Here is a 144,179-nt window from a genome sequence, read left to right as displayed (position 1 = left end):
ATGGCATCTCTAAGCTCAATTCCTATTCCTCCCAGCATTCTCTTATGTTTATTCCACCCACCTATGTTCTAACCTTTCAGGCCAAACAGTTTCTTTATTTAATTAACCAATGACCTATACTCCATCATTACTCCTTTTTCTGTTTAAACAAGAACGGAATCTTTAACTTTAACATAGCAAAATAACATATAACAAAACAGTTATCAAGCAAGAATTACAGTTACAATATTTATATCTATTTTATCTTTTATCAGAACAATGGAAAACTATAACTATCTATTCTTCAACTCCATCAGAGACTCCAGAATAATACAGTATTACCTAAGCAAACAAAAAGTAAGCCATTTTCAAACTCTAGAAATGACAGAGACATCTTGCTGCCTGGACAGTCACCCAAAGTTCCTCTGTACCGTTGGTGTTTCCATCCTCAGCCTACAGGCCCATAGTTTCCAACAGATATTTCCATGAAGCAGGAAATTTCAAAGGCAGTCACTATCTGCTTGTCTTGAAGAATGTTTTGCTGACCCTTTCCTGAATCAGGAACACGAAAAGATCATCTCACCTTTAGGCAAGTTCAGTAGTCCTCTCTCTGAGTGTTTTCTGTGTACAGTTTATGCAACAATCCAGGCAAGAGCAGTTTCTTCCCCAAATGGCTATCAAACTCCATAAGGATCCTCTTTGATGCCCATCTTCTTCCTGAAGTAGATATGTGCTGCCAAGAGTAGAGTGTCTCACTGTCATGAAAAACCCTAAGGTACTAAAACATTAAATACCCTATTTTGTAGTCTAGAGAGATATGAATAATGCCTATCTAACTCAAATATATATATCTATGTAGCTAGAAATCTAACTAACATGACTACAAACTTGACTATTATTAATGATTATCCATTAATAACCTATATACATTATATTTTTAAATGAACTACACAATCACAATACCTTAATTAAGATCAAAAATGAATATACATATAACAAAATTGACCTAAAATCTCTATCAGTAAAGCAAAATCTATACTAATGCAAATATTCATATCTATATGACATCCCACTTTAAATGTAAAAGAACGTTTATAAGCCAAATTTGGGAACGTGGGTGCAGTTTTTTCTCTCCAAAATGCTTCCTGCTGAATGGTGGCATCATTATTGATTTATCTCAGTTGGCAGTTGAGCGAAGCAATTTTTTAAAGGTGTTCACAGCAACCTTTAAGTAGGGCGTGGTCCATCCTACCATATTAGGATAGAGGCATCCACAGACTATCACCCTCTGTGAAAACAAAATAGAAACTCCTTTCCAAAGCATCATGTCCTTAGATCCAAATTTCAAAGTCAAGGCATTTTCAAAATATCTATGTTGGATTATTTCAGCAGCTTTTATAAAGAAACATCTTTTAGCAGCTATTGCTACTGCCTCAAAATTCAAATGATTCAAAAAGAGCATAATAGCATACAATATCAAAATTCGCTGTGAATTTTCCATCTTTGTGCGCTTCAATTTAACCTCTATTTTGTTTATTTTTCCTTTTTATTTTTTGCCTTTTGAGACAGGTTCTCTGTATCTTTGACCTGGAATAACTCTGTATACCTGTCTGTCCTTGAAGTCTCAGAGATCTGCCTCTCTCTGCCTTTCAGGCCTTGGGATTAAAGGTGTATGCTACTACACATTGAACTCACAAAGATCTGTTTGTCTCTGCCTTCAAGGCACTGGGATTAAAGTCGTGTGCTACCTCACCTTGAAGATACAGAGGTCAATCTCCCTCTGCCTCCCATGTGTTGGGATTACAGGTGTGTACTACCACACCCAACAACTCTCTTCCTTTTTTTAACTTTAAGAACTTCAAAATTTAGCCTGCACATATTTTTAACACACTGTAAATCATTTAAAAATTTTCTTTGTCTTTGAATCTCTCATTACTCTATTTCTCTCTCTGTTTTTCTGACCACATGAGTCTTTCATTTACCAAGCAATCTCAGTAGGACTAAAGCCGTGGCTTTGCTGGCCAGATGTAGCCCATTCCTTATCTTTCTGCCATTCCAACCTTGTGGCTGAGGTACCGAACAGAGACACATTCAGTGCCACAAGTCTACAGTGTTTCAAGGTCCTTGCCATCAAAGAGGCTGCAACAGACAACACTCAAGCCCTCCTTTCTGTAGCTGGCCCTCCTTCCTCAAACAGTCAGAGTTTGCCCAGGCAGGATGGCCCAGAAAGCCGGCATTTTAAAACAACACAGTTTTTTTTCCTGCTACTGCTGAAAACATACAAGCGTTCAGTTGGCTTTTATCAACACCATTTAAATGTTTTGTGGCAGGACCTCTTAAGGGCTGCAGGGTTTTGCAGCTGAAGCTGAGTCTGCAAGCCTCTTTGAGATGAGAGCCCTTGCTTTCTTCTAGCAAGCAGAGCAGACCGAGAAATCGCTGCTACCAAGAAAACATGCTTTACTCTTTCCCAAGCTTTCTCAGGCTTTCAGTGGATTCAGTTGTCCACAAGGCTGCAAGCCATTCTGTAGTTATTTGAGCAGCGAGGCTGTGTCCCCAGTACCACGGCCGCATGAAGGTTATGCCTGAAATAAATACACAATAACTGTATTCTTTTAAACACTGCTGGCCCATTAGATTCAGCATTTTAACCCATTTCTAATAATCAGTGTAGTATAACGAGGTGCACTTACCAGGAAAAATTCAGCATGTCTGACATGGTGGCTGACTGCATCGACATCTGCCTCAGAGAGCAGAGCTATGGCATCTGCCGGGGAGAGGGGAGCATGGCTTCTCTGAGCTCACTACCTCTTCCTCCCGGCATTCTATTTTGTTTACTCCACCTACCTATGTTCTAACCTATCAGCTGAAGCGGATTCTTTCTTTAATTAATCAATAAACTTCTTCTGTCACTTTATCCTTTCAACAGCTTGCCCATATAAATCTCCCATGTGTCTTCTGTTGTATAATCTTTCATTTGTAAAGAACTTGCACTCTCAGGGGAGGATTTTTCTGACATCTCTGTGGATGGAGATCATAAGAGGAAGATCAGATGAGCAACCATGACAACTCTAATGCTGTAGAGTTAGGTGGACCAGAGATTGATGGCTGACATTCCTGTGCTATGCATCAGATGCCACTGAACTCTGGCCCTGTTGACAGACAGGCAGACATCAAGTTGGTCACACATACTTAAATCATTCAGGTTCACAGATACTGTAAATGGAGTTTTAATTCTTCTCCTAAACTAATAAAAAAACCAAGATTAGGAGAAGAGAAGAGCCTGAAGTAAGGCCTCAAAATGGGTCATTTTGCAAAGGAAAGGTTACCTGCCTCCATGTATGCTGTCTCCCGTTCTTAGTCAAATCCATCCTTCCAGTGTCTAGCTAACAGCTAACCATAGGATTGAACCCAACTGCCTTTGATTTCTGAAATAAGTGCTGTCCCCTTAAGGTCTCATAACAGCACAGGAAGGTTTGTAAGACTGTCCCAGCAACAATTTAAAGCAATTCGAGGACACCAAAGATGCAGCAAATTTGGTTAACTGGTAATATAGATCGTTCTGATGGGACAAAATAATTTAGAATTAAAAAAAAAAAACAGATTGGTGTACTCACGATGAATTTATGTGATATGGCACACACAGGCTTCTGGTTCTGAATACTTCATGCTCGGTGGGTTTTGGAGATTGTCGTGACCCTGAACCTAGCTGGAGGCTTTGGGGCCTTGAAAGGACAAGACTTAATATTTAAGGACATCCTTGTACTTGGTCCCCACTGTTTACTGATTTCCTTACAGGGAATGAGCAGCCATCTACTCCTGCTGCCATGCTTTCCCCACATGAACAGAGAGAAGACCCTATGTACACAGGTCGCTTGTATCACATGTGAAGGCATCAGTCACAAACAAACTCCCACAGCAGTTTAGAATTGTGATTAATAGAATGATTAGTTCTTGAAAGGGGAAAAACTTAGAGATCACAATCCCTAACAAAAGCCCTCTGCAGGATCAGAAAAGGAGCCTAGTAGCCGGAAGGGAAGCTCAAGCAAGAGATCAAGCTGAAGGTAGAAGTTGCTTTTTAAAAGAGAGAGAGACCACAAATCAATGGGCTGGTATCTCAGTGGCTATTCAGGAAACATCACAGAGAAAGGATCTGCTTCATGCATGAGAGTCACTGATGATTTCCCTTTAAGAAAAAAACCCATCAAAACTCCCAATAACATCATCAGCATTCAACAACATGTCTATGATTTCTTTGCCTTGCCTTTGATTGTGCAGTAAATGATGCTGATAGATAATCTGTGCAATTAATGCAAATTTCCTTGTAACTGACTAGACAGAATTGACAGGTTATCTTAAACACAGCAGGGAGTCACTCTACGATGGAACTGGTTCATCATCACCTGTGTGACAGTGACATAATTAAGATCTTTCCTTTGTCTATAAATCTCATTATGTTCAACATGATATGTTGTCATACAGATTTCTTAGGGTTTTGTCCCACTGGTGGTTTCCTTGGTATGCTTACATAATTTTAGCCAGATCCAATCAGTTTTGCCATGCACTCTCAGCTCCACGTCATTGTGTTCCCCTTATGTTCCAGTCCAGGCATTTTAGACCTCTTGTAACTGTTGTAAGAGTATCTCATGTTCCACCTAAATGATTTAGGGTTTTATTTAGGCTGGGTTTTATCTTCCATCACTGAGTTCATTGACTTTCCTTGGGCGTAATTCCTGGGACACTGAGCCTAACTCATGGGGGATTCCCATGGAACTTTTGTTTGGCAAATGATGGAGATCAAGTCAGGGTCAAAATCAGAAACCTAGATGGAGCTTCCAAGCTCCAGTGGAAGAGCAGATGGATGGAGAAAAAGAGCAAGGATGTCAGGAATATAAGGGCTTGGTCCACACTATGAGACACTATGCCTGTACTAAGGGGATTACAACTAATCCAGTGACCTGGGAATGAAAGAACATGGGATCAATCTGGAAGCTCTGAATGTGGCTGACAATTGGGGCAGACGGAGATGCCAAAGATAATGGCACTTGCAATTGTCTGCATATCATACACTGGCTTTTTGTGATCATAAATTTTGTGGATGCATATCTTGCTAAATCTGGATGGATGAAGGGTGGGCTTGGACTTCCCACAGCTCAAAGTACCCTGCCCTCTATTTGGACTGGTGTTTGAGTGGAGAGGTTTACTTGTGGAGCAAGAAAAATATGGGAGGAGGAAGAGAAGTGGAAAGTTTGATAATTATTATTATGAAGTAATGGAAAAATCAATAGAAAATAACCAATGAGGACATTGGAGCTAGGAAAAAAAACATTCATGTGAGTTGTTGACTCAGACCAAAAATTATTTTACAGAAGAAAAAAAAAACACATAAAGGGGTTGAGTTACTTGGAAAATATGACTCAAGTAATTGGGAAGAAGATTGGGGTTTTTATTTTGGGTCTTCATGGGGCTGTATGAGCAGCATTTTAGGACCTGTATGCTGGATATTTCTGGCGGTTAGTAGGGAAGAAACCTGGCTAGGAGGAGTTTTATGACATAAGTAGAGCCTTGATGATGTCACAAAGCTTTGGTTGGGGGTGGCAACTCTGTTCCACATGAAGCACTAATCTTCTGTGTAGGTGGGCTTACTATGTTCACGGTGGCTGAGGAGGTCAGTTCAGCCCTTGGGCTCCACAACTGTTCAACCGAATTTCCAGAAGTTGGAATCTAGAGAGCCAAGATATTTTCTTTTGGTAAATATTTTTAGGAAGCAACTAGGACCTCTGTAGTCAAAGAAAGGTTTCTTTCAAATCAGCTCTGGGTCCAAAATTTATGTCGTTAACAGCTCCTATATTTGAGAGCTGGGGGACGGTTAATGTCAGGTATTCTCCCCACTCTATCTTTGCTAAAAATATCCAATTCCTCAGTCCACTTAAATGGCAAAGATCCTCTTTGTCCATATGTGTTTTAAAAGATAATTATTTCTAATAGGTGCTGTTGCACAGATTAATGTTTCTTTCTTTTGGCAGTTTGACTCACAGTACTCACTTCTCTAATGAAGATACAGAATATCTTTATGTAATCAACCTGCATCTGGATCAGGAGACACAATAGAGAGAGCCAGTGGACTGGAGTGCCATGACCTTGGGCAGGTGGTTATAGATCAGCCAACTAACCAGTAGCTTGAGTTGTAGGAGAGGAGTGGCTGTTCTTTGAATTCTTTGCCATCTGTTCAGATATTTCTTTCTCACTTTAGGTATAGGCATAGCTTCGTCTCTCATTGATATATTAATTCAGGAAGTAGGTTTCTCAGTAGAGGTCAATTGCATTTTGCAGCAGGAATATGTCTCTGATACACATATACTGAGCTGTAGACAAGAGTTTGATAATTTTCCTATTAATTTCTTAAGAACATATTCCATTTAGGTATGCAAATCTATTCAGCCCTGCCTTTTTCACCTGCTCCAAAGTTATTCCTAAAAAGAGCCTTGACCTCACATCCTCACCTTCTTATCCTTGCAGGCACTTATGGTGGAGGAAACCACTTTGTGTCTGATTTAAAATGAAGAGTTCTTCCTATGCAGAGATTGGCAGCTATGAAGCCCAAGCACAGAAACAGAGCCAAGAGACAGTGGAACAAGAGTGCTGTGGCCTATCTCAGAAAGTCTCCCGCCATGATAAAGATGCCTCTTAGTATGAGTTGCATGCCACACCTCCAGAAGAAGAATGGGCCATCGCTCCAGAAGCAAAAACTTAGTAAGCCTTTTGAGGCCCTGGAGAATATTGTTGGCCGCAGAATTTCTCATGGCTGGAAGGAAGCCAATGAACCAGTCACCCATTGGAAAGCCATCATTCTAGATCAACTGCCAACATATCCCTCTCTCTATTTGTTGAAATATGATGGGATTGATTGTGTCTATGGCTTGGAGCTTCATAGTGATGAAAGGATTTTAAACCTGAAGATCCTGCCTAATAATGTGCCATTTCCTCAGGTGACAGACACTCATCTCTCAAACACCATAGTTGGCAGAGCAGTGAAACATACATTCATGGGCACAAATGGCTCTAAGAATGACTGGAACGGGATGGTCCTAGAAGAGGTGCCAATCATGAAGACCTGGTTTTATATTACCTACAAGAAAGATCCGGTATTGTACATTTACCACCTCCTGGATGACTACCTCGAAGGCAATGTACCGGCACAAAATAAAGGCAATGCAGATATCAAAGAATATTTACCAGTTTATTGTTAAACTTACTGAACCAAAGTTCCAGCGTAGCACAGGTAGCAAGGAACAAAAGTGACGAGCTGCCTCTCCGCGCACCCTTTATTGGCATGGATTCGCCTGAGGCAAACCCCGCCCTCTAAAGGGAGCTGATTTAACCCCTTTATCTCCCACTTTTGTCTAAATAAGACACAACTAAACCAAATATAACTATAACAATAATAACAAATGATAAATATAACAAACAATATTGAGAGCAAAAGTTTTGCTAAAGAGTAACTACAATTAAATAATCTTCAACTCCATCAAAGATCTGAGAAGGGAGTAAATATTACTTAACAAAAAAGAGATATCCAAAATGTGCAACAAATGACAGAGACAATTGACTGCCTGGGCAATCACCCAAAATCTCGTTTGTAATGTTGAGTCAACCAACTTTGGCTAAGGCCTAACATAACTGACATACCATTCTCAAATGCAAGGAACTTTCTTAGGATTATCCTACCCTGTCTTGGCAAGATAAGACAATCCTGTTTATATCTTAGTCAGTAGTTGAGGTATGGGTTTTTCTTAACCCAAAGGCCAGTTCTGCCAGGAAGACAAGCTCCCAGTGGAGTGTCTTTGGTGCTCAACGTTCTCTCGGGAGTAGAGTGGTGTTGCCAGGAGTAAATTGTGTCTCGATGGCACAGAATTCTAGGTTAGATTAAAGGCCATTTTCTACAGCTCTTCAAAGAGGCTGAAGATTATACTATCTATACTGAAAATAATCTCTATGTATCTAAAAAACCTAATTAACCTAAAAATAATATGACAAACATGTAATTCTCAATACCTATCTAATTTGAAAACTAAGGGAATAAACAATTGTGCAATGTATGAAGACAATGATCTTCACTTGTAAACAATGTCATTACTTATCAAATGTAAACAATGTTATTACATAAAAAGGTAGAAATGTACATTGTGATATGATAGATGTATCCATACAATATAAGCATACTCTTATACCAAAATAGAGGTAGGAACACTCACATTCAATATTCAATATATCAATATACAAGAAACAGTACCAACATAATTTTCTAAAAACAGTAAGTCACAAATACCAATCATCCCATCAACCCAGTTAATCCCCCTCTTTTTTTTTTATTTTTTTATTTTATATATATATATATATATATATATATATATATATATATATCCCTAATTCCATACAATATCTCCCCATCCCCTCACCCCTAAACCAACCACTAAAAGATTTCCCTAACCCTGTGGGCAAACTCTGTTGGGAGAGGGGACGTCGTCCTCTTAGATTGCTTCTAGCTGACATGGGGGCGACGTTCTTCTTAGGGGCCCCTGTGAAAGCAAACGATGGTAAAATTCCCAAATTAACCTTTGACTTAAGAAGACTATAACTACTCTCTGTGTGTTTCGAGAAGGTCCGGCCAGAGCGTTGTCAAAAATGTGCATCATATGAAATTGTCTCTTGCAATTGGTACCAAAAAACAGATCCAAAATTAGTGCTTAAAAAAAAAAAAAATTCATGACGTCATAAAAACCAGATTGAGTTGATGTTGTGGGGCCCCATCTTAATCCTGGAAACTTCAACAATTACTGTAGGAAAATATATTGCTTGTTATGGGAAATTTAAACATTAACAACAAGGACTTATACTGACATATAAAGAAAGACACAGATGTGAGGGAAGGCAAAGAAAGTTTATCAAGTATAAAATTATTCTTATTCTGTCCCATTTCATGGCTCCTGACATGAGACAGAAACTTTGAAATACCTCTTATCAACAGGCTTGGAATTGAAGAAGGACTGAGTCATAGTCCAACTCCAAAACCAGCTCTACACATTTATAACGAAGTGTTCAATAAAACATATAAATATACATAAATATATATAAAACCAATACTTACGATACGTATAGAATTTTATTGTTGATGTTTAATGGGTCGTATCTATTTTCCATCCATCAGTAATTAAATATTCATGGTCCCTCAAATTCTTTGGAGATGAATATTTTCCTGTGGAGATAAGAAAAGAACCCTGCCCCCATCCTATTAGTAATCCTTACCATCTGTATGTCGGTCATCCTTGTGAATGAATTGTTATTTATCTTTTCCAAGTGACTTCTCTTCCTCAAACCGAACCTTTATTAATTTTGACGGTATCCATAATTTTTCCTCACCTGTGGAGATAAGAGCAAAACCCCTTCCCCAACGCAGCACATCTCCTGGCTTCCATTGTGAGGTCAGTACATCCTTGAAATAAACTGGTTGATTTAGTTCAGCAGACTTTTCCATTATCCAATGTCTTTCTGCAGCCGTCGTTCCCTTCTCGTTAGCGTTGAGAAAATTCAAGGTTAACAAAGCATTATGTAACCTATTTCTAGGGGTGTTTTCCACCCCTTTCTGTTTGTTCAACATATCCTTTATAGTTCGATTTGATCTTTCTATGACTGCTTGACCTGTAGGATTGTATGGTATACCTGTAACATGCTTGATATTGTAATGATCAAAAAACCGTTTCATCTTCCTAGAGACATAAGCAGGACCATTATCTGTCTTTATTTGTGTAGGTATATCCATGATAGCCATGACTTCTAATAAATGAGTGATTACTGAATCAGCTTTTTCTGAACTTAAAGCAGTTGCCCACTGAAAGCCTGAATAAGTGTCGATGGTGTGATGAACATATTTCAATTTGCCAAATTCTGCAAAGTGGAACACATCCATCTGCCAGATTTCATTTCTATGAGTGCCCTTTGGATTAACTCCTGCTGGCAGTGGCGTTTGGTTATAGAAAGAGCAGGTAGGGCATTTCTTCACAATCTCCTTAGCTTGTTGCCATGTAATAGAAAACTCTTTCTTCAAACCTTTGCTATTAACATGATGTTTTTTATGAAATTCAGAGGCTTGAAGCACACTACCAATCAATAATTGATCAATTTCTGCATTACCTTGTGCTAGAGGACCTGGCAGACCCGTATGGGATCGGATGTGTGTTATGTACATAGGGCAAAGCCTGTTCCTGATCAAATCTTGAACCTGGATAAACAATGAGGTTAGTTCTGTATCATCAGGTATAAATTCAGCAGTTTCAATATGTAAAATAACTCTTTCTGCATATTGTGAATCAGTAACTATATTAATAGGTTCTTTAAAATCTCTTAGTACCATAAGAATGGCATATAATTCTGCCTTCTGAACAGAATCATAAGGACTTTGTTCCACCTTACCCAAGTCTTCTGATTTGTAACCTGCCTTCCCTGATTTATTGGCATCAGTATAGAATGTACGGGCTCCAGTTATTGGAGCATCACGGACTATTCGAGGAAGGATCCAAGAAGTTCTCTTTATGAAGTTGAGACGCTTGCTTTTTGGATAGTTGTTATTAATGTCTCCCAAAAAATTAGCACAAGCTCTTTGCCATGGTTCATTATCTTCCCATAATTTCTTTAGTTCATCAGCAGTGAAAGGCACTATAATTTCTGCTGGGTCTATGCCTGCTAGTTGACGAAGTCTCAGCTTGCCTTTTATAATTTACTCAGAGACTTTTTCCACATAAGTTTTCAGTTTCTTACTTGGTTTATGTGGTAAAAAGATCCATTCCAAGATAATATCATCTCTCTGCATTAAAATTCCTGTAGGAGAAATTTTCGATGGTAATATGACGAGAATACAATCGAGCTCTGGATTCACTCTGTCCACATGTGCCTGTTGTAATTTCTCCTCAATCATTGTCAGTTCCTTTTCTGCTTCAGCTGTTAATTCTCTGGGACTGTTTAAATCTTTATCACCATCCAAGGTCTTGTTCAAATGAATTATTAGATCAGGTGTTATCCCAATAGTTGGTCGTAAACTGGAAATGTCTCCTAACAGTCTTTGAAAGTCATTAAGAGTCCGTAAGCGATCTCTCCAAATTTGTGCCTTCTGTGTCTTAATTTTTTGCAAACCTATTCTATAACCTAAATAATTAACAGAATCTCCCTTCTGAATCTTTTCAGGAGCAATTTGCAATCCCCATTTAGGTAACAGTATCTGTATTTCTTCAAACAGCCTGTTCAAGGTATCTATGTTTGAATCAGATAACAATATGTCGTCCATGTAATGGTATACAATAGATTTGGGAAATTTCTTGCGTATTATTTGCAATGGTTGGTTCACAAAATATTGGCACAGGGAGGGGCTATTTAACATACCCTGGGGGAGGACGGTCCAGTGGTACCTCCTCGAAGGTTGAGAATTGTTATAAGTAGGCACTGTGAAGGCAAATTTTTCTCTATCTTCTTTTTGCAAAGGTATAGTGAAAAAACAATCCTTCAAATCAATAACTATGAGAGGCCATCCTTTTGGTAATAAAGAGGGCAACGGAATTCCAGATTGCAGAGGGCCCATAGGTTGAATAACCTTGTTGATGGCCCTGAGATCTGTCACCATTCTCCATTTACCTGATTTTTTCTTAACCACAAATACAGGAGAATTCCAAGGGCTGGTAGATTCTTCTATATGTCCAGCATCTAGTTGCTCTTGTACCAGCTGTTCTAAAGCCTGTAGCTTTTCCTCAGCTAAAGGCCATTGCTTTGTCCATATTGGTTTCTCAGTCAACCATTTTAGAGGCAAGGCTTTTGGTATTTCTGAAGGGACATCAATTGCTTGTTCCTGCACAGCCCTAATGGCCGGTTTTGTCCTTTTGTAATAACTTTTAATATTCCTTTCAGAAATATGGGCTCTAGAAGTAGCAGGAATGTTAATTTGAGTATTCCATTGTTGTAATAGGTCACGACCCCATAAATTCATTGCAATATTGGCTACATAAGGCCTTAATTTTCCTATTTGTCCCTCAGGCCCTATACATTCAACCCATCTCGTGCTCTGTCTTACTCGAGATAGGGTTCCAATTCCCAGGAGCTGAACATTTACATTCTGAAGAGGCCAATATGGATGCCAAGATTCTGGGGTAATGATACTTACATCAGCACCTGTGTCCAGTAGGCCAGTAATAAAAATGCCATTTACACACACTCTCAGCTTAGGTCTTTGATCATTCATAGAAGTTTGCCAAAACACACGTAACTCATCTTTCTGATTACTATTGCTTGTAACAGTAGGCATGTGGCTTTCTAATTGTCCTGACGAGGCATGTTCTCTGCAGAAACTGGGAATGTCTGAACCATGTTTGCCATGGGGGCCTGAGAGGGCCCCCCTCTCACGTTTCCCGTCTGTATCAGGTTGCCTTGTCTATCTCTTGTAGACCTGCATTCATTCGTCCAATGTCTGCCCTTCCCACATCTTCTACATAAACCTGAAGGCTGATTCCTTCTATTCCTGTTATTTCTAGAAGACGCATTATTATTATTTCTGAAAACCCGTTGTTTACAATTCCTTTTCATATGACCCATTTTGCCACAATTAAAACATTTGGTATTCTGGTGTCTCCTTTTACCATTGGAAATTGCTTCTTCTACCCATGCTTCAGTGCCATAGTCAAATGTGTCAACATCTAGTGTATGCAAGACCCATTCTTCCAAGGACGCTGATCTGAACATTAAAGGCCTCAAGATCCTTTTGCATTCCACATTAGCATTTTCGTAAGCCAAAGACTCAATTATTATACGTCTTGCTTCTGGGTCAGGTATCCCCATTTGTACAGCCTTAGTTAATCTTTGTAAAAAGTCACTGAAGGGTTCTCTCTGACCCTGTTTAACTGTGACAAATGATTCCATTCTCTGTCCTGGGTCTTGTACTCTGTCCCAAGCCCTTAAGGCTGCTGTAGTACACATGGAGAGTATGTTTTCATCCAAATTAGCTTGTTCCTGAGGGTCTGAAAAGAGCCCTTCACCTAGAATTTTATCTAGGGAAACGTCAATTCCTTTCGCCTTTTCCTGCTGTTCTAAAAGTCTAGCCTCTTGCCTGAATAAGCATTTCCATTTTAAGTGCGGTCCACTCTCAAGGACCGCGGAGCTCAGCTGGAGCCAGTCCAAGGGGGTTGCTTTGCTTGTTGTGGCCCAAGATTTTAGCATCTCTTTAACAAAAGGGGAGTGCATCCCAAAAGACATGATGGCCTGTTTAATTTCTTTGAGATCATTCATACGGACAGGCTCCCATGTATCTTCCTTGATGACCCTAGGGTTTCTGGAACCAACCACCTTTTCTGTTGTTATTACAGGAAAGGCATGTAGAGCTGTAGGTAGAGCTTTGTGAAAATTTTCCCGGAGGGATTTATCCACAGATGTAGTTAAAATTTGCCTCTCTACCCTTTGCTCTTCTTCATCAGAATTTAGAAATTCCTCAAACTTTTCAATTCTATTCACCATTGCTTTTTGTAATGTCTGAATCTCCTGCCCAGAATTATGTTCTAACGCCTTCATTGAGGATTCTAGAGTATGAAATTTGTCAAGTAGAGATAACTTGTCATCTTTGGACATAATTTTTATGGCATAAACCGTGCCTTCTTGTATTGACAATCTTTCCGCCAATCTGTCATACGCTTTAGACAAAATTCGATTGTCACATTCAGCAGTTTTGATTCTCTCAGTTAACGTTTCAGTTCCTACAGAAAGGGACTGCTGAAACTTACGATCTAATTCAGCTGTTCCTTCTTCCATAGTAATGAATTTCTCCTTAACATCAGAAAGGGACTGCTGAAACTTACGATCCAATTCAGCTGTTCCTTCTTCCATAGTAATGAATTTCTCCTTAACATCAACCTGTACTTTTTTTAGATTTTGCTCAGTTAACCGAGTCATGTTAAACAAAGATTTGTTTTCTTCCTGGAGAACTTCAAACTGATTCTTGAGAAGATTGTTGTCACTCTCAATAGTTTTTAAACGTTCAACCTCTGCCTTAAGAGATTTGATCATTTTCCTATTATCAAACCAAATAGTGCTAAGGAAAATTAAGAATCCCAGGAATATCCATATATGTGGTGTGGTAGACACCTCTTGTAAGATCTCCCAAATGGTGCATTCAAAAGGACTATTGAAATAGGCTGCGGTCACGTTGTCAAACATTATTTAGAAAAGAAAAAGTTCTCTTACCTGTAATAACTGGTTCCTGCCAGTGGTGGCGAAAGAGCCCAGTTGAATCCACGTGTCCTAAATCTGAAATAAAAGGACTCAAAAACAAAATTGAAACAGACACCAAGCTGATAAGTATTTTTTGCCGGGGCTCTCAGGCCGCTGTCACGTGACCTGAGCGCTGGCGGCGGTGGGGGTGGTGGGAGGGGGAGCAGACACAGGCAGCGCGCGCGCCGGCGGGCGGTTGGGCACGGGAAATCTGGCTGGGGCGGCTCGGAACAGAGGCTTAGGCGCTGTTAAAAAGGCTCTGTGGATATCAAACTCACTGCTTGATACTCTAACAAGCAGCAGGGAAAATCGGGTCGCTCAGAATCTCAGCTGTTTCAGCGCGCGCCCAGAGAGACTGCTCAGAATCTCTACTTCTTCCGCGCGCGCCCAGAGAGACCGCCGCAGCGACCCCGGGGTGCAAGAGACTCCATTCAGTGCCAGTTCTCGCAAAGCCCCACGGGGGAGGCGCCAGATGTACCGGCACAAAATAAAGGCAATGCAGATATCAAAGAATATTTACCAGTTTATTGTTAAACTTACTAAACCAAAGTTCCAGCGTAGCACAGGTAGCGAGGAACAAAAGGGACGAGCCGCCTCTCCGCGCACCCTTTATTGGCATGGATTCGCCTGAGGCAAACCCCGCCCTCTAAAGGGAGCTGATTTGACCCCTTTAAGGCAACCTCCACATCATGCCAGGCTCTAAGGAAGAGTGGAGTGGCGTGGTCCCAGATGAGGTGAAGACCATAACGACCTGTTTCTACATTGTCAACGAGAATGATCCGGTCCTGTACCTTTACCACCATCATGATGATTCCATTGAAGGCAACCTCCACATCACGACTGAATGTCCTCCAGTAGAGGTGACTTTGGAATTAGGCAGGGATTCCTTGGAGGGCAAAAGAGTGCAGTACAACAAAAAAGATGGAACCCAAGAGATAGGTAAAATTATTTGCCAAGTTCCCAACAAACCTTCTGTGTATTTCATCAAGTTTGATAATGACTTCCATATCTATGTCTATGATTTGGTGAAGATCTGTTAAAGTGAAATTCTCAAATTTTGAGGGGCAGACTTAATTCTCTCTTTGGGAATGTGTTTTTTCAGAGATACCTCAGGTCTTCTATGAATCCTGGTATCTTTTCCAATGGATTATTCTTTCTCAAAGAATAAAAATTTGTTAACATGTTGTGTTATTTGGTCAATGATGGATTGTGTTTGGTGGATGGGGCATCACAGAAATACATGCCTCAAAACAAAGCAGGATTTATGGTCTTTTCCCCTTGGAGAGTAAAGGACTGGGGATGCGTGGTGTGGTAAAGGACAAGATGGCTGTCAAGGAAGCAGTGGAGAGGGGACAAAAAGTTGTATGATCTCGGGGCGGTACTAAGCTTAAGAGAAAACCATGTCAAATGGAAAGATGTGACCGATATCAGCGTGAGGTATTGGGACTTAAGAGGATAAAGAGTAGATTAATCAGGAAGGGACACAAATGTATACTCAAAATCACAGAAAATTAGGTTTCATTTGATGAATGGTTTAATTCGTACTGGCTGTAAGTCAAAGGATGTTTGATCTCCACTAGAGCATGTTGCTTAGTGAAAAGTGTCACCGCTCAGTTGCTCTTCTCCAGTAAGTTGGACATCAAGGTACCTACTTAGTTTTGCCAAAATTCTGTCTGCCACCTACTTTGTCATGCCTGGATTCGGTATGCCTTGAACTCTCATAGGTCTTATCCATGCCATCCAACCCTTTTCAGTTCATTTAAATAATTGCCCTGCCATATCTGGAAAACAGTGTTCCCTTTCATTGATCATGTTCTGTAGTACTTGGGCTATAAAACTCATGAACACACTCACCCACACACAGGATAAGCATGTACATATGATGCCCACTAATGTGTGACATGCACATATATGATGAATGCACCAAACTCCATAATATCAGTAAAGTAGGGAATCTATGATGCTAGGTGGAGTCTGGCAAAGACCCCACACACCCATCAAACCGCCAAATACCAGTATGGTACTGATGTCTGACTCCCATCCTGAAAGGACCCTGCCATCCTGTAACTGGGCTATTTTTGGTTCCTTCATCTTCACAAACTAGGTTAAAATGTAAGAGTTGTCAAACTGGGAGTTAGGGTCCAGCATGTAGATCAGCTGTCCCAGGTCAGGTGATTTGGCTACAATTTGGGTGAGAAATTGTAACAGGGAATTCTGGTACACCCTCTCCTCTTCTTCACCCTGTCCTCATCATCACTCTTGTGGGTGGGCCTGGAGCACAAAGAAGGTAAAATGGAATAAGCCTCCTCCTTAGTGGAAAACCTTGTCAATCCTTAATTTGACCTGACTCTCTGAGGGAATGCAGCACATTTTTTTTTCTACTAGGTCTCCTCATTCATTGGTTCACTCATTTTTCCAATGAATGATTGAATTCATCCATTCTTCCTTGTCTCTCTCTCTTCTTTCTTCACTTCTTTCATTTCCTCCTTGATTGTAGAAATTTGCGCAGCAGGGCTGCATCCCCATGGGGCCGCCTGTAAGGTTATGCTCCGAAATAACAACACAAAACTATTCATTTAAACACTGCCTGCCCCATTATTTTCAGCCTCTTAACCCATGTCTAATAATGTATGTTGCAGCACGAGGTGCGCTTAGAAGGAAAGATTTAGCATGTCTGACCTGGTGGCTGGCTGTATCGCCATCTGCCTCAGAGTGCAGAGCTACCATTTCTGCCCATGGCAGAGGTGCATGGCATCTCTAAGCTCAATTCCTATTCCTCCCAGCATTCTCTTATGTTTATTTCACCCACCTATGTTCTAACCTTTCAGGCCAAACAGTTTCTTTATTTAATTAACCAATGACCTATACTCCATCATTACTCCTTTTTCTGTTTAAACAAGAACGGAATCTTTAACTTTAACATAGCAAAATTACATATAACAAAACAGTTATCAAGCAAGAATTACAGTTACAATATTTATATCTATTTTATCTTTTATGATAACAATGGAAAACTATAACTATCTATCTCTTCTTCAACTCCATCAGAGACTCCAGAATAATACAGTATTACCTAAGCAAACAAAAAGTAAGCCATTTTCAAACTCTAGAAATGACAGAGACATCTCGCTGCCTGGACAGTCACCCAAAGTTCCTCTGTACCGTTGGTGTTTCCATCCTCAGCCTACAGGCCCATAGTTTCCAGCAGACATTTCCATGAAGCAGGAAATTTCAAAGGCAGTCACTATCTGCTTGTCTTGAAGAATGTTTTGCTGACCCTTTCATGAATCAGGAACACGAAAAGATCATCTCACCTTTAGGCAAGTTCAGTAGTCCTCTCTCTGAGTGTTTTCTGTGTACAGTTTATGCAACAATCCAGGCAAGAGCAGTTTCTTCACCAAATGGCTATCAAACTCCATAAGGATCCTCTGTGATGCCCATCTTCTTCCTGAAGTAGATATGTGCTGCCAAGAGTAGAGTGTCTCACTGTCATGAAAAACCCTAAGGTACTAAAACATTAAATAGCCTATTTTGTAGTCTAGAGAGATATGAATAATGCCTATCTAACTGAAATATATATATCTATGTAGCGAGAAAATCTAACTAACATGACTAAAACTTGACTATTATTATTGATTATCCGTTAATAACCTATATACATTATATTTTTAAATGAACTACACAATCACAATACCTTAATGAAGATGAAAAATGCATATTCATATAACACAACTGACCTAAAATCTCTATCAGTAAAGCAAAATCTATACTAATGCAAATATTCATATCTATATCACATCCCACTTTAAATGTAAAAGAACATTTATAAGCCATATTTGGGAACGTGGGTGCAGTTTTTTCTCTCCAAAATGCTTCCTGCTGAATGGTGGCATCATTATTGATTTATCTCAGTTGGCAGTTGAGCGATGCAATTTTTAAAGGTGGTCACAGCAACCTTTAAGTAGGGCGTGGTCCATCCTACCATATTAGGATAGAGGCATCCACAGACTATCACCCTCTGTGAAAACAAAATAGAAACTCCTTTCCAAAGCATCATGTCCTTAGATCCAAATTTCAAAGTCAAGGCATTTTCAAAATATCTATGTTGGATTATTTCAGCAGCTTTTATAAAGAAACATCTTTTAGCAGCTATTGCTACTGCCTCAAAATTCAAATGATTCAAAAAGAGCATAATAGCATACAATATCAAAATTCGCTGTGAATTTTCCATCTTTGTGCGCTTCAATTTAACCTCTATTTTGTTTATTTTTCCTTTTTATTTTTTGCCTTTTGAGACAGGTTCTCTGTATCTTTGACCTGGAATAACTCTGTATACCTGTCTGTCCTTGAAGTCTCAGAGATCTGCCTCTCTCTGCCTTTCAGGCATTGGGTGTATGCTACTACACATTGAACTCACAAAGATCTGTTTGTCTCTGCCTTCAAGGCACTGGGATTAAAAGCGTGTGCTACCTCACCTTGAAGGTACAGAGGATAATCTCCCTCTGCCTCCAATGTGTTGTGTTGACAGGTGTGTACTACCACACCCAACAACTCTCTTCCTTTTTTTAACTTTAAGAACTTCAAATTTTAGCCTGCACATATTTTTAACACACTGTAAATCATTTAAAAATTTCCTTTGTCTTTGAATCTCTCTTTACTCTATTTCTCTCTCTGTTTTTCTGACCACATGAGTCTTTCATTTACCAAGCAATCTCAGTAGCACTAAAGCCGTGGCTTTGCTGGCCAGATGTAGCCCATTCCTTAGCTTTCTGCCATTCCAAACTTGTGGCTGAGGTACCGAACAGAGCCGCATACAGTGCCATAAGTCTACAGTGTTTCAAGGTCCTTGCCATCAAAGAGGCTGCAACAGACAACACTCAAGCCCTCTTTCTGTAGCTGGCCTTCATTCCTCAAACAGTCAGAGTTTGCCCAGGCAGGATGGCCCAGAAAGCCGGCATTTTAAAACAACACAGTTTTTTTTCCTGCTACTGCAGAAAACATACAAGCATTCAGTTGGCTTTTATCAACACCATTTAAATGTTTTGTGGCAGGACCTCTTAAGGGCTGCAGGGTTTTGCAGCTGAAGCTGAGTCAGCAAGCCTCTTTTAGATGAGAGCCTTTGCTTTCTTCTAGCAAGCAGAGCAGACTGAGGAATCGCTGCTACCAAGAAAACATGCTTTACTCTTTCCCAAGCTTTCTCATTCTTTCAGTGGATTCAGTTGTCCACAAGGCTGCAAGACATTCTGTAGTCATTTGAGCATCGAGGCAGTTTCCCCAGCACCATGGCCGCATGAAGGTTATGCCTGAAATAAATACACAAAAACTGTATTCTTTTAAACACTGCTGGCCCATTAGATTCAGCATTTTAACCCATTTCTAATAATCAGTGTAGTATAACGAGGTGCACTTACCAGGAAAAATTCAGCATGTCTGACATGGTGGCTGGGTGCATCGACATCTGCCTCAGAGAGCAGAGCTATGGCATCTGCCGGGGAGAGGGGAGCATGGCTTCTCTGAGCTCACTACCTCTTCCTCCCGGCATTCTATTTTCTTTAATCCACCTACCTATGTTCTAACCTATCAGCTGAAGCGGATTCTTTCTTTAATTAATCAATAAACTTCTTCTGTCACTTTATCCTTTCAACAGCTTGCCCATATAAATCTCCCATGTGTCTTCTGTTGTATAATCTTTCATTTGTAAAGAACTTGCACTCTCAGGGGAGGATTTTTCTGACATCTCTGTGGATGGAGATCATATGAGGAAGATCAGATGAGCAACCATGACAACTCTAATGCTGTAGAGTTAGGTGGACCAGAGATTGATGGCTGACATTCCTGTGCTATGCATCAGATGCCCCTGAACTCTGGCCCTGTTGACAGACAGGCAGACATCATGTTGGTCACACATACTTAACTCATTCGGGTTCACAGATACTGTAAATGGAGTTTTAATATTCCTCCTAAACTAATAAAAAAACCAAGAATAGGAGAAGAGAAGAGCCTGAAGTAAGGCCTCAAAATGGGTCATTTTGCAAAGCAAAGGTTACCTGCCTCCATGTATGCTGTCTCCCTTTCTTAGTCAAATCCATCCTTCCAGTGTCTAGCTAACAGCTAACCATAGGATTGAACCCAACTGCCTTTGATTTCTGAACTAAGTGCTGTCCCCTTAATGTCTCATAACAGCACAGGAAGGTTTGTAAGACTGTCCCAGCAACAATTTAAAGCAACTCTAGGACACCAAAGATGCAGCAAATTTGGTTAATTGGTAATATAGATCGTTCTGATGGGACAAAATAATTTAGAATTAAAAAAAAACAGATTGGTGTACTCACGATGAATTTATGTGATATGGCACACACAGGCTTCTGGTTCTGAATACTTCATGCTCGGTGTGTTTTGGAGATTGTCGTGACCCTGAACCTAGCTGGAGGCTTTGGGGCCTTGAAAGGACAAGACTTAATATTTCAGGACATCCTTGTACTTGGTGCCCACTGTTTACTGATTTCCTTACAGAGAATGAGCAGCCATCTACTCCTGCTGCCATGCCTTCCCCACATGAACAGAGAGAAGACCCTATACACACAGGTCGCTTGTATCACATGTGAAGGCATAAGTCACAAACAAACTCCCACAGCAGTTTAGAATTGTGATTAATAGAATGATTAGTTCTTGAAAGAGGAAAAACTTAGAGATCACAATCCCTTACAAAAGCCCTCTGCAGGATCAGAAAAGGAGCCTAGTAGCCGGAAGGGAAGCTCAAGCAAGAGATCAAGCTGAAGGTAGAAGTTGCTTTTTAAAAGAGAGAGAGACCACAACTCAATGGGCTGGTATCTCAGTGGCTATTCAGGAAACATCACAGAGAAAGGATCTGCTTCATGCATGAGAGTCACCGATGATTTCTCTTTAAGAACAAAACCCATCAAAACTCCCAATAACATCATCAGCATTCAACAACATGTCTATGATTTCTTTGCCTTGCCTTTGATTGTGCAGTAAATGATGCTGATAGTTAATCTGTGCAATTAATGCAAATTTCCTTGTAACCGACTAGACAGAATTGACAGGTTATCTTAAACACAGCAGGGAGTCACTCTACGATGGAACTGGTTCATCATCACCTGTGTGGCAGTGACATAATTAAGATCTTTCCTTTGTCTATAAATCTCATTATGTTCAACATGATATGTTGTCATACAGATTTCTTAGGGTTTTGTCCCACTGGTGGTTTCCTTGGTATGCTTACATAATTTTTGCCAGATCCAATCAGTTTTGCCATGCACTCTCAGCTCCACGTCATTGTGTTCCCCTCATGTTCCAGTCCAGGCATTTTAGACCTCTTGTAACTGTTGTAAGAGTATCTCATGTTCCACCTAAATGATTTAGGGTTTTATTTAGGCTGGGTTTTATCTTCCATCACTGAGTTCATTGACTTTCCTTGGGCGTAATTCCTGGGACACTGAGCCTAACTCCTGGGGGATTCCTCCAGTTATTTCTCCTTGCTGAGACAGTTTACACTCTCACTATTACTGTGAGAGTGTTTCTGTAGCAAATATTCTTCTCAAGATGAGAAGAAACTTCAATATTACAATCCATTTGTTATTGTGATTTAAATACACACACACAAACACACACAAGTTAATGCACATACACTGATGATATCTCAATTTATGGGGCCATTCTGGGGATGTCAAGATCGATATCTCTCGAGTGGTTCTCAGAAGGCCATAGGGTGACCCTCTCTAGGTACTTAAGCAGGGAGGAGAAGTTGACCGCACTGTGACATGTCCCTAGGAACTATGTGTGCCTTGTCCCATAGTCAGACTGATGACTGACTATCTTGAAAACCACCATGGAACTTTTGTTTGGCAAATGATGGAGATCAAGTCAGGGTCAAAATCAGAAAAATAGATGGAGCTTCCAAGCTCCAGTGGAAGAGCAGATGGATGGAGAAAAAGAGCAAGGATGTCAGGAATATAAGGGCTTGGTCCACACTATGAGACACTGTGCCTGAACTAAGGGGATTTCAACTAATCCAGTGACCTGGGAATGAAAGAACATGGGATCAAACTGGAAGCTCTGAAAGTGGCTGACAATTGGGGCAGACGGAGAAGCCAAAGATAATGGCACTTACAATTGTCTGCATATCATACACTGGCTTTTTGTGATCATATTTTTTGTGGATGCATACCTTGCTAAATCTGGATGGATGAAGGGTGGGCTTGGACTTCCCACAGCTCAAAGTACCCTGCCCTCTATTTGGACTGGTGTTTGAGTGGAGAGGTTTATTTGAGGAACAAGAAGAATGTGGGAGGAGGAAGAGAAGTGGAAAGTTTGATAATTATTATTATGAAGTAATGGAAAAATCAATAGAAAATAACCAATGAGGACATTGGAGCTAGGAAAAAAAAACATTCATGTGAATTGTTGACTCAGACCAAAAATTATTTTACAGAAAAAAAAAAAACACATAAAGGGGTTGAGTTACTTGGAAAATATGACTCAAGTAATTGGGTAGAAGATTGGGGTTTTTATTTTGGGTCTTCATGGGGCTGTATGAGCAGCATTTTAGGACCTGTATGCTGGATATTTCTGGGGGTTAGTAGGGATGAAACCTGGCTAGGAGGAGTTTTATGACATAAGTAGAGCCTTGATGATGTCACAAAGCTTGGGTTGGGGTGGCAACTCTGTTCCACATGAAGCACTAGTCTTCTGTGAAGGTGGGCTTACTATCTTCACGGTGGCTGAGGAGGTCAGTTCAGCTCTTGGGCTCCACAACTGTTCAATCGAATTTCCAGAAGTGGGAATCTAGAGAGCCAAGAAATTTTCTTTTGGTAAATATGTTTAGGAAGCAACTAGGACCTCTGTAATCAAAGAAAGGTTTCTTTCAAATCTGCTCTGGATCCAAACTTTATGTAGTTAACAGCTCCTATATTTGATAGCTGGGGGACGGTTAATGTCGGGTATTCTCCCCACTCTATCTTTGCTAAAAATGTCCAATTCCTCAGTCCACTTAAATGGCAAAGATCCTCTTTGTCCATATGTGTTTTAAAAGATAATTATTTCTAATAGGTGCTGTTGCACAGATTAATGTTTCTTTCTTTTGGCAGTTTGACTCACAGTACTCACTTCTCTAATGAAGATACAGAATACCTTCATGTAATCAACCTGGATCTGGATCAGGAGACACAATAGAGAGAGCCAGTGGACTGGAGTGCCATGACCTTGGGCAGGTGGTTATAGATCAGCCAACTAACCAGTAGCTTGAGTGGTAAGGAGAGGAGTGGCTGTTCTTTGAATTCTTTGCCATCTGTTCAGATATTTCTTTCTCACTTTAGGTATAGGCATAGCTTCCTCTCTCATTGATATAGTAAGTCAGGAAGTAGGTTTCTCAGTAGAGGTCAATTGCATTTTGCAGCAGGAATATGTCTCTGATACACATATACTGAGGTGTAGACAAGTGTTTGATAATTTTCCTATTAATTTCTTAAGAACATATTCCATTTAGGTATCCAAATCTATTCAGCCCTGCCTTTTTCACCTGCTCCAAAGTTATTCCTAAAAAGAGCCTTGACCTCACATCCTCACCTTCTTATCCTTGCAGGCACCTATGGTGGAGGAAACCACTTTGTGTCTGATTTAAACTGAAGAGTTCTTCCTATGCAGAGATTGGCAGCTATGAAGCCCAAGCACAGAAACAGAGCCAAGAGACAGTGGAACAGGAGTGCTGTGGCCTATCTCAGAAAGTCTCCCGCCATGATGAAGATGCCTCTTAGTATGAGTGGCATGCCACCTCTCCAGAAGAAGAATGGGCCATCGCTCCAGAAGCAAAAACTTAGTAAGCCTTTTGAGGCCCTGGAGAATATTGTTGGTCGCAGAATTTCTCATGGCTTGAAGGAAGCCAATGAACCAGTCACCCATTGGAAAGCCATCATTGTAGAACAACTGCCAACATATCCCTCTCTCTATTTGTTGAAATATGATGGGATTGATTGTGTCTATGGCTTGGAGCTTCATAGTGATGAAAGGATTTTAAACCTGAAGATCCTGCCTAATAATGTGCCATTTCCTCAGGTGACAGACACTCATCTCTCAAACACCATAGTTGGCAGAGCAGTGAAACATACATTCATGGGCACAAATGGCTCTAAGAACGACTGGAACGGGATGGTCCTAGAAGAGGTGCCAATCATGAAGACCTGGTTTTATATTACCTACAAGAAAGATCCGGTCTTGTACATTTACCACCTCCTGGATGACTACCTGGAAGGCAACCTCCACATCATGCCAGGCTCTAAGGAAGAGTGGAGTGGCGTGGTCCCAGATGAGGTGCAGACCATAACGACCTGTTTCTACATTGTCAACGAGAATGATCCGGTCCTGTACCTTTACCACCATCATGATGATTCCATTGAAGGCAACCTCCACATCACGCCTGAATGTCCTCCAGTAGAGGTGACTTTGGAATTAGGCAGGGATTCCTTGGAGGGCAAAAGAGTGCAGTACAACAAAAAAGATGGAACCCAAGAGATAGGTAAAATTATTTGCCAAGTTCCCAACAAACCTTCTGTGTATTTCATCAAGTTTGATAATGACTTCCATATCTATGTCTATGATTTGGTGAAGATCTGTTAAAGTGAAATTCTCAAATTTTGAGGGGCAGACTTAATGCTCTCTTTGGGAATGTGTTTTTTCAGAGATACCTCAGGTCTTCTATGAATCCTGGTATCTTTTCCAATGGATTATTCTTTCTCAAAGAATAAAAATTTGTTAACATGTTGTGTTATTTGGTCAATGATGGATTGTGTTTGGTGGATGGGGCATCACAGAAATACATGCCTCAAAACAAAGCAGGATTTATGGTCTTTTCCCCTTGGAGAGTAAAGGACTGGGGATGCGTGGTGTGGTAAAGGACAAGATGGCTGTCAAGGAAGCAGTGGAGAGGGGACAAAAAGTTGTATGATCTCGGGGCGGTATGAAGCTTGAGGGAAAACCATGTCAAATGGAAAGATGTGACCGATATCAGCATGAGGTATTGGGACTTAAGAGGATAAAGAGTAGATTAATCAGGAAGGGACACAAATGTATACTCAAAATCACAGAAAATTAGGTTTCATTTGATGAATGGTTTAATTCGTACTGGCTGTAAGTCAAAGGATGTTTGATCTCCACTAGAGCATGTTGCTTAGTGAAAAGTGTCTCCGCTCATTTGCTCTTCTCCAGTAAGTTGGACATCAAGCTACCTACTTAGTTTTGCCAGAATTCTGTCTGCCACCTACTTTGTCATGCCTGGATTCGGTATGCCTTGAACTCTCATAGGTCTTATCCATGCCATCCAACCCTTGTCAGTTCATTTAAATAATTGCCCTGCCATATCTGGAAAACAGTTTTCCCTTTCATTGATCATGTTCTGTAGTACTTGGGCTATGAAACTCATGAACACACTCAACCACACACAGGATAAACATATACATATAATGCCCACTAGTGTGTGACATGCACACATATGATGAATGCACCGAACTCCATAATATCAGTAAAGTAGGGAATCCATGATGCTAGGTGGAGTCTGGCAAAGACCCCACACACCCATCAAACCGCCAAATACCAGTATGGTACTGATGTCTGACTCCCATCCTGTAAGGAACCTGCCATCCTGTAACTGGGCTATTTTTGGTTCCTTCATCTTCACAAACTTGGTTAAAATGTTAGAGTTGTCAAACTGGGAGTTAGGGTCCAGCATGTAGATCAGCTGTCCCAGGTCAGGTGATTTGGCTACAATTTGGGTGAGAAATTGTACCAGGGAATTCTGGTACACCCTCTCCTCTTCTTCTCCCTGTCCTCATCGTCACTCTTGTGGGTGGGCCTGGAGCACAAAGAAGGTAAAATGGAATAAGCCTCCTCTTTAGTGGAAAACCTTGTCAATCCTTAATTTGACCTGACTCTCTGAGGGAATGCAGCACATTTTTTCCTACTAGGTCTCCTCATTCATTGGTTCACTCATTTTGCCAATGAATGATTGAATTCATCCATTCTTCCTTGTCTCTCTCTCTTCTTTCTTCCCTTCTTCCATTTCCCCCTTGATTGTAGAAATTTGAGTAGCAGGGCTGCATCCCCATGGGGCCGCCTTGTAAGGTTATGCTCCGAAATAACAACACAAAATTATTCATTTAAACACTGCCTGCCCCATTATTTTCAGTCTCTTAACCCATATCTAATAATGTATGTTGTAGCACGAGGTGCGCTTAGAAGAAAGAATTAGCATGTTTGACCTGGTGGCTGGCTGTATCGCCATCTGCCTCAGAGTGCAGTGCTACCCTTTCTGCCCATGGCAGAGGTGCATGGCATCTCTAAGCTCAATTCCTATTCCTCCCAGCATTCTCTTATGTTTATTCCATCCACCTATATTCTAACCTTTCAGGCCAAACAGTTTCTTTATTTAATTAACCAATGACCTATACTCCATCATTACTCCTATTTCTGTTTAAAGAAGAACGGAATCTTTAACTTTAACATAGCAAAATTACATATAACAAAACAGTTATCAAGCAAGAATTACAGTTACAATATTTATATCTATTTTATCTTTTATCATAACAATGGAAAACTATAACTATCTCTTCTTCAACTCCTTCAGAGACTTCAGAATAATACAGTATTACCTAAGCAAACAAAAAGTAAGCCATTTTCAAACTCTAGAAATGACAGAGACATCTCGCTGCCTGGACAGTCACCCAAAGTTCCTCTGTACCGTTGGTGTTTCCATCCTCAGCCTACAGGCCCATAGTTTCCAGCAGACATTTCCATGAAGCAGGAAATTTCAAAGGCAGTCACTATCTGCTTGTCTTGAGGAATGTTTTGCTGACACTTTCCTGAATCAGGAACACGAAAAGATCATCTCACCTTTAGGCAAGTTCAGTAGTCCTCTCTCTGAGTGTTTTCTGTGTACAGTTTATGCAACAATCCAGGCAAGAGCAGTTTCTTCCCCAAATGGCTATCAAACTCAATAAGGATACTCTTTGATGCCCATCTTCTTCCTGAAGTAGATATGTGCTGCCAAGAGTAGAGTGTCTCACTGTCATGAAAAACCCTAAGGTACTAAAACATTAAATAGCCTATTTTGTAGTCTAGAGAGATATGAATAATGCCTATCTAACTGATATATATATATCTATGTAGCTAGAAAATCTAACTAACATGACTACAAACTTGACTATTATTAATGATTATCCATTAATAACCTATATACATTATATTTTTAAATGAACTACACAATCACAATACCTTAATTAAGATCAAAAATGCATATACATATAACACAATTGACCTAAAATCTCTATCAGTAAAGCAAAATCTATACTAATGCAAATATTCATATCTATATCACATCCCACTTTAAATGTAAAAGAACGTTTATAAGCCATATTTGGGAACGTGGGTGCAGTTTTTTCTCTCCAAAATGCTTCCTGCTGAATGGTGGCATCATTATTGATTTATCTCAGTTGGCAGTTGAGGGAAGCAATTTTTTAAAGGTGTTCACAGCAACCTTTAAGTAGGGCGTGGTCCATCCTACCATATTAGGATAGAGGCATCCAAAGATTATCACCCTCTGTGAAAACAAAATAGAAACTCCTTTCCAAAGCATCATGTACTTAGATCCAAATTTCAAAGTCAAGGCATTTTCAAAATATCTATGTTGGATTATTTCAGCAGCTTTTATAAAGAAACATCTTTTCGCAGCTATTGCTACTGCCTCAAAATTCAAATGATTCAAAAAGAGCATAATAGCATATAATATCAAAATTCGCTGTGAATTTTCCATCTTTGTGCGCTTCAATTTAACCTCTATTTTGTTTATTTTTCCTTTTTATTTTTTGCCTTTTGAGACAGGTTCTCTGTATCTTTGACCTGGAATAACTCTGTATACCTGTCTGTCCTTGAAGTCTCAGAGATCTGCCTCTCTCTGCCTTTCAGGCATTGGGATTAAAGGTGTATGCTACTACACATTGAACTCACAAAGATCTGTTTGTCTCTGCCTTCAAGGCACTGGGATTAAAGGCGTGTGCTACCTCACCCTGAAGGTACAGAGGTCTATCTCCCTCTGCCTCCCATGTGTTGGGTTGACAGGTGTGTACTACCACACCCAACAACTCTCTTCCTTTTTTTAACCTTAAAAACTTTAAATTTCAGCCTGCACATATTTTTAACACACTGTAAATCATTTAAAAATTTTCTTTGTCTTGAATCTCTCTTTACTCTATTTCTCTCTCTGTTTTTCTGACCACATGAGTCTTTCATTTACCAAGCAATCTCAGTAGGACTAAAGCCGTGGCTTTGCTGGCCAGATGTAGCCCATTCCTTAGCTTTCTGCCATTCCAACCTTGTGGCTGAGGTACCGAACAGAGCCGCATTCAGTGCCACAAGTCTACAGTGTTTCAAGGTCCTTGCCATCAAAGAGGCTGCAACAGACAACACTCAAGCCCTCTTTCTGTAGCTGGCCCTCCTTCCTCAAACAGTCAGAGTTTGCCCAGGCAGGATGGCCCAGAAAGCCGGCATTTTAACACAACAGAGTTTTTTTCCCTGCTACTGCTGAAAACATACAAGCATTCAGTTGGCTTTTATCAACACCATTTAAATGTTTTGTGGCAGGACCTCTTAAGGGCTGCAGGGTTTTGCAGCTGAAGCTGAGTCAGCAAGCCTCTTTTAGATGAGAGCCCTTGCTTTCTTCTAGCAAGCAGAACAGACCGAGAAATCGCTGCTACCAAGAAAACATGCTTTACTCTTTCCCAAGCTTTCTCAGGCTTTCAGTGGATTCAGTTGTCCACAAGGCTGCAAGCCATTCTGTAGTTATTTGAGCAGTGAGGCTATGTCTGCAGCACCACGACCGCATGAAGGTTATGCCTGAAATAAATACACAAAAACTGTATTCTTTTAAACACGGCTGGCCCATTAGATTCAGCATTTAACCCATTTCTAATAATCAGTGTAGTATAACGAGGTGCACTTACCAGGAAAAATTCAGCATGTCTGACATGGTGGCTGGGTGCATCGACATCTGCCTCAGAGAGCAGAGCTATGGCATCTGCCGGGGAGAGGGGAGCATGGCTTCTCTGAGCTCACTACCTCTTCCTCCCGGCATTCTATTTTGATTACTCCACCTACCTATGTTCTAACCTATCAGCTGAAGCGGATTCGTTCTTTAATTAATCAATAAACTTCTTCTGTCACTTTATCCTTTCAACAGCTTGCCCATATAAATCTCCCATGTGTCTTCTGTTGTATAGTCTTTCATTTGTAAAGAACTTGCACTCTCAGGGGAGGATTTTTCTGACATCTCTGTGGATGGAGATCATATGAGGAAGATCAGATGAGCAACCATGACAACTCTAATGCTGTATAGTTAGGTGGACCAGAGATTGATGGCTGACATTCCTGTGCTATGCATCAGATGCCCCTGAACTCTGGCCCTGTTGACAGACAGGCAGATATCAAGTTGGTCACACATACTTAACTCATTCAGGTTCACAGATACTGTAAATGGAGTTTTAATTCTTCTCCTAAACTAATAAAAAAACCAAGATTAGGAGAAGAGAAGAGCCTGAAGTAAGGCCTCAAAATGGGTCATTTTGCAAAGGAAAGGTTACCTGCCTCCATGTATGCTGTCTCCCTTTCTTAGTCAAATCCATCCTTCCAGTGTCTAGCTCACAGCTAACCATAGGATTGAACCCAACTGCCTTTGATTTCTGAAATAAGTGCTGTCCCCTTAAGGTCTCATAACAGCACAGGAAGGTTTGTAAGACTGTCCCAGCAACAATTTAAAGCAATTCTAGGACACCAAAGATGCAGCAAATTTGGTTAATTGGTAATATAGATAGTTCTGATGGGACAAAATAATTTAGAATTAAAAAAAAAACAGATTGGTGTACTCATGATGAATTTATGTGATATGGCACACACAGGCTTCTGGTTCTGAATACTTCATGCTCGGTGGGTTTTGGAGATTGTCGTGACCCTGAACCTAGCTGGAGGCTTTGGGGCCTTGAAAGGACAAGACTTAATATTTCAGGACATCCTTGTACTTGGTCCCCACTGTTTACTGATTTCCTTACAGAGAATGAGCAGCCATCTACTCCTGCTACCATGCCTTCCCCACATGAACAGAGAGAAGACCCTATAAACACAGGTTGCTTGTATCACATGTGAAGGCATAAGTCACAAACAAACTCCCACAGCAGTTTAGAATTGTGATTAATAGAATGATTAGTTCTTGAAAGGGGAAAAACTTAGAGATCACAATCCCTTACAAAAGCCCTCTGCAGGATCAGAAAAGGAACCTAGTAGCCGGAAGGGAAGCTCAAGCAAGAGATCAAGCTGAAGGTAGAAGTTGCTTTTTAAAAGAGAGAGAGACCACAACTCAATGGGCTGGTATCTCAGTGGCTATTCAGGAAACATCACAGAGAAAGGATCTGCTTCATGCATGAGAGTCACCGAAGATTTCCTTTTAAGAACAAAACCCATCAAAACTCCCAATAACATCATCAGCATTCAACAACATGTCTATGATTTCTTTGCCCTGCCTTTGATTGTGCAGTAAATGATGCTGATAGTTAATCTGTGCAATTAATGCAAATTTCCTTGTAACTGAATAGACAGAATTGACAGGTTATCTTAAACACAGCAGGGAGTCACTCTACTATGGAACTGGTTCATCATCACCTGTGTGACAGTGACATAATTAAGATCTTTCCTTTGTCTATAAATCTCATTATGTTCAACATGATATGTTGTCATACAGATTTCTTAGGGTTTTGTCCCACTGGTGGTTTCCTTGGTATGCTTACATAATTTTTGCCAGATCCAATCAGTTTTGCCCTACACTCTCAGCTCCACGTCATTTTGTTCCCCTTATGTTCCAGTCCAGGCATTTTAGACCTCTTGTAACTGTTGTAAGAGTATCTCATGTTCCACCTAAATGATTTAGGGTTTTATGTAGGCTGGGTTTTATCTTCCATCACTGAGTTCATTGACTTTCCTTGGGTGTATTTCCTGGGACACTGAGCCTAACTCCTGGGGTATTCCTCCAGTTATTTCTCCTTTCTTAGATAGTTTACACTCTCACTATGACTGTGAGAGTGTTTCTGTAGCAAATATTCTTCTCAAGATGAGAAGAAACTTCAATATTACAATCCATTTGTTATTGTGATTTAAATACACACACACAAACACACACAAGTTAATGCACATACACTGATGATATCCCAATTTATGGGGCCATTCTGGGGATGTCAAGATCGATATCTCTCGAGTGGTTCTCAGAAGGCCATAGGGTGACCCTCTCTAGGTACTTAAGCAGGGAGGAGAAGTTGACCACACTGTGACATGTCCCTAGGAACTATGTGTGCCTTGTCCCATAGTTAGACGGATGACTGACTATCTTTAAAACCACCATGGAACTTTTGTTTGGCAAATGATGGAGATCAAGTCAGGGTCAAAATCAGAAAACTAGATGGAGCTTCCAAGCTCCAGTGGAAGAGCAGATGGATGGAGAAAAAGAGCAAGGATGTCAGGAATATAAGGGCTTGGTCCACACTATGAGACACTGTGCCTGAACTAAGGGGATTTCAACTAATCCAGTGACCTGGGAATGAAAGAACATGGGATCAAACTGGAAGCTCTGAATGTGGCTGACAATTGGGGCAGACGGAGAAGCCAAAGATAATGGCACTTGCAATTGTCTGCATATCATACACTGGCTTTTTGTGATCATATTTTTTGTGGATGCATACCTTGCTAAATCTGGATGGATGAAGGGTGGGCTTGGACTTCCCACAGCTCAAAGTACCCTGCCCTCTATTTGGACTGGTGTTTGAGTGGAGAGGTTTATTTGCGGAGCAAGAAGAATGTGGGAGGAAGAAGAGAAGTGGAAAGTTTGATAATTATTATTATGAAGTGATGGAAAAATCCATAGAAAATAACCAATGAGGACATTGGAGCTAGGAAAAAAAAACATTCATGTGAGTTGTTGACTCAGACTAAATTATTTTACAGAAAAAAAAAAAACACATGAAGGGGTTGAGTTACTTGGAAAATATGACTCAAGTAATTGGGAAGAAGATTGGGGTTTTTATTTTGGGTCTTCATGGGGCTGTATGAGCAGCATTTTAGGACCTGTATGCTGGATATTTCTGGGGGTTAGTAGGGAAGAAACCTGGCTAGGAGGAGTTTTATGACATAAGTAGAGACTTGATGATGTCATAAGGCTTTGGTTGGGGTGGCAACTCTGTTCCACATGAAGCACTAGTCTTCTGTGAACGTGGGCTTACTATCTTCACGGTGGCTGAGGAGGTCAGTTCAGCTCTTGGGCTCCACAACTGTTCAACCGAATTTCCAGAAGTTGGAATCTAGAGAGCCAAGATATTTTCTTTTTTTAAATATGTTTAGGAAGCAACTAGGACCTCTGTAGTCAAAGAAAGGTTTCTTTCAAATCTGCTCTGTGTCCAAAATTTATGTCGTTAACAGCTCCTATATTTGATAGCTGGGGGACGGTTAATGTCGGGTATTCTCCCCACTCTATCTTTGCTAAAAATGTCCAATTCCTCAGTCCACTTAAATGGCAAAGATCCTCTTTGTCCATATGTGTTTTAAAAGATAATTATTTCTAATAGGTGCTGTTGCACAGATTAATGTTTCTTTCTTTTGGCAGTTTGACTCACAGTATTCACTTCTCTAATGAAGATACAGAATATCTTTATGTAATCAACCTGGATCTGGATCAGGAGACACAATAGAGAGAGCCAGTGGACTGGAGTGCCATGACCTTGGGCAGGTGGTTATAGATCAGCCAACTAACCAGTAGCTTTAGTGGTAAGGAGAGGAGTGGCTGTTCTTTGAATTCTTTGCCATCTGTTCAGATATTTCTTTCTCACTTTAGGTATAGGCATAGCTTCATCTCTCATTGATATAGTAAGTCAGGAAGTAGGTTTCTCAGTAGAGGTCAATTGCATTTTGCAGCAGGAATATGTCTCTGATACACATATACTGAGCTGTAGACAAGAGTTTGATAATTTTCCTATTAATTTCTTAAGAACATATTCCATTTAGGTATGCAAATCTATTCAGCCCTGCCTTTTTCACCTGCTCCAAAGTTATTCCTAAAAAGAGCCTTGACCTCACATCCTCACCTTCTTATCCTTGCAGGCACTTATGGTGGAGGAAACCACTTTGTGTCTGATTTAAAATGAAGAGTTCTTCCTATGCAGAGATTGGCAGCTATGAAGCCCAAGCACAGAAACAGAGCCAAGAGACAGTGGAACAGGAGTGCTGTGGCCTATCTCAGAAAGTCTCCCGCCATGATGAAGATGCCTCTTAGTATGAGTTGCATGCCACATCTCCAGAAGAAGAATGGGCCATCGCTCCAGAAGCAAAAACTTAGTAAGCCTTTTGAGGCCCTGGAGAATATTGTTGGCCGCAGAATTTCTCATGGCTGGAAGGAAGCCAATGAACCAGTCACCCACTGGAAAGCCATTATTCTAGATCAACTGCCAACATATCCCTCTCTCTATTTGTTGAAATATGATGGGATTGATTGTGTCTATGGCTTGGAGCTTCATAGTGATGAAAGGATTTTAAACCTGAAGATCCTGCCTAATAATGTGCCATTTCCTCAGGTGACAGACACTCATCTCTCAAACACCATAGTTGGCAGAGCAGTGAAACATACATTCATGGGCACAAATGGCTCTAAGAATGACTGGAACGGGATGGTCCTAGAAGAGGTGCCAATCATGAAGACCTGGTTTTATATTACCTACAAGAAAGATCCGGTCTTGTACATTTACCACCTCCTGGATGACTACCTGGAAGGCAACCTCCACATCATGCCAGGCTCTAAGGAAGAGTGGAGTGGCGTGGTCCCAGATGAGGTGCAGACCATAACGACCTGTTTCTACATTGTCAACGAGAATGATCCGGTCCTGTACCTTTACCACCATCATGATGATTCCATTGAAGGCATCCTCCACATCATGCCTGAATGTCCTCCAGTAGAGGTGACTTTGGAATTAGGCAGGGATTCCTTGGAGGGCAAAAGAGTGCAGTACAACAAAAAAGATGGAACCCAAGAGATAGGTAAAATTATTTGCCAAGTTCCCAACAAAACTTCTGTGTATTTCATCAAGTTTGATAATGACTTCCATATCTATGTCTATGATTTGGTGAAGATCTGTTAAAGTGAAATTCTCAAATTTTGAGGGGCAGACTTAATTCTCTCTTTGGGAATGTGTTTTTTCAGAGATACTTCAGGTCTTCTATGAATCCTGGTATCTTTTCCAATGGATTATTCTTTCTCAAAGAATAAAAATTTGTTAACATGTTGTGTTATTTGGTCAATGATGGATTGTGTTTGGTGGATGGGGCATCACAGAAATACATGCCTCAAAACAAAGCAGGATTTATGGTCTTTTCCCCTTGGAGAGTACAGGACAGGGGATGCGTGGTGTGGTAAAGGACAAGATGGCTGTCAAGGAAGCAGTGGAGAGGGGACAAAAAGTTGTATGATCTCGGGGAGGTATGAAGCTTGAGGGAAAACCATATCAAATGGAAAGATGTGACCGATATCAGCTTGAGTTATTGGGACTTATGAGGATAAAGAGTAGATTAATCAGGAAGGGACACAAATGTATACTCATAATCAGAGAAAATTAGGTTTCATTTGATGAATGGTTTAATTCGTACTGGCTGTAAGTCAAAGGATGTTTGATCTCCACTAGAGCATGTTGCTTAGTGAAAAGTGTCTCCGCTCAGTTGCTCTTCTCCAGTAAGTTGGACATCAAGCTACCTACTTAGTTTTGCCAGAATTCTGTCTGCCACCTACTTTGTCATGCCTGGATTCGGTATGCCTTGAACTCTCATAGGTCTTATCCATGCCATCCAACCATTGTCAGTTCATTTAAATAATTGCCCTGCCATATCTGGAAAACAGTGTTCACTTTTATTGATCATGTCCTGTAGTACTTGGGTTATAAAACTCATGAAAACACTCACCCACACACAGGATAAACATGTACCTATGATGCCCATTAATGTGTGACATGCACATAGGATGAATGCACCGAACTCCATAATATCAGTAAAGTAGGGAATCCATGATGCTAGGTGGAGTCTGGCAAAGACCCCACACACCCATCAAACCGCCAAATACCAGTATGGTACTGATGTCTGACTCCCATCCTGTAAGGAACCTGCCATCCTGTAACTGGGCTATTTTTGGTTCCTTCATCTTCACAAACTTGATTAAAATGTTAGAGTTGTCAAACTGGGAGGTAGGGTCCAGCATGTAGATCAGCTGTCCCAGGTCAGGTGATTTGGCTACAATTTGGGTGAGAAATTGTACCAGGGAATTCTGGTACACCCTCTCCTCTTCTTCTCCCTGTCCTCATCATCACTCTTGTGGGTGGGCCTGGAGCACAAAGAAGGTAAAATGGAATAAGCATCCTCCTTAGTGGAAAACCTTGTCAATCCTTAATTTGACCTGACTCTCTGAGGGAATGCAGCACATTTTTTCCTACTAGGTCTCCTCATTCATTGGTTCACTCATTTTGCCAATGATGATTGAATTCATCCATTCTTCCTTGTCTCTCTCTCTTCTTTCTTCCCTTCTTCCATTTCCCCCTTGATTGTAGAAATTTGAGCAGCAGGGCTGCATCCCCATGGGGCCGCCTTGTAAGGTTATGCTCTGAAATAACAACACAAAACTATTCATTTCAACACTGCCTGCCCCATTATTTTCAGCCTCTTAACCCATGTCTACTAATCTACTAATGTATGTTGCAGCACGAGGTGCGCAAGAAGGAAAGATTTAGCATGTCTGACCTGGTGGCTGGCTGTATCGCCATCTGCCTCAGAGTGCAGAGCTACCATTTCTGCCCATGGCAGAGGTGCATGGCATCTCTAAGCTCAATTCCTATTCCTCCCAGCATTCTCTTATGTTTATTCCACCCACCTATGTTCTAACCTTTCAGGCCAAACAGTTTCTTTATTTAATTAACCAATGACCTATACTCCATCATTACTCCTATTTCTGTTTAAACAAGAACGGAATCTTTAACTTTAACATAGCAAAATTACATATAACAAAACAGTTATCAAGCAAGAATTACAGTTACAATATTTATATCTATTTTATCTTTTATCATAACAATGGAAAACTATAACTATCTATCTATTCTTCAACTCCATCAGAGACTCCAGAATAATACAGTATTACCTAAGCAAACAAAAAGTAAGCCATTTTCAAACTCTAGAAATGACAGACACATCTCGCTGCCTGGACAGTCACCCAAAGTTCCTCTGTACCATTGGTGTTTCCATCCTCAGCCTACAGGCCCATAGTTTCCAGCAGACATTTCCATGAAGCAAGAAATTTCAAAGGCAGTCACTATCTGCTTGTCTTGAAGAATGTTTTGCTGACCCTTTCCTGAATCAGGAACACGAAAAGATCATCTCACCTTTAGGCAAGTTCAGTAGTCCTCTCTCTGAGTGTTTTCTGTGTACAGTTTATGCAACAATCCAGGCAAGAGCAGTTTCTTCCCCAAATGGCTATCAAACTCCATAAGGATCCTCTTTGATGCCCATCTTCTTCCTGAAGTAGATATGTGCTGCCAAGAGTAGAGTGTCTCACTGTCATGAAAAACCCTAAGGTACTAAAACATTAAATAGCCTATTTTGTAGTCTAGAGAGATATGAATAATGCCTATCTAACTGATATATATATATCTATGTAGCTAGAAAATCTAACTAACATGACTACAACCTAGACTATTATTAATGATTATCCATTAATAACCTATATACATTATATTTTTAAATGAACTACACAATCACAATACCTTAATGAAGATCAAAAATGCATATACATATAACACAATTCACCTAAAATCTCTATCAGTAAAGCAAAATCTATACTAATGCAAATATTCATATCTATATCACATCCAACTTTAAATGTAAAAGAACGTTTATAAGCCATATTTGGGAACGTGGGTACAGTTTTTTCTCTCCAAAATGCTTCCTGCTGAATGGTGGCATCATTATTGATTTATCTCAGTTGGCAATTGAGGGAAGCAATTTTTTAAAGGTGTTCACAGCAACCTTTAAGTAGGGCGTGGTCCATCCTACCATATTAGGATAGAGGCATCCACAGACTATCACCCTCTGTGAAAACAAAATAGAAACTCCTTTCCAAAGCATCATGTCCTTAGATCCAAATTTCAAAGTCAAGGCATTTTCAAAATATCTATGTTGGATTATTTCAGCAGCTTTTATAAAGAAACATCTTTTAGCAGCTATTGCTACTGTCTCAAAATTCAAATGATTCAAAAAGAGCATAATAGCATACAATATCAAAATTCGCTGTGAATTTTCCATCTTTGTGCGCTTCAATTTAACCTCTATTTTGTTTATTTTTCCTTTTTATTTTTTGCCTTTTGAGACAGGTTCTCTGTATCTTTGACCTGGAATAACTCTGTATACCTGTCTGTCCTTGAAGTCTCAGAGATCTGCCTCTCTCTGCCTTTCAGGCATTGGGATTAAAGGTGTATGCTACTACACATTGAACTCACAAAGATCTGTTTGTCTCTGCCTTCAAGGCACTGGGATTAAAGGCGTGTGCTACCTCACCTTGAAGGTACAGAGGTCAATCTCCCTCTGCCTCCCATGTGTTCGGTTTACAGGTGTGTACTACCACACCCAACAACTCTCTTCCTTTTTTTAACTTTAAGAACTTCAAATTTTAGCCTGCACATATTTTTAACACACTGTAAATCATTTAAAAATTTCCTTTGTCTTTGAATCTCTCTTTACTCTATTTCTCTCTCTGCTTTTTTGAGCACACGAGTCTTTCATTTACCAAGCAATCTCAGTAGGACTAAAGCCGTGGCTTTGCTGGCCAGATGTAGCCCATTCCTTAGCTTTCTGCCATTCCAAACTTGTGGCTGAGGTACCAAACAGAGCCACATTCAGTGCCACAAGTCTACAGTGTTTCAAGGTCCTTGCCATCAAAGAGGCTGCAACAGACAACACTCAAGCCCTCTTTCTGTAGCTGGCCCTCCTTCCTCAAACAGTCAGAGTTTGCCCAGGCAGGATGGCCCAGAAAGCCGGCATTTTAAAACAACACAGTTTTTTTTCCTGCTACTGCTGAAAACATACAAGCATTCAGTTGGCTTTTATCAACACCATTTAAATGTTGTGTGGCAGGACCTCTTAAGGGCTGCAGGGTTTTGCAGCTGAAGCTGAGTCAGCAAGCCTCTTTTAGATGAGAGCCCTTGCTTTCTTCGAGCAAGCAGAGCAGACCGAGAAATCGCTGCTACCAAGAAAACATGCTTTACTCTTTCCCAAGCTTTCTCAGGCTTTCAGTGGATTCAGTTGTCCACAAAGCTGCAAGCCATTCTGTAGTTATTTGAGCAGTGAGGCTGTGTCCCCAGCACCACGACCGCATGAAGGTTATGCCTGAAATAAATACACAAAAACTTTATTCTTTTAAACACGGCTGGCCCATTAGATTCAGCATTTTAACCCATTTCTAATAATCAGTGTAGTATAACGAGGTGCACTTACCAGGAAAAATTCAACATGTCTGACATGGTGGCTGGCTGCATCGACATCTGCCTCAGAGAGCAGAGCTATGGCATCTGCCGGGGAGAGGGGAGCATGGCTTCTCTGAGCTCACTACCTCTTCCTCCCGGCATTCTATTTTGTTTACTCCACCTACCTATGTTCTAACCTATCAGCTGAAGCGGATTCTTTCTTTATTTAATCAATAAACTTCTTCTGTCACTTTATCCTTTCAACAGCTTGCCCATATAAATCTCCCATGTGTCTTCTGTTGTATAATCTTTCATTTGTAAAGAACTTCCACTCTCAGGGGAGGATTTTTCTGACATCTCTGTGGATGGAGATCATATGAGGAAGATCAGATGAGCAACCATGACAACTCTAATGCTGTAGAGTTAGGTGGACCAGAGATTGATGGCTGACATTCCTGTGCTATGCATCAGATGCCCCTGAACTCTGGCCCTGTTGACAGACAGGCAGACATCAAGTTGGTCACACATACTTAACTCATTCAGGTTCACAGATACTGTAAATGGAGTTTTAATTCTTCTCCTAAACTAATAAAAAAAACCAAGATTAGGAGAAGAGAAGAGCCTGAAGTAAGGCCTCAAAATGGGTCATTTTGCAAACGAAAGGTTACCTGCCTCCATGTATGCTGTCTCCCTTTCTTAGTCTAATCCATCCTTCCAGTGTCTAGCTCACAGCTAACCATAGGATTGAACCCAACTGCCTTTGATTTCTGAAATAAGTGCTGTCCCCTTAAGGTCTCATAACAGCACAGGAAGGTTTGTAATACTGTCCCAGCAACAATTTAAAGCAATTCTAGGACACCAAAGATGCAGCAAATTTGGTTAATTGGTGATATAGGTCGTTCTGATGGGACAAAATAATTTAGAATTAAATAAAAACAGATTGGTGTACTCACGATGAATTTATGTGATATGGCACACACAGGCTTCTGGTTCTGAATACTTCATGCTCAGTGGGTTTTGGAGATTGTCATGACCCTGAACCTAGCTGGAGGCTTTGGGGCCTTGAAAGGACAAGACTTAATATTTCAGGACATCCTTGTACTTGGTGCCCACTGTTTACTGATTTCCTTACAGAGAATGAGCAGCCATCTACTCCTGCTGCCATGCCTTCCCCACATGAACAGCGAGAAAACGCTATTCACACAGGTCGCTTGTATCACATGTGAAGGCATAAGTCACAAACAAACTCCCACAGCAGTTTAGAATTGTGATTAATAGAATGATTAGTTCTTGAAAGGGGAAAAATTAGAGATCACAATCCCTTACAAAAGCCCTCTGCAGGATCAGAAAAGGAGCCTAGTAGCCGGAAGGGAAGCTCAAGCAAGAGATCAAGCTGAAGGTAGAAGTTGCTTTTTAAAAGAGAGAGAGACTACAACTCAATGGGCTGGTATCTCAGTGGCTATTCAGGAAACATCACAGAGAAAGGATCTGCTTCATGCATGAGAGTCACCGATGATTTCCCTTTAAGCAAAAAACCCATCAAAACTCCCAATAACATCATCAGCATTCAACAACATGTCTATGATTTCTTTGCCTTGCCTTTGATTGTGCAGTAAATGATGCTGATAGTTAATCTGTGCAATTAATGCAAATTTCCTTGTAACCGACTAGACAGAATAGACAGGTTATGTTAAACACAGCAGGGAGTCACTCTACGATGGAACTGGTTCATCATCACCTGTGTGACAGTGACATAATTAAGATCTTTCCTTTGTCTATAAATCTCATTATGTTCAACATGATATGTTGTCATACAGATTTCTTAGGGTTTTGTCCCACTGGTGGTTTCCTTGGTATGCTTACATAATTTTTGCCAGATCCAATCAGTTTTGCCATGCACTCTCAGCTCCATGTCCTTCTGTTCCCCTTATGTTCCAGTCCAGGCATTTTAGACCTCTTGTAACTGTTGTAAGAGTATCTCATGTTCCACTTAAATGATTTAGGGTTTTATTTAGGCTGGGTTTTATCTTCCATCACTGAGTTCATTGACTTTCCTTGGGTGTAAATCTGGGACACTAAGCTTAACTCCTGGGGGATTCCTCCAGTTATTTCTCCTTTTTTAGATAGCTTCCACTCTCACTATTACTGTGAGAGTGTTTCTGTAGCAAATATTCTTCTCAAGATGAGAAGAAACTTCAATGTTACAATCCATTTGTTATTGTGATTTAAATACACACACAAACAAACACAAGTTAATGCACATACACTGATGATATCTCAATTTATGGGGCCATTCTGGGGATGTCAAGATCGATATCTCTCGAGTGGTTCTCAGAAGGCCATAGGGTGACCCTCTCTAGGTACTTAAGCAGGGAGGAGAAGTTGACAGCACTGTGACATGTCCCTAGGAACTATAGTCAGACTGATGACTGACTATCTTGAAAACCACCATGGAACTTTTGTTTGGCAAATGATGGAGATCAAGTCAGGGTCAAAATCAGAAACCTAGATGGAGCTTCCAAGCTCCAGTGGAAGAGCAGATGGATGGAGAAAAAGAGCAAGGATGTCAGGAATATAAGGGCTTGGTCCACACTATGAGACACTGTGCCTGAACTAAGGGGATTTCAACTAATCCAGTGACCTGGGAATGAAAGAACATGGGATCAAACTGGAAGCTCTGAAAGTGGCTGACAATTGGGGCAGACGGAGAAGCCAAAGATAATGGCACTTGCAATTGTCTGCATATCATACACTGGCTTTTTGTGATCATATGTTTGTGGATGCATACCTTGCTAAATCTGGATGGATGAAGGGTTGGCTTGGACTTCCCACAGCTCAAAGTACCCTGCCCTCTATTTGGGCTGGTGTTTGAGTGGAGAGGTTTATTTGCGGAGCAAGAAGAATGTGGGAGGAGGAAGAGAAGTGGAAAGTTTGATAATTATTATTATGAAGTAATGGAAAAATCAATAGAAAATACCCAATTAGGGCATTGGAGCTAGGAAAAAAAAACATTCATGTGAGTTGTTGACTCAGACCAAAAATTATTTTACAGAAGAAAAGAAAACACATAAAGTGGTTGAGTTACTTGGAAAATATGACTCAAGTAATTGGGAAGAAGATTGGGGTTTTTATTTTGGGTCTTCATGGGGCTGTATGAGCACCATTTTAGGACCTGTATGCTGGATATTTCTGGGGGTTAGTAGGGAAGAAACCTGGCTAGGAGGAGTTTTATGACATAAGTAGAGCCTTGATGATGTCATAAAGCTATGGTTGGGGGTGGCAACTCTGTTCCTCATGAAGCACTAGTCTTCTGTGAAGGTGGGCTTACTATCTTCACGGTGGCTGAGGAGGTCAGTTCAGCTCTTGGGCTCCACAACTGTTCAACCGAATTTCCAGAAGTTGGAATCTAGAGAGCCAAGATATTTTCTTTTGGTAAATATCTTTAGGAAGCAACTAGGACCTCTGTAGTCAAAGAAAGGTTTCTTTCAAATCTGCTCTGGGTCCAAAATTTATGTCGTTAACAGCTCCTATATTTGATAGCTGGGGGACGGTTAATGTCGGGTATTCTCCCCACTCTATCTTTGCTAAAAATATCCAATTCCTCAGTCCACTTAAATGGCAAAGCTCCTCTTTGTCCATATGTGTTTTAAATAATTATTTCTAATAGGTGCTGTTGCACAGATTAATGTTTCTTTCTTTTGGCAGTTTGTCTCACAGTACTCACTACACTAATGAAGATACAGAATATCTTTATGTAATCAACCTGGATCTGGATCAAGAGACACAATAGATAGAGCCAGTGGACTGGAGTGCCATGACCTTGGGAAGGTGGTTATAGATCAGCCAACTAACCAGTAGCTTGAGTGGTAAGGAGAGGAGTGGCTGTTCTTTGAATTCTTTGCCATCTGTTCAGATATTTCTTTCTCACTTTAGGTATAGGCATAGCTTCCTCTCTCATTGATATAGTAAGTCAGGAAGTAGGTTTCTCAGTAGAGGTCAATTGCCTTTTGCAGCAGGAATATGTCTCTGATACACATATACTGAGCTGTAGACAAGAGTTTGATAATTTTCCTATTAATTTCTTAAGAACATATTCCATTTAGGTATCCAAATCTATTCAGCCCTGCCTTTTTCACCTGCTCCAAAGTTATTCCTAAAAAGAGCCTTGACCTCACATCCTCACCTTCTTATCCTTGCAGGCACTTATGGTGGAGGAAACCACTTTGTGTCTGATTTAAACTGAAGAGTTCTTCCTATGCAGAGATTGGCAGCTATGAAGCCCAAGCACAGAAACAGAGCCAAGAGACAGTGGAACAGGAGTGCTGTGGCCTATCTCAGAAAGTCTCCCGCCATGATGAAGATGCCTCTTAGTATGAGTTGCATGCCACATCTCCAGAAGAAGAATGGGCCATCGCTCCAGAAGCAAAAACTTAGTAAGCCTTTTGAGGCCATGGAGAATATTGTTGGCCGCAGAATTTCTCATGGCTGGAACGAAGCCAATGAACCAGTCACCCATTGGAAAGCCATCATTCTAGATCAACTGCCAACATATCCCTCTCTCTATTTGTTGAAATATGATGGGATTGATTGTGTCTATGGCTTGGAGCTTCATAGTGATGAAAGGATTTTAAACCTGAAGATCCTGCCTAATAATGTGCCATTTCCTCAGGTGACAGACACTCATCTCTCAAATACCATAGTTGGCAGAGCAGTGAAACATACATTCATGGGCACAAATGGCTCTAAGAATGACTGGAACGGAATGGTCCTAGAGAAGGTGCCAATCATGAAGACCTGGTTTTATATTACCTACAAGAAAGATCCGTTCTTGTACATTTACAACCTCCTGGATGACTACCTGGAAGGCAACCTCCACATCATGCCAGGCTCTAAGGAAGAGTGGAGTGGCGTGGTCCCAGATGAGGTGCAGGCCATAACGACCTGTTTCTACATTGTCAACGAGAATGATCCAGTCCTGTACCTTTACCACCATCATGATGATTTCATTGAAGGCAACCTCCACATCATGCCTGAATGTCCTCCAGTAGAGGTGACTTTGGAATTAGGCAGGGATTCCGTGGAGGGCAAAAGAGTGCAGTACAACAAAAAAAATGGAACCCAAGAGATAGGTAAAATTATTTGCCAAGTTCCCAACAAAACTTCTGTGTATTTCATCAAGTTTGATAATGACTTCCATATCTATGTCTATGATTTGGTGAAGATCTGTTAAAGTGAAATTCTCAAATTTTGAGGGGCAGACTTAATTCTCTCTGTGGGAATGTGTTTTTTCAGAGATACCTCAGGTCTTCTATGAATCCTGGTATCTTTTCCAATGGATTATTCTTTCTCAAAGAATAAAAATTTGTTAACATGTTGTGTTATTTGGTCAATGATGGATTGTGTTTGGTGGATGGGGCATCACAGAAATACATGCCTCAAAACAAAGCAGGATTTATGGTCTTTTCCCCTTGGAGAGTAAAGGACTGGGGATGCGTGGTGTGGTAAAGGACAAGATGGCTGTCAAGGAAGCAGTGGAGAGGGGACAAAAAGTTGTATGATCTCGGGGCGGTATGAAGCTTGAGGGAAAACCATGTCAAATGGAAAGATGTGACCGATATCAGCGTGAGGTATTGGGACTTAAGAGGATAAAGAGTAGATTAATCAGGAAGGGACACAAATGTCTACTCAAAATCAGAGAAAATTAGGTTTCATTTGATGAATGGTTTAATTCGTACTGGCTGTAAGTCAAAGGATGTTTGATCTCCACTAGAGCATGTTGCTTAGTGAAAAGTGTCTCCGCTCAGTTGCTCTTCTCCAGTAAGTTGGACATCAAGCTACCTACTTAGTTTTGCCAGAATTCTGTCTGCCACCTACTTTGTCATGCCTGGATTCGGTATGCCTTGAACTCTCATAGGTCTTATCCATGCCATCCAACCCTTGTCAGTTCATTTAAATAATTGCCCTGCCATATCTGGAAAACAGTGTTCCCTTTCATTGATCATGTTCTGTAGTACTTGGGCTATAAAACTCATGAACACACTCACCCACACACAGGATAAACATGTACATATGATGCCCACTAGTGTGTGACATGCACACATATGATGAATGCACCGAACTCCATAATATCAGTAAAGTAGGGAATCCATGATGCTAGGTGGAGTCTGGCAAAGACCCCACACACCCATCAAACTGCTAAATACCAGTATGGTACTGATGTCTGACTCCCATCCTGTAAGGAACCTGACGTCCTGTAACTGGACTATTTTTCATTCCTTCATCTTCACAAACTTGGTTAAAATGTTAGAGTTGTCAAACTGGGAGTTAGGGTCCAGCATGTAGATCAGCTGTCCCAGGTCAGGTGATATGGCTACAATTCGGGTGAGAAATTGTACCAGGGAATTCTGGTACACCCTCTCCTCTTCTTCTCCCTGTCTTCATCATCAATCTTGTGGGTGGGCCTGGAGCACAAAGAAGGTAAAATGGAATAAGCCTCCTCCTTAGTGGAAAACGTTGTCAATCCTTAATTTGACCTGACTCTCTGAGGGAATGCAGCACATTTTTTCCTACTAGGTCTCCTCATTCATTGGTTCCCTCATTTTTCCAATGAATGATTGAATTCATCCATTCTTCCTTGTCTCTCTCTCTTCTTTCTTCCCTTCTTCCATTTCCCCCTTGATTGTAGAAATTTGAGTAGCAGGGCTGCATCCCCATGGGGCCGCCTTGTAAGTTTATGCTCCGAAATAACAACACAAAACTATTCATTTAAACACTGCCTGCCCCATTATATTCAGCCTCTTAACCCATGTCTAATAATGTATGTTGCAGCACGAGGTGCGCTTAGAAGGAAAGATTTAGCATGTCTGACCTGATGGCTGGCTGTATCGCCATCTGCCTCAGAGTGCAGAGCTACCATTTCTGCCCATGGGAGAGGTGCATGGCATCTCTAAGCTCAATTCCTATTCCTCCCAGCATTCTCTTATGTTTATTCCACCCACGTATGTTCTACCCTTTCAGGCCAAACAGTTTCTTTATTTAATTAACCAATGACCTATACTCCATCATTACTCCTATTTCTGTTTAAACAAGAACGGAATCTTTATCTTTAACATAGCAAAATTACATATAACAAAACAGTTATCAAGCAAGAATTACAGTTACAATATTTATATCTATTTTATCTTTTATAACAATGGAAAACTATAACTATCTATCTATTCTTCAACCCCATCAGAGACTCCAGAATAATACAGTATTACCTAAGCAAACAAAAAGTAAGCCATTTTCCAACTCTAGAAATGACAGAGACATCTCGCTGCCTGGACAGTCACCCAAAGTTCCTCTGTACCGTTGGTGTTCCTCAGCCTACAGGCCCATAGTTTCCAGCAGACATTTCCATGAAGCAGGAAATTTCAAAGGCAGTCACTATCTGCTTGTCTTGAAGAATGTTTTGCTGACCCTTTCCTGAATCAGGAACACGAAAAGATCATCTCACCTTTAGGCAAGTTCAGTAGTCCTCTCTCTGAGTGTTTTCTGTGTACAGTTTATGCAACAATCCAGGCGAGAGCAGTTTCTTCCCCAAATGGCTATCAAACTCCATAAGGATCCTCTTTGATGCCCATCTTCTTCCTGAAGTAGATATGTGCTGCCAAGAGTAGAGGGTCTCACTGTCATGAAAAACCCTAAGGTACTAAAACATTAAATAGCCTATTTTGTAGTCTAGAGAGATATGAATAATGCCTATCTAACTGAAATATATATATCTATGTAGCTAGAAAATCTAACTAACATGACTACAAACTTGACTATTATTAATGATTATCCATTAATAACCTATATACATTATATTTTTAAATGAACTACACAATCACAATACCTTAATGAAGATCAAAAATGCATATACATATAACAAAATTGACCTAAAATCTCTATCAGTAAAGCAAAATCTATACTAACGCAAATATTCATATCTATATCACATCCCACTTTAAATGTAAAAGAACATTTATAAGCCATATTTGGGAACATGGGTGGAGTTTTTTCTCTCCAAAATGCTTCCTGCTGAATGGTGGCATCATTATTGATTTATCTCAGTTGGCAGTTGAGTGAAGCAAATTTTTAAAGGTGTTCACAGCAACCTTTAAGTAGGGCGTGGTCCATCCTACCATATTAGTATAGAGGCATCCACAGACTATCACCCTCTGTGAAAACAAAATAGAAACTCCTTTCCAAAGCATCATGTCCTTAGATCCAAATTTCAAAGTCAAGGCATTTTCAAAATATCTATGTTGGATTATTTCAGCAGCTTTTATAAAGAAACATCTTTTAGCAGCTATTGCTACTACCTCAAAATTCAAATGATTCAAAAAGAGCATAATAGCATACAATATCAAAATTCGCTGTGAATTTTCCATCTTTGTGCGCTTCAATTTAACCTCTATTTTGTTTATTTTTCCTTTTTATTTTTTGCCTTTTGAGACAGGTTCTCTGTATCTTTGACCTGGAATAACTCTGTATACCTGTCTGTCCTTGAAGTCTCAGAGATCTGCCTCTCTCTGCCTTTCAGGCATTGGGATTAAAGGTGTATGCTACTACACATTGAACTCACAAAGATCTGTTTGTCTCTGCCTTCAAGGCACTGGGTTAAAGGCGTGTGCTACCTCACCTTGAAGGTACAGAGGTCAATCTCCCTCTGTCTCCCATGTGTTGGGTTTACAGGTGTGTACTACCACACCCAACAACTCTCTTCCTTTTTTTAACTTTAAGAACTTCAAATTTTAGCCTGCACATATTTTTAACACACTGTAAATCATTTAAAAATTTCCTTTGTCTTTGAATCTCTCTTTACTCTATTTCTCTCTCTGTTTTTTCTGACCACATGAGTCTTTCATTTACCAAGCAATCTCAGTAGGACTAAGGCCATGGCTTTGCTGGCCAGATATAGCCCATTCTTTAGATTTCTGCCATTCCAACCTTGTGGCTGAGGTACCGAACAGAGCCGCATTCAGTGCCACAAGTCTACAGTGTTTCAAGGTCCTTGCCATCAAAGAGGCTACAACAGACAACACTCAAGCCCTCTTTCTCTAGCTGGTCCTCCTTCCTCAAACAGTCAGAGTTTTCCCAGGCAGGATGGCCCAGAAAGCCGGCATTTTAAAACAACACAGTTTTTTTTTCCTGCTACTGCTGAAAACATACAAGCATTCAGTTGGCTTTTATCAACACCATTTAACTGTTTTGTGGCAGGACCTCTTAAGGGCTGCAGGGTTTTGCAGCTGAAGCTGAGTCAGCAAGCCTCTTTGAGATGAGAGCCCTTGCTTTCTTCTAGCAAGCAGAGCAGACCGAGAAATCGCTGCTACCAAGAAAACATGCTTTACTCTTTCCCAAGCTTTCTCAGGCTTTCAGTGGATTCAGTTGTCCACAAGGCTGCAAGCCATTCTGTAGTTATTTGAGCAGCGAGGCTGTGTCCCCAGCACCACGGCTGCATGAAGGTTATGCCTGAAATAAATACACAAAAACTGTATTCTTTTAAACACTGCTGGCCCATTAGATTCAGCATTTTATCCCATTTCTAATAATCAGTGTAGTATAACGAGGTGCACTTACCAGGAAAAATTCAGCATGTCTGACATGGTGGCTGGCTGCATAGACATCTGCCTCAGAGAGCAGAGCTCTGGCATCTGCCGGGGAGAGGGGAGCATGGCTTCTCTGAGCTCACTACCTCTTCCTCCCGGCATTCTATTTTGTTTACTCCACCTATCTATGTTCTAACCTATCAGCCGAAGCGGATTCTTTCTTTAATTAATCAATAAACATCTTCTGTCACTTTATCCTTTCAACAGCTTGCCCATATAAATCTCCCATGTGTCTTCTGTTGTATAATCTTTCATCTGTAAAGAACTTGCACTCTCAGGGGAGGATTTTTCTGACATCTCTGTGGACGGAGATCATATGAGGAAGATCAGATGAGCAACCATGACAACTCTAATGCTGTAGAGTTAGGTGGACCAGAGATTGATGGCTGACATTCCTGTGCTATGCATCAGATGCCCCTGAACTCTGGCCCTTTTGACAGACAGGCAGACATCAAGTTGGTCACACATACTTAACTCATTCGGGTTCACAGATACTGTAAATGGAGTTTTAATTCTTCTCCTAAACTAATAAAAAAACCAAGATTAGGAGAAGAGATGAGCCTGAAGTAAGGCCTCAAAATGGGTCATTTTGCAAAGGAAAGGTTGCCTGCCTCCATGTATGCTGTCTCCCTTTCTTAGTCAAATCCATCCTTCCAGTGACTAGCTAACAGCTAACCATAGGATTGAACCCAACTGCCTTTGATTTCTGAAATAAGTGCTGTCCCCTTAAGGTCTCATAACAGCACAGGAAGGTTTGTAAGACTGTCCCAGCAACAATTTAAAGCAATTCTAGGACACCAAAGATGCAGCAAATTTGGTTAATTGGTAATATAGATCGTTCTGATGGGACAAAATAATTTAGAATTGAAAAAAAAAAACAGATTGGTGTACTCACGATGAATTTACATGATATGGCACACACAGGCTTCTGGTTCTGAATACTTCATACTCAGTGGGTTTTTGAGATTGTTGTGATCCTGAACCTTGCTGGAGGCTATGGGGCCTTGATAGGACAAGACTTAATATTTCAGGACATCCTTGTACTTGGTCCCCACTGTTTACTGATTTCCTTACAGAGAATGAGCAGCCATCTACTCCTGCTGCCATGCCTTCCCCACATGAACAGAGAGAAGACCCTATACACACAGGTTCTTGTATCACATGTGAAGGCATAAGTCACAAACAAACTCCTACAGCAGTTTAGAATTGTGATTAATAGAATGATTAGTTCTTGAAAGGGGAAAAACTTAGAGATCACAATCCCTTACAAAAGCCCTCTGCAGGATCAGAAAAGGAGCCTAGTAGCCGGAAGGGAAGCTCAAGCAAGAGATCAAGCTGAAGGTAGAAGTTGCTTTTTAAAAGAGAGAGAGACCACAACTCAATGGGCTGGTATCTCAGTGGCTATTCAGGAAACATCACAGAGAAAGGATCTACTTCATGCATGAGAGTCACCGATGATTTCCCTTTAAGAAAAAAGCACATCAAAACTCCCAGTAACATCATCAGCATTCAACAACATGATTTCTTTGCCTTGCCTTTGATTGTGCAGTAAATGATGCTGATAGTTAATCTGTGCAATTAATGCAAATTTCCTTGTAACTGACTAGACAGAATTGACAGGTTATGTTAAACACAGCAGGGAGTCACTCTACGATGGAACTGGTTCATCATCACCTGTGTGACAGTGACATAATTGAGATCTTTCCTTTGTCTATAAATCTCATTATGTTCAACATGATATGTTGTCATACAGATTTCTTAGGGTTTTGTCCCACTGGTGGTTTCCTTGGTATGCTTACATAATTTTTGCCAGATCCAATCAGTTTTGCCATGCACTCTCAGCTCCACGTCATTGTGTTCCCCTTATGTTCCAGTCCAGGCATTTTAGACCTCTTGTAACTGTTGTAAGAGTATCTCATGTTCCACCTAAATGATTTAGGGTTTTATTTAGGCTGGGTTTTACCTTCCATCACTGGGTTCATTGACTTTCCTTGGGCATAATTCCTGGGACACTGAGCCTAACTCCTGGGGGATTCCTCCAGTTATTTCTCCTTTCTTAGATAGTTTACATTCTCGCTATTACTGTGAGAGTGTTTCTGTAGCAAATATTCTTCTCAAGATGAGAAGAAACTTCAATATTACAATCCATTTGTTGTTGTGATTTAAATACACACACACAAACACACACAAGTTAATGCACATACACTGATGATATCTCAATTTATGGGGCCATTCTGGGGATGTCAAGATCGATATCTCTCGAGTTGTTCTCAGAAGGCCATAGGGTGACCCTCTCTAGGTATTTAAGCAGGGAGGAGAAGTTGACTGCTCTGTGACATGTCCCTAGGAACTATGTGTGCCTTGTCCCATAGTCAGACTGATGACTGACTATCTTGAAAACCACCATGGACCTTTGTTTGGCAAATGATGGAGATCAAGTCAGGGTCAAAATCAGAAAACTAGATGGAGCTTCCAAGCTCCAGTGGAAGAGCAGATGGATGGAGAAAAAGAGCAAGGATGTCAGGAATATAAGGGCTTGGTCCACACTATGAGACACTGTGCCTGAACTAAGGGGATTTCAACTAATCCAGTGACCTGGGAATGAAAGAACATGGGATCAAACTGGAAGCTCTGAATGTGGCAGACAATTGGGGCAGACGGAGAAGCCAAAGATAATGGCACTTGCAATTGTCTGCATATCATACACTGGCTTTTTGTGATCATATTTTTTGTGGATGCATACCTTGCTAAATCTGGATGGATGAAGGGTGGGCTTGGACTTCCCACAGCTCAAAGTACCCTGCCCTCTATTTGGACTGGTGTTTGAGTGGAGAGGTATACTTGCGGAGCAAGAAGAATGTGGGAGTAGGAATAGAAGTGGAAAGTTTGATAATTATTATTATGAAGTAATGGAAAAATCAATAGAAAATAACAAATGAGGACATTGGAGCTAGGAAAAAAAATATTCATGTGAGTTGTTGACTCAGACCAAAAATTATTTTACAGAAAAACAAAACAAAACACATAAAGGGGTTGAGTTACTTGGAAAATATGACTCAAGTAATTGGGAAGAAGATTGGGGTTTTTATTTTGGGTCTTCATGGGGCTGTATGAGCAGCATTTTAGGACCTGTATGCTGGATATTTCTGGGGCTTAGTAGGGAAGAAACCTGGCGAGGAGGAGTTTTATGACATAAGTAGAGCCTTGATGATGTCACAAAGCTTTGGTTGGGGGTGGCAACTCTGTTCCACATGAAGCACTAGTCTTCTGTGAAGGTGGCCTTACTATCTTCACGGTGGCTGAGGAGGTCAGTTCAGCTCTTGGGCTCCACAACTGTTCAACCGAATTTCCAGAAGTTGGAATCTAGAGAGCCAAGATATTTTCTTTTGGTAAATATGTTTAGGAAGCAACTAGGACCTCTGTAGTCAAAGAAAGGTTTCTTTCAAATCTGCTCTGGGTCCAAAATTTATGTCGTTAACAGCTCCTATATTTGATAGCTGGGGGACGGTTAATGTCAGGTATTCTCCCAACTCATCTTTGCTAAAAATGTCCAATTCCTCAGTCCACTTAAATGGCAAAGATCCTCTTTGTCCATATGTGTTTTAAAAGATAATTATTTCTAATAGGTGCTGTTGCACAGAATAATGTTTCATTCTTTTGGCAGTTTGACTCACAGTACTCAATTCTCTAATGAAGATACAGAATATCTTTATGTAATCAACCTGGATCTAGATCAGGAGACACAATAGAGAGAGCCTATGGACTGGAGTGCCTTGACCTTGGGCAGGTGGTTATAGATGAGCCAACTACCCAGTAGCTTGAGTGGTAAGGAGAGGAGTGGCTGTTCTTTGAATTTTTTGCCATCTGTTCAGATATTTCTTTCTCACTTTAGGTATAGGCATAGCTTCCTCTCTCATTGATATAGTAAGTCAGGAAGTAGGTTTCTCAGTAGAGGTCAATTGCATTTTGCAGCAGGAATATGTCTCTGATACACATATACTGAGCTGTAGACAAGAGTTTGATACTTTTCCTATTAATTTCTTAAGAACATATTCCATTTAGGTATCCAAATCTATTCAGCCCTGCCTTTTTCACCTGCTCCAAAGTTATTCCTAAAAAGAGCCTTGACCTCACATCCTCACCTTCTTATCCTTGCAGGCACATATGGTGGAGGAAACCACTTTGTGTCTGATTTAAACTGAAGAGTTCTTCCTATGCAGATATTGGCAGCTATGAAGCCCTAGCACAGAAACAGAGCCAAGAGTGCTGTGGCCTATCTCAGATAGTCTCCCGCCATGATGAAGATGCCTCTTAGTATGAGTGGCATGCCACATCTCCAGAAGAAGAATGGGCCATCGCTCCAGAAGCAAAAACTTAGTAAGCCTTTTGAGGCCCTGGAGAATATTGTTGGCCGCAGAATTTCTCATGGCTGGAAGGAAGCCAATGAACCAGTCACCCATTGGAAAGCCATCATTCTAGATCAACTGCCAACATATCCCTCTCTCCATTTGTTGAAATATGATGGGATTGATTGTGTCTATGGCTTGGAGCTTCATAGTGATGAAAGGATTTTAAACCTGAAGATCCTGCCTAATAATGTGCCATTTCCTCAGGTGACAGACACTCATCTCTCAAACACCATAGTTGGCAGAGCAGTGAAACATACATTCATGGGCACAAATGGCTCTAAGAATGACTGGAACGGGAGGGTCCTAGAAGAGGTGCCAATCATGAAGACCTGGTTTTATATTACCTACAAGAATGATCCCTTCTTGTACATTTACCACCTCCTGGATGACTACCTGGAAGGCAACCTCCACATCATGCCAGGCTCTAAGGAAGAGTGGAGTGGCGTGGTCCCAGATGAGGTGCAGACCATAACGACCTGTTTCTACATTGTCAACGAGAATGATCCGGTCCTGTACCTTTACCACCATCATGATGATTCCATTGAAGGCAACCTCCACATCACACCTGAATGTCCTCCAGTAGAGGTGACTTTGGAATTAGGCAGGGATTCCTTGGAGGGCAAAAGAGTGCAGTACAACAAAAAAGATGGAACCCAAGAGATAGGTAAAATTATTTGCCAAGTTCCCAACAAACCTTCTGTGTATTTCATCAAGTTTGATATTGACTTCCATATCTATGTCTATGATTTGGTGAAGATCTGTTAAAGTGAAATTCTCAAATTTTGAGGGGCAGACTTAATTCTCTCTTTGGGAATGTGTTTTTTCAGAGATACTTCAGGTCTTCTATGAATCCTGGTATCTTTTCCAATGGATTATTCTTTCTCAAAGAATAAAAATTTGTTAACATGTTGTGTTATTTGGTCAATGATGGATTGTGTTTGGTGGATGGGGCATCACAGAAGTACATGCCTCAAAACAAAGCAGGATTTATGGTCTTTTCCCCTTGGAGAGTAAAGGACTGGGAATGAGTGGTGTGGTAAAGGACAAGATGGCTGTCAAGGAAGCAGTGGAGAGGGGCCAAAAAGTTGTATGATCTCGGGGCGGTAATAAGCTTGAGGGAAAACCATGTCAAATGGAAAGATGTGACCGATATCAGCGTGAGGTATTGGGACTTAAGAGGATAAAGTGTAGATTAATCAGGAAGTGACACAAATGTATACTCAAAATCAGAGAAAATTAGGTTTCATTTGATGAATGGTTTAATTCGTACTGGTTGTATGTTAAAGGATGTTTGATCTCCACTAGAGCATGTTGCTTAGTGAAAAGTGTCTCCGCTCAGTTGCTCTTCTCCAGTAAGTTGGACATCAAGCTACCTACTTAGTTTTGCCAGAATTCTGTCTGCCACCTACTTTGTCATGCCTGGATTCGGTATGCCTTGAACTCTCATAGGTCTTTTCCATGCCATCCAACCCTTGTCAGTTCATTTAAATAATTGCCCTGCCATATCTGGAAAACAGTGTTCCCTTTCATTGATCATGTTCTGTAGTACTTGGGCTATAGAACTCATGAACACACTCACCCACACACAGTATAAACATGTACATATGATGCCCACTAGTGTGTGACATGCACACATATGATGAATGCACCGAACTCCATAATATCAGTAAAGTAGGGAATCCATGATGCTAGGTGGAGTCTGGCAAAGACCCCACACACCCATCAAACCGCCAAATACCAGTATGGTACTGATGTCTGACTCCCATCCTGTAAGGAACCTGCCATCCTGTACCTGGGCTATTTTTGGTTCCTTCATCTTCACAAACTGGGTTAAAATGTTAGAGTTGTCCAACTGGGAGTTAGGGTCCAGCATGTAGATCAGTTGTCCCAGGTCAGGTGATTTGGCTACAATTTGGGTGAGAAATTGTACCAGGGAATTCTGGTACACCCTCTCCTCTTCTTCTCCCTGTCCTCATCATCACTCTTGTGGGTGGGCCTGGAGCACAAAGAAGGTAAAATGGAATAAGCCTCCTCCTCAGTGGAAAACCTTGTCAATCCTTAATTTGACCTGACTCTCTGAGGGAATGCAGTACATTTTTTCCTACTAGGTCTCCTCAATCATTGGTTCACACATTTTTCCAATGAATGATTGAATTAATCCATTCTTCCTTGTCTCTCTCTCTTTTCTTCCCTTCTTCCATTTCCCCCTTGATTGTAGAAATTTGAGCAGCAGGGCTGCATCCCCATGGGGCCGCCTTGTAAGGTTATGCTCTGAAATAACAACACAAAACTATTCATTTCAACACTGCCTGCCCCATTATTTTCAGTCTCTTAACCAATGTCTAATAATGTATGTTGCAGCACGAGGTGCGCTTAGAAGGAAAGATTTAGCATGTTTGACCTGGTGGCTGGCTGTATCGCCATCTGCCTCAGAGTGCAGAGCTACCATTTCTGCCCATGGCAGAGGTGCATGGCATCTCTAAGCTCAATTCCTATTCCTCCCAGCATTCTCTTATGTTTATTCCACCCACCTATGTTCTAACCTTTCACGCCAAACAGTTTCTTTATTTAATTAACCAATGACCTATACTCCATCATTACTCCTATTTCTGTTGAAACAAGAACGGAATCTTTAACTTTAACATAGCAAAATTACACATAACAAAACAGTTATCAAGCAAGAATTACAGTTACAATATTTATATCTATTTTATCTTTTATCATAACAATGGAAAACTACAACTATCTATCTCTTCTTCAACTCCATCAGAGACTCCAGAATAATACAGTATTACCTAAGCAAACAAAATGTAAGCCATTTTCAAACTCTAGAAATGACAGAGACATCTCGCTGCCTGGACAGTCACCCAAAGTTCCTCTGTACCGTTGGGGTTTCCATCCTCAGCCTACAGGCCCGTAGTTTCCAGCAGACATTTCCATGAAGCAGGAAATTTCAAAGGCAGTCACTATCTGCTTGTCTTGAAGAATGTTTTGCTGACCCTTTCCTGAATCAGGAACACGAAAAGATCATCTCACCTTTAGGCAAGTTCAGTAGTCCTCTCTCTGAGTGTTTTCTGTGTACAGTTTATGCAACGATCCAGGCAAGAGCAGTTTCTTCCCCAGATGGCTATCAAACTCCATAAGGATCCTCTTTGATGTCCATCTTCTTACTGAAGTAGATATGTGCTGCCAAGAGTAGAGTGTCTCACTGTCATGAAAAACCCTAAGGTACTAAAACATTAAATAGCCTATTTTGTAGTCTAGAGAGATATGAATAATGCCTATCTAACTGAGATATATATATCTATGTAGCTAGAAAATCTAACTAACATGACTACAAACTTGACTATTATTAATGATTATCCATTAATAACCTATATACATTATATTTTTAAATGAACTACACAATCACAATACCTTAATTAAGATCAAAAATGCATATACATATAACAAAATTGACCTAAAATCTCTATCAGTAAAGCAAAATCTATACTAATGCAAATATTCATATCTATATCACATCCCACTTTAAATGTGAAAGAACGTTTATAAGCCATATTTGGGAATGTGGGTGCAGTTTTTTTCTCTCCAAAATGCTTCCTGCTGAATGGTGGCATCATTATTGATTTATCTCCATTGGCAGTTGAGTGAAGCAATTTTTTAAAGGTGTTCACAGCAACCTTTAAGTAGGGCGTGGTCCATCCTACCATATTAGGATAGAGGCATCCACAGACTATCACCCTCTGTGAAAACAAAATAGAAACTCCTTTCCAAAGCATCATGTCCTTAGATCCAAATTTCAAAGTCAAGGCATTTTCAAAATATCTATGTTTGATTATTTCAGCAGCTTTAATAAAGAAACATCTTTTAGCAGCTATTGCTACTGCCTCAAAATTCAAATGATTCAAAAAGAGCATAATAGCATACAATATCAAAATTCGCTGTGAATTTTCCATCTTTGTGCGCCTCAATTTAACCTCTATTTTGTTTATTTTTCCTTTTTATTTTTTGCCTTTTGAGACAGGTTCTCTGTATCTTTGACCTGGAATAACTCTGTATACCTGTCTGTCCTTGAAGTCTCAGAGATCTGCCTCTCTCTGCCTTTCAGGCATTGGGATTAAAGGTGTATGCTACTACACATTGAACTCACAAAGATCTGTTTGTCTCTGCCTTCAAGGCACTGGGATTAAAGGTGTGTGCTACCTCACCTTGAAGGTACAGAGGTCAATCTCCCTCTGTCTCCCATGTGTTTGGTTTACAGGTGTGTACTACCACACCCAACAACTCTCTTCCTTTTTTTAACTTTAAGAACTTCAAATTTTAGCCTGCACATATTTTTAACACACTGTAAATAATTTAAAAAATTTCTTTGTCTTTGAATCTCTCTTTACTCTATTTCTCTCTCTGTTTTTTCTGACCACATGAGTCTTTCATTTACCAAGCAATCTCAGTAGGACTAAAGCCATGGCTTTGCGGGCCAGATGTAGCCCATTCCTTAGCTATCTGCCATTCCAAACTTGTGGCTGAGGTACCGAACAGAGCCGCATTCAGTGCTACAAGTCTACAGTGTTTCAAATTCCTTGCCACCAAAGACGCTGCAACAGACAACACTCAAGCCCTCTTTCTGTAGCTGGCCCTCCTTCCTCAAACAGTCAGAGTTTGCCCAGGCAGGATGGCCCAGAAAGCCGGCATTTTAAAACAACACAGTTTTTTTTCCTGCTACTGCTGAAAACATACAAGCATTCAGTTGGCTTTTATCAACACCATTTAAATGTTTTGTGGCAGGACCTTTTAAGGGCTGCAGGGTTTTGCAGCTGAAGCTGAGTCAGCAAGCCTCTTTTAATTGAGAGCCCTTGCTTTCTTCTAGCAAGCAGAGCAGACCGAGAAATCGCAGCTACCAAGAAAACATGCTTTACTCTTTCCCAAGCTTTCTCAGGCTTTCAGTGGATTCAGTTGTCCACAAGGCTGCAAGCCATTCTGTAGTTATTTGAGCAGCGAGGCTGTGTCCCCAGCACCATGGCCGCATGAAGGTTATGCCTGAAATAAATACACATAAACTGTATTCTTTTAAACACTGCTGGCCCATTAGATTCAGCATTTTAACCCATTTCTAATAATCAGTGTAGTATAACGAGGTGCACTTACCAGGAAAAATTCAGCATGTCTGACATTGTGGCTGGCTGCATAGACAACTGCCTCAGAGAGCAGAGCCTTGGCATCTGCCGGGGAGAGGGGAGCATGGCTTCTCTGAGCTCACTACCAATTCCTCCCGGCATTCTATTTTGTTTACTCCACCTACCTATGTTCTAACCTATCAGCTGAAGCGGATTCTTTCTTTAATTAATCAATAAACTTCTTCTGTCACTTTATCCTTTCAACAGCTTGCACATATAAATCTCCCATGTGTCTTCTGTTGTATAATCTTTCATTTGTAAAGAACTTGCACTCTCAGGGGAGGATTTTTCTGACATCTCTGTGGATGGAGATCATATGAGGAAGATCAGATGAGCAACCATGACAACTCTAATGCTGTAGAGTTAGGTGGACCAGAGATTGATGGCTGACATTCCTGTGCTATGCATCAGATGCCCCTGAACTCTGGCCCTGTTGACAGACAGGCAGACATCAAGTTGATCACACATACTTAACTCATTCGGGTTCACAGATACTGTAAATGGAGTTTTAATTCTTCTCCTAAACTAATAAAAAAACCAAGATTAAGAGAAGAGAAGAGCCTGAAGTAAGGCCTCAAAATGGGTCATTTTGCAAAGGAAAGGTTACCTGCCTCAATGTATGCTGTCTCCCTTTCTCAGTCAAATCCATCCTTCCAGTGTCTAGCTAACAGCTAACCATAGGATTGAACCCAACTGCCTTTGATTTCTGAAATAAGTGCTGTCCCCTTAAGGTCTCATAACAGCACAGGAAGGTTTGTAAGACTGTCCCAGCAACAATTTAAAGCAATTCTAGGACACCAAAGATGCAGCAAATTTGGTTAATTGGTAATATAGATCGTTCTGATGGGACAAAATAATTTAGAATTAAAAAAAAACAGATTGGTGTACTCACGATGAATTTATGTGATATGGCACACACAGGCTTCTGGTTCTGAATACTTCATGCTCGGTGGGTTTTGGAGATTATCGTGACCCTGAACCTAGGTGGATGCTTTAGGGCCTTGAAAGGACAAGACTTAATATTTCAGGACATCCTTTTACTTGGTGCCCACTGTTTACTGATTTCCTATTAGAGAATGAGCAGCCATCTACTCCTGCTGCCATGCATTCCCCCCATGAACAGAGAAAAGACCCTATAAACACAGGTCGCTTGTATCATATGTGAAGGCATAAGTCACAAACAAACTCCCACAGCAGTTTAGAATTGTGGTTAATAGAATGATCAGTTCTTGACAGGGGAAAAACTTAGAGATCACAATCCCTGACAAAAGCCCTCTGCAGGATCAGAAAAGGAGCCTAGTAGCCGGAAGGGAAGCTCAAGCAAGAGATCAAGCTGAAGGTAGAAGTTGATTTTTAAAAGAGAGAGAGACCACAACTCAATGGGCTGGTATCTCAGTGGCTATTCAGGAAACATCACAGAGAAAGGATCTGCTTCATGCGTGAGAGTCACCTATGATTTCCCTTTAAGAAAAAAACCCATCAAAACTCCCAATAACATCATCAGCATTCAACAACATGTCTATGATTTCTTTGCCTTGCCTTTGATTGTGCAGTAAATGATGCTGATAGTTAATCTGTGCAATTAATGCAAATTTCCTTGTAACTGACTAGGCAGAATTGACAGGTTATCTTAAACACAGCAGGGAGTCACTCTACGATGGAACTGGTTCATCATCACCTGTGTGACAGTGACATAATTGAGATCTTTCCTTTGTCTATAAATCTCATTATGTTCAACATGATATGTTGTCATACAGATTTCTTAGGGTTTTGTCCCACTGGTGGTTTCCTTGGTATGCTTACATAATTTTTGCCAGATCCAATCAGTTTTGCCATGCACTCTCAGCTCCACGTCACTGTGTTCCCCTTATGTTCCAGTCCAGGCATTTTAGACCTCTTGTAACTGTTGTAAGAGTATCTCATGTTCCACCTAAATGATTTAGGGTTTTATTTAGGCTGGGTTTTATCTTCCATCACTGTGTTCATTGACTTTCCTTGGGCATAATTCCTGGGACACTGAGCCTAACTCCTGGGGGATTCCTCCAGTTATTTCTCCTTTCTTAGATAGTTTACATGCTCACTATTACTGTGAGAGTGTTTCTGTAGCAAATATTCTTCTCAAGATGAGAAGAAACTTCAATATTACAATCCATTTGTTATTGTGATTTAAATACACACACACAAACACACACAAGTTAATGCACATACACTGATGATATCTCAATTTATGGGGCCATTCTGGGGATGTCAAGATCGATATCTCTCGAGTGGTTCTCAGAAGGCCATAGGGTGACCCTCTCTAGGTACTTAAGCAGGGAGGAGAAGTTGACCGCACTGTGACATGTCCCTAGGAACTATGTGTGCCTTGTCCCATAGTCAGACTGATAACTGACTATCTTGAAAACCACCATGGAACTTTTGTTTGGCAAATGATGGAGATCAAGTCAGGGTCAAAATCAGAAAACTAGAAGGAGCTTCCAAGCTCCAGTGGAAGAGCAGATGGATGGAGAAAAAGAGCAAGGATGTCAGGAATATAAGGGCTTGGTTCACACTATGAGACACTGTGCCTGAACTAAGGGGATTTCAACTAATCCAGTGACCTGGGAATGAAAGAACATGGGATCAAACTGGAAGCTCTGAATGTGGCTGACAATTGGGGCAGACGGAGAAGCCAAAGATAATGGCACTTGCAATTGTCTGCATATCATACACTGGCTTTTTGTGATCATAATTTTTGTGGATGCATACCTTGCTAAATCTGGATGGATGAAGGGTGGGCTTGGACTTCCCACAGCTCAAAGTACCATGCCCTCTATTTGGACCGGTGTTTGAGTGGAGAGGTTTATTTGCGGAGCAAGTAGAATGTGGGAGGAGGAAGAGAAGTGGAAAGTTTGATAATTATTATTATGAAGTAATGGAAAAATCAATAGAAAATAACCAATGAGGACATTGGAGCTAGGAAAAAAAAACATTCATGTGAGTTGTTGACTCAGACCAAAAATTATTTTACAGAAAAACAAAACAAAACAAATAAAGGGGTTGAGTTACTTGGAAAATATGACTCAAGTAATTGGGAAGAAGATTGGGGTTTTTATTTTGGGTCTTCATGGGGCTGTATGAGCAGCATTTTAGGACCTGTATGCTGGATATTTCTGGGGGTTAGTAGGGAAGAAACCTGGCTAGGAGTAGTTTTATGACATAAGTAGAGCCTTGATGATGTCACAAAGCTTTGGTTGGGGGTGGCAACTCTGTTCCACATGAAGCACTAGTCTTCTGTGAAGGTGGGCTTACTATCTTCACGGTGGCTGAGGAGGTCAGTTCAGCTCTTGGGCTCCACAACTGTTCAACCGAATTTCCAGAAGTTGGAATCTAGAGAGCCAAGATATTTTCTTTTGGTAAATATGTTTAGGAAGCAACTAGGACCTCTGTAGTCAAAGAAAGGTTTCTTTCAAATCTGCTCTGGGTCCAAAATTTATGTCGTTAACAGCTCCTATATTTGATAGCTGGGGGACGGTTAATGTCAGGTATTCTCCCCACTCTATCTTTGCTAAAAATGTCCAATTCCTCAGTCCACTTAAATGGCAAAGATCCTCTTTGTCCATATGTGTTTTAAAAGATAATTATTTCTAATAGGTGCTGTTGCACAGATTAATGTTTCTTTCTTTTGGCAGTTTGACTCACAGTACTCACTTCTCTAATGAAGATACAGAATATCTTTATGTAATCAACCTGGATCTGGATCAGGAGACACAATAGAGAGAGCCAGTGGACTGGAGTGCCATGACCTTGGGCAGGTGGTTATTGATCAGCCAACTAATCAGTAGCTTGAGTGGTAAGGAGAGGAGTGGCTGTTCTTTGAATTCTTTGCCATCTGTTCAGATATTTCTTTCTCACTTTAGGTATAGGCATAGCTTCCTCTCTCATTGATATAGTAAGTCAGGAAGTAGGTTTCTCAGTAGAGGTCAATTGCATTTTGCAGCAGGAATATGTCTCTGATACACAAATACTGAGCTGTAGACAAGAGTTTGATAATTTTCCTATTAATTTCTTAAGAACATATTCCATTTAGGTATCCAAATCTATTCAGCCCTCCCTTTTTCACCTGCTCCAAAGTTATTCCTAAAAAGAGCCTTGACCTCACATCCTCACCTTCTTATCCTTGCAGGCACTTATGGTGGAGGAAACCACTTTGTGTCTGATTTAAACTGAAGAGTTCTTCCTATGCAGAGATTGGCAGCTATGAAGCCCAAGCACAGAAACAGAGCCAAGAGACAGTGGAACAGGAGTGCTGTGGCCTATCTCAGAAAGTCTCCCGCCATGATGAAGATGCCTCTTAGTATGAGTTGCATGCCACATCTCCAGAAGAAGAATGGGCCATCGCTCCAGAAGCAAAAACTTAGTAAGCCTTTTGAGGCCCTGGAGAATATTGTTGGCCGCAGAATTTCTCATGGCTGGAAGGAAGCCAATGAACCAGTCACCCATTGGAAAGCCATCATTCTAGATCAACTGCCAACATATCCCTCTCTCTATTTGTTGAAATATGATGGGATTGATTGTGTCTATGGCTTGGAGCTTCATAGTGATGAAAGGATTTTAAACCTGAAGATCCTGCCTAATAATGTGCCATTTCCTCAGGTGACAGACACTCATCTCTCAAACACCATAGTTGGCAGAGCAGTGAAACATACATTCATGGGCACAAATGGCTCTAAGAATGACTGGAACAGGAGGGTCCTAGAAGAGGTGCCAATCATGAAGACCTGGTTTTATATTACCTACAAGAAAGATCCGGTCTTGTACATTTACCACCTCCTGGATGACTACCTGGAAGGCAACCTCCACATCATGCCAGGCTCTAAGGTAGAGTGGAGTGGCGTGTGTACCGGCACAAAATAAAGGCAATGCAGATATCAAAGAATATTTACCAGTTTATTGTTAAACTTACTGAACCAAAGTTCCAGCGTAGCACAGGTAGCGAGGAACAAAAGGGGCGAGCCGCCTCTCTGCACACCCTTTATTGGCAGGGATTCGCCTGAGGCAAACCCCGCCCTCTAAAGGGAGCTGATTTAACCCCTTTATCTCCCCCTTTTGTCTAAATAAGACACAACTAAACCAAATATAACTATAACAATAATAAAAAATGATAAAGATAACAAACAATATTGAGAGCAAAAGTTTTGTTAAAGAGTAACTACAATTAAATAATCTTCAATTCCATCAAAGATATGAGAAGGGAGTAAATATTACTTAACAAAAAAGAGATATCCAAAATGTGCAACAAATGACAGAGACAACTGACTGCCTGGGCAATCACCCAAAATCTCGTTTGCAATGTTGAGTCAACCAACTTTGGCTAAGGCCTAACATAACTGACATACCATTCTTAAATGCAAGGAACTTTCTTAGGATTATCCTACCCTGTCTTGGCAAGATAAGACAATCCTGTTTATATCTTAGTCAGTAGTTGAGGTATGGGTTTTTCTTAACCCAAAGGCCAGTTCTGCCAGGAAGACAAGCTCCCAGTGGAGTGTCTTTGGTGCTCAACGTTCTCTCGGGAGTAGAGTGGTGTTGCCAGGAGTAAATTGTGTCTCGATGGCACAGAATTCTAGGTTAGATTAAAGGCCATTTTCTACAGCTCTTCAAAGAGGCTGAAGATTATACTATCTATACTGAAAATAATCTCTATGTATCTAAAAAATCTGATTAACCTAAAAATAATATGACAAACATGTAATTCTCAATACCTATCTAATTTGAAAACTAAGGGAATAAACAATTGTGCAATGTATGAAGACAATGATCTTCACCTGTAAACAATGTCATTACTTATCAAATGTAAACAATGTTATAACATAAATAGTACCAGAGGTAGAAATGTACATTGTGATATGATAGATGTATCCATACAATATAAGCATACTCTTATACCAAAATAGAGGTAGGAACACTCACATTCAATATTCAATATATCAATATACAAGAAACAGTACCAACATAATTTTCTAAAAACAGTAAGTCACAAATACCAATCATCCCATCAACCCAGTTAATCCCCCTCTTTTTTATATATATATATCCCTAATTCCATACAATATGTCCCCATCCCCTCACCCCTAAACCAACCAGTAAAAGATGTCCCTAACCCTGTGGGCAAACTCTGTTGGGAGAGGGGACGTCGTCCTCTTAGATTGCTTTTAGCTGACATGGGGGCGACGTTCTTCTTAGGGGCCCCTGTGAAAGCAAACGATGGTAAAATTCCCAAATTAACCTTTGACTTAAGAAGACTATAACTAGTCTCTGTGTGTTTTGAGAAGGTCCGGCCAGAGCGTTGTCAAAAATGTGCATCATATGAAATTGTCTCTTGCAATTGGTACCAAAAAACAGATCCAAAATTAGTGCTTAAAAAAAAAAATTCATGACGTCATAAAAACCAGATTGAGTTGATGTTGTGGGGCCCCATCTTAATCCTGGAAACTTCAAAAATTACTGTAGGAAAATATGTTGCTTGTTATGGGAAATTTAAACATTAACAACAAGGACTTATACTGACATATAAAGAAAGACACAGATGTGAGGGAAGGCAAAGAAAGTTTATCAAGTATAAAATTATTCTTATTTTGTCCCATTTCATGGCTCCTGACCTGAGACAGAAACTTTGAAATATCTCTTATCAATAGGCTTGGAATTGAAGAAGGACTGAGCCATAGTCCAACTCCAAAACCAGCTCTACACATTTATAAAGAAGTGTTGAATAAAACATATAAATATACATAAATATATATAAAACCAATACTTACGATACATATAGAATTTTATTGTTGATGTTTAATGGGTCGTATCTATTTTCCATCCATCAGTAATTAAATATTCAGGGTCTCTCAAATTCTTTGGAGATGAATATTTTCCTGTGGAGATAAGAAAAGAACCCTGCCCCCATCCTACTAGTAATCCTTACCATCTGTATGTCGGTCATCCTTGTGAATGAATTGTTATTTATCTTTTCCAAGGATCTCCCAAATGGTGCACTCAAAAAAACTATTGAAATAAGTTGTGGTCACGTTCTCAGACATTATTTAGAAAAGAAAAAGTTCTCTTACCTGTAATAACTGGTTCCTGCCAGTGGTGGCGAAAGAGCACAGTTGAATCCACGTGTCCTAAATCTGAAATAAAAGGACTCAAAAACAAAATTGAAACAGACACCAGGCTGATAAGTATTTTTGCCCGGGCTCTCAGGCCGCTGTCACGTGACCTGAGCGCTGGCGGCAGTGGGAGGGGGAGCAGACACAGGCAGCGCGCGCGCTGGCAGGCGGGCACGGGAAATCTGGCCAAGGGCGGCTCGGAACAGAGGCTTAGGCGCTGTTAAAAAGGCTCTGTCTATATCAAACCCACTGTTTGGTACTCTAGCAAGCAGCAGGGAAAATCGAGTCGCTCAGAATCTCAGCCGTTTCAGCGTGCGCCCAGAGAGACCGCTGCAGCGGCTCGGGGTGCAAGAAACTCCAATTCGGGGCCGGTTCTCGGCAAAGCCCCACGGGGGAGGCGCCAGATGTATCGGCACAAAATAAAGGCAATGCAGATATCAAAGAATATTGACCAGTTTATTGTTAAACTTACTGAACCAAAGTTCCAGCATAGCACAGGTAGCGAGGAACAAAAGGGGCAAGCCGCCTCTCCACGCACCATTTATTGGCAGGGATTCGCTTGAGGCAAACCCCGCCCTCTAAAGGGAGCTGATTTAACCCCTTTAGGCGTGATCCCAGATGAGGTGCAGACCATAACGACCTGTTTCTACATTGTCAACGAGAATGATCCGGTCCTGTACCTTTACCACCATCATGATGATTCCATTGAAGGCAACCTCCACATCACGCCTGAATGTCCTCCAGTAGAGGTGATTTTGGAATTAGGCAGGGATTCCTTGGAGGGCAAAAGAGTGCAGTACAACAAAAGAGATGGAACCCAAGAGATAGGAAAAATTATTTGCCAAGTTCCCAACAAATCTTCTGTGTATTTCATCAAGTTTGATAATGACTTCCATATCTATGTCTATGATTTGGTGAAGATCTGTTAAAGTGAAATTCTCAAATTTTGAGGGGCAAGCTTAATGCTCTCATTGGGAATGTGTTTTTTCAGAGATACCTCAGGTCTTCTATGAATCCTGGTATCTTTTCTAATGGATTATTCTTTCTCAAAGAATAAAAATTTGTTAACATGTTGTGTTATTTGGTCAATGATGGATTGTGTTTGGTGGATGGGGCATCACAGAAGTACATGCCTCAAAACAAAGCAGGATTTATGGTCTTTTCCCCTTGGAGAGTAAATGACTGGGGATGCGTGGTGTGGTAAAGGACTAGATGGCTGTCAAGGAAGCAGTGGAGAGGGGACAAAAAGTTGTATGATCTCGGGGAGGTATGAAGCTTGAGGGAAAACCATGTCAAAAGGAAAGATGTGACCGATATCAGCGTGAGGTATTGGGACTTAAGAGGATAAAGAGTAGATTAATCTGGAAGGGACACAAATGTATACTCAAAATCAGAGAAAATTAGGTTTCATTTGATGAATGGTTTAATTCGTACTGGCTGTAAGTCAAAGGATGTTTGATCTCCACTAGAGCATGCTGCTTAGTGAAAAGTGTCTCCGCTCAGTTGCTCTTCTCCAGTAAGTTGGACATCAAGCTACCTACTTAGTTTTGCCAGAATTCTGTCTGCCACCTACTTTGTCATGCCTGGATTCGGTATGCCTTGAACTCTCATAGGTCTTATCCATGCCATCCAACCCTTGTCAGTTCATTTAAATAATTGCCCTGCCATATCTGGAAAACAGTGTTCCCTTTCATTGATCATGTTCTGTAGTACTTGGGCTATAAAACTCATGAACACACTCACCCACACACAGGATAAACATGTACATATGATGCCCACTAGTGTGTGACATGCACACATATGATGAATGCACCGAACTCCATAATATCAGTAAAGTAGGGAATCCATGATGCTAGGTGGAGTCTGGCAAAGACCCCACACACCCATCAAACCGCCAAATACCAGTATGGTACTGATGTCTGACTCCCATCCTGTAAGGAACCTGCCATCCTGTAACTGGGCTATTTTTGGTTCCTTCATCTTCACAAACTGGGTTAAAATGTTAGAGTTGTCCAACTGGGAGTTAGGGTCCAGCATGTAGATCAGCTGTCCCAGGTCAGGTGATTTGGCTACAATTTGGGTGAGAAATTGTACCAGGGAATTCTGGTACACCCTCTCCTCTTCTTCTCCCTGTCCTCATTATCACTCTTGTGGGTGGGCCTGGAGCACAAAGAAGGTAAAATGGAATAAGCCTCCTCCTTAGTGGAAAACCTTGTCAATCCTTAATTTGACCTGACTCTCTGAGGGAATGAAGCACATTTTTTCCTACTAGGTCTCCTAATTCATTGGTTCACTCATTTTTCCAAGGAATGATTGAATTCATCCATTCTTCCTTGTCTCTCTCTCTTCTTTCTTCCCTTCTTCCATTCCCCCCTTGATTGTAGAAATTTGAGCAGCAGGGCTGCATCCCCATGGGGCCGCCTTGTAAGGTTATGCTCCGAAATAGCAACACAAAATTATTCATTTCAACACTGCCTGCCACATTATTTTCAGCCTCTTAACCCATGTCTAATAATGTATGTTGCAGCACGAGGTGCGCTTAGAAGGAAAGATTTAGCATGTCTGACCTGGTGGCTGTCTGTATCGCCATCTGCCTCAGAGTGCAGAGCTACCATTTCTGCCCATGGCAGAGGTGCATGGCATCTCTAAGCTCAATTCCTATTCCTCCCAGCATTCTCTTATGTTTATTCCACCCACCTATGTTCTAACCTTTCAGGCCAAACAGTTTCTTTATTTAATTAACCAATGACCTATACTCCATCATTACTCCTATTTCTGTTTAAACAAGAACGGAATCTTTAACTTTAACATAGCAAAATTACATATAACAAAACAGTTATCAAGCAAGAATTACAGTTACAATATTTATATCTATTTTATCTTTTATCATAACAATGGAAAACTATAACTATCTATCTATTCTTCAACTCCATCAGAGACTCCAGAATAATACAGTATTACCTAAGCAAACAAAAAGTAAGCCATTTTCAAACTCTAGAAATGACAGAGACATCTCGCTGCCTGGACAGTCACCCAAAGTTCCTCTGTACCGTTGGTGTTTCCATCCTCAGCCTACAGGCCCATAGTTTCCAGCAGACATTTCCATGAAGCAGGAAATTTCAAAGGCAGTCACTATCTGCTTGTCTTGAAGAATGTTTGCTGACCCTTTCCTGAATCAGGAACACGAAAAGATCATCTCACCTTTAGGCAAGTTCAGTAGTCCTCTCTCTGAGTGTATTCTGTGTACAGTTTATGCAACAATCCAGGCAAGAGCAGTTTCTTCTCCAAATGGCTATCAAACTCCATAAGGATCCTCTTTGATGCCCATCTTCTTCCTGAAGTAGATATGTGCTGCCAAGAGTAGAGTGTCTCACTGTCATGAAAAACCCTAAGGTACTAAAACATTAAATAGCCTGTTTTGTAGTCTAGAGAGGTATGAATAATGCCTATCTAACTGAAATATATATATCTCTATGTAGCTAGAAAATCTAACTAACATGACTACAAACTTGACTATTATTAATGATTATCCATTAATAACCTATATATATTATATTTTTAAATGAACTACACAATCACAATACCTTAATTAAGATCAAAAATGCATGTACATATAACAAAATTGACCTAAAATCTCTATCAGTAAAGCAAAATCTATACTAATGCAAATATTCATATCTATATCACATCCCACTTTAAATGTCAAAGAACGTTTATAAGCCATATTTGGGAACGTGGGTGCAGTTTTTTCTCTCCAAAATGCTTCCTGCTGAATGGTGGCATCATTATTGATTTATCTCAGTTGGCAGTTGAGCGAAGCAATTTTTTAAAGGTGTTCAGAGTAACCTTTAAGTAGGGTGTCGTCCATCCTACCATATTAGGATAGAGGCATCCACAGACTATCACCCTCTGTGAAAACAAAATAGAAACTCCTTTCCAAAGCATCATGTCCTTAGATCCAAATTTCAAAGTCAAGGCATTTTCAAAATATCTATGTTGGATTATTTCAGCAGCTTTAATAAAGAAACATCTTTTAGCAGCTATTGCTACTGCCTCAAAATTCAAATGATTCAAAAAGAGCATAATAGCATACAATATCAAAATTCGCTGTGAATTTTCCATCTTTGTGCGCTTCAATTTAACCTCTATTTTGTATATTTTTCCTTTTTATTTTTTGCCTTTTGAGACAGGTTCTCTGTATCTTTGACCTGGAATAACTCTGTATACCTGTCTGTCCTTGAAGTCTCAGAGATCTGCCTCTCTCTGCCTTTCAGGCATTGGGATTAAAGGTGTATGCTACTACACATTGAACTCACAAAGATCTGTTTGTCTCTGCCTTCAAGGCACTGGGATTAAAGCCGTGTGGTACCTCACCTTGAAGGTACAGAGGTCAATCTCCCTCTGCCTCCCATGTGCTGGGTTTACAGGTGTGTACTACCACACCCAACAACTCTCTTCCTTTTTTTAACTTTAAGAACTTCAAATTTTAGCCTGTACATATTTTTAACACACTGTAAATCATTTAAAAATTTTCTTTGTCTTTGAATCTCTCTTTACTCTATTTCTCTCTCTGTTTTTCTGACCACATGAGTCGTTCATTTACCAAGCAATCTCAGTAAGACTTAAGCCGTGGCTTTGCTGGCCAGATGTAGCCCATTCCTTAGCTTTCTGCCATTCCAACCTTGTGGCTGAGGTACCGAACAGAGCCGTATTCAGTGCCACAAGTCTACAGTGTTTCAAGGTCCTTGCCATCAAAGAGGCTGCAACAGACAACACTCAAGCCCTCTTTCTGTAGCTGGCCCTCCTTCCTCAAACAGTCAGAGTTTGCCCAGGCAGGGTGGCCCAGAATGCCGGCATTTTAAAACAACACAGTTTTTTTTCCTGCTACTGCTGAAAACATACAAGCATTCAGTTGGCTTGTATCAACACCATTTAAATGTTTTGTGGCAGGACCTCTTAAGGGCTGCAGGGTTTTGCAGCTGAAGCTGATTCAGCAAGCCTCTTTTAGATGAGAGCCCTTGCTTTCTTCTAGCAAGCAGAGCAGACCGAGAAATCGCTGCTACCAAGAAAACATGCTTTACTCTTTCCCAAGCTTTCTCAGGCTTTCAGTGGATTCAGTTGTCCACAAGGCTGCAAGCCATTCTGTAGTTATTTGAGCAGCGAGGCTGTGTCCCCAGCACCACGGCTGCATGAAGGTTATGCCTGAAATAAATACACAAAAACTGTATTCTTTTAAACACTGCTGGCCCATTAGATTCAGCATTTTAACCCATTTCTAATAATCAGTGTAGTATAACGAGTTGCACTTACCAGGAAAAATTCAGCATGTCTGACATGGTGGCTGGCTGCATCGACATCTGCCTCAGAGAGCAGAGCTCTGGCATCTGCCGGGGAGAGGGGAGCATGGCTTCTCTGAGCTCACTACCTCTTCCTCCCGGCATTCTATTTTGTTTACTCCACCTACCTATGTTCTAACCTATCAGCTGAAGCGGATTCTTTCTTTAATTAATCAATAAACTTCTTCTGTCACTTTATCCTTTCAACAGCTTGCCCATATAAATCTCCCATGTGTCTTCTGTTGTATAATCTTTCATTTGTAAAGAACTTGCACTCTCAGGGGAGGATTTTTCTGACATCTCTGTGGATGGAGATCATATGAGGAAGATCAGATGAGCAACCATGACAACTCTAATGCTGTAGAGTTAGGTGGACCAGAGATTGATAGCTGACATTCCTGTGCTATGCATCAGATGCCACTGAACTCTGGCCCTGTTGACAAAGAGGCAGACATAAAGTTGGTCACACACACTTAACTCATTCAGGTTCACAGATACTCTAAATGGAGTTTTAATTCTTCTCCTAAACTAATAAAAAAACCAAGATTAGGAGAAGAGAAGAGCCTGAAGTAAGGCCTCAAAATGGGTCATTTTGCAAAGGAAAGGTTACCTGCCTCCATGTATGCTGTCTCCCTTTCTTAGTCAAATCCATCCTTCCAGTGTTTAGCTAACAGCTAACCATAGGATTGAACCCAACTGCCTTTGATTTCTGAAATAAGTGCTGTCCCCTTAAGGTCTCATAACAGCACAGGAAGGTTTGTAAGACTGTCCCAGCAACAATTTAAAGCAATTCTAGGACACCAAAGATGCAGCAAATTTGGGTAATTGGTAATATAGATCGTTCTGATGGGACAAAATAATTTAGAATTAAAAAAAAAAACAGATTGGTGTACTCACGATGAATTTATGTGATATGGCACACACAGGCTTCTGGTTCTGAATACTTCATGCTCGGTGGGTTTTGGAGATTGTCGTGACCCTGAACCTAGCTGGAGGCTTTGGGGCCTTGAAAGGACAAGACTTAATATTTCAGGACATCCTTGTACTTGGTCCCCACTGTTTACTGATTTCCTTACAGAGAATGAGCAGCCATCTACTCCTGCTGCCTTGCCTTCCCCACATGAACAGAGAGAAGACCCTATACACACAGGTCGCTTGTATCACATGTGAAGGCATAAGTCACAAACAAACTCCCACAGCAGTTTAGAATTGTGATTAATAGAATGATTAGTTCTTGAAAGGGGAAAAACTTAGAGATCACAATCCCTTACAAAAGCCCTCTGCAGGATCAGAAAAGGAGCCTAGTAGCCGGAAGGGAAGCTCAAGCAAGAGATCAAGCTGAAGGTAGAAGTTGCTTTTTAAAAGAGAGAGAGACCACAACTCAATGGGCTGGTATCTCAGTGGCTATTCAGGAAACATCAAAGAGAAAGGATCTGCTTCATGCATGAGAGTCACCGATGATTTCCCTTTAAGAAAAAAACCCATCAAAACTCCCAATAACATCATCAGCATTCAACAACATGTCTATGATTTCTTTGCCTTGCCTTTGATTGTGCAGTAAATGATGCTGATAGTTAATCTGTGCAATTAATGCAAATTTCCTTGTAACTGACTAGACAGAATTGACAGGTTATCTTAAACACAGCAAGGAGTCACTCTATGATGGAACTGGTTCATCATCACCTGTGTGACAGTGACATAATTAAGATCTTTCCTTTGTCTATAAATCTCATTATGTTCAACATGGTATGTTGTCATACAGATTTCTTAGGGTTTTGTCCCACTGGTGGTTTCCTTGGAATGCTTACATAATTTTTGCCAGATCCAATCAGTTTTGCCATGCACTCTCAGCTCCACGTCATTGTGTTCCCCTTATGTTCCAGTCCAGGCATTTTAGACCTCTTGTAACTGTTGTAAGAGTATCTCATGTTCCACCTAAATGATTTAGGGTTTTATTTAGGCTGGGTTTTATCTTCCATCACTGAGTTCATTGACTTTCCTTGGGCGTAATTCCTGGGACACTGAGCCTAACTCCTGGGGTATTCCTCCAGTTATTTCTCCTTGATGAGACAGTTTACACTCTCACTATTACTGTGAGAGTGTTTCTGTAGCAAATATTCTTCTCAAGATGAGAAGAAACTTCAATATTACAATCCATTTGTTATTGTGATTTAAATACACACACACAAACACACACAAGTTAATTCACATACACTGATGATATCTCAATTTATGGGGCCATTCTGGGGATGTCAAGATCGATATCTCTCGAGTGGTTCTCAGAAGGCCATAGGGTGACCCTCTCTAGGTACTTAAGCAGGGAGGAGAAGTTGTCCACACTGTGACATGTTCCTAGGAACTATGTGTGCCTTGTCCCATAGTCAGACTGATGACTGACTATCTTGAAAACCACCATGGAACTTTTGTTTGGCAAATGATGGAGATCAAGTCAGGGTCAAAATCAGAAAACTAGATGGAGCTTCCAAGCTCCAGTGGAAGAGCAGATGGATGGAGAAAAAGAGCAAGGATGTCAGGAATATAAGGGCTTGGTTCACACTATGAGACACTGTGCCTGAACTAAGGGGATTTCAACTAATCCAGTGACCTGGGAATGAAAGAACATGGGATCAAACTGGAAGCTCTGAATGTGGCTGACAATTGTGGCAGACAGAGAAGCCAAAGATAATGGCACTGTCACTTGTCTGCATATCATACACTGGCTTTTTGTGATCATATTTTTGTGGATGCATACCTTGCTAAATCTGGATGGGTGAAGGGTGGGCTTGGACTTCCCACAGCTAAAGTACCCTGCCCGCTATTTGGACTGGTGTTTGAGTGGAGAGGTTTATTTGCGGAGCAAGTAGAATGTGGGAGGAGGAAGAGAAGTGGAAAGTTTGATAATTATTATTATGAAGTAATGGAAAAATCAATAGAAAATAACCAATGAGGACATTGGAGCTAGGAAAAAAAACATTCATGTGAGTTGTTGACTCAGACCAAAAATTATTTTACAGAAAAAAAAAAAACACATAAAGGGGTTGAGTTGCTTGGAAAATATGACTCAAGTAATTGGGAAGAAGATTGGGGTTTTTATTTTGGGTCTTCATGGGGCTGTATGAGCAGCATTTTAGGACCTGTATGCTGGATATTTCTGGGGGTTAGTAGGGAAGAAACCTGGCTAGGAGGAGTTTTATGACATAAGTAGAGCCTTGACGATGTCACAAAGCTTTGGTTGGGCGTGGCAACTCTGTTCCACATGAAGCACTAGTCTTTTGTGAAGGTGGGCTTACTATCTTCACGGTGGCTGAGGAGGTCAGTTCAGCTCTTGGGCTCCACAACTGTTCAACCGAATTTCCAGAAGTTGGAATCTAGAGAGCCAAGATATTTTCTTTTGGTAAATATGTTTAGGAAGCAACTAGGACCTCTGTAGTCAAAGAAAGGTTTCTTTCAAATCTGCTCTGGGTCCAAAATTTATTTCGTTAACAGCTCCTATATTTGATAGCTGGGGGACGGTTAATGTCAGGTATTCTCCCCACTCTATCTTTGCTAAAAATGTCCAATTCCTCAGTCCACTTAAATGGCAAAGATCCTCTTTGTCCATATGTGTTTTAAAAGATACTTATTTCTAATAGGTGCTGTTGCACAGATTAATGTTTCTTTCTTTTGGCAGTTTGACTCACAGTACTCACTTCTCTAATGAAGATACAGAATATCTTTATGTAATCAACCTGGATCTGGATCAGGAGACACAATAGAGAGAGCCAGTGGACTGGAGTGCCATGACCTTGGGCAGGTGGTTATAGATGAGCCAACTAACCAGGAGCTTGAGTGGTAAGGAGAGGAGTGGCTGTTCTTTGAATTCTTTGCCATCTGTTCAGATATTTCTTTCTCACTTTATGTATAGGCATAGCTTCCTCTCTCATTGATATAGTAAGTCAGGAAGTAGGTTTCTCAGTAGAGGTCAATTGCATTTTGCAGCAGGAATATGTCTCTGATACTGAGCTGTAGACAAGAGTTTGATACTTTTCCTATTAATTTCTTAAGAACATATTCCATTTAGGTATCCAAATCTATTCAGCCCTGCCTTTTTCACCTGCTCCAAAGTTATTCCTAAAAAGAGCCTTGACCTCACATCCCCACCTTCTTATCCTTGCAGGCACTTATGGTGGAGGAAACCACTTTGTGTCTGATTTAAACTGAAGAGTTCTTCCTATGCAGAGATTGGCAGCTATGAAGCCCAAGCACAGAAACAGAGCCAAGAGACAGTGGAACAGGAGTGCTGTGGCCTATCTCAGAAAGTCTCCCGCCATGATGAAGATGCCTCTTAGTATGAGTGGCATGCCACATCTCCAGAAGAAGAATGGGCCATCGCTCCAGAAGCAAAAACTTAGTAAGCCTTTTGAGGCCATGGAGAATATTGTTGGCCGCAGAATTTCTCATGGCTGGAACGAAGCCAATGAACCAGTCACCCATTGGAAAGCCATCATTCTAGATCAACTGCCAACATATCCCTCTCTCTATTTGTTGAAATATGATGGGATTGATTGTGTCTATGGCTTGGAGCTTCATAGTGATGAAAGGATTTTAAACCTGAAGATCCTGCCTAACAATGTGCCATTTCCTCAGGTGACAGACACTCATCTCTCAAACACCATAGTTGGCCCATAGTTGGCAGAGCAGTGAAACATTCATTCATGGGCACAAATGGCTCTAAGAATGACTGGAACGGGATGGTCCTAGAAGAGGTGCCAATCATGAAGACCTGGTTTTATATTACCTACAAGAAAGATCCGGTCTTGTACATTTACCACCTCCTGGATGACTACCTGGAAGGCAACCTCCACATCATGCCAGGCTCTAAGGAAGAGTGGAGTGGTGTGGTCCCAGGTGAGGTGCAGACCATAACGACCTGTTTCTACATTGTCAACGAGAATGATCCGGTCCTGTACCTTTACCACCATCATGATGATTCCATTGAGGGCAACCTCCACATCAAGCCTGAATGTCCTCCAGTAGAGGTGACTTTGGAATTAGGCAGGGATTCTTTGGAGGGCAAAAGAGTGCAGTACAACAAAAAAGATGGAACCCAAGAGATAAGTAAAATTATTTGCCAAGTTCCCAACAAACCTTCTGTGTATTTCATCAAGTTTGATAATGACTTCCATATCTATGTCTATGATTTGGTGAAGATCTGTTAAAGTGAAATTCTCAAATTTTGAGGGGCAGACTTAATTCTCTCTTTGGGAATGTGTTTTTTCAGAGATACCTCAGGTCTTCTATGAATCCTGGTATCTTTTCCAATGGATTATTCTTTCTCAAAGAATAAAAATTTGTTAACATGTTGTGTTATTTGTTCAATGATGGATTGTTTTTGGTGGATGGGGCATCACAGAAATACATGCCTCAAAACAAAGCAGGATTTATGGTCTTTTCCCCTTGGAGAGTAAAGGACTGGGGATGCGTGGTGTGGTAAAGGACAAAATGGCTGTCAAGAAAGCAGTGAAGAGGGGACAAAAAGTTGTACGATCTCGGGGCGGTACGAAGCTTGAGGGAAAACCATGTCAAATGGAAAGATGTGACCGATATCAGCGTGAGGTATTGGGACTTAAGAGGATAAAGAGTAGATTAATCTGGAAGGGACACAAATGTATACTCAAAATCAGAGAAAATTAGGTTTCATTTGATGAATGGTTTAATTCGTACTGGCTGTAAGTCAAAGGATGTTTGATCTCCACTAGAGCATGTTGCTTAGTGAAAAGTGTCTCCGCTCAGTTGCTCTTCTCCAGTAAGTTGGACATCAAGCTACCTACTTAGTTTTGCCAGAATTCTGTCTGCCACCTACTTTGTCATGCCTGGATTCGGTATGCCTTGAACTCTCATAGGTCTTATCCATGCCATCCAACCCTTGTCAGTTCATTTAAATAATTGCCCTGCCATATCTGGAAAACAGTGTTCCCTTTCATTGATCATGTTCTGTAGTACTTGGGCTATAAAACTCATGAACACACTCACCCACACACAGGATAAACATGTACATATGATGCCCACTAGTGTGTGACATGCACACATATGATGAATGCACCGAACTCCATAATATCAGTAAAGTAGGGAATCCATGATGCTAGGTGGAGTCTGGCAAAGACCCCACACACCCATCAAACCGCCAAATACCAGTATGGTACTGATGTCTGACTCCCATCCTGTAAGGAACCTGCCATCCTGTAACTGGGCTATTTTTGGTTCCTTCATCTTCACAAACTTGGTTAAAATGTTAGAGTTGTCAAACTGGGAGTTAGGGTCCAGCATGTAGATCATGTCCCAGGTCAGGTGATTTGGCTACAATTTGGGTGAGAAATTGTACCAGGGAATTCTGGTACCCCCTCTCCTCTTGTTCTCCCTGTCCTCATCATCACTCTTGTGGGTGGGCCTGGAGCACAAAGAAGGTAAAATGGAATAAGCCTCCTCCTTAGTGGAAGACCTTGTCAATCCTTAATTTGACCTGACTCTCTGAGGGAATGCAGCACATTTTTTCCTACTAGGTCTCCTCATTCATTGGTTCACTCATTTTTCCAATGAATGATTGAATCCATCCATTCTTCCTTGTCTCTCTCTCTTCTTTCTTCCCTTCTTCCATTTCCCCCTTGATTGTAGAAATTTGAGCAGCAGGGCTGCATCCCCATGGGGCCGCCTTGTAAGGTTATGCTCTGAAATAACAACACAAAACTATTCATTTAAACACTGCCTGCCCCATTATTTTCACCCTCTTAACCCATGTCTAATAATGTATGTTGCAGCACGAGGTGCACTTAGAAGGAAAGATTTAGCATGTCTGACCTGGTGGCTGGCTGTATCGCCATCTGCCTCAGAGTGCAGAGCTACCATTTCTGCCCATGGCAGAGGTGCATGGCATCTCTAAGCTCAATTCCTATTCCTCCCAGCATTCTCTTATATGTATTCCACCCACCTATGTTCTAACCTTTCAGGCCAAACAGTTTCTTTATTTAATTAACCAATGACCTATACTCCATCATTACTCCTATTTCTGTTTAAACAAGAATGGCATCTTTAACTTTAACATAGCAAAATTACACATAACAAAACAGTTATCAAGCAAGAATTACAGTTACAATATTTATATCTATTTTATCTTTTATCATAACAATGGAAAACTATAACTATCTATCTATCCTTCAACTCCATCAGAGACTCCAGAATAATACAGTATTACCTAAGCAAACAAAAAGTAAGCCATTTTCAAACTCTAGAAATGACAGAAACATCTCGCTGCCTGGACAGTCACCCAAAGTTCCTCTGTACCGTTGGTGTTTCCACCCTCAGCCTACAGGCCCATAGTTTCCAGCAGACATTTCCATGAAGCAGGAAATTTCAAAGGCAGTCACTATCTGCTTGTCTTGAAGAATGTTTTGCTGACCCTTTCCTGAATCAGGAACACGAAAAGATCATCTCACCTTTAGGCAAGTTCAGTAGTCCTCTCTCTGAGTGTTTTCTGTGTACAGTTTATGCAACAATCCAGGCAAGAGCAGTTTCTTCCCCAAATGGCTATCAAACTCCATAAGGATCCTCTGTGATGCCCATCTTCTTCCTGAAGTAGATATGTGCTGCCAAGAGTAGAGTGTCTCACTGTCATGAAAAACCCTAAGGTACTAAAACATTAAATAGCCTATTTTGTAGTCTAGAGAGATATGAATAATGCCTATCTAACTGAAATATATATATCTATGTAGCTAGAAAATCTAACTAACATGACTACAAACTTGACTATTATTAATGATTATCCATTAATAACCTATATACATTATATTTTTAAATGAACTACACAATCACAATACCTTAATGAAGATCAAAAATGCATATACATGTAACACAATTGACCTAAAATCTCTATCAGTAAAGCAAAATCTATACTAATGCAAATATTCATGTCTATATCACATCCCACTTTAAATGTAAAAGAATGTTTATAAGCCATATTTGGGAATGTGGGTGTAGTTTTTTCTCTCCAAAATGTTTCCTGCTGAATGGTGGCATCATTATTGATTTATCTCAGTTGGCAGTTGAGCGAAGCAATTTTTTAAAGGTGTTCACAGCAACCTTTAAGTAGGGCGTGGTCCATCCTACCATATTAGGATAGAGGCATCCACAGACTATCACCCTCTGTGAAAACAAAATAGAAACTCCTTTCCAAAGCATCATGTCCTTAGATCCAAATTTCAAAGTCAAGGCATTTTCAAAATATCTATGTTGGATTATTTCAGCAGCTTTTATAAAGAAACATCTTTTAGCAGCTATTGCTACTGCCTCAAAATTCAAATGATTCAAAAAGAGCATAATAGCATACAATATCAAAATTCGCTGTGAATTTTCCATCTTTGTGCGCTTCAATTTAACCTCTATTCTCTTTATTTTTCCTTTTTATTTTTTGCCTTTTGAGACAGGTTCTCTGTATCTTTGACCTGGAATAAGTCTGTATACCTGTCTGTCCTTGAAGTCTCAGAGATCTGCCTCTCTCTGCCTTTCAGGCATTGGGATTAAAGGTGTATGCTACTACACATTGTACTCACAAAGATCTGTTTGTCTCTGCCTTCAAGGCACTGGGATTAAAGGCATGTGCTACCTCACCTTGAAGGTACAGAGGTCAATCTCCCTCTGCCTCCCATGTGTTGGGTTTACAGGTGTGTCCTACCACACCCAACAACTCTCTTCCTTTTTTTAACTTTAAGAACTTCAAATTTTAGCCTGCACATATTTTTAACACACTGTAAATCATTTAAAAATTTTCTTTGTCTTTGAATCTCTCTTTACTCTATTTCTCTCTCTGTTTTTCTGACCACATGAGTCTTTCATTTACCAAGCAATCCCAGTAGGACTAAAGCAGTGGCTTTGCTGGCCAGATGTAGCCCATTCCTTAGCTTTCTGCCATTCCAACCTTGTGGCTGAGGTACTGAACAGAGCCGCATTCAGTGCCACAAGTCTACAGTGTTTCAAGGTCCTTGCCATCAAAGAGGCTGCAACAGACAACACTCAAGTCCTCTTTCTGTAGCTGCCCCTCCTTCATCAAACAGTCAGAGTTTGCCCAGGCAAGATGGCCCAGAAAGCCGGCATTTTAAAACAACACAGTTTTTTTTCCTGCTACTGCTGAAAACATACAAGCATTCAGTTGGCTTTTATCAACACCATTTAAATGTTTTGTGGCAGGACCTCTTAAGGGCTGCAGGGTTTTGCAGCTGAAGCTGAGTCAGCAAGCCTCTTTTAGATGAGAGCCCTTGCTTTCTTCTAGCAAGCAGAGCAGACGGAGAAATCGCTGCTACCAAGAAAACATGCTTTACTCTTTCCCAAGCTTTCTCAGGCTTTCAGTGGATTCAGTTGTCCACAAGGCTGCAAGCCATTCTGTAGTTATTTGAGCAGCGAGACTGTGTCCCCAGCACCAGAGCCGCATGAAGGTTATGCCTGTAATAAATACACAAAAACTCTATTCTTTTAAACACTGCTGGCCCATTAGATTCAGCATTTTAACCCATTTCTAATAATCAGTGTAGTATAACGAGTTGCACTTACCAGGAAAAATTCAGCATGTCTGACATGGTGGCTGGCTGCATCGACATCTGCCTCAGAGAGCAGAGCTATGGCATCTGCCGGGGAGAGGGGAGCATGGCTTCTCTGAGCTCACTACCTCTTCCTCCCGGCATTCTATTTTGTTTACTCCACCTACCTATGTTCTAACCTATCAGCTGAAGCGGATTCTTTCTTTAATTAATCAATAAACTTCTTCTGTCACTTTATCCTTTCAACAGCTTGCCCATATAAATCTCCCATGTGTCTTCTGTTGTATAATCTTTCATTTGTAAAGAACTTGCACTCTCAGGGGAGGATTTTTCTGACATCTCTGTGGATGGAGATCATATGAGGAAGATCAGATGAGCAACCATGACAACTCTAATGCTGTAGAGTTAGGTGGACCAGAGATTGATGGCTGACATTCCTGTGCTATGCATCAGATGCCACTGATCACTGGCCCTGTTGACAGACAGGCAGACATCAAGTTGGTCACACATACTTAACTCATTCAGGTTCACAGATACTGTAAATGGAGTTTTAATTCTTCTCCTAAACTAATAAAAAAACCAAGATTAGGAGAAGAGAAGAGCCTGAAGTAAGGCCTCAAAACGGGTCATTTTGCAAAGGAAAGGTTACCTGCCTCCATGTATGCTGTCTCCCTTTCTTAGTAAAATCCATCCTTCCGGTGTTTAGCTAACAGCTAACCATAGGATTGAACCCAACTGCCTTTGATTTCTGAAATAAGTGCTGTCCCCTTAAGGTCTCATAACAGCACAGGAAGGTTTGTAAGACTGTCCCAGCAACAATTTAAAGCAATTCTAGGACACCAAAGATGCAGCAAATTTGGTTAATTGGTAATATAGATCGTTCTGATGGGACAAAATAATTTAGAATTAAAAAAAAACAGATTGGTGTACTCACGATGAATTTATGTGATATGGCACACACAGGCTTCTGGTTCTGAATACTTCATGCTCAGTGGGTTTTGGAGATTGTCGTGACCCTGAACCTAGCTGGAGGCTTTGGGGCCTTGAAAGGACAAGACTTAATATTTCAGGACATCCTTGTACTTGGTGCCCACTTTTTACTCATTTCCTTACAGAGAATGAGCAGCCATCTACTCCTGCTGCCATCTCTTCCCCACATGAACAGAGAGAAGACCCTATACACACATATCGCTTGTATCACATGTGAAGGCATAAGTCACAAACAAACTCCCACAACAGTTTAGAATTGTGATTAATAGAATTATTAGTTCTTGAAAGGAGAAAAACTTAGAGATCACAATCCCTTACAAAAGCCCTCTGCAGGATCAGAAAAGGAGCCTAGTAGCCGGAAGGGAAGCTCAAGCAAGAGATCAAGCTGAAGGTAGAAGTTGCTTTTTAAAAGAGAGAGAGACCACAACTCAATGGGCTGGTATCTCAGTAGCTATTCAGGAAACATCACAGAGAAAAGATCTGCTTCATGCATGAGAGTCACCGATGATTTCGCTTTAAGAAAAAAACCCATCAAAACTCCCAATAACATCATCAGCATTCAACAACATGTCTATGATTTCTTTGCCTTGCCTTTGATTGTGCAGTAAATGATGCTGATAGTTAATCTGTGCAATTAATGCAAATTTCCTTGTAACTGACTAGACAGATTTGACAGGTTATCTTAAACACAGCAGGGAGTCACTCTACGATGGAACTGGTTCATCATCACCTGTGTGACAGTGACATAATTGAGATCTTTCCTTTGTCTATAAATCTCATTATGTTCAACATGATATGTTGTCATACAGATATCTTAGGGTTTTGTCCCACTGGTGGTTTCCTTGGTATGCTTACATAATTTTTTCCAGATCCAATCACTTTGACATGCACTCTCAGCTCCACGTCCTTGTGTTCCCCTTATGTTCCTGTCCAGGTATTTTAGACCTCTTGTAACTGTTGTAAGAGTATCTCATGTTCCACCTAAATGATATAGGGTTTTATTTAGGCTGGGTTTTATCTTCCATCACTGAGTTCATTTACTTTCCTTGGGCGTAATTCCTGGGACACTGAGCCTAACTCCTGGGGTATTCCTCCAGTTATTTCTCCTTTCTTAGATAGTTTACACTCTCACTATGACTGTGAGAGTGTTTCTGTAGCAAATATTCTTCTCAAGATGAGAAGAAACTTCAATATTACAATCCATTTGTTATTGTGATTTAAATACACACACACAAACACACACAAGTTAATGCACATACACTGATGATATCTCAATTTATGGGGCCATTCTGGGGATGTCAAGATCGATATCTCTCGAGTGGTTCTCAGGCCATAGGGTGACCCTCTCTAGGTACTTAAGCAGGAGGAGAAGTTGACCGCACTGTGACATGTCCCTTGGAACTATATGTGCCTTGTCCCATAGTCAGACTGATGACTGACTATCTTGGAAACCACCATGGAACTTTTGTTTGGCAAATGATGGAGATCAAGTCAGGGTCAAAATCAGAAAACTAGATGGAGCTTCCAAGCTCCAGTGGAAGAGCAGATGGATGGAGAAAAAGAGCAAGGATGTCAGGAATATAAGGGCTTGGTCCACACTATGAGACACTGTGCCTGAGCTAAGGGGATCAACTAATCCAGTGACCTGGGAATGAAAGAACATGGGATCAAACTGGAAGCTGTGAATGTGGCTGACAATTGGGGCAGACGGAGAAGCCAAAGATAATGGCACTTGCAATTGTCTGCATATCATACACTGGCTTTTTGTGATCATATTTTTTGTGGATGCATACCTTGCTAAATCTGGATGGATGAAGGGTGGGCTTGGACTTCCCACAGCTCAAAGTACCCTGCCCTCTATTTGGACTGGTGTTTGAGTGGAGAGGTTTATTTGCGGAGCAAGAAGAATGTGGGAGGAGGAAGAGAAGTGGAACGTTTGATAATTATTATTTTGAAGTAATGGAAAAATCAATAGAAAATAACCAATGAGGACATTGGAGCTAGGAAAAAAAACATTCATGTGAGTTGTTGACTCAGACCAAAAATTATTTTACAGAAAAAAAAAAACACATAAAAAGTTGAGTTACTTGGAAAATATGACTCAAGTAATTGGGAAGAAGATTGGGGTTTTTATTTTGGGTCTTCATGGGGCTGTATGAGCAGCATTTTAGGACCTGTATGCTGGATATTTCTGGGGGTTAGTAGGGAAGAAACCTGGTTAGGAGGAGTTTTATGACATAAGTAGAGCCTTGATGATGTCACAAAGCTTTGGTTGGGGGTGGCAACTCTGTTCCACATGAAGCACAAGTCTTCTGTGAAGGTGGGCTTACTATCTTCACGGTGGCTGAGGAGGTCAGTTCAGCTCTTGGGCTCCACAACTGTTCAACCGAATTTCCAGAAGTTGGAATCTAGAGAGCCAAGATATTTTCTTTTTTTAAATATGTTTAGGAAGCAACTAGGACCTCTGTAGTCAAAGAAAGGTTTCTTTCAAATCTGCTCTGTGTCCAAAATTTATGTCGTTAACAGCTCCTATATTTGATAGCTGGGGGACGGTTAATGTCAGGTATTCTCCCCACTCTATCTTTGCTAAACATGTCCAATTCCTCAGTCCACTTAAATGGCAAAGATCCTCTTTGTCCATATGTGTTTTAAAAGATAATTATTTCTAAGAGGTGCTGTTGCACAGATTAAGGTTTCTTTCTTTTGGCAGTTTGACTCACAGTACTCACTTCTCTAATGAAGATACAGAATATCTTTATGTAATCAACCTGGATCTGGATCAGGAGACACAATAGAGAGAGCCAGTGGACTGGAGTGCCATGACCTTGGGCAGGTGGTTATAGATCAGCCAACTAACCAGTAGCTTGAGTGGTAAGGAGAGGAGTGGCTGTTCTTTGAATTCTTTGCCATCTGTTCAGATATTTCTTTCTCACTTTAGGTATAGGCATAGCTTCCTCTCTCATTGATATAGTAAGTCAGGAAGTAGGTTTCTCAGTAGAGGTCAATTGCATTTTGCAGCAGGAATATATCACTGATACTGAGCTGTAGACAACAGTTTGATAATTTTCCTATTAATTTCTTAAGAACATATTCCATTTAGGTATCCAAATCTATTCAGCCCTGCCTTTTTCACCTGCTCCAAAGTTATTCCTAAAAAGAGCCTTGACCTCACATCCTCACCTTCTTATCCTTGCATGCACTTATGATGGAGGAAACCTCTTTGTGTCTGATTTAAACTGAAGAGTTCTTCCTATGCAGAGATTGACAGCTATGAAGCCTAAGCACAGAAACAGAGCCAAGAGACAGTGGAACAGGAGTGCTGTGGCCTATCTCAGAAAGTCTCCCGCCATGATGAAGATGCCTCTTAGTATGAGTTGTATGCCACATCTCCAGAAGAAGAATGGGCCATCGCTCCAGAAGCAAAAACTTAGTAAGCCTTTTGAGGCCCTGGAGAATATTGTTGGCCGCAGAATTTCTCATGGCTGGAAGGAAGCCAATGAACCAGTCACCCATTGGAAAGCCATCATTCTAGATCAACTGCCAACATATCCCTCTCTCTATTTGTTGAAATATGATGGGATTGATTGTGTCTATGGCTTGGAGCTTCATAGTGATGAAAGGATTTTAAACCTGAAGATCCTGCCTAATAATGTGCCATTTCCTCAGGTGACAGACACTCATCTCTCAAACACCATAGTTGGCAGAGCAGTGAAACATACATTCATGGGCACAAATGGCTCTAAGAATGACTGGAACGGGATGGTCCTAGAAGAGGTGCCAATCATGAAGACCTGGTTCTATATTACCTACAAGAAAGATCCGGTCTTGTACATTTACCACCTCCTGGATGACTACCTGGAAGGCAACCTCCACATCATGCCAGGCTCTAAGGAAGAGTGGAGTGGCATGGTCCCAGATGAGGTGCAGGCCATAACGACCTGTTTCTACATGGTCAACGAGAATGATCCGGTCCTGTACCTTTACCACCATCATGATGATTCCATTGAAGGCAACCTCCACGTCACGCCTGAATGTCCTCCAGTAGAGGTGACTTTGGAATTAGGCAGGGATTCCTTGCAGGGCAAAAGAGTGCAGTACAACAAAAAAGATGGAACCCAAGAGATAGGTAAAATTATTTGCCAAGTTCCCAACAAACCTTCTGTGTATTTCATCAAGTTTGATAATGACTTCCATATCTATGTCTATGATTTGGTGAAGATCTGTTAAAGTGAAATTCTCAAATTTTCAGGGGCAGACTTAATTCTCTCTTTGGGAATGTGTTTTTTTCAGAGATACCTCAGGTCTTCTATGAATCCTGGTATCTTTTCCAATGGATTATTCTTTCTCAAAGAATAAAAATTTGTTAACATGTTGTGTTATTTGGTCAATGATGGATTGTGTTTGGTGGATGGGGCATCACAGAAATACATGCCTCAAAACAAAGCAGGATTTATGGTCTTTTCCCCTTGGAGAGTAAAGGAGTGGGGATGCGTGGTGTGGTAAAGGACAAGATGGCTGTCAAGGAAGCAGTGGAGAGGGGCCAAAAAGTTGTATGATCTCGGGGCGGTACAAAGCTTGAGGGAAAACCATGTCAAATGGAAAGATGTGACCGATATCAGCGTGAGGTATTGGGACTTAAGAGGATAAAGAGTAGATTAATCAGGAAGGGACACAAATGTATACTCAAAATCAGAGAAAATTAGGTTTCATTTGATGAATGGTTTAATTCGTACTGGATGTAAGTCAAAGGATGTTTGATCTCCACGAGAGCATGTTGCTTAGTGAAAAGTGTCTCCACTCAGTTGCTCTTCTCCAGCAAGTTGGACATCAAGCTACCTACTTAGTTTTGCCAGAATTCTGTCTGCCACCTACTTTGTCATGCCTGGATTCGGTATGCCTTGAACTCTCATAGGTCTTATCCATGCCATCCAACCCTTGTCAGTTCATTTAAATAATTGCCCTGCCATATCTGGAAAACAGTGTTCCCTTTCATTGATCATGTTCTGTAGTACTTGGGCTATAAAACTCATGAACACACTCACCCACACACAGGATAAACATGTACATATGATGCCCACTAGTGTGTGACATGCACACATATGATGAATGCACCGAACTCCATAATATCAGTAAAGTAGGGAATCCATGATGCTAGGTGGAGTCTGGCAAAGACCCCGCACACCCATCAAACCGCCAAATACCAGTATGGTACTGATGTCTGACTCCCATCCTGTAAGGAACCTGCCATCCTGTAACTGGGCTATTTTTGGTTCCTTCATCTTCACAAACTTGGTTAAAATGTTAGAGTTGTCAAACTGGGAGTTAGGGTCCAGCATGTAGATAAGCTGTCCCAGGTCAGGTGATTTGGCTACAATTTGGGTGAGAAATTGTACCAGGGAATTCTGGTACACCCTCTCCTCTTCTTCTCCCTGTCCTCATCATCACTCTTGTGGGTGGGCCTGGAGCACAAAGAAGGTAAAATGGAATAAGCCTCCTCCTTAGTGGAAAACCTTGTCAATCCTTAATTTGATCTGACTCTCTGAGGGAATGCAGCACATTTTTTCCTACTAGGTCTCCTCATTCGTTGGTTCACTCATTTTTCCAATGAATGATTGAATTCATCCATTCTTCCTTGTCTCTCTCTCTTCTTTCTTCCCTTCTTCCATTTCCCCTTGATTGTAGAAATTTGAGCAGCAGGGCTGCATCCCCATGGGGCCGCCTTGTAAGGTTAGGCTCCGAAACAACAACACAAAACTATTCATTTAAACACTGCCTGCCCCATTATTTTCAGCCTCTTAACCCATGTCTAATAATGTATGTTGCAGCACGAGGTGCGCTTAGAAGGAAAGATTTAGCATGTCTGACCTGGTGGCTGGCTGTATCGCCATCTGCCTCAGAGTGCAGAGCTACCATTTCTGCCCATGGGAGAGGTGCATGGCATCTCTAAGCTCAATTCCTATTCCTCCCAGCATTCTCTTATGTTTATTCGACCCACCTATGTTCTAACCTTTCAGGCCAAACAGTTTCTTTATTTAATTAACCAATGACCTATACTCCATCATTACTCCTATTTCTGTTTAAACAAGAACGGAATCTTTAACTTTAACATAGCAAAATTACATATAACAAAACAGTTATCGAGCAAGAATTACAGTTACAATATTTACATCTATTTTATCTTTTATCATAACAATGGAAAACTATAACTGTCTATCTATTCTTCAACTCCATCAGAGACTCCAGAATAATACAGTATTACCTAAGCAAACAAAAAGTAAGCCATTTTCAAACTCTAGAAATGACAGAGACATCTCGCTGCCTGGACAGTCACCCAAAGTTCCTCTGTACCGTTGGTGTTTCCACCCTCAGCCTACAGGCCCATAGTTTCCAGCAGACATTTCCATGAAGCGGGAAATTTCAAAGGCAGTCACTATCTGCTTGTCTTGAAGAATGTTTTGCTGACCCTTTCCTGAATCAGGAACACGAAAAGATCATCTCACCTTTAGGCAAGTTCAGTAGTCCTCTCTCTGAGTGATTTCTGTGTACAGTTTATGCAACAATCCAGGCAAGAGCAGTTTCTTCCCCAAATGGCTATCAAACTCCATAAGGATCCTCTTTGATGTCCATCTTCTTACTGAAGTAGATATGTGCTGCCAAGAGTAGAGTGTCTCGCTGTCATGAAAAACCCTAAGGTACTAAAACATTAAATAGCCTATTTTGTATTCTAGAGAGATATGAATAACGCCTATCTGACTGAAATATATATATCTATGTAGCTAGAAAATCTAACTAACATGACTACAAACTTGACTATTATTAATGATTATCCATTAATAACCTATATACATTATATTTTTAAATGAACTACACAATCACAATACCTTAATTAAGATCAAAAATGCATATACATATAACAAAATTGACCTAAAATCTCTATCAGTAAAGCAAAATCTATACTAATGCAAATATTCATATCTATATCACATCCCACTTTAAATGTAAAAGAACGTTTATAAGCCATATTTGGGAACGTGGGTGCAGTTTTTTCTCTCCAAAATGCTTCCTGCTGAATGGTGGCATCATTATTGATTTATCTCAGTTGGCAGTTGAGCGAAGCAATTTTTTAAAGGTGTTCACAGCAACCTTTAATTAGGGCGTGGTCCATCCTACCATATTAGGATAGAGGCATCCACAGACTATCACCCTCTGTGAAAACAAAATAGAAACTCCTTTCCAAAGCATCATGTCCTTAGATACAAATTTCAAAGTCAAGGCATTTTCAAAATATCTATGTTGGATTATTTCAGCAGCTTTTATAAAGAAACATCTTTTAGCAGCTATTGCTACTGCCTCAAAATTCAAATGATTCAAAAAGAGCATAATAGCAAACAATATCAAAATTCCCTGTGAATTTTCCATCTTTGTGTGCTTCAATTTAACCTCTATTTTGTTTACTTTTCCTTTTTATTTTTTGCCTTTTGAGACAGGTTCTCTGTATCTTTGACCTGGAATAACTCTGTATACCTGTCTGTCCTTGAAGTCTCAGAGATCTGCCTCTCTCTGCCTTTCAGGCATTGGGATTAAAGGTGTATGCTACTACACATTGAACTCACAAAGATCTGTTTGTCTCTGCCTTCAAGGCACTGGGATTAAAGGCGTGTGCTACCTCACCTTGAAGGTACAGAGGTCAATCTCCCTCTGGCTCCCATGTGTTGGGTTACAGGTGTGTACTACCACACCCAACAACTCTCTTCCTTTTTTTAACTTTAAGAACTTCAAATTTTAGCCTGCACATATTTTTAACACACTGTAAATCATTTAAAAATTTCCTTTGTCTTTGAATCTCTCTTTACTCTATTTCTCTCTCTGTTTTTCTGACCACATGAGTCTTTCATTTACCAAGCAATCTCAGTAGGACTAAAGCCGTGGCTTTGCTGGCCAGATGTAGCCCATTCCTTAGCTTTCTGCCATTCCAACCTTGTGGCTGAGGTACCGAACAGAGCCGCATTCAGTGCCACAAGTCTACAGTGTTTCAAGGTGCTTGCCATCAAAGAGGCTGCAACAGACAACACTCAAGCCCTCTTTCTGTAGCTGGCCCTCCTTCCTCAAACAGTCAGAGTTTGCCCAGGCAGGATGGCCCAGAGAGCCGGCATTTTAAAACAACACAGTCTTTTTTCCTGCTAATGCTGAAAACATACAAGCAATCAGTTGGCTTTTATCAACACCATTTAACTGTTTTGTGGCAGGACCTCTTAAGGGCTGCAGGGTTTAGCAGCTGAAGCTGAGTCAGCAAGCCTCTTTTAGATGAGAGCCCTTGCTTTCTTCTAGCAAGCAGAGCAGACCGAGAAATCGCTGCTAACAAGAAAACATGCTTTACTCTTTCCCAAGCTTTCTCAGGCTTTCAGTGGATTCAGTTGTCCACAAGGCTGCAAGATCACTCTGTATTTATTTGAGCAGCGAGGCTGTGTCCCCAGCACCACGGCCGCATGAAGGTTATGCCTGAAATAAATACACAAAATCTGTATTCTTTTAAACACTGCTGGCCCATTAGATTCAGCATTTTAACCCATTTCTAATAATCAGTGTAGTATAACGAGGTGCACTTACCAGGAAAAATTCAGCATGTCTGACATGGTGGCTGGCTGCATCGACATCTGCCTCAGAGAGCAGAGCTATGGCATCTGCCGGGGAGAGGGGAGCATGGCTTCTCTGAGCTCACTACCTCTTCCTCCCGGCATTCTATTTTGTTTACTCCACCTACCTATGTTCTAACCTATCAGCTGATGCGGATTCTTTCTTTAATTAATCAATAAACTTCTTCTGTCACTTTATCCTTTCAACAGCTTGCCCATATAAATCTCCCATGTGTCTTCTGTTGTATAATCTTTCATTTGTAAAGAACTTGCACTCTCAGGGGAGGATTTTTCTGACATCTCTGTGGATGGAGATCATATGAGGAAGATCAGATGAGCAACCATGACAACTCTATTGCTGTAGAGTTAGGTGGACCAGAGATTGATGGCTGACATTCCTGTGCTATGCATCAGATGCCCCTGAACTCTGGCCCTGTTGACAGACAGGCAGACATCAAGTTGGTCACACATACTTAACTCATTCAGGTTCACAGATACTGTAAATGGAGGTTTAATTCTTCTCCTAAACTAATAAAAAAACCAAGATTAGGAGAAGAGAAGCGCCTGAAGTAAGGCCTCAAAATGGGTCATTTTGCAAAGGAAAGGTTACCTGCCTCCATGTATGTTGTCTCCCTTTCTTAGTCAAATCCATCCTTCCAGTGTCTAGCTAACAGCTAACCGTAGGATTGAACCCAAGTGCCTTTGATTTCTGAAATAAGTGCTGTCCCCTTAAGGTCTCATAACAGCACAGGAAGGTTTGTAAGACTGTCCCAGCAACAATTTAAAGCAATTCTAGGACACCAAAGATGCAGCAAATTTGGTTAATTGGTAATATAGATCGTTCCGATGGGACAAAATAATTTAGAATTAAAAAAAAAACAGATTGGTGTACTCACGATGAATTTATGTGATATGGCACACACAGGCTTCTGGTTCTGAATACTTCATGCTCAGTGGGTTTTGGAGATTGTCGTGACCCTGAACCTAGCTGGAGGCTTTGGGGCCTTGAAAGGACAAGACTTAATATTTCAGGACATCCTTGTACTTGGTCCCCACTGTTTACTGATTTCCTTACAGAGAATGAGCAGCCATCTACTCCTGCTGCCATGCCTTCCCCACATGAAAAGAGAGAAGACCCTATACACACAGGTCGCTTGTATCACATGTGAAGGCATAAATCACAAACAAACTCCCACAGTAGTTTAGAATTGTGATTAATAGAATGATAAGTTCTTGAAAGGGGAAAAACTTAGAGATCACAATCCCTGACAAAAGCCCTCTGCAGGATCAGAAAAGGAGCCTAGTAGCCGGAAGGGAAGCTCAAGCAAGAGATCAAGCTGAAGGTAGAAGTTGCTTTTTAAAAGAGAGAGAGACCACAACTCAATGGGCTGGTATCTCAGTGGCTATTCAGGTAACATCACAGAGAAAGGATCTGCTTCATGCATGAGAGTCACCGATGATTTCCCTTTAAGAAAAAAACCCATCAAAACTCCCAATAACATAATCAGCATTCAACAACATGTCTATGATTTCTTTGCCTTGCCTTTGATTGTGCAGTAAATGATGCTGATAGTTAATCTGTGCAATTAATGCAAATTTCCTTGTAACCGACTAGACAGAATTGACAGGTTATCTTAAACACAGCAGGGAGTCACTCTACGATGGAACTGGTTCATCATCACCTGTGTGACAGTGACATAATTGAGATCTTTCCTTTGTCTATAAATCTCATTATGTTCAACATGATATGTTGTCATACAGATTTCTTAGGGTTTTGTCCCACTGGTGGTTTCCTTGGTATGCTTACATAATTTTTTCCAGATCCAATCAGTTTTGCCATGCACTCTCAGCTCCACGTCATTGTGTTCCCCTTATGTTCCAGTCCAGGCATTTTAGACCTCTTGTAACTGTTGTAAGAGTATCTCATGTTCCACCTAAATGATTTAGGGTTTTATTTAGGCTGGGTTTTATCTTCCATCACTGAGTTCATTGACTTTCCTTGGGTGTAATTCCTGGGACACTGAGCCGAACTCCTGGGGGATTCCTCCAGTTATTTCTCCTTTCTTAGATAGTTTACACTCTCACTATGACTGTGAGAGTGTTTCTGTAGCAAATATTCTTCTCAAGATGAGAAGAAACTTCAATATTACAATCCATTTGTTATTGTGATTTAAATACACACACACAAACACACACAAGTTAATGCACTTACACTGATGATATCTCAATTTATGGGGCCATTCTGGGGATGTCAAGATCGATATCTCTCGAGTGGTTCTCAGGCCATAGGGTGACCCTCTCTAGGTACTTAAGCAGGGAGGAGAAGTTGACCGCACTGTGACATGTCCCTTGGAACTATGTGTGCCTTGTCCCATAGTCAGACTGATGACTGACTATCTTGAAAACCACCATGGAACATATGTTTGGCAAATGATGGAGATCAAGTCAGGGTCAAAATCAGAAAACTAGATGGAGCTTCCAAGCTCCAGTGGAAGAGCAGATGGATGGAGAAAAAGAGCAAGGATGTCAGGAATATAAGGGCTTGGTCCACACTATGAGACACTGTGCCTGAACTAAGGGGATTTCAACTAATCCAGTGACCTGGGAATGAAAGAACATGGGATCAAACTGGAAGCTGTGAATGTGGCTGACAATTGGGGCAGACGGAGAAGCCAAAGATAATGGCACTTGCAATTGTCTGCATATCATACACTGGCTTTTTGTGATCATATTTTTTGTGGATGCATACCTTGCTAAATCTGGATGGATGAAGGGTGGGCTTGGACTTCCCACAGCTCAAAGTACCCTGCCCTATATTTGGACTGGTGTTTGAGTGGAGAGGTTTATTTGCGGAGCAAGAAGAATGTGGGAGGAGGAAGAGAAGTGGAACGTTTGATAATTATTATTATGAAGTAATGGAAAAATCAATAGAAAATAACCAATGAGGACATTGGAGCTAGGAAAAAAAACATTCATGCTAGTTGTTGACTCAGACCAAAAATTATTTTACAGAAAAAAAAAAAACACATAAAAAGTTGAGTTACTTGGAAAATATGACTCAAGTAATTGGGAAGAAGATTGGGGTTTTTATTTTGGGTCTTCATGGGGCTGTATGAGCAGCATTTTAGGACCTGTATGCTGGATATTTCTGGGGGTTAGTAGGGAAGAAACCTGGCTAGGAGGAGTTTTATGACATAAGTAGAGCCTTGATGATGTCACAAAGCTTTGGTTGGGGGTGGCAACTCTGTTCCACATGAAGCACTAGTCTTCTGTGAAGGTGGGCTTACTATCTTCACGGTGGCTGAGGAGGTCAGTTCAGCTCTTGGGCTCCACAACTGTTCAAGCGAATTTCCAGATGTTGGAATCTAGAGAGCCAAGATATTTTCTTTTTTTAAATATGTTTAGGAAGCAACTAGGACCTCTGTAGTCAAAGAAAGGTTTCTTTCAAATCTGCTCTGGGTCCAAAATTTATGTCGTTAACAGCTCCTATATTTGATAGCTGGGGGACGGTTAATGTCAGGTCTTCTCCCCACTCTATCTTTGCTAAAAATGTCCAATTCCTCAGTCCACTTAAATGGCAAAGATCCTCTTTGTCCATATGTGTTTTAAAAGATAATTATTTCTAAGAGGTGCTGTTGCACAGATTAATGTTTCTTTCTTTTGGCAGTTTGACTCACAGTACTCACTTCTCTAATGAAGATACAGAATATCTTTATGTAATCAACCTGGATCTGGATCAGGAGACACAATAGAGAGAGCCAGTGGACTGGAGTGCCATGACCTTGGGCAGGTGGTTATAGATCAGCCAACTAACCAGTAGCTTGAGTGGTAAGGAGAGGAGTGGCTGTTCTTTGAATTCTTTGCCATCTGTTCAGATATTTCTTTCTCACTTTAGGTATAGGCATAGCTTCCTCTCTAATTGATATAGTAAGTCAGGAAGTAGGTTTCTCAGTAGAGGTCAATTGCATTTTGCAGCAGGAATATGTCTCTGATACACATATACTGAGCTGTAGACAAGAGTTGGATAATTTTCCTATAAATTTCTTAAGAACATATTCCATTTAGGTATCCAAATCTATTCAGCCCTCCCTTTTTCACCTGCTCCAAAGTTATTCCTAAAAAGAGCCTTGACCTCACATGCTCACCTTCTTATCCTTGCAGGCACTTATGGTGGAGGAAACCACTTTGTGTCTGATTTAAACTGAAGAGTTCTTCCTATGCAGAGATTGGCAGCTATGAAGCCCAAGCACAGAAACAGAGCCAAGAGACAGTGGAACAGGAGTGCTGTGGCCTATCACAGAAAGTCTCCCGCCATGATGAAGATGCTTCTTAGTATGAGTTGCATGCCACATCTCCAGAAGAAGAATGGGCCATTGCTCCAGAAGCAAAAACTTAGTAAGCCTTTTGAGGCCCTGGAGAATATTGTTGGCCGCAGAATTTCTCATGGCTGGAAGGAAGCCAATGAACCAGTCACCCATTGGAAAGCCATCATTCTAGATCAATTGCCAACATATCCCTCTCTCTATTTGTTGAAATATGATGGGATTGATTGTGTCTATGGCTTGGAGCTTCATAGTGATGAAAGGATTTTAAACCTGAAGATCCTGCCTAATAATGTGCCATTTCCTCAGGTGACAGACACTCATCTCTCAAACACCATAGTTGGCAGAGCAGTGAAACATATATTCATGGGCACAAATGGCTCTAAAAATGACTGGAACGGGATGGTCCTAGAAGAGGTACCAATCATGAAGACCTGGTTTTATATTACCTACAAGAAAGATCCGGTCTTATACATTTACCACCACCTGGATGACTACCTGGAAGGCAACCTCCACATCATGCCAGGCTCTAAGGAAGAGTGGAGTGGCGTGGTCCCAGATGAGGTGCAGACTATAACGATCTGTTTCTACATTGTCAACGAGAATGATCCGGTCCTGTACCTTTACCACCATCATGATGATTCCATTGAAGGAAAACTCCACATCACGCCTGAATGTCCTCCAGTAGAGGTGACTTTGGAATTAGGCAGGGATTCCTTGGAGGGCAAAAGAGTGCAGTACAACAAAAAAGATGGAACCCAAGAGATAGGTAAAATTATTTGCCAAGTTCCCAACAAACATTCTGTGTATTTCATCAAGTTTGATAATGACTTCCATGTCTATGTCTATGATTTGGTGAAGATCTGTTAAATTGAAATTCTCAAATTTTGAGGGGCAGACTTAATGCTCTCTTTGGGAATGTGTTTTTTCAGAGATACCTCAGGTCTTCTATGAATCCTGGTATCTTTTCCAATGGATTATTCTTTCTCAAAGAATAAAAATTTGTTAACATGTTGTGTTATTTGGTCAATGATGGATTGTGTTTGGTGGATGGGGCATCACAGAAATACATGCCTCAAAACAAAGCAGGATTTATGGTCTTTTCCCTTGGAGAGTAAAAGACTGGGGAAGCGTGGTGTGGTAAAGGACAAGATGGCTGTCACGGAAGCAGTGGAGAGGGGACAAAAAGTTGTATGATCTCAGGGCGGTATGAAGCTTGAGGGAAAACCATGTCAAATGGAAAGATGTGACCGATATCAGCGTGAGGTATTGGGACTTAAGAGGATAAAGAGTAGATTAATCAGGAAGGGACACAAATGTATACTCAAAATCAGAGAAAATTAGGTTTCATTTGATGAAAGGTTTAATTCGTACTGGATGTAAGTCAAAGGATGTTTGATCTCCACTAGAGCATGTTGCTTAGTGAAAAGTGTCTCCGCTCAGTTGCTCTTCTCCAGTAAGTTGGACATCAAGCTACCTACTTAGTTTTGCCAGAATTCTGTCTGCCACCTACTTTGTCATGCCTGGATTCGGTATGCCTTGAACTCTCATAGGTCTTATCCATGCCCTCCAACCCTTGTCAGTTCATTTAAATAATTGCCCTGCCATATCTGGAAAACAGTGTTCCCTTTCATTGATCATGTTCTGTAGTACTTGGGCTATAAAACTCATGAACACACTCACCCACACACAGGATAAACATGTACATATGATGCCCACTAGTGTGTGACATGCACACATATGATGAATGCACGGAACTCCATAATATCAGTAAAGTAGGGAATCCATGATGCTAGGAGGAGTCCGGCAAAGACCCCACACACCCATCAAACCGCCAAATACCAGTATGGTACTGATGTCTGACTCCCATCCTGTAAGGAACCTGCCATCCTGTAACTGGGCTATTTTTGGTTCCTTCATCTTCACAAACTTGGTTAAAATGTTAGAGTTGTCAAACTGGGAGTTAGGGTCCAGCATATAGATCAGCTGTCCCAGGTCAGGTGATTTGGCCTCAATTTGGGTGAGAAGTTGTACCAGGGAATTCTGGTACACCCTCTCCTCTTCTTCTCCCTGTCCTCATCATCACTCTTGTGGGTGGGCCTGGAGCACAAAGAAGGTAAAATGGAATAAGCCTCCTCCTTAGTGGAAAACCTTGTCAATCCTTAATTTGACCTGACACTCTGAGGGAATGCAGCACATTTTTTCCTACTAGGTCTCCTCATTCATTGCTTCACTCATTTTTCCAACGAATGATTGAATTCATCCATTCTTCCCTGTCTCTCTCTCTTCTTTTTTCCCTTCTTCCATTTCCCCCTTGATTGTAGAAATTTGAGCAGCAGGGCTGAATCCCCATGGGGCCGCCTTGTAAGGTTATGCTCCGAAATAACAACACAAAACTATTCATTTCAACACTGCCTGCTCCATTATTTTAGGCCTCTTAACCCATGTCTAATAATGTATGTTGCAGCACGAGGTGCGCTTAGAAGGAAAGATTTAGCATGTCTGACCTGGTGGCTGGCTGTATCGCCATCTGCCTCAGAGTGCAGAGCTACCATTTCTGCCCATGGCAGAGGTGCATGGCATCTCTAAGCTCAATTCCTATTCCTCCCAGCATTCTCTTATTTTTATTCCACCCACCTATGTTCTAACCTTTCAGGCCAAACAGTTTCTTTATTTAATTAACCAATGACCTATACTCCATCATTACTCCTATTTCTGTTTAAACAAGAACGGAATCTTTAACTTTAACATAGCAAAATTACATATAACAAAACAGTTATCGAGCAAGAATTACAGTTACAATATTTACATCTATTTTATCTTTTATCATAACAATGGAAAACTATAACTATCTATCTATTCTTCAACTCCATCAGAGACTCCAGAATAATACAGTATTACCTAAGCAAACAAAAAGTAAGCCATTTTCAAACTCTAGAAATGACAGAGACATCTCGCTGCCTGGACAGTCACCCAAAGTTCCTCTGTACCGTTGGTGTTTCCACCCTCAGCCTACAGGCCCATAGTTTCCAGCAGACATTTCCATGAAGCAGGAAATTTCAAAGGCAGTCACTATCTGCTTGTCTTGAAGAATGTTTTGCTGACCCTTTCCTGAATCAGGAACACGAAAAGATCATCTCACCTTTAGGCAAGTTCAGTAGTCCTCTCTCTGAGTGATTTCTGTGTACAGTTTATGCAACAATCCAGGCAAGAGCAGTTTCTTCCCCAAATGGCTATCAAACTCCATAAGGATCCTCTTTGATGTCCATCTTCTTACTGAAGTAGATATGTGCTGCCAAGAGTAGAGTGTCTCGCTGTCATGAAAAACCCTAAGGTACTAAAACATTAAATAGCCTATTTTGTAGTCTAGAGAGATATGAATAACGCCTATCTGACTGAAATATATATATCTATGTAGCTAGAAAATCTAACTACCATGACTACAAACTTGACTATTATTAATGATTATCCATTAATAACCTATATACATTATATTTTTAAATGAACTACACAATCACAATACCTTAATGAAGATCAAAAATGCATATACATATAACAAAATTGACCTAAAATCTCTATCAGTAAAGCAAAATCTATACTAATGCAAATATTCATATCTATATCACATCCCACTTTAAATGTAAAAGAACGTTTATAAGCCATATTTGGGAACGTGGGTGCAGTTTTTTCTCTCCAAAATGCTTCCTGCTGAATGGTGGCATCATTATTGATTTATCTCAGTTGGCAGTTGAGCGAAGCAATTTTTTAAAGGTGTTCACAGCAACCTTTAATTAGGGCGTGGTCCATCCTACCATATTAGGATAGAGGCATCCACAGACTATCACCCTCTGTGAAAACAAAATAGAAACTCCTTTCCAAAGCATCATGTCCTTAGATACAAATTTCAAAGTCAAGGCATTTTCAAAATATCTATGTTGGATTATTTCAGCAGCTTTTATAAAGAAACATCTTTTAGCAGCTATTGCTACTGCCTCAAAATTCAAATGATTCAAAAAGAGCATAATAGCATACAATATCAAAATTCCCTGTGAATTTTCCATCTTTGTGTGCTTCAATTTAACCTCTATTTTGTTTACTTTTCCTTTTTATTTTTTGCCTTTTGAGACAGGTTCTCTGTATCTTTGACCTGGAATAACTCTGTATACCTGTCTGTCCTTGAAGTCTCAGAGATCTGCCTCTCTCTGCCTTTCAGGCATTGGGATTAAAGGTGTATGCTACTACACATTGAACTCACAAAGATCTGTTTGTCTCTGCCTTCAAGGCACTGGGATTAAAGGCGTGTGCTACCTCACCTTGAAGGTACAGAGGTCAATCTCCCTCTGGCTCCCATGTGTTGGGTTTACAGGTGTGTACTACCACACCCAACAACTCTCTTCCTTTTTTTAACTTTAAGAACTTCAAATTTAAGCCTGCACATATTTTTAACACACTGTAAATCATTTAAAAATTTCCTTTGTCTTTGAATCTCTCTTTACTCTATTTCTCTCTCTGTTTTTCTGACCACATGAGTCTTTCATTTACCAAGCAATCTCAGTAGGACTAAAGCCGTGGCTTTGCTGGCCAGATGTAGCCCATTCCTTAGCTTTCTGCCATTCCAACCTTGTGGCTGAGGTACCGAACAGAGCCGCATTCAGTGCCACAAGTCTACAGTGTTTCAAGGTCCTTGCCATCAAAGAGGCTGCAACAGACAACACTCAAGCCCTCTTTCTGTAGCTGGCCCTCCTTCCTCAAACAGTCAGAGTATGCCCAGGCAGGATGGCCCAGAGAGCCGGCATTTTAAAACAACACAGTCTTTTTTCCTGCTAATGCTGAAAACATACAAGCAATCAGTTGGCTTTTATCAACACCATTTAACTGTTTTGTGGCAGGACCTCTTAAGGGCTGCAGGGTTTAGCAGCTGAAGCTGAGTCAGCAAGCCTCTTTTAGATGAGAGCCCTTGCTTTCTTCTAGCAAGCAGAGCAGACCGAGAAATCGCTGCTAACAAGAAAACATGCTTTACTCTTTCCCAAGCTTTCTCAGGCTTTCAGTGGATTCAGTTGTCCACAAGGCTGCAAGATCATTCTGTATTTATTTGAGCAGCGAGGCTGTGTCCCCAGCACCACGGCCGCATGAAGGTTATGCCTGAAATAAATACACAAAATCTGTATTCTTTTAAACACTGCTGGCCCATTAGATTCAGCATTTTAACCCATTTCTAATAATCAGTGTAGTATAACGAGGTGCACTTACCAGGAAAAATTCAGCATGTCTGACATGGTGGCTGGCTGCATCGACATCTGCCTCAGAGAGCAGAGCTATGGCATCTGCCGGGGAGAGGGGAGCATGGCTTCTCTGAGCTCACTACCTCTTCCTCCCGGCATTCTATTTTGTTTACTCCACCTACCTATGTTCTAACCTATCAGCTGATGCGGATTCTTTCTTTAATTAATCAATAAACTTCTTCTGTCACTTTATCCTTTCAACAGCTTGCCCATATAAATCTCCCATGTGTCTTCTGTTGTATAATCTTTCATTTGTAAAGAACTTGCACTCTCAGGGGAGGATTTTTCTGACATCTCTGTGGATGGAGATCATATGAGGAAGATCAGATGAGCAACCATGACAACTCTATTGCTGTAGAGTTAGGTGGACCAGAGATTGATGGCTGACATTCCTGTGCTATGCATCAGATGCCCCTGAACTCTGGCCCTGTTGACAGACAGGCAGACATCAAGTTGGTCACACATACTTAACTCATTCAGGTTCACAGATACTGTAAATGGAGGTTTAATTCTTCTCCTAAACTAATAAAAAAACCAAGATTAGGAGAAGAGAAGAGCCTGAAGTAAGGCCTCAAAATGGGTCATTTTGCAAAGGAAAGGTTACCTGCCTCCATGTATGTTGTCTCCCTTTCTTAGTCAAATCCATCCTTCCAGTGTCTAGCTAACAGCTAACCGTAGGATTGAACCCAAGTGCCTTTGATTTCTGAAATAAGTGCTGTCCCCTTAAGGTCTCATAACAGCACAGGAAGGTTTGTAAGACTGTCCCAGCAACAATTTAAAGCAATTCTAGGACACCAAAGATGCAGCAAATTTGGTTAATTGGTAATATAGATCGTTCCGATGGGACAAAATAATTTAGAATTAAAAAAAAAAAACAGATTGGTGTACTCACGATGAATTTATGTGATATGGCAAACACAGGCTTCTGGTTCTGAATACTTCATGCTCAGTGGGTTTTGGAGATTGTCGTGACCCTGAACCTAGCTGGAGGCTTTGGGGCCTTGAAAGGACAAGACTTAATATTTCAGGACATCCTTGTACTTGGTCCCCACTGTTTACTGATTTCCTTACAGAGAATGAGCAGCCATCTACTCCTGCTGCCATGCCTTCCCCACATGAAAAGAGAGAAGACCCTATACACACAGGTCGCTTGTATCACATGTGAAGGCATAAAACACAAACAAACTCCCACAGTAGTTTAGAATTGTGATTAATAGAATGATAAGTTCTTGAAAGGGGAAAAACTTAGAGATCACAATCCCTGACAAAAGCCCTCTGCAGGATCAGAAAAGGAGCCTAGTAGCCGGAAGGGAAGCTCAAGCAAGAGATCAAGCTGAAGGTAGAAGTTGCTTTTTAAAAGAGAGAGAGACCACAACTCAATGGGCTGGTATCTCAGTGGCTATTCAGGTAACATCACAGAGAAAGGATCTGCTTCATGCATGAGAGTCACCGATGATTTCCCTTTAAGAAAAAAACCCATCAAAACTCCCAATAACATAATCAGCATTCAACAACATGTCTATGATTTCTTTGCCTTGCCTTTGATTGTGCAGTAAATGATGCTGATAGTTAATCTGTGCAATTAATGCAAATTTCCTTGTAACCGACTAGACAGAATTGACAGGTTATCTTAAACACAGCAGGGAGTCACTCTACGATGGAACTGGTTCATCATCACCTGTGTGACAGTGACATAATTGAGATCTTTCCTTTGTCTATAAATCTCATTATGTTCAACATGATATGTTGTCATACAGATTTCTTAGGGTTTTGTCCCACTGGTGGTTTCCTTGGTATGCTTACATAATTTTTGCCAGATCCAATCAGTTTTGCCATGCACTCTCAGCTCCACGTCATTGTGTTCCCCTTATGTTCCAGTCCAGGCATTTTAGACCTCTTGTAACTGTTGTAAGAGTATCTCATGTTCCACCTAAATGATTTAGGGTTTTATTTAGGCTGGGTTTTATCTTCCATCACTGAGTTCATTGACTTTCCTTGGGTGTAATTCCTGGGACACTGAGCCGAACTCCTGGGGGATTCCTCCAGTTATTTCTCCTTTCTTAGATAGTTTACACTCTCACTATGACTGTGAGAGTGTTTCTGTAGCAAATATTCTTCTCAAGATGAGAAGAAACTTCAATATTACAATCCATTTGTTATTGTGATTTAAATACACACACACAAACACACAAAAGTTAATGCACATACACTGATGATATCTCAATTTATGGGGCCATTCTGGGGATGTCAAGATCGATATCTCTCGAGTGGTTCTCAGAAGGCCATAGGGTGACCCTCTCTAGGTACTTAAGCAGGAGGAGAAGTTGACCGCACTGTGACATGTCCCTAGGAACTATGTGTGCCTTGTCCCATAGTCAGACTGATGACTGACTATCTTGAAAACCACCATGGAACTTTTGTTTGGCAACTGATGGAGATCAAGTCAGGGTCAAAATCAGAAAACTAGATGAAGCTTCCAAGCTCCAGTGGAAGAGCAGATGGATGGAGAAAAAGAGCAAGAATGTCAGGAATATAAGGGCTTGGTCCACACTATGAGACACTGTGCCTGAACTAAGGGGATTTCAACTAATCCAGTGACCTGGGAATGAAAGAACATGGGATCAAACTGGAAGCTCTGAATGTGGCTGACAATTGTGGCAGACGGAGAAGCCAAAGATAATGGCACTTGCAATTGTCTGCATATCATACACTGGCTTTTTGTGATCATATTTTTTGTGGATGCATACCTTGCTAAATCTGGATGGATAAAGGGTGGGCTTGGACTTCCCACAGCTCAAAGTACCCTGCCCTATATTTGGACTGGTGTTTGAGTGGAGAGGTTTATTTGTGGAGCAAGAAGAATGTGGGAGGAGGAAGAGAAGTGGAAAATTTGATAATTATTATTATGAATTAATGGAAAAATCAATAGAAAATGACCACTGAGGACATTGGAGCTAGGAAAAAAAAACATTCATGTGAGTTGTTGACTCAGAACAAAAATTATTTTACAGAAAAAAAAACACATAAAGGGGTTGAGTTACTTGGAAAATATGACTCAAGTAATTGGGAAGAAGATTGGGGTTTTTATTTTGGGTCTTCATGGGGCTGTATGAGCAGCATTTTAGGACCTGTATGCTGGATATTTCTGGGGGTTAGTAGGGAAGAAACCTGGCTAGGAGGAGTTTTATGACATAAGTAGAGCCTTGATGATGTCACAAAGCTTTGGTTGGGGGTGGCAACTCTGTTCCACATGAAGCACTAGTCTTCTGTGAAGGTGGGCTTACTATCTTCACGGTGGCTGAGGAGGTCAGTTCAGCTCTTGGGCTCCACAACTGTTCAACCGAATTTCCAGAAGTTGGAATCTAGAGAGCCAAGATATTTTCTTTTGGTAAATATGTTTAGGAAGCAACTAGGACCTCTGTAGTCAAAGAAAGGTTTCTTTCAAATCTGCTCTGGGTCCAAAATTTATGTCGTTAACAGCTCCTATATTTGATAGCTGGGGGACGGTTAATGTCGGGTATTCTCCCCACTCTATCTTTGCTAAACATGTCCAATTCCTCAGTCCACTTAAATGGCAAAGATCCTCTTTGTCCATATGTGTTTTAAAAGATAATTATTTCTAATAGGTGCTGTTGCACAGATTAATGTTTCTTTCTTTTGGCAGTTTGACTCACAGTACTCACTTCTCTAATGAAGATACAGAATATCTTTATGTAATCAACCTGGATCTGGATCAGGAGACACAATAGAGAGAGCCAGTGGACTGGAGTGCCATGACCTTGGGCAGGTGGTTATAGATCAGCCAACTAACCACTAGCTTGAGTGGTAAGGAGAGGAGTGGCTGTTCTTTGAATTCTTTGCCATCTGTTCAGATATTTCTTTCTCACTTTAGGTATAGGCATAGCTTCCTCTCTCATTGATATAGTAAGTCAGGAAGTAGGTTTCTCAGTAGAGGTCAATTGCATTTTGCAGCAGGAATATGTCTCTGATACACATATACTGAGCTGTAGACAAGAGTTTGATAATTTTCCTATTAATTTCATAAGAACATATTCCATTTAGGTATCCAAATCTATTCAGCCCTGCCTTTTTCACCTGCTCCAAAGTTATTCCTAAAAAGAGCCTTGACCTCACATGCTCACCTTCTTATCCTTGCAGGCACTTATGATGGAGGAAACCACTTTGTGTCTGATTTAAACTGAAGAGTTCTTCTTTTGCAGAGATTGGCAGCTATGAAGCCCAAGCACAGAAACAGAGCCAAGAGACAGTGGAACAGGAGTGCTGTGGCCTATCTCAGAAAGTCTCCCGCCATGATGAAGATGCCACTCAGTATGAGTTGCATGCCACATCTCCAGAAGAAGAATGGGCCATCGCTCCAGAAGCAAAAACTTAGTAAGCCTTTTGAGGCCCTGGAGAATATTGTTGGCCGCAGAATTTCTCATGGCTGGAAGGAAGCCAATGAACCAGTCACCCATTGGAAAGCCATCATTCTAGATCAACTGCCAACATATCCCTCTCTCTATTTGTTGAAATATGATGGGATTGATTGTGTCTATGGCTTGGAGCTTCATAGTGATGAAAGGATTTTAAACCTGAAGATCCTGCCTAATAATGTGCCATTTCCTCAGGTGACAGACACTCATCTCTCAAACACCATAGTTGGCAGAGCAGTGAAACATACATTCATGGGCACAAATGGCTCTAAGAAAGACTGGAACGGGATGGTCCTAGAAGAGGTGCCAATCATGAAGACCTGGTTTTATATTACCTACAAGAAAGATCCGGTCTTGTACATTTACCACCTCCTGGATGACTACCTGGAAGGCAACCTCCACATCATGCCAGGCTCTAAGGAAGAGTGCAGTGGCGTGGTCCCAGATGAGGTGCAGGCCATAACGACCTGTTTCTACATTGTCAACGAGAATGATCCGGTCCTGTACCTTTACCACCATCATGATGATTCCATTGAAGGCAACCTCCACATCACGCCTGAATGTCCTCCAGTAGAGGTGACTTTGGAATTAGGCAGGGATTCCTTGCAGGGCAAAAGAGTGCAGTACAACAAAAAAGATGGAACCCAAGAGATAGGTAAAATTATTTGCCAAGTTCCCAACAAACCTTCTGTGTATTTCATCAAGTTTGATAATGATTTCCATATCTATGTCTATGATTTGGTGAAGATCTGTTAAAGTGAAATTCTCAAATTTTGAGGGGCAGACTTAATGCTCTCTTTGGGAATGTGTTTTTTCAGAGATACCTCAGGTCTTCTATGAATCCTGGTATCTTTTCCAATGAATTATTCTTTCTCAAAGAATAAAAATTTGTTAACATGTTGTGTTATTTGGTCAATGATGGATTGTGTTTGGTGGATGGGGCATCACAGAAACACATGCCTCAAAACAAAGCAGGATTTATGGTCTTTTCCCCTTGGAGAGTAAAGGACTGGGGATGCGTGGTGTGGTAAAGGACAAGATGGCTGTCAAGGAAGCAGTGGAGAGGGGACAAAAAGTTGTATGATCTCGGGGCGGTATGAAGCTTGATGGAAAACCATGTCAAATGGAAAGATGTGACCGCTATCAGCGTGAGGTATTGGGACTTAAGAGGATAAAGAGTAGATTAATCAGGAAGGGACACAAATGTATACTCAAAATCAGAGAAAATTAGGTTTCATTTGATGAATGGTTTAATTCGTACTGGCTGTAAGTCAAAGGATGTTTGATCTCCACTAGAGCATGTTGCTTAGTGAAAAGTGTCTCCGCTCAGTTGCTCTTCTCCAGTAAGTTGGACATCAAGCTACCTACTTAGTTTTGCCAGAATTCTGTCTGCCACCTACTTTGTCATGCCTGGATTCGGTATGCCTTGAACTCTCATAGGTCTTATCCATGCCATCCAACCCTTGTCAGTTCATTTAAATAATTGTCCTGCCATATCTTGAAAACAGTGTTCCTTTTCATTGATCATGTTCTGTAGTACTTGGGCTATAAAACTCATGAACACACTCACCCACACACAGGATAAACATGTACATATGATGCCCACTACTGTGTGACATGCACACATATGATGAATGCACCGAACTCCATAATATCAGTAAAGTAGGGAATGCATGATGCTAGGTGGAGTCTGGCAAAGACCCCACACACCCATCAAACCGCCAAACACCAGTATGGTACTGATGTCTGACTCCCATCCTGTAATGAACCTGCCATCCTGTAACTGGGCTATTTTTGGTTCCTTCATCTTCACAAACTTGGTTAAAATGTTAGAGTTGTCAAACTGGGAGTTAGGGTCCAGCATGTAGATCAGCTGTCCCAGGTCTGGTGATTTGGCTACAATTTGGTTGAGAAATTGTACCAGGGAATTCTGGTACACCCTCTCCTCTTCTTCTCCCTGTCCTCATCATCACTCTTGTGGGTGGGCCTGGAGCACAAAGAAGGTAAAATGGAATAAGCCTCCTCCTTAGTGGAAAACCTTGTCAATCCTTAATTTGACCTGACTCTCTGAGGGAATGCAGCACAATTTTTCCTAATAGGTCTCCTCATTCATTGGTTCACTCATTTTTTCAAGGAATGATTGAATTCATCCATTCTTCCTTGTCTCTCTCTCTTCTTTCTTCCCTTCTTCCATTTCCCCCTTGATTGTAGAAATTTGAGCAGCAGGGCTGCATCACCATGGGGCCGCCGTGTAAGGTCATGCTCCGAAATAACAACACAAAACTATTCATTTCAACACTGCCTGCCGCATTATTTTCAGCCTCTTAACCCATGTCTAATAATGTATGTTGCAGCACGAGTTGCGCTTAGAAGGAAAGATTTAGCATGTCTGACCTGGTGGCTGGCTGTATCACCATCTGCCTCAGAGTGCAGACCTACCATTTCTGCCCATGGGAGAGGTGCATGGCATCTCTAAGCTCAATTCCTATTCCTCCCTGCATTCTCTTATGTTTATTCCACCCACCTATGTTCTAACCTTTCAGGCCAAACAGTTTCTTATTTAATTAACCAATGACCTATACTCCATCATTACTCCAATTTCTGTTTACACAAGAACGGAATCTTTAACTTTAACAAAGCAAAATTACATATAACAAAACAGTTAACAAGCAAGAATTACAGTTACAATATTTATATCTATTTTATCTTTTATCATAACAATGGAAAACTATAACTATCTATCTATCCTTCAACTCCATCAGAGACTCCAGAATAATACAGTATTACCTAAGCAAACAAAAAGTAAGCCATTTTCAAACTCTAGAAATGACAGAGACATCTCTCTGCCTGGACAGTCACCCAAAGTTCCTCTGTACCGTTTTGTTCCATCCTCAGCATACAGGCCCATAGTTTCCAGCAGACATTTCCATGAAGCAGGAAATTTCAAAGGCAGTCACTATCTGCTTGTCTTGAAGAATGTTTTGCTGACCCTTTCCCGAATCAGGAACACGAAAAGATCATCTCACCTTTAGGCAAGTTCAGTAGTCCTCTCTCTGAGTGTTTTCTGTGTACAGTTTATGCAACAATCCAGGCAAGAGCAGTTTCTTCCCCAAATGGCTATCAAACTCCATAAGGATCCTCTGTGATGCCCATCTTCTTCCTGAAGTAGAAATGTGCTGCCAAGAGTAGAGTGTCTCACTGTCATGAAAAACCCTAAGGTACTAAAACATTAAATAGCCTATATTGGAGTCTAGAGAGATATGAATAATGCCTATCTAACTGAAATATATATATCTATGTAGCTAGAAAATCTAACTAACATGACTACAAACTTGACTATTATTAATGATTATCCATTAATAACCTATATACATTATATTTTTAAATGAACTACACAATCACAATACCTTAATTAAGATCAAAAATGCATATACATATAACAAAATTGACCTAAAATCTCTATCAGTAAAGCAAAATCTATACTAATGCAAATATTCATATCTATATCACATCCCACTTTAAATGTAAAAGAATGTTTATAAGCCATATTTTGGAACGTGGGTGCAGTTTCTTCTCTCCAAAATGCTTCCTGCTGAATGGTGGCATCATTATTGATTTATCTCAGTTGGCAGTTGAGCGAAGCAATTTTTTAAAGGTGTTCACAGCAACCTTTAAGTAGGGCGTGGTCCATCCTACCATATTAGGATAGAGGCATCCACAGACTATCACCCTCTGTGAAAACAAAATAGAGACTCCTTTCCAAAGCATCATGTCCTTAGATCCAAATTTCAAAGTCAAGGCATTTTCAAAATATCTATGTTGGATTATTTCAGCAGCTTTTATAAAGAAACATCTTTTAGCAGCTATTGCTACTGCCTCAAAATTCAAATGATTCAAAAAGAGCATAATAGCATACCATATGAAAATTCGCTGTGAATTTTCCATCTTTGTGCGCTTCAATTTACCCTCTATTTTGTTTATTTTTCCTTTTTATTTTTTGCCTTTTGAGACAGGTTCTCTGTATCTTTGACCTGGAATAACTCTGTATACCTGTCTGTCCTTGAAGTCTCAAAGATCTGCCTCTCTCTGCCTTTCAGGCATTGGGATTAAAGGTGTATGCTACTACACATTGAACTCACAAAGATCTGTTTGTCTCCGCCTTCAAGGCATTGGGATTAAAGGCATGTGATACCTCACCCTGAAGGTACAGAGGTCAATCTCCCTCTGCCTCCCATGTGTTGGGTTTACAGGTTTGTACTACCACACCCAACAACCCTCTTCCTTTTTTTTAACTTCAAGAACTTCAAATTTTAGCCTGCACATATATTTAACACACTGTAAATCATTTAAAAATTTTCTTTGTCTTTGAATCTCTCTTTACTCTATTTCTCTCTCTGTTTTTCTGACCACATGAGTCTTTCATTTACCAAGCAATCTCAGTAGGACTAAAGCCGTGGCTTTGCTGGCCAGATGTAGCCCATTCCTTAGCTTTCTGCCATTCCAACCTTGTGGCTGAGGTACCGAACAGAGCCGCATTCAGTGCCACAAGTCTACAGTGTTTCAAGGTCCTTGCCATCAAAGAGGCTGCAACAGACAACACTCAAGCCCTCTTTCTGTAGCTGGCCCTCCTTCCTCAAACAGTCAGAGTTTGCCCAGGCAGGATGGCCCAGAAATCCGGCATTTTAAAACAACACAGTTTTTTTTCCTGCTACTGCTGAAAACATACAAGCATTCAGTTGGCTTTTATCAACACCATTTAAATGTTTTGTGGCAGGACCTCTTAAGGGCTGCAGGGTTTTGCAGCTGAAGCTGAGTCAGCAAGCCTCTTTTAGATGAGAGCCCTTGCTTTCTTCTAGCAAGCAGAGCAGACCGAGAAATCGCTGCTACCAAGAAAACATGCTTTACTCTTTCCCAAGCTTTCTCAGGCTTTCAGTGGATTCAGTTGTCCACAAGGCTGCAAGCCATTCTGTAGTTATTTGAGCAGCGAGGCTCTGTCCCCAGTACCACGGCCGCATGAAGGTTATGCCTGAAATAAATACACAAAAACTGTATTCTTTTAAACACTGCTGGCCCATTAGATTCAGCATTTTAACCCAATTCTAATAATCAGTGTAGTATAATGAGGTGCACTTACCAGGAAAAATTCAGCATGTCTGACATGGTGGCTGGCTGCATCGACATCTGCCTCAGAGAGCAGAGCTATGGCATCTGCCGGGGAGAGGGGAGCATGGCTTCTCTGAGCTCACTACCTCTTCCTCCCGGCATTCTATTTTGTTTACTCCACCTACCTATGTTCTAACCTATCAGCTGAAGCGGATTCTTTCTTTAATTAATCAATAAACTTCTTCTGTCACTTTATCCTTTCAACAGCTTGCCCATATAAATCTCCCATGTGTCTTCTGTTGTATAATCTTTCATTTGTAAAGAACTTGCACTCTCAGGGGAGGATTTTTCTGACATCTCTGTGGATGGAGATCATATGAGGAAGATCAGATGAGCAACCATGACAACTCTAATGCTGTAGAGTTAGGTGGACCAGAGATTGATGGCTGACATTCCTGTGCTATGCATCAGATGCCCCTGAACTCTGGCCCTTTTGACAGACAGGCAGACATCAAGTTGGTCACATATACTTAACTCATTCGGTTTCACAGATACTGTAAATGGAGTTTTAATTCTTCTCCTAAACTAATAAAAAAACCAAGATTAGGAGAAGAGAAGAGCCTGAAGTAAGGCCTCAAAATGGGTCATTTTGCAAAGGAAAGTTTACCTGCCTCCATGTATGCTGTCTCCCTTTCTTAGTCAAATCCATCCTTCCAGTGTCTAGCTAACAGCTAACCATAGGATTGAACCCAACTGCCTTTGATTTCTGAAATAAGTGCTATCCCCTTAAGGTCTCATAACAGCACAGGAAGGTTTGTAAGACTGTCCCAGCAACAATTTAAAGCAATTCTACGACACCAAAGATGCAGAAAATTTGGTTAATTGGTAATATAAATCGTTCTGATGGGACAAAATAATTTAGAATTGAAAAAAAAAACAGATTGGTGTACTCACGATGAATTTATGTGATATGGCACACACAGGCTTCTGGTTCTGAATACTTCATGCTCGGTGGGTTTTGGAGATTGTCGTGACCCTGAACCTAGCTGGAGGCTTTGGGGCCTTGAAAGGACAAGACTTAATATTTCAGGAGATCCTTGTACTTGGTCCCCACTGTTTACTGATTTCCTTACAGAGAATGAGCATCCATCCACTCCTGCTGCCATGCCTTCCCCACCTGAACAGAGAGAAGACCCTATACACACAGGTCGCTTGTATCACATGTGAAGGCATGAGTCAAAAAAAAACTCCCACAGCAGTTTAGAATTGTGATTAATAGAATGATTAGTTCTTGAAAGGGGAAAAACTTAGAGATCACAATCCCTGACAAAAGCCCTCTGCAGGATCAGAAAAGGAGCCTAGTAGCGGGAAGGGAAGCTCAAGCAAGAGATCAAGCTGAAGGTAGAAGTTGCTTTGTAAAAGAGAGAGAGACCACAACTCAATGGGCTGGTATCTCAGTGGCTATTCAGGAACCATCACAGAGAAAGGATCTGCTTCATGCATGAGAGTCACCGATGATTTCGCTTTAAGAAAAAAACCCATCAAAACTCCCAATAACATCATCAGCATTCAACAACATGTCTATGATTTCTTTGCCTTGCCTTTGATTGTGCAGTAAATGATGCTGATAGTTAATCTGTGCAATTAATGCAAATTTCCTTGTAACTGACTAGACAGAATTGACAGGTTATCTTAAGCACAGCAGGGAGTCACTCTACGATGGAACTGGTTCATCATCACCTGTGTGACAGTGACATAATTGAGATCTTTCCTTTGTCTATAAATCTCATTATGTTCAACATGATATGTTGTCATACAGATTTCTTAGGGTTTTGTCCCACTGGTGGTTTCCTTGGTATGCTTACATAATTTTTTCCAGATCCAATCAGTTTTGACATGCACTCTCAGCTCCACGTCATTGTGTTCCCCTTATGTTCCAGTCCAGGCATTTTAGACCTCTTGTAACTGTTGTAAGAGTATCTCATGTTCCACCTAAATGATTTAGGGTTTTATTTAGGCTGGGTTTTATCTTCCATCACTGAGTTCATTGACTTTCCTTGGGCGTAATTCCTGGGACACTGAGCCTAACTCCTGGGGGATTCCTCCAGTTATTTCTCCTTTCTTAGATAGTTTACACTCTCACTATTACTGTGAGAGTGTTTCTGTAGCAAATATTCTTCTCAAGATGAGAAGAAACTTCAATATTACAATCCATTTGTTATTGTGATTTAAATACACACACAGAAACACACACAAGTTAATGCACTTACACTGATGATATCTCAATTTATGGGGCCATTCTGGGGATGTCAAGATCGATATCTCTCGAGTGGTTCTCAGAAGGCCATAGGGTGACCCTCTCTAGGTACTTAAGCATGGAGGAGAAGTTGACCGCACTGTGACATGTCCCTAGGAACTATGTGTGCCTTGTCCCATAGTCAGACTGATGACTGACTATCTTGAAAACCACCATGGAACGTTTGTTTGGCAAATGATGGAGATCAAGTCAGGGTCAAAATCAGAAAACTAGATGGAGCTTCCAAGCTCCAGTGGAAGACCAGATGGATGGAGAAAAAGAGCAAAGATGTTAGGAATATAAGGGCTTGGTCCACACTATGAGACACTGTGCCTGAACTAAGGGGATTTCAACTAATCCAGTGACCTGGGAATGAAAGAACATGGGATCAAACTGGAAGCTGTGAATGTGGCTGAAAATTGTGGCAGACGGAGAATCCAAAGATAATGGCACTTGCAATTGTCTGCATATCATACACTGGCTTTTTGTGATCATTTTTTTTGTGGATGCATACCTTGCTAAATCTGGATGGATGAAGGGTGGGCTTGGACTTCCCACAGCTCAAAGTACCCTGCCCTCTATTTGGACTGCTGTTTGAGTGGAGAGGTTTATTTGCGGAGCAAGAAGAATGTGGGAGGAGGAAGAGAAGTGGAAAGTTTGATAATTATTATTATGAAGTAATGGAAAAATCAATAGAAAATAACCAATGAGGACATTGGAGCTAGGGAAAAAAAAACATTCATGTGAGTTGTTGACTCAGACCAAAAATTATTTTACAGAAAAAAAAAAACACATAAAGGGGTTGAGTTACTTGGAAAATATGACTCAAGTAATTGGGAAGAAGATTGGAGTTTTTATTTTGGGTCTTCATGGGGCTGTATGAGCAGCATTTTAGGACCTGTATGCTGGATATTTCTGGGGGTTAGTAGGGAAGAAACCTGGCTAGGAGGAGTTTTATGACATAAGTAGAGCCTTGATGATGTCACAAAGCTTTGGTTGGGCGTGGCAACTCTGTTCCACATGAAGCACTACTCTTCTGTGAAGGTGGGCTTACTATCTTCACGGTGGCTGAGGAGGTCAGTTCAGCTCTTGGGCTCCACAAATGTTCAACCGAATTTCCAGAAGTTGGAATCTAGAGAGCCAAGATATTTTCTTTTGGTAAATATGTTTAGGAAGCAACTAGGACCACTGTAGTCAAAGAAAGGTTTCTTTCAAATCTGCTCTTGGTCCAAAATTTATGTCGTTAACAGCTCCTATATTTGATAGCTGGGGGATGGTTAATGTCAGGTATTCTCCCCACTCTATCTTTGCTAAAAATGTCCAATTCCTCAGTCCACTTAAATGGCAAAGATCCTCTTTGTCCATATGTGTTTTAAAAGATAATTATTTCTAATAGGTGCTGTTGCACAGATTAATGTTTCTTTCTTTTGGCAGTTTGACTCACAGTACTTACTTCTCTAATGAAGATACAGAATATCTTTATGTAATCAACCTGGATCTGGATCAGGAGACACAATAGAGAGAGCCAGTGGACTGGAGTGCCATGACCTTGGGCAGGTGGTTATAGATCAGCCAACTAACCAGTAGCTTGAGTGGTAAGGAGAGGAGTGGCTGTTCTTTGAATTCTTTGCCATCTGTTCAGATATTTCTTTCTCACTTTAGGTATAGGCATAGCTTCCTCTCTCATTGATATAGTAAGTCAGGAAGTAGGTTTCTCAGTAGAGGTCAATTGCATTTTGCAACAGGAATATGTCTCTGATACACATATACTGAGCTGTAGACAAGAGTTTGATAATTTTCCTATTAATTTCTTAAGAACATATTACATTTAGGTATCCAAATCTATTCAGCCCTGCCTTTTTCACCTGCTCCAAAGTTATTCCTAAAAAGAGCCTTGACCTCACATCCTCACCTTCTTATCCTTGCAGGCACTTATGGTGGAGGAAACCACTTTGTGTCTGATTTAAACCGAAGAGTTCTTCTTATGCAGAGATTGGCAGCTATGAAGCCCAAGCACAGAAACAGACCCAAGAGACAGTGGAACAGGAGTGCTGTGGCCTATCTCAGAAAGTCTCCCGCCATGATGAAGATGCCTCTTAGTTGAGTGGCATGCCACATCTCCAGAAGAAGAATGGGCCATCGCTCCAGAAGCAAAAACTTAGTAAGCCTTTTGAGGCCCTGGAGAATATTGTTGGCCGCAGAATTTCTCATGGCTGGAAGGAAGCCAATGAACCAGTCACCCATTGGAAAGCCATCATTCTAGATCAACTGCCAACATATCCCTCTCTCTATTTGTTGAAATATGATGGGATTGATTGTGTCTATGGCTTGGAGCTTCATATTGATGAAAGGATTTTAAACCTGAAGATCCTGCCTAATAATGTGCCATTTCCTCAGGTGACAGACACTCATCTCTCAAACACCATAGTTGGCAGAGCAGTGAAACATACATTCATGGGCACAAATGGCTCTAAGAATGACTGGAACGGGATGGTCCTAGAAGAGGTGCCAATCATGAAGACCTGGTTTTATATTACCTACAAGAAAGATCCGGTCTTGTACATTTACCACCTCCTGGATGACTACCTGGAAGGCAACCTCCACATCATGCCAGGCTCTAAGGAAGAGTGGAGTGGCGTGGTCCCAGATGAGGTGCAGACCATAATGACCTGTTTCTACATTGTCAACGAGAATGATCCGGTCCTGTACCTTTACTACCTTCATGATGATTCCATTGAAGGCAACCTCCACATCACGCCTGAATGTCCTCCAGTAGAGGTGACTTTGGAATTAGGCAGGGATTCCTTGGAGGGCAAAAGAGTGCAGTACAACAAAAAAGATGGAACCCAAGAGATAGGTAAAATTATTTGCCAAGTTCCCAACAAACCTTCTGTGTATTTCATCAAGTTTGATAATGACTTCCATATCTATGTCTATGATTTGGTGAAGATCTGTTAAAGTGAAATTCTCAAATTTTGAGGGGCAGACTTAATGCTCTCTTTGGGAATGTGTTTTTTCAGAGATACCTCAGGTCTTCTATGAATGCTGGTATCTTTTCCAATGGATTATTCTTTCTCAAAGAATAAAAATTTGTTAACATGTTGTGTTATTTGGTCAATGATGGATTGTGTTTGGTGGATGGGGCATCACAGAAATACATGCCTCAAAACAAAGCAGGATTTATGGTCTTTTCCCCTTGGAGAGTAAAGGACTGGGGATGCGTGGTGTGGTAAAGGACAAGATGGCTGTCAAGGAAGCAGTGGAGAGGGGACAAAAAGTTGTATGATCTCGGGGCGGTATGAAGCTTGAGGGAAAACCATGTCAAATGGAAAGATGTGACCGATATCAGCGTGAGGTATTGGGACTTAAGAGGATAAAGAGTAGATTAATCAGGAAGGGACACAAATGTATACTCAAAATCAGAGAAAATTAGGTTTCATTTGATGAATGGTTTAATTCGTACTGGCTGTAAGTCAAAGGATGTTTGATCTCCACTGGAGCATGTTGCTTAGTGAAAAGTGTCTCCGCTCAGTTGCTCTTCTCCAGTAAGTTGGACATCAAGCTACCTACTTAGTTTTGCCAGAATTCTGTCTGCCACCTACTTTGTCATGCCTGGATTTGGTATGCCTTGAACTCTCATAGGTCTTATCCATGCCATCCAACCCTTGTCAGTTCATTTAAATAATTGCCCTGCCATATCTGGAAAACAGTGTTCCCTTTCATTGATCATGTTCTGTAGTTCTTGGGCTATAAAACTCATGAACACACTCACCCACACACAGGATAAACATGTACATAAGATGCCCACTAGTGTGTGACATGCACACATATGATGAATGCACCCAACTCCATAATATCAGTAAAGTAGGGAATACATGATGCTAGGTGGAGTCTGGCAAAGACCCCACACACCCATCAAACCGCCAAATACCAGTATGGTACTGATGTCTGACTCCCATCCTGTAAGGAACCGGCTTTGCCCTATGTACATAACACACATCCGATCCCCTACGGGTCTGCCAGGTCCTCTAGCACAAGGTAATGCAGAAATTGATTAATTATTGATTGGTAGTGTGCTTCAAGCCTCTGAATTTCATAAAAAACATCATGTTAATAGCAAAGTTTTGAAGAAAGAGTTTTCTATTACATGGCAACAAGCTAAGGAGATTGTGAAGAAATGCCCTACCTGCTCTTTCTATAACCAAACGCCACTGCCAGCAGGAGTTAATCCAAAGGGCACTCGTAGAAATGAAATCTGGCAGATGGATGTGTTCCACTTTGCAGAATTTGGCAAATTGAAGTATGTTCATCACACCATCGACACTTATTCAGGCTTTCAGTGGGCAACTGCTTTATGTTCAGAAAAAGCTGATTCAGTAATCACTCATTTATTAGAAGTCATGGCTATCATGGGTATACCTACACAAATAAAGACAGATAATGGTCCTGCTTATGTCTCTAGGAAGATGAAACGGTTTTTTGATCATTACAATATCAAGCATGTTACAGGTATACCATACAATCCTACAGGTCAAGCAGTCATAGAAAGATCAAATCGAACTATAAAGGATATGTTGAACAAACAGAAAGGAGTGGAAAACACCCCTAGAAATAGGTTACATAATGCTTTGTTAACCTTGAATTTTCTCAACGCTAACGAGAAGGGAACGACGGCTGCAGAAAGACATTGGATAATGGAAAAGTCTGCTGAACTAAATCAACCAGTTTATTTCAAGGATGTACTGACCTCACAATGGAAGCCAGGAGATGTGCTGCGTTGGGGAAGGGGTTTTGCTCTTATCTCCACAGGTGAGGAAAAATTATGGATACCGTCAAAATTAATAAAGGTTCGGTTTGAGGAAGGGAAGTCACTTGGAAAAGATAAATAACAATTCATTCACAAGGATGACCGACGTACAGATGGTAAGGATTACTAATAGGATGGGGGCAGGGTTCTTTTCTTATCTCCACAGGAAAATATTCATCTCCAAAGAATTTGAGGGACCCTGAATATTTAATTACTGATGGATGGAAAATAGTTACGACCCATTAAACATCAACAATAAAATTCTATACATATCATAAGTATTGATTATATATATATATATATATATATATATATATATATATATATATATATGTTTTATTGAACATTTCTTTATAAATGTGTAGAGCTGGTTTTGGAGTTGGACTATGGCTCAGTCCTTCTTCAATTCCAAGCCTGTTGATAAGAGGTATTTCAAAGTTTCTGTCTCAGGTCAGGAGCCATGAAATGGGACAGAATAAGAATAATTTTATACTTGATAAACTTTCTTTGCCTTCCCTCACATCTGTGTCTTTCTTTATATGTCAGTATAAGTCCTTGTTGTTAATGTTTAAATTTCCCATAACAAGCAACATATTTTCCTACAGTAATTTTTGAAGTTTCCAGGATGAAGATGGGGCCCCACAACATCAACTCAATCTGGTTTTTATGACGTCATGAATTTTTTTTTTTAAGCACTAATTTTAGACCTGTTTTTTGGTACCAACTGCAAGAGACAATTTCATATGATGCACATTTTTGACAACGCTCTGGCCGGACCTTCTCAAAACACACAGAGACTAGTTATAATTTTCTTAAGTCAAAGGTTAATTTGGGAATTTTACCATCGTTTGCTTTCACAGGGGCCCCTAAGAAGAACGTCGCCCCCATGTCAGCTAGAAGCAATCTAAGAGGACAATGTCCCCTCTCCCAACAGAGTTTGCCCACAGGGTTAGGGACATCTTTTAGTGGTTGGTTTAGGAGTGAGGGGATGGGGAGATATTGTATGTAATTAGGGATAAAAAAAAGGGGGGGATTAACTGGGTTGATGGGATGATTGGTATTTGTGACTTACTGTTTTTAGAAAATTATGTTGGTACTGTTTCTTGTATATTGATATATTGAATATTGAATGTGAGTGTTCCTACCTCTATTTTGGTATAAGAGTATGCTTATATTGTATGGATACATCTATCATATCACAATGTACATTTCTACCTCTGGTACTATTTATGTAATAACATTGTTTACATTTGATAAGTAATGACATTGTTTACAGGTGAAGATCATTGTCTTCATACATTGCACAATTGTTTATTCCCTTAGTTTTCAAATTAGATAGGTATTGAGAATTACATGTTTGTCATATTATTTTTAGGTTAATCAGGTCTTTTAGATACATAGAGATTATTTTCAGTATAGATAGTATAATCTTCAGCCTCTTTGAAGAGCTGTAGAAAATGGCCTTTATCTAACCTAGAATTCTGTGCCATCGAGACACAATTTACTCCTGGCAACACCACTCTACTCCCGAGAGAACGTTGAGCACCAAACACACTCCACTGGGAGCTTGTCTTCCTGGCAGAACTGGCCTTTGGGTTAAGAAAAACCCATACCTCAACTACTGACTAAGATATAAACAGGATTGTCTTATCTTGCCAAGACAGGGTAGGATAATCCTAAGAAAGTTCCTTGCATTTGAGAATGGTATGTCAGTTATGTTAGGCCTTAGCCAAAGTTGGTTGACTCAACATTGCAAACGAGATTTTGGGTGATTGCCCAGGCAGTCAATTGTCTCTGTCATTTGTTGCACATTTTGGATATCTCTTTTTTGTTAAGTAATATTTACTCCCTTCTCAGATCTTTGATGGAGTTGAAGATTATTTAATTGTAGTTACTCTTTAGCAAAACTTTTGCTCTCAATATTGTTTGTTATATTTATCATTTGTTATTATTGTTATAGTTATATTTGGTTTAGTTGTGTCTTATTTAGACAAAAGGGTGAGATGAAGGGGTTAAATCAGCTCCCTTTAGAGGGCGGGGTTTGCCTCAGGCGAATCCCTGCCAATAAAGGGTGCGCAGAGAGGCGGCTTGCCCCTTTTTTGTTCCTCGCTACCTGTGCTACGCTGGAACTTTGGTTCAGTAAGTTTAACAATAAACTGGTAAATATTCTTTGATATCTGCATTGCCTTTATTTTGTCAGTTCCTTTTCTGCTTCAGCTGTTAATTCTCTGGGACTGTTTAAATCTTTATCACCACCCAAGGTCTTGTTCAAATGAATTATTAGATCAGGTGTTATCCCAATAGTTGGTCGTAAACTGGAAATGTCTCCTAACAGTCTTTGAAAGTCATTAAGAGTCTGTAAGCGATCTCTCCAAATTTGTGCCTTCTGTGTCTTAATTTTTTGCAAACCTATTCTATAACCTAAATAATTAACAGAATCTCCCTTCTGAATCTTTTCAGGAGCAATTTGCAATCCCCATTTAGGTAACAATATCTGTATTTCTTCAAAACAGTCTGTTCAAGGTATCTATGTTTGAATCAGATAAAAATATGTCGTCCATGTAATGGTATACAATAGATTTGGGAAATTTCTTGCGTATTATTTGCAATGGTTGGTTCACAAAATATTGGCACAGGGAGGGGCTATTTAACATACCCTGGGGGAGGACGGTCCAGTGGTACCTCCTCGAAGGTTGAGAATTGTTATAAGTAGGCACTGTTAAGGCAAATTTTTCTCTATCTTCTTTTTGCAAAGGTATAGTGAAAAAACAATCCTTTAAATCAATAACTATGAGAGGCCATCCTTTTGGTAATAAAGAGGGCAACGGAATTCCAGATTGCAGAGGGCCCATAGGTTGAATAACCTTGTTGATGGCCCTGAGATCTGTCACCATTCACCATTTACCTGATTTTTTCTTAACCACAAATACAGGAGAATTCCAAGGGCTGGTAGATTCTTCTATATGTCCAGCATCTAGTTGCTCTTGTACCAGCTGTTCTAAAGCCTGTAGCTTTTCCTCAGCTAAAGGCCATTGCTTTGTCCATATTGGTTTCTCAGTCAACCATTTTAGAGGCAAGGCTGTTGGTATTTCTGAAGGGACATCAATTGCTTGTTCCTGCACAGCCCTAATGGCCGGTTTTGTCCTTTTGTAATAACTTTTAATATTCCTTTCAGAAATATGGGCTCTAGAAGTAGCAGGAATGTTAATTTGAGTATTCCATTGTTGTAATAGGTCACGACCCCATAAATTCATTGCAATATTGGCTACATAAGGCCTTAATTTTCCTATTTGTCCCTCAGGCCCTATACATTCAACCCATCTCATGCTCTGCCTTACTCGAGATAGGTTCCAATTCCCAGGAGCTGAACATTTACATTCTGAAGAGGCCAATATGGATGCCAAGATTCTGGGGGTAATGATACTTACATCAGCACCTGTGTCCAGTAGGCCAGTAATAAAAATGCCATTTACACACACTCTCAGCTTAGGTCTTTGATCATTTATAGAAGTTTGCCAAAACACACGTAACTCATCTTTCTGATTACTATTGCTTGTAACAGTAGGCATGTGGCTTTCTAATTGTCCTGACGAGGCATGTTCTCTGCAGAAACTGGGAATGTCTGAACCATGTTTGCCATGGGGGCCTGAGAGGCCCCCCCTCTCACGTTTCCCATCTGTATCAGGTTGCCTTGTCTATCTCTTGTAGACCTGCATTCATTCGTCCAGTGTCTGCCCTTCCCACATCTTCTACATAAACCTGAAGGCTGATTCCTTCTATTCCTGTTATTTCTAGAAGACGCATTATTATTATTTCTGAAAACCCGTTGTTTACAATTCCTTTTCATATGACCCATTTTGCCACAATTAAAACATTTGGTATTCTGGTGTCTCGTTTTACCATTGGAAATTGCTTCTTCTACCCATGCTTCAGTGCCATAATCAAATGTGTCAACATCTAGTGTATGCAAGACCCATTCTTCCAAGGACGCTGATCTGAACATTAAAGGCCTCAAGATACTTTTGCATTCCACATTAGCATTTTCGTAAGCCAAAGACTCAATTATTATATGTCTTGCTTCTGGGTCAGGTATCCCCATTTGTACAGCCTTAGTTAATCCTTGTAAAAAGTCACTAAAGGGTTCTCTCTGACCCTGTTTAACTGCGACAAATGATTCCATTCTCTGTCCTGGGTCTTGTACTCTGTCCCAAGCCCTTAAGGCTGCTGTAGTACACATGGAGAGTATGTTTTCATCCAAATTAGCTTGTTCCTGAGGGTCTGAAAAGAGCCCTTCACCTAGAATTTTATCTAGGGAAACGTCAATTCCCTTCGCCTTTTCCTGCTGTTCTAAAAGTCTAGCCTCTTGCCTGAATAAGCATTTCCATTTTAATTGCGGTCCACTCTCAAGGACCGCGGAGCTCAGCTGGAGCCAGTCCAAGGGGGTTGCTTTGCTTGTTGTGGCCCAAGATTTTAGCATCTCTTTAACAAAAGGGGAGTGCATCCCAAAAGACATGATGGCCTGTTTAATTTCTTTGAGATCATTCATACGGACAGGCTCCCATGTATCTTCCTTGATGACCCTAGGGTTTCTGGAACCAACCACCTTTTCTGTTGTTATTACAGGAAAGGCATGTAGAGCTGTAGGTAGAGCTTTGTGAAAATTTTCCCGGAGGGATTTATCCACAGATGTAGTTAAAATTTGCCTTTCTACCCTTTGCTCTTCTTCATCAGAATTTAGAAATTCCTCAATCTTTTCAATTCTATTCACCATTGCTTTTTGTAATGTCTGAATCTCCTGCCCAGAATTATGTTCTAAAGCCTTCATTGAGGATTCTAGAGTATAAAATTTGTCCAGTAGAGATAACTTGTCATCTTTGGACATAATTTTTATGGCATAAACCGTGCCTTCTTGTATTGACAATCTTTCCGCCAATCTGTCATAAGCTTTAGACAAAATTCGATTGTCACATTCAGCAGTTTTGATTCTCTCAGTTAACGTTTCAGTTCCTACAGAAAGGGACTGCTGAAACTTACGATCTAATTCAGCTGTTCCTTCTTCCATAGTAATGAATTTCTCCTTAACATCAGAAAGGGACTGCTGAAACTTACGATCTAATTCAGCTGTTCCTTCTTCCATAGTAATGAATTTCTCCTTAACATCAGAAAGGGACTGCTGAAACTTACGATCTAATTCAGCTGTTCCTTCTTCCATAGTAATGAATTTCTCCTTAACATCAACCTGTACTTTTTCTAGATTTTGCTCAGTTAACCAAGTCATGTTAAACAAAGATTTGTTCTCTTCCTGGAGAACTTCAAGCTGATTCTTGAGAAGATTGTTGTCGCTCTCAATAGTTTTCAAACGTTCAACCTCTGCCTTAAGAGATTTGATCATTTTCCTATTATCAAACCAAATAGTGCTAAGGAAAATTAAGAATCCCAGGAATATCCATATATGTGGTGTGGTAGACACCTCTTGTAAGATCTCCCAAATGGTGCACTCAAAAGAACTATTGAAATAGGCTGCGGTCATGTTCTCAGACATTATTTAGAAAAGAAAAAGTTCTCTTACCTGTAATAACTGGTTCCTGCCAGTGGTGGCGAAAGAGTCCAGTTGAATCCACGTGTCCTAAATCTGAAATAAAACGACTCAAAAACAAAATTGAAACAGACACCAGGCTGATAAGTATTTTTTGCCGGGGCTCTCAGGCCGCTGTCACGTGACCTGAGCGCTGGCGGCGGTGGGAGGGGGAGCAGCAGACACAGGCAGCGCGCGCACCGGCGGGCGGGCACGGGAAATCTGGCCGGGGCGGCTCGGAAAAGAGGCTTAGGCGCTGTTAAAAAGGCTCTGTCGGTATCAAACTCACTGCTTGATACTCTAACAAGCAGCAGGGAAAATCGAGTCGCTCAGAATCTCAGCTGTTTCAGCGCGCGCCCAGAGAGACTGCTCAGAATCTCAACTTCTTCCGCGCGCACCCAGAGAGAACGCCGCAGCGACCGGGGGGTGCAAGAGATTCCGATACGGGGCCGGTTCTCGGCAAAGCCCCACGGGGCAGGCGCCAGATGTTCCCGCACAAAATAAAGGCAATGCAGATATCAAAGAATATTTACCAGTTTATTGTTAAACTTACTGAACCAAAGTTCCAGCGTAGGACAGGTAGCGAGGAACAAAAAAGGGGCGAGCCGCCTCTCCGCGCACCCTTTATTGGCAGGGATTCGCCTGAGGCAAACCCCGCCCACTAAAGGAAGCTGATTTAACCCCTTCACTTGGGCTATAAAACTCATGAACACACTCACCCACACACAGGATAAACATGTACATATGATGCCCACTAGTGTGTGACATGCACACATATGATGAATGCACCGAACTCCATAATATCAGTAAAGTAGGGAATCCATGATGCTAGGTGGAGTCTGGCAAAGACCCCACACACCCATCAAACCGCCAAATACCAGTATGGTACTGATGTCTGACTCCCATCCTGGAAGGAACCTGCCATCCTGTAACTGGGCTATTTTTGGTTCCTTCATCTTCACAAACTTGGTTAAAATGTTAGAGTTGTCAAACTGGGAGTTAGGGTCCAGCATGTAGATCAGCTGTCCCAGGTCAGGTGATTTGGCTACAATTTGGGTGCGAAATTGTACCAGGAATTCTGGTACACACTCTCCTCTTCTTCTCCCTGTCCTCATCATCACTCTTGTGGGTGGGCCTGGAGCACAAAGAAGGTAAAATGGAATAAGCCTCCTCCTTATTGGAAAACCTTGTCAATCCTTAATTTGACCTGACTCTCTGAGGGAATGCAGCACATTTTTTTCCTACTAGGTCTCCTCATTCATTGGTTCACTCATTTTTCCAAGGAATGATTGAATTCATCCATTCTTCCTTGTCTCTCTCTCTTCTTTCTTCCCTTCTTCCATTTCCCCCTTGATTGTAGAAATTTGAGCAGCAGGGCTGCATCCCCATGGGGCCGCCTTGTAAGGTTATGCTCCGAAATAACAACACAAAACTATTCATTTCAACACTGCCTGCCCCATTATTTTCAGCCTCTTAACCCATGTCTAATAATGTATGTTGCAGCACGAGGTGCGCTTAGAAGGAAAGATTTAGCATGTCTGACCTGGTGGCTGGCTGTATCGCCATCTGCCTCAGAGTGCAGAGCTACCATTTCTGCCCATGGGAGAGGTGCATGGCATCTCTAAGCTCAATTCCTATTCCTCCCAGCATTCTCTTATGTTTATTCCACCCACCTATGTTCTAACCTTTCAGGCCAAACAGTTTCTTTATTTAATTAACCAATGACCTATACTCCATCATTACTCCTATTTCTGTTTAAACAAGAACGGAATCTTTAACTTTAACATAGCAAAATTACATATAACAAAACAGTTATCAAGCAAGAATTACAGTTACAATATTTATATCTATTTTATCTTTTATCATAACAATGGAAAACTATAACTATCTATCTATTCTTCAACTCCATCAGAGACTCCAGAATAATACAGTATTACCTAAGCAAACAAAAAGTAAGCCATTTTCAAACTCTAGAAATGACAGAGACATCTCGCTGCCTGGACAGTCACCCAAAGTTCCTCTGTACCGTTGGGGTTTCCATCCTCAGCCTACAGGCCCATAGTTTCCAGCAGACATTTCCATGAAGCAGGAAATTTCAAAGGCAGTCACTATCTGCTTGTCTTGAAGAATGTTTTGCTGACCCTTTCCTGAATCAGGAACATGAAAAGATCATCTCACCTTTAGGCAAGTTCAGTAGTCCTCTCTCTGAGTGTTTTCTGTGTACAGTTTATGCAACAATCCAGGCAAGAGCAGTTTCTTCCCCAAATGGCTATCAAACTCCATAAGGATCCTCTGTGATGCCCATCTTCTTCCTGAAGTAGATATGTGCTGCCAAGAGTAGAGTGTCTCACTGTCATGAAAAACCCTAAGGTACTAAAACATTAAATAGCCTATTTTGTAGTCTACAGAGTTATGAATAATGCCTATCTGACTGAAATATATATATCTATGTAGCTAGAAAATCTAACTAACATGACTACAAACTTGACTATTATTAATGATTATCCATTAATAACCTATATACATTATATTTTTAAATGAACTACACAATTCCAATACATTAATTAAGATCAAAAATGCATATACATATAACAAAATTGACGTAAAATCTCTATCAGTAAAGCAAAATCTATACTAATGCAAATATTCATATCTATATCACATCCCACTTTAAATGTAAAAGAACGTTTATAAGCCATATTTGGGAACGTGGGTGCGGTTTTTTCTCTCCAAAATGCTTCCTGCTGAATGGTGGCATCATTATTGATTTATCTCAGTTGGCAGTTGAGTGAAGCAATTTTTTAAAGGTGTTCACAGCAACCTTTAAGTAGGGAGTGGTCCATCCTACCATATTAGGATAGAGGCATCCACAGACTATCACCCTCTGTGAAAACAAAATAGAAACTCCTTTCCAAAGCATCATGTCCTTAGATCTAAATTTCAAAGTCAAGGCATTTTCAAAATATCTATGTTGGATTATTTCAGCAGCTTTTATAAAGAAACATCTTTTAGCAGCTATTGCTACTGCCTCAAAATTCAAATGATTCAAAAACAGCATAATAGCATACAATATCAAAATTCGCTGTGAATTTTCCATCATTGTGCGCTTCAATTTAACCTCTATTTTGTTTATTTTTCCTTTTTATTTTTTGCCTTTTGAGACAGGTTCTCTGTATCTTTGACCTGGAATAACTCTGTATACCTGTCTGCCCTTGAAGTCTCAGAGATCTGCCTCTCTCTGCCTTTCAGGCATTGGGATTAAAGGTGTATGCTACTACACATTGTGTTGGGTTTACAGGTGTGTACTACCACACCCAAAACTCCCTTCCTTTTTTTAACTTTAAGAACTTCAAATTTTAGCCTGCACATATTTTTAACACACTGTAAATCATTTAAAAATTTTCTTTGTCTTTGAATCTCTCTTTACTCTATTTCTCTCTCTGTTTTTCTGACCACATGAGTCTTTCATTTACCAAGCAATCTCAGTAGGACTAAAGCCGTGGCTTTGTGGCCAGATGTAGCCCATTCCTTAGCTTTCTGCCATTCCAAACTTGTGGCTGAGGTACAGAACAGAGCCGCATTCAGTGCCACAAGTCTACAGTGTTTAAAGGTCCTTGCCATCAAAGAGGCTGCAACAGACAACACTCAAGCCCTCTTTCTGTAGCTGGCCCTCCTTCCTCAAACAGTCAGAGTTTGCCCAGGCAGGATGGCCCAGAAATCCGGCATTTTAAAACAACACAGTTATTTTTCCTGCTACTGCTGAAAACATACAAGCATTCAGTTGGCTTTTATCAACACCATTTAAATGTTGTGTGGCCGGACCTCTTGAGGGCTGCAGGGTTTTGCAGCTGAAGCTGAGTCAGCAAGCCTCTTTTAGATGAGAGCCCTTGCTTTCTTCTAGCAAGCAGAGCAGACCGAGAAATCGCTGCTACCAAGAAAACATGCTTTACTCTTTCCCAAGCATTCTCAGGCTTTCAGTGGATTCAGTTGTCCACAAGGCTGCAAGTCATTCTGTAGTTATTTGAGGAGCGAGGCTCTGTCCCCAGCACCACGGCCGCATGAAGGTTATGCCTGAAATAAATACACAAAAACTGTATTCTTTCAAACACTGCTGGCCCATTAGATTCAGCATTTTAACCCATTTCTAATAATCAGTGTAGTATAACGAGGTGCACTTACCAGGAAAAATTCAGCATGTCTGACATGGTGGCTGGCTGCATCGACATCTGCCTCAGAGAGCAGAGCTATGGCATCTGCCGGGGAGAGGGGAGCATGGCTTCTCTGAGCTCACTACCTCTTCCTCCCGGCATTCTATTTTGTTTACTCCACCTACCTATGTTCTAACCTATCAGCTGATGCGGATTCTTTCTTTAATTAATCAATAAACTTCTTCTGTCACTTTATCCTTTCAACAGCTTGCCCATATAAATCTCCCATGTGTCTTCTGTTGTATAATCTTTCATTTGTAAAGAACTTGCACTCTCAGGGGAGGATTTTTCTGACATCTCTGTGGATGGAGATCATATGAGGAAGATCAGATGAGCAACCATGACAACTCTAATGCTGTAGAGTTAGGTGGACCAGAGATTGATGGCTGACATTCCTGTGCTATACATCAGATGCCCCTGAACTCTGGCCCTGTTGACAGACAGGCAGACATCAAGTTGGTCACACATACTTAACCCATTCAGGTTCACAGATACTGTAAATGGAGTTTTAATTCTTCTCCTAAACTAATAAAAAACCAAGATTAGGAGAAGAGAAGAGCCTGAAGTAAGGCCTCAAAATGGGTCATTTTGCAAAGGAAAGGTTACCTGCCTCCATGTATGCTGTCTCCCCTTCTTAGTCAAATCCATCCTTCCAGTGTCTAGCTAAAAGCTAACCATAGGATTGAACCCAACTGCCTTTGATTTCTGAAATAAGTGCTGTCCCCTTAAGGTCTCATAACAGCACAGGAAGGTTTGTAAGACTGTCCCAGCAACAATTTAAAGCAATTCTAGGACACCAAAGATGCAGCAAATTTGGGTAATTGGTAATATAGATCGTTCTGATGGGACAAAATAATGTAGCATTAAAAAAAAAACAGATTGGTGTACTCACGATGAATTTATGTGATATGGCACACACAGGCTTCTGGTTCTGAATACTTCAAGCTCGGTGGGTTTTGGAGATTGTCGTGACCCTGAACCTAGCTGGAGGCTTTGGGGCCTTGAAAGGACAAGACTTAATATTTCAGGACATCCTTGTACTTGGTCCCCACTGTTTACTGATTTCCTTACAGAGAATGAGCAGCCATCTACTCCTGCTGCCATGCCTTCCCCACATGAACAGAGAGAAGACCCTATACACACAGGTCGCTTGTATCACATGTGAAGGCATAAGTCACAAACAAACTCCCACAGCAGTTTAGAATTGTGATTAATAGAATGATTAGTTCTTGAAAGGGGAAAAACTTAGAGATCACAATCCCTTACAAAAGCCCTCTGCAGGATCAGAAAAGGAGCCTAGTAGCCGGAAGGGAAGCTCAAGCAAGAGATCAAGCTGAAGGTAGAAGTTGCTTTTTAAAAGAGAGAGAGACCTCAACTCAATGGGCTGGTATCTCAGTGACTATTCAGGAAACATCACAGAGAAAGGATCTGCTTCATGCATGAGAGTCACCGATGATTTCCCTTTAAGAAAAAAACCCATCAAAACTCCCAATAACATCATCAGCATTCAACAACATGTCTATGATTTCTTTGCCTTGCCTTTGATGGTGCAGTAAATGATGATGATAGTTAATCTGTGCAATTAATGCAAATTTCCTTGTAACTGACTAGACAGAATTGACAGGTTATCTTAAACACAGCAGGGAGTCACTCTACGATGGAACTGGTTCATCATCACCTGTGTGACAGTGACATAATTGAGATCTTTCCTTTGTCTATAAATCTCATTATGTTCAACATGATATGTTGTCATACAGATTTCTTAGGGTTTTGTCCCACTGGTGGTTTCCTTGGTATGCTTACATAATTTTTGCCAGATCCAATCAGTTTTGCCATGCACTCTCAGCTCCACGTCATTGTGTTCCCCTTATGTTCCAGTCCAGGCATTTTAGACCTCTTGTAACTGTTGTAAGAGTATCTCATGTTCCACCTAAATGATTTAGGGTTTTATTTAGGCTGGGTTTTATCTTCCATCACTGAGTTCATTGACTTTCCTTGGGCGTAATTCCTGGGACACTGAGCCTAACTCCAGGGGGGTTCCTCCAGTTATTTCTCCTTTCTTAGATAGTTTACACTCTCACTATTACTGTGAGAGTGTTTCTGTAGCAAATATTCTTCTCAAGATGAGAAGAAACTTCAATATTACAATCCATTTGTTATTGTGATTTAAATACACACACACATATACACACAAGTTAGTGCACATACACTGATGATATCTCAATTTATGGGGCCATTCTGGGGATGTCAAGATCGATATCTCTCGAGTGGTTCTCAGAAGGCCATAGGGTGACCCTCTCTAGGTACTTAAGCATGGAGGAGAAGTTGACCGCACTGTGACATGTCCCTAGGAACTATGTGTGCCTTGTCCCATAGTCAGACTGATGACTGACTATCTTGAAAACCACCATGGAACTTTTGTTTGGCAAATGATGGAGATCAAGTCATGGTCAAAATCAGAAAACTAGATGGAGCTTCCAAGCTCCAGTGGAAGACCAGATGGATGGAGAAAAAGAGCAAGGATGTCAGGAATATAAGGGCTTGGTCCACACTATGAGACACTGTGCCTGAACTAAGGGGATTTCAACTAATCCAGTGACCTGTGAATGAAAGAACATGGGATCAAACTGGAAGCTGTGAATGTGGCTGACAATTGTGGCAGATGGAGAAGCCAAAGATAATGGCACTTGCAATTGTCTGCATATCATACACTGGCTTTTTGTGATCATATATTTTGTGGATGCATACCTTGCTAAATCTGGATGGATGAAGGGTGGGCTTGGAGTTCCCACAGCTCAAAGTACCCTGCCCTCTATTTGGACTGCTGTTTGAGTGGAGAGGTTTATTTGCGGAGCAAGAAGAATGTGGGAGGAGGAAGAGAAGTGGAAAGTTTGATAATTATTACTATGAAGTAATGGAAAAATCAATAGAAAATAACCAATGAGGACATTGGAGTTAGGAAAAAAAACATACATTGAGTTGTTGACTCAGACCAAAAATTATTATACAGAAAAAAAAAACACATAAAAAGGTTGAGTTACTTGGAAAATATGACTCAAGTAATTGGGAAGAAGATTGGGGTTTTTATTTTGGGTCTTCATGGGGCTGTATGAGCAGCATTTTAGGACCTGTATGCTGGATATTTCTGGGGGTTAGTAGGGAAGAAACCTGGCTAGGAGGAGTTTTATGACATAAGTAGGGCCTTGATGATGTCACAAAGCTTTGGTTGGGGGTTGCAACTCTGTTCCTCATGAAGCACTAGTCTTCTGTAAAGGTGGGCTTACTATCTTCACGGTGGCTGAGGAGGTCAGTTCAGCTCTTGGGCTCCACAACTGTTCAACCGAATTTCCAGAAGTTGGAATCTAGAGAGCCAAGATATTTTCTTTTGGTAAATATGTTTAGGAAGCAACTAGGACCTCTCTAGGCAAAGAAAGGTTTCTTTCAAATCTGCTCTGGGTCCAAAATTTATGTCGTTAACAGCTCCTATATTTGATAGCTGGGGGACGGTTAATGTCGGGTATTCTCCCCACTCTATCTTTGCTAAACATGTCCAATTCCTCAGTCCACGTAAATGGCAAAGATCCTCTTTGTCCATATGTGTTTTAAAAGATAATTATTTCTAATAGGTGCTGTTGCACAGATTAATGTTTCTTTCTTTTGGCAGTTTGACTCACAGTACTCACTTCTCTAATGAAGATACAGAATATCTTTATGTAATCAACCTGGATCTGGATCAGGAGACACAATAGAGAGAGCCAGTGGACTGGAGTGCCATGACCTTGGGCAGGTGGTTATAGATCAGCCAACTAACCAGTAGCTTGAGTGGTAAGGAGAGGAGTGGCTGTTCTTTGAATTCTTTGCCATCTGTTCAGATATTTCTTTCTCACTTTAGGTATAGGCATAGCTTCCTCTCTCATTGATATAGTAAGTCAGGAAGTAGGTTTCTCAGTAGAGGTCAATTGCATTTTGCAGCAGGAATATGTCTCTGATACACATATACTGAGCTGTAGACAAGAGTTTGATAATTTTCCTATTAATTTCTTAAGAACATATTCCATTTAGGTATCCAAATCTATTCAGCCCTGCCTTTTTCACCTGCTCCAAAGTTATTCCTAAAAAGAGCCTTGACCTCACATGCTCACCTTCTTATCCTTGCAGGCACTTATGGTGGAGGAAACCACTTTGTGTCTGATTTAAACTGAAGAGTTCTTCCTATGCAGAGATTGGCAGCTATGAAGCCCAAGCACAGAAACAGAGCCAAGAGACAGTGGAACAGGAGTGCTGTGGCCTATCTCAGAAAGTCTCCCGCCATGATGAAGATGCCTCTCAGTATGAGTTGCATGCCACATCTCCAGAAGAAGAATGGGCCATCGCTCCAGAAGCAGAAACTTAGTAAGCCTTTTGAGGCCCTGGAGAATATTGTTGGCCGCAGAATTTCTCATGGCTGGAAGGAAGCCAATGAACCAGTCACCCATTGGAAAGCCATCATTCTAGATCAACTGCCAACATATCCCTCTCTCTATTTGTTGAAATATGATGGGATTGATTGTGTCTATGGCTTGGAGCTTCATAGTGATGAAAGGATTTTAAACCTGAAGATCCTGCCTAATAATGTGCCATTTCCTCAGGTGACAGACACTCATCTCTCAAACACCATAGTTGGCAGAGCAGTGAAACATACATTCATGGGCACAAATGGCTCTAAGAATGACTGGAACGGGATGGTCCTAGAAGAGGTGCCAATCATGAAGACCTGGTTTTATATTACCTACAAGAAAGATCCGGTCTTGTACATTTACCACCTCCTGGATGACTACCTGAAGGCAACCTCCACATCATGCCAGGCTCTAAGGAAGAGTGGAGTGGCATGGTCCCAGGTGAGGTGCAGACAATAACGACCTGTTTCTACATTGTCAACGAGAATGATCCGGACCTGTACCTTTACCACCATCATGATGATTCCATTGAAGGCAACCTCCACATCACGCCTGAATGTCCTCCAGTAGAGTTGACTTTGGAATTAGGCAGTGATTCCTTGGAGGGCAAAAGAGTGCAGTACAACAAAAAAGATGGAACCCAAGAGATAGGTAAAATTATTTGCCAAGTTCCCAACAAACCTTCTGTGTATTTCATCAAGTTTGATAATGACTTCCATATCTATGTCTATGATTTGGTGAAGATCTGTTAAAGTGAAATTCTCAAATTTTGAGGGGCAGACTTAATTCTCTCTTTGGGAATGTGTTTTTTTCAGAGATACCTCAGGTCTTCTATGAATCCTGGTATCTTTTCCAATGGATTATTCTTTCTCAAAGAATAAAAATTTGTTAACATGTTGTGTTATTTGGTCAATGATGGATTGTGTTTGGTGGATGGGGCATCACAGAAATACATGCCTCAAAACAAAGCAGGATTTATGGTCTTTTCCCCTTGGAGAGTAAAGGACTGGGGATGCATGGTGTGGTAAAGGACAAGATGGCTGTCAAGGAAGCAGTGGAGAGGGGACTAAAAGTGTATGATCTCAGGCGGTACGAAGCTTGAGGGAAAACCATGTAAAATGGAAAGTTGTGACCAATATCAGCGTGAGGTATTGGGACTTAAGAGGATAAAGAGTAGATTAATCAGGAATGGACACAAATGTATACTCAAAATCAGAGAAAATTAGGTTTCATTTGGTGAATGGTTTAATTCGTACTGGCTGTAAGTCAAAGGATGTTTGATCTCCACTAGAGCATGTTGCTTAGTGAAAAGTGTCTTTGCTCAGTTGCTCTTCTCCAGTAAGTTGGACAACAAGCTACCTACTTAGTTTTGCCAGAATTCTGTCTGCCACCTACTTTGTCACGCCTGGATTCGGTATGCCTTGAACTATCATAGGTCTTATCCATGCCATTCAACCCTTGTGAGTTCATTTAAATAATTGCCCTGCCATACCTGGAAAACAGTGTTCCCTTTCATTGATCATGTTCTGTAGTACTTGGGCTATAAAACTCATGAACACACTCACCCACACACAGGATAAGCATGTACATATGATGCCCACTAGTGTGTGACATGCACCCATATGATGAATGCACCGAACTCCATAATATCAGTAAAGTAGGGAATCCATGATGCTAGGTGGAGTCTGGCAAAGACCCCACACACCCATCAAACCGCCAAATACCAGTATGGTACTGATGTCTGACTCCCATCCTGTAAGGAACCTGCCATCCTGTAACTGGGCTATTTTTGGTTCCTTCATCTTCACAAACTTGGTTAAAATGTTAGAGTTGTCAAACTGGGAGTTAGGGTCCAGCATGTAGATCAGCTGTCCCAGGTCAGGTGATTTGGCTACAATTTGGGTGAGAAATTGTACCAGGGAATTCTGGTACACCCTCTCCTCTTCTTCTCCCTGTCCTCATCATCACTCTTGTGGGTGGGCCTGGAGCACAAAGAAGGTAAAATGGAATAAGCCTCCTCCTTAGTGGAAAACTTGTCAATCCTTAATTTGACCTGACTCTCTGAGGGAATGCAGCACATTTTTTCCTACTAGGTCTCCTCATTCATTGGTTCACTCATTTTTCCAAGGAATGATTGAATTCATCCATTCTTCCTTGTCTCTCTCTCCTCTTTCTTCCCTTCTTCCATTTCCCCCTTGATTGTAGAAATTTGAGCAGCAGGGATGCATCCCCATGGGGCCGCCTTGTAAGGTTAGGCTCCGAAACAACAACACAAAACTATTCATTTAAACACTGCCTGCCCCATTATTTTCAGCCTCTTAACCCATGTCTAATAATGTATGTTGCAGCACGAGGTGCGCTTAGAAGGAAAGATTTAGCATGTCTGACCTGGTGGCTGGCTGTATCGCCATCTGCCTCAGAGTGCAGAGCTACCATTTCTGCCCATGGGAGAGGTGCATGGCATCTCTAAGCTCAATTCCTATTCCTCCCAGCATTCTCTTATGTTTATTCCACCCACCTATGTTCTAACCTTTCAGGCCAAACAGTTTCTTTATTTAATTAACCAATGACCTATACTCCATCATTACTCCTATTTCTGTTTAAACAAGAACGGAATCTTTAACTTTAACATAGCAAATTACATATAACAAAACAGTTATCAAGCAAGAATTACAGTTACAATATTTATATCTATTTTATCTTTTATCATAACAATGGAAAACTATAACTATCTATCTATTCTTCAACTCCATCAGAGACTCCAGAATAATACAGTATTACCTAAGCAAACAAAAAGTAAGCCATTTTCAAACTCTAGAAATGACAGAGACATCTCGCTGCCTGGACAGTCACCCAAAGTTCCTCTGTACCGTTGGGGTTTCCATCCTCAGCCTACAGGCCCATAGTTTCCAGCAGACATTTCCATGAAGCAGGAAATTTCAAAGGCAGTCACTATCTGCTTGTCTTGAAGAATGTTTTGCTGACCGTTTCCTGAATCAGGAACACGAAAAGATCATCTCACCTTTAGGCAAGTTCAGTAGTCCTCTCTCTGAGTGTTTTCTGTGTACAGTTTATGCAACAATCCAGGCAAGAGCAGTTTCTTCCCCAAATGGCTATCAAACTCCATAAGGATCCTCTGTGATGTCTATATTCTTCCTGAAGTAGATATGTGCTGCCAAGAGTAGAGTGTCTCACTGTCATGAAAAACCCTAAGGTACTAAAACATTAAATAGCCTGTTTTGTAGTCCAGAGAGATATGAATAATGCCTATCTGACTGAAATATATATATCTATGTAGCTAGAAAATCTAACTAACATGACTACAAACTTGACTATTATTAATGATTATCCATTAATAACCTATATACATTATATTTTTAAATGAACTACACAATCACAATACCTTAATTAAGATCAAAAATGCATATACATATAACAAAATTGACCTAAAATCTCTATCAGTAAAGCAAAATCTATACTAATGCAAATATTCATATCTATATCACATCCCACTTTAAATGTAAAAGAACGTTTATAAGCCATATTTGGGAACGTGGGTGCAGTTTTTTCTCTGCAAAATGCTTCCTGCTGAATGGTGGCATCATTATTGATTTATCTCAGTTGGCAGTTGAGTGAAGCAATTTTTTAAAGGTGTTCACAGCAACCTTTAAATAGGGCATGGTCCATCCTACCATATTAGGATAGAGCCATCCACAGACTATCACCCTCCGTGAAAACAAAATAGAAACTCCTTTCCAAAGCATCATGTCCTTAGATCCAAATTTCAAAGTCAAGGCATTTTCAAAATATCTATGTTGTATTATTTCAGCAGCTTTTATAAAGAAACATCTTTTAGCAGCTATTGCTACTGCCTCAAAATTCAAATGATTCAAAAAGAGCATAATAGCATACAATATCAAAATTCGCTGTGAATTTTCCATCTTTGTGCGCTTCAATTTAACCTCTATTTTGTTTATTTTTCCTTTTTATTTTTTGCCTTTTGAGACAGGTTCTCTGTATCTTTGACCTGGAATAACTCTGTATACCTGTCTGTCCTTGAAGTCTCAGAGATCTGCCTCTCTCTGCCTTTCAGGCATTGGAATTAAAGGTGTATGCTACTACACATTGAACTCACAAAGATCTGTTTGTCTCTGCCTTCAAGGCACTGGGCTTAAAGGTGTGTGCTACCTCACCTTGAAGGTACAAAGGTCAATCTCCCTCTGCCTCCCATGTGTTGGGTTTACAGGTGTGTACTACCACACCCAACAACTCTCTTCCTTTTTTTAACTTTAAGAACTTCAAATTTTAGCCTGCACATATTTTTAACACACTGTAAATCATTTAAAAATTTCCTTTGTCTTTGAATCTCTCTTTACTCTATTTCTCTCTCTGTTTTTCTGACCACATGAGTCTTTCATTTACCAAGCAATCTCAGTAGGACTAAAGCCGTGGCTTTGCTGGCCAAATGTAGCCCATTCCTTAGCTTTGTGCCATTCCAACCTTGTGGCTGAGGTACCGAACAGAGCCGCATTCAGTGCCACAAGTCTACAGTGTTTCAAGGTCCTTGCCATCAAAGAGGCTGCAACAGACAACACTCAAGCCCTCTTTCTGTAGCTGGCCCTCCTTCCTCAAACAGTCAGAGTTTGCCCAGGCAGGATGGCCCAGAAACCTGGCATTTTAAAACAACACAGTCTTTTTTCCTGCTACTGCTGAAAACATACAAGCATTCAGTTGGCTTTTATCAACACCATTTAAATGTTTTGTGGCAGGACCTCTTAAGGGCTGCAGGGTTTTGCAGCTGAAGCTGAGTCAGCAAGCCTCTTTTAGATGAGAGCCCTTGCTTTCTTCTAGCAAGCAGAGCAGACCGAGAAATCGCTGCTACCAAGAAAACATGCTTTACTCTTTCCCAAGCTTTCTAGGTTTTCAGTGGATTCAGTTGTCCACAAGGCTGCAAGATCATTCTGTAGTTAGTTGGGCAGCGAGGCTGTGTCCCCAGCACCACGGCCGCATGAAGGTTATGCCTGAAATAAATACACAAAACTGTATTCTTTTAAACACTGCTGGCCCATTAGATTCAGCATTTTAACCCATTTCTAATAATCAGTGTAGTATAATGAGGTGCACTTACCAGGAAAAATTCAGCATGTCTGACATGGTGGCTGGCTGCATCGACATCTGCCTCAGAGAGCAGAGCTATGGCATCTGCCGGGGAGAGGGGAGCATGGCTTCTCTGAGCTCACTACCTCTTCCTCCCGGCATTCTATTTTGTTTACTCCACCTACCTATGTTCTAACCTATCAGCTGAAGCGGATTCTTTCTTTAATTAATCAATAAACTTCTTCTGTCACTTTATCCTTTCAACAGCTTGCCCATATAAATCTCCCATGTGTCTTCTGTTGTATAATCTTTCATTTGTAAAGAACTTGCACTCTCAGGGGAGGATTTTTCTGACATCTCTGTGGATGGAGATCATATGAGGAAGATCAGATGAGCAACCATGACAACTCTAATGCTGTAGAGTTAGGTGGACCAGAGATTGATGGCTGACATTCCTGTGCTATGCATCAGATGCCCCTGAACTCTGGCCCTGTTGACAGACAGGCAGACATCAAGTTGGTCACACATACTTAACTCATTCAGGTTCACAGATACTGTAAATGGAGTTTTAATTCTTCTCCTAAACTAATAAAAAAACCAAGATTAGGAGAAGAGAAGAGCCTGAAGTAAGGCCTCAAAATGGGTCATTTTGCAAAGGAAAGGTTACCTGCCTCCATGTATGCTGTCTCCCTTTCTTAGTCAAATCCATCCTTCCAGTGTCTAGCTAACAGCTAACCATAGGATTGAACCCAACTGCCTTTGATTTCTGAAATAAGTGCTGTCCCCTTAAGGTCTCATAACAGCACAGGAAGGTTTGTAAGACTGTCCCAGCAACAATTTAAAGCAATTCTAGGACACCAAAGATGCAGCAAATTTGGTTAATTGGTAATAGAGATCATTCTGATGGGACAAAATAATGTAGCATTAAAAAGAAAAAACAGATTGGTGTACTCACGATGAATTTATGTGATATGGCACACACAGGCTTCTGGTTCTGAATACTTCATGCTCGGTGGGTTTTGGAGATTGTTGTGACCCTGAACCTAGCTGGAGGCTTTGGGGCCTTGAAAGGACAAGACTTAATATTTCAGGACATCCTTGTACTTGGTCCCCACTGTTTACTGATTTCCTTACAGAGAATGAGCAGCCATCTACTCCTGCTGCCATGCCTTCCCCACATGAACAGAGAGAAGACCCTATACACACAGGTCGCTTGTATCACATGTGAAGGCATCAGTCACAAACAAACTCCCACAGCAGTTAAGAATTGTGATTAATAGAATGATTAGTTCTTGAAAGGGGAAAAACTTAGAGATCACAATCCCTTACAAAAGCCCTCTGCAGGATCAGAAAAGGAGCCTAGTAGCCGGAAGGGAAGCTCAAGCAAGAGATCAAGCTGAAGGTAGAAGTTGCTTTTTAAAAGAGAGAGAGACCACAACTCAATGGGCTGGTATCTCAGTGGCTATTCAGGAAACATCACAGAGAAAGGATCTGCTTCATGCATGAGAGTCACCGATGATTTCCCTTTAAGAAAAAAAAAACATCAAAACTCCCAATAACATCATCAGCATTCAACAACATGTCTATGATTTCTTTGCCTTGCCTTTGATTGTGCAGTAAATGATGCTGTAGTTAATCTGTGCAATTAATGCAAATTTCCTTGTAACTGAATAGACAGAATTGACAGGTTATCTTAAACACAGCAGGGAGTCACTCTACGATGGAACTGGTTCATCATCACCTGTGTGACAGTGACATAATTAAGATCTTTCCTTTGTCTATAAATCTCATTATGTTCAACATGATATGTTGTCATACAGATTTCTTAGGGTTTTGTCCCACTGGTGGTTTCCTTGGTATGCTTACATAATTTTTGCCAGATCCAATCAGTTTTGCCATGCACTCTCAGCTCCACGTCATTGTGTTTCCCTTATGTTCCAGTCCAGGCATTTTAGACATCTTGTAACTGTTGTAAGAGTATCTCATGTTCCACCTAAATGATTTAGGGTTTTATTTAGGCTGGGTTTTATCTTCCATCACTGAGTTCATTGACTTTCCTTGGGCGTAATTACTGGGACACTGAGCCTAACTCCTGGGGGATTCCTCCAGTTATTTCTCCTTGCTGAGACAGTTTACACTCTCACTATTACTGTGAGAGTGTTTCTGTAGCAAATATTCTTCTCAAGATGAGAAGAAACTTCAATATTACAATCCATTTGTTATTGTGATTTAAGTACACACACACATATACACACAAGTTAATGCACATACACTGATGATATCTCAATTTATGGGGCCATTCTGGGGATGTCAAGATCGATATCTCTCGAGTGGTTCTCAGAAGGCCATAGGGTGACCCTCTCTAGGTCCTTAAGCATGGAGGAGAAGTTGACCGCACTGTGACATGTCCCTAGGAACTATGTGTGCCTTGTCCCATAGTCAGACTGATGACTGACTATCTTGAAAACCACCATGGAACTTTTGTTTGGCAAATGATGAAGATCAAGTCAGGGTCAAAATCAGAAACCTAGATGGAGCTTCCAAGCTCCAGTGGAAGAGCAGATGGATGGAGAAAAAGAGCAAGGATGTCAGGAATATAAGGGCTTGGTCCACACTATGAGACACTGTGCCTGAACTAAGGGGATTTCAACTAATCCAGTGACATGGGAATGAAAGAACATGGGATCAAACTGGAGGCTCTGAATGTGGCTGAAAATTGGGGCAGACGGAGAAGCCAAAGATAATGGCACTTGCAATTGTCTACATATCATACTCTCGCTTTTTGTGATCATATTTTTTGTGGATGCATACCTTGCTAAATCTGGATGGATGAAGGGTGGGCTTGGACTTCCAACAGCTCAAAGTACCCTCCCCTCTATTTGGACTGGTGTTTGAGTGGAGAGGTTTATTTGCGGAGCAAGAAGAATGTGGGAGGAGGAAGAGAAGTGGAAAGTTTGATAATTATTATTATGAAGTAATAGAAAATAACCAATGAGGACATTGGAGATAGGAAAAAAAACATTCATGTGAGTTGTTGACTCAGACCAAAAATTATTTTACAGAAAAAAAACACATAAAGGGGTTGAGTTACTTGGAAAATATGACTCAAGTAATTGGGAAGAAGATTGGGGTTTTTATTTTGGGTCTTCATGGGGCTGTATGAGCAGCATTTTAGGACATGTATGCTGGATATTTCTGGGGGTTAGTAGGGAAGAAACCTGGCTAGGAGGAGTTTTATGACATAAGTAGAGCCTTGATGATGTCACAAAGCTTTGGTTGGGGTGGCAACTCTGTTCCAAATGAAGCACTAGTCTTCTGTGAAGGTGGGCTTACTATCTTCACGGTGGCTGAGGAGGTCAGTTCAGCTCTTGGGCTCCACAACTGTTCAATCGAATTTCCAGAAGTGAGAATCTAGAGAGCCAAGATATTTTCTTTTGCTAAATATGTTTAGGAAGCAACTAACCTCTGTAGTCAAAGAAAGGTTTCTTTCAAATCTGCTCTGGGTCCAAAATTTATGTCGTTAACAGCTCCTATATTTGATAGCTGGGGGACGGTTAATGTCGGGTATTCTCCCCACTCTATCTTTGCTAAAAATGTCCAATTCCTCAGTCCACTTAAATGGCAAAGATCCTCTTTGTCCATATGTGTTTTAAAAGATAATTATTTCTAATAGGTGCTGTTGCACAGATTAATGTTTCTTTCTTTTGGCAGTTTGACTCACAGTACTCACTTCTCTAATGAAGATACAGAATATCTTTATGTAATCAACCTGGATCTGGATCAGGAGACACAATAGAGAGAGCCAGTGGACTGGAGTGCCATGACCTTGGGCAGGTGGTTATAGATCAGCCAACTATCCAGTAGCTTGAGTGGTAAGGAGAGGAGTGGCTGTTCTTTGAATTCTTTGCCATCTGTTCAGATATTTCTTTCTCACTTTAGGTATAGGCATAACTTCCTCTCTCATTGATATAGTAAGTCAGGAAGTAGGTTTCTCAGTAGAGGTCAATTGCATTTTGCAGCAGGAATATGTCTCTGATACACATATACTGAGCTGTAGACAAGAGTTTGATAATTTTCCTATTAATTTCTTAAGAACATATTCCATTTAGGTATCCAAATCTATTCAGCCCTGCCTTTTTCACCTGCTCCAAAGTTATTCCTAAAAAGAGCCTTGACCTCACATGCTCACCTTCTTATCCTTGCAGGCACTTATGGTGGAGGAAACCACTTTGTGTCTGATTTAAACTGAAGAGTTCTTCCTATGCAGAGATTGGCAGCTATGAAGCCCAAGCACAGAAACAGAGCCAAGAGACAGTGGAACAGGAGTGCTGTGGCCTATCTCAGAAAGTCTCCCGCCATGATGAAGATGCCTCTCAGTATGAGTTGCATGCCACATCTCCAGAAGAAGAATGGGCCATCGCTCCAGAAGCAAAAACTTAGTAAGCCTTTTGAGGCCTTGGAGAATATTGTTGGCCGCAGAATTTCTCATGGCTGGAAGGAAGCCAATGAACCAGTCACCCATTGGAAAGCCATCATTCTAGATCAACTGCCAACATATCCCTCTCTCTATTTGTTGAAATATGATGGGATTGATTGTGTCTATGGCTTGGAGCTTCATAGTGATGAAAGGATTTTAAACCTGAAGATCCTGCCTAATAATGTGCCATTTCCTCAGGTGACAGACACTCATCTCTCAAACACCATAGTTGGCAGAGCAGTGAAACATACATTCATGGGCACAAATGGCTCTAAGAATGACTGGAACGGGATGGTCCTAGAAGAGGTGCCAATCATGAAGACCTGGTTTTATATTACCTACAAGAAAGATCCGGTCTTGTACATTTACCACCTCCTGGATGACTACCTGGAAGGCAACCTCCACATCATGCCAGGCTCTAAGGAAGAGTGGAGTGGCGTGGTCCCAGATGAGGTGCAGACCATAACGACCTGTTTCTACATTGTCAACGAGAATGATCCGGTCCTGTACCTTTACCACCATCATGATGATTCCATTGAAGGCAACCTCCACATCACGCCTGAATGTCCTCCAGTAGAGGTGACTTTGGAATTAGGCAGGGATTCCTTGGAGGTCTAAAGAGTGCAGTACAACAAAAAAGATGGAACCCAAGAGATAGGTAAAATTATTTGCCAAGTTCCCAACAAACCTTCTGTGTATTTCATCAAGTGTGATAATGACTTCCATATCTATGTCTATGATTTGGTGAAGATCTGTTAAAGTGAAATTCTCAAATTTTGAGGGGCAGACTTAATGCTCTCTTTGGGAATGTGTTTTTTCAGAGATACCTCAGGTCTTCTATGAATGCTGGTATCTTTTCCAATGGATTATTCTTTCTCAAAGAATAAAAATTTGTTAACATGTTGTGTTATTTGGTCAATGATGGATTGTGTTTGGTGGATGGGGCATCACAGAAATACATGCCTCAAAACAAAGCAGGATTTATGGTCTTTTCCCCTTGGAGAGTAAAGGACTGGGGATGCGTGGTGTGGTAAAGGACAAGATGGCTGTCAAGGAAGCAGTGGAGAGGGGACAAAAAGTTGTATGATCTCGGGGCGGTATGAAGCTTGAGGGAAAACCATGTCAAATGAAAAGATGTGACCGCTATCAGCGTGAGGTATTGGGACTTAAGAGGATAAAGAGTAGATTAATCAGGAAGGGACACAAATGTATACTCAAAATCAGAGAAAATTAGGTTTCATTTGATGAAAGGGTTAATTCGTACTGGCTGTAAGTCAAAGGATGTTTGATCTCCACTAGAGCATGTTGCTTAGTGAAAAGTGTCTCCGCTCAGTTGCTCTTCTCCAGTAAGTTGGACATCAAGCTACCTACTTAGTTTTGCCAGAATTCTGTCAGCCACCTACTTTGTCATGCCTGGATTCGGTATGCCTTGAACTCTCATAGGTCTTATCCATGCCATCCAACCCTTGTCAGTTCATTTAAATAATTGCCCTGCCATATCTGGAAAACAGTGTTCCCTTTCATTGATCATGTTCTGTAGTACTTGGGCTATAAAACTCATGAACACACTCACCCACACACAGGATAAACATGTACATATGATGCCCACTAGTGTGTGACATGCACACATATGATGAATGCACCCAACTCCATAATATCAGTAAAGTAGGGAATACATGATGCTAGGTGGAGTCTGGCAAAGACCCCACACACCCATCAAACCGCCAAATACCAGTATGGTACTGATGTCTGAGTCCCATCCTGTAAGGAACCGGCTTTGCCCTATGTACATAACACACATCCGATCCCATACGGGTCTGCCAGGTCCTCTAGCACAAGGTAATGCAGAAATTGATCAATTATTGATTGGTAGTGTGCTTCAAGCCTCTGAATTTCATAAAAAACATCATGTTAATAGCAAAGTTTTGAAGAAAGAGTTTTCTATTACATGGCAACAAGCTAAGGAGATTGTGAAGAAATGCCCTACCTGCTCTTTCTATAACCAAACACCACTGCCAGCAGGAGTTAATCCAAAGGGCACTCATAGAAATGAAATCTGGCAGATGGATGTGTTCCACTTTGCAGAATTTGGCAAATTGAAGTATGTTCATCACACCATCGACACTTATTCAGGCTTTCAGTGGGCAACTGCTTTAAGTTCAGAAAAAGCTGATTCAGTAATCACTCATTTATTAGAAGTCATGGCTATCATGGGTATACCTACACAAATAAAGACAGATAATGGTCCTGCTTATGTCTCTAGGAAGATGAAACGGTTTTTTGATCATTACAATATCAAGCATGTTACAGGTATACCATACAATCCTACAGGTCAAGCAGTCATAGAAAGATCAAATCGAACTATAAAGGATATGTTGAACAAACAGAAAGGAGTGGAAAACACCCCTAGAAATAGGTTACATAATGCTTTGTTAACCTTGAATTTTCTCAACGCTAACGAGAAGGGAACGACGGCTGCAGAAAGACATTGGATAATGGAAAAGTCTGCTGAACTAAATCAACCAGTTTATTTCAAGGATGTACTGACCTCACAATGGAAGCCAGGAGATGTGCTGCGTTGGGGAAGGGGTTTTGCTCTTATCTCCACAGGTGAGGAAAAATTATGGATACCGTCAAAATTAATAAAGGTTCGGTTTGAGGAAGGGAAGTCACTTGGAAAAGATAAATAACAATTCATTCACAAGGATGACCGACGTACAGATGGTAAGGATTACTAATAGGATGGGGGCAGGGTTCTTTTCTTATCTCCACAGGAAAATATTCATCTCCAAAGAATTTGAGGGACCCTGAATATTTAATTACTGATGGATGGAAAATAGTTACGACCCATTAAACATCAACAATAAAATTCTATACATATCGTAAGTATTGATTTTATATATATATATATATATATATATATATATATATATATATATATATATATGTTTTATTGAACATTTCTTTATAAATGTGTAGAGCTGGTTTTGGAGTTGGACTATGGCTCAGTCCTTCTTCAATTCCAAGCCTGTTGATAAGAGGTATTTCAAAGTTTCTGTCTCAGGTCAGGAGCCATGAAATGGGACAGAATAAGAATAATTTTATACTTGATAAACTTTCTTTGCCTTCCCTCACATCTGTGTCTTTCTTTATATGCCAGTATAAGTCCTTGTTGTTAATGTTTAAATTTCCCATAACAAGCAACATATTTTCCTACAGTAATTTTTGAAGTTTCCAGGATGAAGATGGGGCCCCACAACATCAACTCAATCTGGTTTTTATGACGTCATGAATTTTTTTTTTAAGCACTAATTTTAGACCTGTTTTTTGGTACCAACTGCAAGAGACAATTTCATATGATGCACATTTTTGACAACGCTCTGGCTGGACCTTCTCAAAACACACAGAGACTAGTTATAATTTTCTTAAGTCAAAGGTTAATTTGGGAATTTTACCATCGTTTGCTTTCACAGGGGCCCCTAAGAAGAACGTCGCCCCCATGTCAGCTAGAAGCAATCTAAGAGGACGACGTCCCCTCTCCCAACAGAGTTTGCCCACAGGGTTAGGGACATCTTTTAGTGGTTGGTTTAGGAGTGAGGGGATGGGGAGATATTGTATGTAATTAGGGATAAAAAAAAAGGGGGATTAACTGGGTTGATGGGATGATTGGTATTTGTGACTTACTGTTTTTAGAAAATTATGTTGGTACTGTTTCTTGTATATTGATATATTGAATATTGAATGTGAGTGTTCCTACCTCTATTTTGGTATAAGAGTATGCTTATATTGTATGGATACATCTATCATATCACAATGTACATTTCTACCTCTGGTACTATTTATGTAATAACATTGTTTACATTTGATAAGTAATGACATTGTTTACAGGTGAAGATCATTGTCTTCATACATTGCACAATTGTTTATTCCCTTAGTTTTCAAATTAGATAGGTATTGAGAATTACATGTTTGTCATATTATTTTTAGGCTAATCAGGTCTTTTAGATACATAGAGATTATTTTCAGTATAGATAGTATAATCTTCAGCCTCTTTGAAGAGCTGTAGAAAATGGCCTTTAATCTAACCTAGAATTCTGTGCCATCGAGACACAATTTACTCCTGGCAACACCACTCTACTCCCGAGAGAACGTTGAGCACCAAAGACACTCCACTGGGAGCTTGTCTTCCTGGCAGAACTGGCCTTTGGGTTAAGAAAAACCCATACCTCAACTACTGACTAAGATATAAACAGGATTGTCTTATCTTGCCAAGACAGGGTAGGATAATCCTAAGAAAGTTCCTTGCATTTGAGAATGGTATGTCAGTTATGTTAGGCCTTAGCCAAAGTTGGTTGACTCAACATTGCAAACGAGATTTTTTGTGATTGCCCAGGCAGTCAGTTGTCTCTGTCATT

This window comes from Microtus pennsylvanicus, assembly GCF_037038515.1.
Source record: "Microtus pennsylvanicus isolate mMicPen1 chromosome Y unlocalized genomic scaffold, mMicPen1.hap1 SUPER_Y_unloc_3, whole genome shotgun sequence".
In the NCBI taxonomy this organism is placed as follows: Eukaryota; Metazoa; Chordata; class Mammalia; order Rodentia; family Cricetidae; genus Microtus; species Microtus pennsylvanicus.
The sequence above is the reverse complement of the archived record's forward strand: the minus strand, read 5'-3'. Positions refer to the sequence as shown.